The 144,179-nt window shown below is 43.8% G+C and overlaps 2 protein-coding genes across 5 annotated transcripts; both read right to left on the bottom strand.

Annotated features, from left to right (window-relative positions):
* Positions 1-44,679: 44,679 nt before the first annotated feature.
* Positions 44,680-52,419, bottom strand: LOC126295168 (uncharacterized). 2 transcript variants are annotated; one of them, XR_007552396.1, is made up of 4 exons: positions 52,310-52,419; positions 48,751-52,203; positions 48,407-48,590; positions 44,680-45,253 (listed from the first exon to the last, which is right to left on the bottom strand). XR_007552396.1 is itself a non-coding variant. In XM_049987465.1 (3 exons), the coding sequence occupies exons 1-3, from the start codon at positions 48,786-48,788 to the stop codon at positions 44,975-44,977; spliced, it is 501 nt and encodes a 166-aa protein (XP_049843422.1). In that variant the 5' UTR covers positions 48,789-50,564; the 3' UTR covers positions 44,698-44,974. The 2 variants fall into 2 exon arrangements, 1 of the variants encoding a protein (XP_049843422.1); XM_049987465.1 differs by lacking the exon at positions 52,310-52,419 and having other exon boundaries at positions 44,698-45,253; positions 48,751-50,564.
* A 20,824-nt stretch (positions 52,420-73,243) lies between these two features.
* On the bottom strand, positions 73,244-138,910 carry LOC126295156 (facilitated trehalose transporter Tret1-like). 3 transcript variants are annotated; one of them, XM_049987451.1, is made up of 5 exons: positions 138,784-138,910; positions 105,191-105,306; positions 95,134-95,402; positions 85,812-86,339; positions 73,244-76,928 (listed from the first exon to the last, which is right to left on the bottom strand). In XM_049987451.1, the coding sequence occupies exons 2-5, from the start codon at positions 105,291-105,293 to the stop codon at positions 76,365-76,367; spliced, it is 1,464 nt and encodes a 487-aa protein (XP_049843408.1). In that variant the 5' UTR covers positions 105,294-105,306; positions 138,784-138,910; the 3' UTR covers positions 73,244-76,364. The 3 variants fall into 3 exon arrangements, with proteins under 3 accessions (XP_049843408.1, XP_049843409.1, XP_049843410.1); XM_049987452.1 differs by lacking the exon at positions 138,784-138,910 and having other exon boundaries at positions 95,134-95,559; positions 105,191-105,280; XM_049987453.1 differs by lacking the exon at positions 138,784-138,910 and having other exon boundaries at positions 95,134-95,498; positions 105,191-105,275.
* Positions 138,911-144,179: the final 5,269 nt, after the last annotated feature.

Below are 144,179 nucleotides of genomic sequence, written 5' to 3'. Positions count from 1 at the left end.
GCTGGTTATGCTGAGGATACCACCGCTACAATCCACATAACAATGGGCACAAGCTCAAACAGCCACAACAACAAAACTACTCCCCCTTCCCCCCCCCCCCTCCCCCCCCCCCCCCCCCAGCATACAGGATGTAAGAGACCAGAAGAATACCCTCTGGCTTCCAGAAGAATGTAGTAATTCCTATTGAAAATGATGCAGGTGACCAGTGTGAGTACTACGAAACCATCGGTTACCTGAGCGACAACTGCAAAATACTGACAAACTATTTCAAGAAGAATGAAAAACCTGGAAGACACCAACTTCAATGGAAATGAGTTTTGGTTTTGTAGCAATGTAGGAACACCTAAGTTGAAGAAAGGCAAACTACTCTTTGTACAACTTCCATTTTTAGAAAAAGTTTTTCTTTCAGAATGCTTGAAACACTGAACATTGTAGGGATAAAATATGAGGCTCGAACGCGAAGACTCTTGACCACAAGATTTTTTTTTTTTTTTTTTTTTTGGCTACCTGTTTTTGTATGTTTTACCTCATCTTCAAACGACTTCATACAGAAATATTTGAACATACAATAGCATTAGATGGATGTAGTAATATATGAAATACATCTTACAGAACACATAACAGAAGAACAACTTCTAAGCATGATGGTATGCAGCGCTGGTGAACGGAGCCGTCATTATGACTTCAACGTTAAGTGCTAAAGACAGCAAGGAAGCTGTTACTCAAATACCCAATGCTCTGCCCACTGCACCCAGAATTACATCTGCAATTGCAGATCAGGCATACAGGACGTAAAATGGTTGTTGCTATAAAGTATGTACACAATGGTTACGAGAAAGCTAATAAATGAAGAAACAGGAGCCTTATGTTACATAAAGTAACCGCTATTAACAGCACTTGGTCAGTCTGTGATAAAAATATGTATAAGAGAGAACCAATCACAATCGGTTGAGAGAATACCGATAGCCGTCTGTGATGGATTTATCGCGAACTCTTATACTGTATGGCAGCCAAGATGGTGGTTATATGACACTAATGGTTCCTGAGGAGACAGTGTGGACATTTCGATATGCACCATCTAGCAGAGCTGTGTCACCGGCTAGGTGTCAAATATACACTGACATGCAGGTCAACATGTAGAAATGCATTCAAGTTAACATGTATTTCTCTTAGATCATAGTGCCAAGGAAAATACTGCTTGACTGTTGCCATTATTTCCTGTCAAAGCAGCATGGAGGTGTATGGGCATGTTTCACCACAGCCGATTTCAAAGTAGCGAAAGCGACTAGCTGTTGCAAGATATTGGCATGCAAGTAAGACAAATGTCTTTATATGTGTCAGATCCGCCCCATGGCATTAACCAAGGAAGATCAGGTAATTATAGTTGGGGGAGCAGGAAACAGCCTTGCTATGAATCCAAGATACAGTATTAGGAGTAACCTGGATAAAATTGGAGCAGTAACTGAGCACACAGATGTGAGGTTTGTGGAGGTCTTTCAGCACCACGATCAGCCCTGGGTAAACACTGCTGTAAGGCATGTTAACACTGAGCTGAGTAGGATGCTCCAGACACCGGCAAAATCTCACATAAGTGTTGTTCCAGTAAATGCAATTGGTAGATGGGGATACACTATACATGGATTGCAGCTGAATAGGATGGGGAAAAGTTAGCTAGCTTCTCTATTAGCAGAAACTGCAAGGGGGTCCACAGTCACACAAGGGGGTGATCGCTGTGGTTAATGAGTCCAGGCAGACAGGTTTTTCAGGTTAAAGCCAAAGTCCAGACAGATGACGATCAAGATAAACAGAATAAAAGAAACTTCACATACAGTTAATTGGGGTAAAGCTAAGGGAAGTATCAACATACTTAATTAAAATATCAGGGGAACAAAAGAAAGTAGATGAGCTACCAGTGTGTTTAGATGATCTCAAAAATAAGAATGAGATTGATATAATCTGTCTGAACACCATGTAACTATGGGCATGAATAGTGTCAGTGAAAGTGGGTATAATTACAATCTAGGTTGGATGGAGGAGTTGTCATTTTCATAAAACAAGGGTATAAATGACAGACTGTAGAAGTAAGCAAATTTTGTGTTGATCAGTGCTTTGACGTTTGTGCATGTGAACTTTAGCTAGACAATGTATTATTGATATTAGCAATAATGTACAGGTCCCCATTAGTAGATTGGGAGCTGCTCATAAAAAAGTTTGAAGCCCTATTATGCTGTCTGTCAAACGAAAAGAAGAAGTTATTAATCTGTGGTGATTTCAATGTACGCTTTCTAAGTAATTCTGGTAGGAAAAGTGAACTAGAAGTGTTCTTAACAACATATAACTTAGAATCAGTGGCTCTGAGCACTATGAGACTTAACATCTTAGGTCATCAGTCCCCTAGAACTTAGAACTACTTAAACCTAACTAACCTAAGGACATCACACATATCCATGCCCGAGGCAGGATTCGAACCTGCGACCGTAGCAGTCCCGCAGTTCCAGATTGAAGCACCTAGAACCGCACGGCCACCACGGCCGGCTTTAGAATCAGTAATCACTTTCCTTACACATATAGCTCAGGACAGCAGCACACTAATAGATAATGTATTTGCACAGAATGATGATGTGAAACAAACACATGCTTTCCCTGTGGTAAATGGATTGTCAGACCATGATGCACAACTGATTAACTTACAAAACGTAACAGGGTGTGCAGTTCAGAAACCATTAAGTAAAAGTGCGAGGTCGCTCAACCCGGTATCTATACAGCACATCAGAGAAAGCTTAATAAATGTTAATTGGGGAGGTGTATATAATGAGCCAAACTCTATTTCTTGATAAATTTATATCCCTCTTTAAACAATGTTTCCCAAAGAAAATTACTACCCGTAACAATACACACTTTTCAAAGAAACCTATGTTACAGAAGAAATTAGCAAGTCCGGCAATAAAATCAAATCAATATGGAATGTTATTACAAGTTAAACAGGAAAAGTAACTACTGCAGTAGGTAGTATTACTGTTAAAGTGAATGAGACCATCCTAACCAACAGTACACAAGTAGCCAAAATATTTAACAATCATTTCTTAAATGTAGGAGAAAAAATTGGTGAGAACAGTTCAAAAGAAAAAGTTAGGCAGTACACGGAAGAGACTTTTGAAAAAAAAAATATTCAGATTAAGTTTCACCTAGCAACCTCTTGTGAAATAATTAAAATGATTAAATCTCTGACAATAAATGCTCTGTTGGAGTAGATGACATCTCTAATAAGATATTAAAACAATGTGGAGCAATTACAGTTGATGTTTTGAGTCACATATGTAATGCATCACTAACTCAAAGGTATTTTCCCAGACAGGTTAAAATATGCCATTGTCAGGTCTCTCTACAAGAATCAGCAATCCACAGATGTCAATAATTATCGGCCAGCATCCGTGCTTACAGCATTCTCAAAAATCTTCGAGGTAGTAATGTACCAAAGAGTGGTTAGCTATCTCAACAGTACTGGGATACTTAGTAAATCACAGTTCGAATTTCAAAAATGCTGTTCCAATGAGACGGCAATGTACAATTTCACTGTCCACATAACAGAGTCCTTAAATACTAAAATGTCACCAATAGGAATTTTCTGTGACTTGTCCAAAGCTTTTGATTGTGTGAACCATGACATTATGTTACAGAAATAACAGCTCTATGGTAAAAATGGAATAGCATATGAGTGGTTTAAGTCATACCTAAAGAACAGAAAGCAAAAAGTTTCCTTATATGTGTCAAGTGATTTATAAATAAGTTTGCCACTTCATCTGGCTCAGATGAAATTACATTAGGTGTTCCACAGGGTTCGGTCATGGGTCGTCTTCTGTTCTTCATATATGTGAACGACCTCCCTCCCTATCTGAAACAGGCAGCTGAACTGACACCATTTGCTGATGATACAAGCATAATTATTGATCCAGTAAAAGAAACTCCAATTGAAAATGATACAAATGTCTTTGGAAAAGTCTTTGGTTTTCGGAAAATGGACTTGCTCTAAACTTTGAAAAAACACAGTACATCCAATTTTCTCGTGCAAAGGGTGCAGTTCCTTCAATAAATATAACACATCAAAAGAAGTCAGTAGACAGGTTAGAGCATACTAAGTTTTTGGGTGTACATACAGATGAGAATCTTAATTGGCAAATTCATATTTAGATCTCCTAAAGCGACTAGGTTCAGCAACTTTTGCGATCAGGATAATTGCCAATTCTGAGGATATACAAATTAGTATGCTAACATACTATGCATACTTTCACTCTGATGTCTTACAGAATAATATTTTGGGGTAACTCAACATTTAGACAAAAAGTATTCACTGCTCAAAAGAAAGTGGTTAGGATAATGTGAGGGGTTCATAGTTGCACATCTTGTAGGCATCTTTTTAAAAGATTGGGAATTGTCACAACAGCCTCACAATACATCTACTCACTAATGAAATTTGTTCTCAACAACATGGACCATTTTTAAAAACAGCCGTTACATTCATGATTATAATACCAGGAAAAAGAAAGAGTTACACTATTCTTTGCTCAACCTATCTTTGGCACAGAAAGGGGAAAAATATTCACATCACAATGGCTAACGTACCATGCGATTGATCAATGGAACACACAACTAACTAACTAACCAACCACGTAACCAGCAGTGATACTGATGCAGGGTAAAAAGCATGAAAGAGACATTATATGAAGTTACATCAAACTCTCAGTGAGCCATCGAGGGAGTCAAATACATAAAACAAGCATAAGAAAACTGAAGTGTAAAAAAAAATGAACTTGGTTGATTACAGTCATTCCACAAAACAAGCATACAAAATGTCAGGTGCACAAAAATATAGGTTACAACACTACAATATAATATATCATAGTGTTATATATATAATATATTGTAGTGACAAACATAAAAGAAATGCATAAGCAGCCAAGTTAAGAGATACTGTGATTCTAGATTAGTCACAAAATGCCTATCAAACAATAATAAGCACAAAGTTTCAATCATCATTTGGAGAAATAAAAGAGGAATACATATGAAAATGAAGCAAACAGCAGCCCTGACATTCACTACTTCTGGATGGAACATATTGATATGACCATGCCATCTCCATGAGAACCATTACTGTCAATAACCCACCATCTCTGCTGCCCTACAATCTACTGATTTGCAATAAATCATCACAGAGGGCTATCAGTATTCTCACAACCAATGACTGATTATCTCTTTTGTATAGATTTTTATCTCAGATTGACAAAATAGTGTGTATAGCAGTTACTTTATATTATAAAGCACTAATTTCTTCATTTGTTATTAGCTTTTGTGTAACCATTCTGTACACACTACTGTAACAAATGTTTGACATTTGCTGTCACTGATGTAAATCAGCATGCAGTGGGCAACGCATTGGGCATTTAAGCAACACCTGCATTCCTCTCCTTAGCAGTTAACGTTCATAGAGTCTTAACGCCTGGTCCATCCACTGCCACCACCTACCACCATCATAGGTATAATTTTTATATTAATTGTAATATATTTTATATATTAATATATCCCTATAATTCTGTTTTCATAATTCAATATGAGGTCCGAAGATGGTCCAACAGACCAAAAGCGGTAACCTCAAAACAAAAATAAAGATTTTGTTGCAGTCTGGAGTTACTGTTCACTTTAACGAAAAACTGTTGTTCTCCAAAATAAATAATTACTAAAATACAGGGAGTTAAAGGTACTGAACCCAGATCGCAGATGTAAGAATCAAAGGACATGAATAGGGGACAACAATTCAGAAGTTCAGGTAGAAAAAAAAAATCTGTTGAAGTTTGCTAATGATACTTTAATTCTGTCAGGAACAAGTAAGGGCTCGCAAGAACAGCTGAAGGATGGATTGTTCCTTGATAAGAGAGACAACTTAACATTGAATAAAAATGTATGGGTTAACAAATGCATTCTGGAGATTTATGGACAGTAGCATAGCCTTGCACAGATGTAAGGCGAAGACAATTATTAGTTGAAACAAGAAACATAAGAAGATTATGAATTTGTGGTGTTGAAGTATGCTGAAGTTTAGACAAGTAGAAGAATAAGTAATGAGGCACTGAACTGAACTCGGGAGAAAAAAAGGATCCATCCTGTGGCATCAAGTTGGTTGTGTGTATGTGTGTGTGTGTGTGTGTGTGGCCGGGGGGGGGGGGGGGGGGGGTGAATAAAAGCAGGTTTAAATGGATGTAAGTTGCAATATACAACAATCTAAGATCATCAGGTTCCTATGCCAACCCAAGTTTGCAGTACCATTCTAGTTTAGTGGAATTTGCAATCCCATCTCTTTTTTCACGTATGTTCACTGCAATTGTGGATATAAAATACAATAGGCATGTCTAAAGATTAATACAATAAATAAAAATGTTTATGAAAGTGTCATACTCCCATAAAAAACTCCATAATAGAAAAACTTTTTTGCCATGTAAATTATCCTGTGGAGTTCACTTAATACAAGGTACAAGGCACTTATTAAAATCTTTTCCTAAATTTAATTTACTTAATTTTCTATGAAACATATATAACGCTATTGTTGTGTTCCAAAAACATGCTTAACTTTTTCACAAATATAGTTATATTTTGTAGAAAGTGGCATATCTAAAAACTATTAAAATTATTTTCATAACTGTATAAATAACTTGTTTATATTGTATCTCTGATGAGTTTGTAATCACAAAAAGAATTCCAATTCAATTTGTATCCTTAAAAGCAGAAATTGCTTGAGAAGCTTCCACATGCTCCTGGAAGGAAGGAGGTTTTTTACATGTGTAATATACCTTGTGCAGTGACTGTGCGAAGAGGCAGAGTCACTTGGTTTTTAAAAACGGGACCTCTGATCTGCCCCTAGAGAGAGTAAAACTATTATGAAACATAAGGAGGCTAAAAGACCAGTACCTGCAATATTTAGTTATATCATTATTCATTGAGCTTCATGTTGTTACTGTTATACAGCAAAAATATTTACTGAAATAGTAGTGACAAACGCTAAATGTAAATTATTATTATACCAAACCCCAAGGACTTTTTTTTACATAATATTGGAAGTACTGAAATTAAAAGTATGACTGAACAGTCTATGGGTTGCCGACTGTCACAGAAGCACTACAGTCACTGTGAACCATCAACAAATACACCAAGAGAAAATGGATCACATGATACTACAAGTAGGTCCAGTTATTTACACACACACACACACACACACACACACACACACACACACACACACACACACACACACACACACTCTCTCTCTCTCTCTCTCACTCTCTCTCTCTCTCTCTCTCTCTCTCTCTCTCTCTCTCTCTCTCTTTAACATCTCCATATACCAGCAACATAGTGCTGGCAGTTTCAGTAAAGTAAAGGTGACTTCAAACTGTCGACGACACCTGTACCTCACACGAGCCATTTAACAACCACTTTCAATCAGTATTTCTACCACCATCATAATGCTGAGGTCAACAATGGGAAATTAACAACTCTGTTTAGTATCCAGACAATGGCAGTCTACGCATACATAGCAAACAATGACAAAAACATGTTAAACTTTACTACTCTTGTTCCAAGCCGAATTTCCGCAACTAAATATAGGTGTATAGGCTGTTTTAGGGAATATATTTTTCCATTAACTCCCTCAATTCTTGGCGTATTTTTGTCCCTACTGATCTTCGAGTACTCACATTGGGATTTCCAATGTCACCTTGTATATTTTGTATCCATAGCAGTAACACTAGTTCTCACACCTCTCATTAATTTCTGTGGGGTGAGATTATACGACATGGAAAAGGAGATTTGTACACTATAGCCTACCTGCACAAAATTTACCATGTTTTGTACTACCTCGATAGCCACAAATTTCAACAAAGATCTCACTATAAGCGATACTGAAACACAACCTCTTTCAATAGCTATATTAGCACACACGGATGATTCGTTAAATTACTTATGAATTACAAAAGAATACAGAACCATAGCTGCGAACAGTGTGCATGATATATTGTATCACGTGTGGGCTCCAATACAGTCTGCAAATAACGAGGCAGAACTTTCAGCATGTGAGCTACAGTGATGTTATGCCCGCCCCTCCCCCGCTCACCAAAATGAATAATTTGCAATACTAGAGTATTAGTAGTAGTAGTAGTAGACTATTGTGAGCCGTAGCCTAATGTTGTGCTTCTCACCATATTTAAATCATTTTTATCAAAAAACGTATGTGGTAAAATCGGAAAACTGATATTAAATACAGGACGTGGTCCCATCAACTATATCTACGCATACAATGTACGTGAATTGCACTAACTACGAAAAATGCAAGGGGGTCCATTACATAATATTGCATATGAAAGAAATGCCTTAATGCAAACGCATTACAGCTAACATCATTCTCTTACAGTTATTTATCTTTACGGAAATCCGCCAAATTCACACATCCAACCTCATTCCCGAACGTGAATTATAGGTGTTCGGGACAATTTGGCTCAAAAAGGGGTTCCTCTGCATTAATAACTGTCCCCAATCAATCATATTAATGCTACCGATTGCGAGAAAATATTCCTACTTGCTACGACAGTCAACAAAAAAAAAGAAAACCTGCGATTCACAGAATATATATGCAGCGATACAAATATTACCATATCCTACTATTAGAATGCATTGCTTCCTTCAAGCTTACATTTTCTCTTAGTTGCCACCACGTAGAACCAAGGGCACTCACACTTTCGTAAACACACAATAGTTTCGCGGCGAACGAATCTACAATGTATTGCTAGCAAAACACTTTTTCGCGTCATAGACAAAAATGTTCATAGTGCGACTGACTTGCCACTTCCAATAATGACAAAATACAAACAATCAAATACAAACAGCGAAAAACGAACAGCATACAAAAGCAACATTTCAGCTACTCAAATCGACTTACGACTACCAGAAAACAAATGAACACGACTGACCGCCGTACACCACCAAAACGACTCATTTCTGGCCAATCAAGATCTGAGGACGGTGATAAGTGACGGGGCTAAAAGGATCGCCATATGTTCTGAGGCAGCGTCTCGAGTTGCCATCTGTTGGCAACACCGAGGAACACCACAATACTCCAGTTTTTTTGTTTTTGTTTTAGTTCACATTGACAATTTTAGCACCAAAATATTGCATGTAACAAACATCTCCGCGGCTACATCAATAAGTTATTTCTAGTATGCTAATAAAATAGCAATAAGCACCCATCTCTTTTGATTATCTGTGAGGAATTGAAGTCGTACCCGTAAACTTTTCTGGCAAGGTTTCATTTAGATTTCTACCTGCTAGCAAGAGAAAGCGTTACGCACACACGCAGTGCTGTTCGAGATGTCGATGAGAGAGGATGCTCTACTTGGGAAGGGTGTGGCGGATCGCCGTCCGTCGGGGCCAGCTCAGGCGACTGAGCTGATCCCGGTGGCGGCCCCATCCGGCCCCCCACTTATGACGAACCGGCTTACGACAACTGACGATGACAGGATTGACTCTTCGGATTCTGGCACACACTCTCATGATCGAGTGTTCATTCTTATGAACGAAGATGCCCATGGGGGCTCCTACCCTGGTCGAAAGGACGAGGAGGCGGCTATACTCGCCTTCTGTAACATTCAGAAGGCAGCAAGTGTCGGGTGTGCCACCAAGAGCCCCGCCGGTCGCATCGCGCGAGTTTGCGGTCCCGGCGGTGGCGGCCTCGGCGGGAGTTGCGCCGCTGGCCTCGACCACTCAAGAGGTCGATGTGTCCCCGGTTGCCCCCCTGGCCCCAGAGACAAAAGAAGAGCCCGTGGCTACGCTAGCTGCGGCCACCGAGATGGACGACATTGACCTGCCCGAAGCAAATTTGGCTGAGGCGATTGCCGAGTCAGAGCCGTGACACTGACCTCGACGCTGCCCACGCGCTCAGTAAGCGCCGGGCTGTGACGCATGTCTGAAACAGCGAGGCCGCAGGAGGAGGCCTCCAGGGCCTCCCGCCCCTCCACCACAGAGTCTGGGATGACTATCGAGGGCTCCTCCAAGAGCACCGCCTCGCAGACATCGACAAAGACGCAGCGGCCCACCCCTCCACCCTGCCACCTCCCGGCAGCCGGACGAGGATGGTTTTGTCGCCCCTCCCACGCAGCACACTGCCATGGCTGCTGCGCTGCAACAACCGACCCCGCTGCCGACCGCCAACATGTTTGCGGGCGCCAGCGTAGATGCGATGGAGGATGGCGCCGCGCCTCTGGTGTCAGCCCAAAAGAAGCCGCCGCCTATTGTCATCCAATGGGCCGGCGAGTACAAGGAGTTCCCGCAAAAACTAGACAGGGTGGCCTCGTCTGCCACTGTCAAGAACACTGGCCATGACCTCTACGAGGTCACGGTGTCCTCCAGCGAGGAGTACCGCGCGGTGATGGACACCATCTGCAAAGATGGCCTCCCGTGCTGAGCCACTCAAACTTCTGAAGGTGGTGTACCGCCACCTTCCCCTCAAGTTTGGTGCGGACTACCTTCAAGAAGAACAAGAGGACATGGGCTTTGGCGTCCGGTCCACCGGACTGATAAAGTCCCCGCGCACGCACCGCGACATGCCGTTGTACCAGGTTGTTCTCGTTGACAACCTGTAAAACCGGAATATTTTCCAGGTGCAGCGAGTCGGTCGGGTCAAGGTCACAGTGGAACCTCTCTGGGCCAAAAGCAAGAGGGCCCAATGCTTTTCCTGCGAGGCTCGACCACGTCTCCCACTACTGCTCTACGTTGCAGGCTTGCTAAGGAAGAAAAGCCAACGTGCTGCAACTGCGGCGGTGCGCACATTGCCAGCTACAGAGGCTGTTAGGCCTTTAAAAGGGGCTGAAACCAACGGAGCGGAGGGGCTGCTCCTTCTCGTAAGGTGCACCTGTCCACCAGCTTTGCTGCTGCCGCCACCAAGGGGGTACCATCAGCCGCCACCGCCTGACGTTCGGAACTGGTGGCGGGCGAGACGCAGCAACCTGTCGCGCCATCCACGGCTTCGCCCGGGTGGGAGGCAACCCTCGCACCCTTGCAGAGCGCCCGGTTTTGCCGCCCCGCGCAGGCGGCGCCGGCGCGCGGTCCGGACCACCCCTAGCGCTGCACATCGGACTGCCAATGACACTCCGCCGCAGCAGAGGACAGCACCTTGTGCTGCGCCACAACCGCGACCAGCTGCCGATGCTCCACAGCAGTCGTCTACTACAGAGCGGCCGCAACCGGCCACCCTAGTGGCGGAGGCTGCCCCAGCGGCCAACACCGCCCCCTCGGCCACCGGCACAGCTGAGCTCCGTACGCTCTTCCAGTCGTTGAGCAGCTGCTCGAGCAACTTCTGGTGCTCATCACCGTGGCCACGTCGGCCCTTCAAGCCGGCGTTGCAACTCCGCTGCGTCACGGATAATCACCACATCCATGGCCTCACCGTTTGCACCTTCAATGCAAACAGTTTGGTTCCCCAGCAAGGGGAAGTCAGGGAGTTCTTGCGTGACAAGGCAACTGACATCTGCCTCGTGTGCGAGACTTTCCTGAAGCCGGGAATGCATGTCAAGGCGGCCAACTATCGGTGCTACCGCACCGACAGGTTGACCCACGGCGGAGGGACGGCTGTTTATATCAAGGCGTCCCTCAAACACCATGAACTTCAGCTTTCGCCCCTCGCTGCAGTGGAGGCCACTGGGGTGGCTGTCACCACAATGGCGGGGGTCATCACCTTCGTTGCGGCCTACAGGCCGCCGAGGGGACTGCTTCAGGAGGCTGACGTCGACGCCCTGCTGGCTCTGCGCGGGAAAGCCTTCATTGTGGGTGACTTGAATGCCAAGCACACGCAGTGGAATTCCAGCATTACCAATACCAGCAGCCGTCGCCTCCTTCACGCCACACAGTGGCATGGTGCGATAGTACTGGTGCCTTACGATCACACCGTCTTCCCCCATCGCAGCCAGTCAGATGTGCTCGACATCGCCGTGCTCAAAGGTGTTGGGCGCTTCACCTCTGCCACCGTTAGATGTGTCATGTCGTCCGATCACCTCCCGGTGGTCCCAGAGGGCGCGCCAGATCCTGCTGTGCATGGGGCTGAAGAAGCGTTAGCCTTCTTCACGCGGCACACACTAGCTGCGGCGGTGGCGGCCACCCCCAGGCGGCCGGAACGGCCGCGAGAGATGTTGCACCAACTCCCGCCGCATATCCTGGAGGCGATAACAAACAAGAATCGCCTCTTCTGGGAGTGGCAGCTCACACGGCAGCCAGAAACGAAGCGCCGCCTCAACAGGGCGCGACGCGAGATTCGGGCAGCCATCAATGAACATCGGAATTGGGACTGGGCGGGCTTGGTGGCCACCCTAACTACGACGGATGGTAGTGCTTGGCGAACCGCCAAGCGTTTCCTTCGTCGTCGCCAGCGAGTCCCGCCTCTCCATACGCGCGCGGACGTTATCTGCGAGCCAGATGCTAAAGCCAGCATCCTCGCGGACACGTTCGCGGAAAATTTTCGACCCACTGATGGTGTGATCGATCCCGATCATGTTCGTCTGGTGGAGGTCCGCCTGCCGGTTTTCCTCGCTGCAAGGGAGGACAACGATTCGATTGAGGAGATCACAGCTGAGGAAGTGGAACTGCAGCTCCGTCGACCCAACCCAAAGAAGGCGGGTGGCACGGATGGTGTCACCAACCTCCTGTTGAGGATGATACTGCCGGAGGTACACCAATCTCTGGTGGACATCTTTAACAGCATCCTCCACTCTGGGACCTTCCTTTTCACATGGAAACATGCGGAAGTGGTTGCCATCCCCAAGAGCTGCAAGGATCCACGTCAGGCAGCGAACTATCGGCCGATCAGTCTGCTAACGTCCCTCTCAAAAGTGTTTGAGAGGTTGTACATGGAGCAGCTGCTGCGCCTCGTGACGGAACAGCAACTCCTTCCCAGGAGCAGTTTGGTTTCCGGAGGGGCCACTCTACCACGCAGCAGCTGTTGCGCCTCGTGGAGCAGGTGATGCGAGCGCTGGAAATGCGGGAGTACCTAGGGGCGGTACTTCTCGACGTCTCCAAAGCCTTCGACTGCGTGCGGCACGACGGCCTCGTGTACAAACTTTTTGTGCACGGGGTACCGACGTCGCACGTGGTCCTGCTGCGCTCGTATCTCTCGGGGCACACTTTCCACATCTGAGCTGATGAGGGCACTTCAACTGACCGGCAGATTCGAGCGGGAGTGCCGCAGGGGTCAGTCCTCGGTCCCCTGCTGTACTCCCTGTACACCGGCGACGCCCCGCGGGTGGCACACGTGGAGGTGGTACTTTATGCTGACGACACGGCGTTGTTCACCCGCAGCATGAACGCGGCCGAGATGCGCCGCCGCCTCCAACTCAGATGTGACGTCCTGGGCGCATGGTCCACGAAATGGCACCTAAAGTTCAACGCTGCAAAGAGCCAGGCTGTCATCTTTAGCAGAAGGAGGCTGCCACCGGACCTACTGCCAGTCACGATCATGGGGGCCCCATCCCATGGTTGCGGACTGGCAAATACCTCGGGGTAATGTTGGACAGACATCTGACGTGGCTGCCACACGTCTGCGATGTCAGAGGGCGGGCAGTGGGGCGCCTTCTCTCGCTTTACACACTGCTCAACCCTTCATAGACACTTCCTCTACGCCACGGCCTCGCCATGTATTTGTCCCTCGTTCGACCAGTACTGGAATATGCGGCCGTGGTGTGGGGTAACACGGCAGCGACGCACATTGTGATGCTCCAACGGGTGCAAAATAGGGCGCTGCGACTTGTGCTCCACAAGCCGCCTCGCTATCCAGCGAGGCTGCTCCATGAGGAAGCGGGCATCCCTTTCCTGCGGGATCGCTTCCGGCAAATCGCTAGAGTGTTCTACAGCAATGCAGAACACTCTGGCAGTTGCCTGATTCGTGGTCTGGGCTGCCAGGTCCACCACAGGCCAACGACACGCTGGCCAGACCTACTGCGAGAGTAATTTCTCTCGCAGCCTGATGTAGGAAAAAATGGCGTCACAATAAATGATGCCCAGTGAGGACAGCTCACCCTGTTAGGTCACACTGCGCCCCAAAAGAGGTCACTGCAGGAACAGCAGCTCTGCTGCTTAACCTGCGCCTATACCTGGCATATGTAGCCAGCGTTTTACAGCGAGCAAGCAAGAGAAAGCGTTATTTAGGACACTGATTTGAAAAATTTTTTGGAGGCTACGGACTAAATGTTCCATGCCTAAAAACTGTGTGGTTACAGAGGGATGCACTGAAGGTTGTACGTGGGCCTGATTGCACATAGTTGTCTACTACTCGTAACCTATCTTCTTCACAGCTGCAATTACATGTGCTAACACACTATGGGGTTGCCGCAGCTCCATATACCCCCATCCTCTCCACTAATTCCCAACAAGCATGTCCTCTACAAGAATGGCATTTAAAGACCACCAACATATGTCGTTGCTCAAAGTCAAATCTGGTTGTATTTCCAGTCTTTGCCCTTCGAACAAGTCATAAATAATTTTGGAAAGCCTGTATCGAGTTTACTGTAATGCAACTCAGGTTACTTTTACTTTCCTGTTTATTTTTCTTCTCTGTCCAACTTGCAACTTAATCCATTTGCTCATTGCATGTTAGTTTAGCTTTTTGTATCGAGTTACAAGCATCCTTCAATCTTTGCTTTAAATTCCAGCTTTATGTGGATCAAGTGTAAACAGCACAATACTGCCAACCAAGGCAGGGTGCTTCACATCGAAATACTTCCCGCGTTCCGTCTCACCCAGTGGATGTCGTGAATTATGACGAAAAGTGCTAGTTAAATGACATGAATATATGCTTTTGTACCAACTGGTTCGGGATTAGTCTTCCCTCACTCCAGTATCGCTATGACAATTCTTTTTTCTTTGTCTACGGCGTCAGCCTCTCCACTGCTCTCAGTTTTGGAAATCCAGGCTAGCAGAAGACGGCAGGTGGTGTAATGGAGGTGATTCTAACTCAGCCACCTGCTCGTATTGTAGAGAGAGAGAGAGAGAGAGAGAGAGAGAGAGAGAGAGACACCAGCCTGCGTGTCAGAGTAGCCGGACTCACGTAGTACGGACTGCCGCCGACAGATGGCAATATGGCATGCCCGAGCTGCAAAGCCTAAGGCTTTTTGTATAGTGAAAGTATGGCCCTGGTGATACAGTGACTTCTGCAGCACATTTAGCCGTGTATATTAAACAAGTGCACTCAGCCGTCTAATGCACTGCTAAAACTGATTATTAGCTTCTAATGAAGCATGTCAGATATTTAGCGACAAATTCAAGCTAAATGAGTCGAAAAGTGTTTGTTGTGGCGAGCATGAAACAGTTTACCCCCTGCTATCCTTTATTAATATCGAAAGCAGAGTTTGCAGTTCTTGTTGTGGTATCGAGTTTCAACACGTCTTTTCATAATTAACATTAAATTAGGCCACCAAAAACGGCGACGACGACGACAACAACACGCCGAAACTATATAGTGACAAGCACAGGAGCAGAAACTTCCGCAATAAATGTGAAGACAAACTCAAAGTGAAAATATTCTCTGACAGCTATGGACGTGAAATTGCAAAAATACTACGTTACAGTCATTGTATACAAGCAACTAGTATTGTCAAACCAGGTGCACCCATCCAAGAACTCAATAGAAACTGAAAATAATCGTCATATTGTCGTCATAGCTGGAGCCAATAATGTATATAAAAACGATCTCCATAGTGCAACACGAAACCTTGAGGCAATACTAAATTCAACAGAATAGAAATCGGTTTTTGTAGTCGGAATTCCACATAGGCATGACCTTTCGGAATGGTCATGTGTGAAAGTGGAAATCATACAAGCAAACAGGCAATACTGAGAGATTTGGAGGGCCTACCAAAATGCATATTTTATGAATATGGACTCCTTGCAAAGAGACTGTTACGCGAGACATGGCATGAACCTTAATAACAGAGGCAAGAAGATGCTGTGGCAAAACATCAGCATGATACTGAAAGCTTCTGACAACCAAGATGTAACTGCTGCTCTTCCAGTTCCTTGCTTGACGCAAGCAGAGCCTGAAGAAATGGTTACTTCTATAGCAGCAGTAGAGGCAGAAGCAGCAAGTGTACCTACACACAGCAGTACCTACCACACTTCATCAGCAAGATTCAACAGCAGCAGCAGAAGAAGAAGCACAAACCTTATCTCCTCAGTCACCAGATGCCACAACAGTTCCTCCACACACCATAAAAGCATTTCCATCAATTCCTGTAGTAGCAGCCTCATTTACAATATCATCACAAGGAGGGAAGAGTAGGCACACAGTAGTAGGTGTGCTACCGCTCCAAGTGAACAAATTTTTTTCGTAAAAGGCAACAAGAGGCAGAAATCCAAAAGATAAGCCTTGTAAAAGGTTTGAAAACCAATCACGATATTGTTGAGTGTGTAAGCAATAAGAGTGTGGATCTTAAAATATGTTGCCTTCACATTCAAGGACTGAAAGATAAAGAACTTATCATAAATGTGTTTGGTCTTGATAACCAGTTTGATATTTTTTGTCTGAGTGAACACTGGGCTAATGAGAATGAACTTGCAGTTACCAAATTTGACAATTTTAGTATAGTAAATAGCTACTGTAGGATAGAGCACATTAGAGGTGGTGTGGCAATTTATTCCAACCAGTCACTCAATTGTACAATAACCAAACTAGACCTAAATTCCGTGTGTGATGAACAGCACTTTGAAGCTACAGGTATAATCATTAATAGTCATAAGCTAATAGAAGTATCCATGCACAGATCACCAAAGGGAAGCATTAACATATTTTTTAGAAAAAAATGGACATGCTACTGAGTGAATTAAGTAATATTAAAACACTATGATATTGCAATAGGACGTGATTTGAATGCTGATTTTGATGTTACTAAATGTAAGGGTAGTGTTGCAGATCTGGAAAACTTACTAAGACAATACAATTTACATCATGTCAATAACAGGCCCACAAGAAAGACCTTTGTAAACTTCAAGATCACTGTAAACACATGCGAAGTTGTAGTGTTCCCATTCTCTGACCATGACACCATATGTCTAAATTATGCAAGTAAAATTGCCCTCAATAGGAGCAATCCAAACAGACCTGTTCCAACAGTTCTGATTACCAGACCCGTAACTGAGGATAAAATTAACACATTTAGCACATCAAGTAATGACCTGCCAGCCAAAATAATATATGATAGATTTTTAATGCATTCTTGATCCTATTTAACCATAGTATTCCCATGAAGAAAATCAAAATAATGGGCAGCAGCCACAAATCCAGATCTCAAAACAAACTATATGGTACACTAAACAGCTGACAGATCTAAAGAAACAAGTTTTGTTACTGTGCAACGTATACAATAGTATGAAGTCTGGCTATGCCAAATGAGCCTATGTGGAATGTAGGAATGAATACAAAAAAGCCATCCTGCAAGCCAAAAAAACCTACAATGCCAACAGCATACATAATTCCACTAATAAATGCAAAACCACTTGGAAAGTAATTAACTGTGCTGCCACAGATACTAAAAAAGACAAAATTAATATCCCACCTTAAACACTCAATGAGTTTTTATTAATTCAGTGAAAGAAATAGGAGATGCAATTATCAAACCAGACATTAGTCCATCAGAGTTACTCTCCCAAAATTGGGGTAGACAGCCACTAAATACAAACTCGCTAACCTACTCTGAAGTATCACCGAGATATGTACAAGGGGTCATAAAACAACTGAAATCATCTGATAGCTTAGATATATACAGCATATCATGCAACCTGCTAAAAAAAAGTGTGTGATTGCATTCTGTACCCTTTAACCCATTGCATAAACAAGTCCTTACTTGAGGGATATTTCCTGATGAGTTGAAACTGTCTAGGATCGTCCCAGTATACAAAAAGAAGATAAAGACTCTTCATCTAGTTACAGGCCTATTTCTATAGTACCCGCATTCTCCGAGGTAATAGAACGCATCACATACCAACAATTATCATCTCACTTTGAGAATATGCGAATAATTAATGCTACACAATATGGGTTTAGGAACAATCTGTCGTCCATTGATGCAATCGACATGGTAGTCAGTTACATCCTCAAAGTTTTTGAGAACAATGGCTTTGCTCAGGTCTCATTCTGTGACCTAAGCGAGGCCTTCGACTGTGTCGAGCACATGCCCCTACTACAGAAACTATAATTCTACGGCATCAAAGCAAACAGTCTCAAACTATTAAAAGCTTATCTCAACAACTGTAAACAGGTAGTTTGTGTTGGTAAGGAAATGTCAAACATAGAAAATGTTAAAGTAGTTGTTCCCCAGGGATCTGTACTGGGCCCCTTCCTGTTTCTGATGATGATCAATGACCTCTCCTCGTTTATTAGATCCACCACTGTATTGTATGCAGATGATACGACTTTCCTTCATATCAGTAACAATCTTAAAACCTGTGTTGAAAATACATGCACTCACGCAGCATATTGGTTCAGAGCAAATGGTTTCCTGGTAAATGAAAATAAAATGCAGCAGATAATCTTCACTCTAAGAGACGAGCCACTATCTGATGACCCTAGTTCTGTTAAATTCCTGGGAGTTTATTTAGATGAAAAGTTATCCTGGGGCCAACATGTAAACTATACTAGTAGTAAGCTATCTAAAGTAATTTATTTATTAAGACAATATTTGTTGTGACTTACCAAACAAAAGCATTGGCAGCTCAATAGACACACAAACATACACACAAAATTCTAGCTTTCGCAACCAACGGTCACTTCTTCAGGAAAGAGGGAAGGAGAGGGAAAGACGAAAGGATGTGGGTTTTAAGGGAGAAGGTAAGGAGTCATTCCAATCCCTGGAGCGGAAAGACTTACCTTAGGGGGGAAAAGGACAGGTGTACACTCGTCGCGCGCGCGCGCACGCGCGCACACGCGCACACGCGCACACACGCACACACGCACAGATATTTGTAAAGGCAAAGAGTTCGGGCAGAGATGTCAGTCGAGGCGGAAGTACAGAGGCAAAGAAGTTGTTGAAAGACAGGTGAGGTATGAGCGGAGCCAACTTGAAATTAGCGGAGGTTGAGGCCTGGCGGATATCGAGAAGAGAGGATATACTGAAGGGCAAGTTCCCATCTCCGGAGTTCTGACAGGTTGGTGTTAGTGGGAGTGTCTTTCCGCCGTCCACCTAACCTTCGTAACCTCTTAGTTCATCCCTATGAAATCCCAAAACCACCTTCCCTACCCCTTCGGCCTCAACTGATATCTCTGCCCGAACTCTTTGCCTTTACAAATGTCTGCTTGTGTCTGTGTATGTGCGGATGGATACGTGTGTGTGTGTGTGTGTGTGTGTGTGTGTGTGTGTGTGTGTGTGTGTGTGTGCGCGCGCGCGCGCACACGCGCGCACGAGTGTACACCTGTCCTTTTCCCCCCTAAGGTAAGTCTTTCCGCTCCAGGGATTGGAATGACTCCTTACCTTCTCCCTTAAAACCCACATCCTTTCGTCTTTCCCTCTCCTTCCCTCTTTCCTGAAGAAGTGACCGTTGGTTGCGAAAGCTAGAATTTTGTGTGTATGTTTGTGTGTCTATTGAGCTGCCAATGCTTTTGTTTGGTAAGTCACAACAAATATTGTATGATGCACATATTGTAGACTACCTTGTATTTGCATCTGAGATGGCTGAGTACACAAGAAGCTGTATTAAAATAAGTAATTATAAATATACTGTACTGTTATGACTCACTTTGCAATTCAACTGTGCTATTCCTGTCATTTATTGCAATGTTTGTTGAAACGGTTAGCCTACAAAATTAAATGGAAGTAATAGGTACTTTAAAGAGGCACGTCATTATCACGTCAATTATTTTCACAAATTTTGCAGAAAATGTAGCTATGAAGTACAGATAGTGATAATGGCGTAATTTTCGGAGGACGCAACAACATACACTAAATCATCCAAATACTGCAATTTCCAGCTTCAACAATTGGGCATACACACTAACTAAAAAATGAGGAGCAACATTTACTTATTATATCTTTCGTGCAGCAAAAAATACGCCTGTATAGTAGTCAGTACATTACACATTTACTAGAAATATGTAGTTTTCACTAGGGTTTGTCCAAAAAAATAGGCTTGCAAACGATGTACCTTTTAAAAACAAACTTGACCAGTTTGAAGCTAACCGTGTATAATGATGCACCAAATCTGATCACGAAGTGAGTCAAGGTACAGCAAGTTTGTTACCCAGCAAATCTTAAAACCTTGAGATGATTTGCACTAATGAAGAAAAACTATACTTTCCGTACACCAAATAGAGTCTCTCATGGGCTGCCAGCTGGCTCTGCTGATTTTCATCAGCCATATTCACCTTCTTGTTTCATCTCTCCCTTCATAAGGAATTCTGTACAGTTTTCCTCCCTTCTTGCCTAGAAACGAAAATCCAGAATCACAGCACTGAGGTACTATTCTACTTAAAACTTCGAAATCCATGCTTCCCAAGTAACACTTTGGATCCAGAAAGGCTGCTAATGTAACGTGATGCGGTTTCAGCCAATCCTGAACTGCAGATGGCGGCAAATACAGGGGTATAGGACAGCCATACTTCCCTTTACACAGAGCTTTACTACCTTGGTAAACACACCCCAACTTCAGCTCCACACAGTGGAGTGCGTCTCAATAGCAAAATGACTGCATCATGGAAGAACAAACAGGTGTGTTTTAAACCCTCAATTATGCTATAGGATAGATCAGCAAATTTCACAAATGGGGAGATAGTATGAGGCGTGCAGGTGGGACAGATTCTGTAAAGATTCAGCGTCCACCTGTTGCATTATGTACAACCCATGCACAGTTCTTGATAGTATCACCTACAGAAGTCTCCAAATAAATTCTCGCACTTGCACAATTAGCCGCTAATCACTTTCAGCTGTTTGTGCTGGCTGTATGCTATAATGAGAACTTTAATTTCAAAGGAGCATTACTTATCTCTAAATAGCAAGGCAACTTCATTAGCAGCTACTGAACGTAATTCCAGTTTATAAGTTTCTACGTTTAACTTACTAAAACAGTTTTTGCCCTTGCATTTGTTGTAAGTTAATAGCACGCATGTACTCTTCAGTTATATTTGTACTATTCAGGTTGTGGATTCTTTGCAGCTTTTGGAAATAAGTGTTCTGCGCGTAGTATATGTCAATTTGCTTTCTGATCTCCTGCCATTCGTGAGTGTGTTTATACAGCACGCTTGTATGTAACTCATAAATGAGATATTTTGTGGTCTTAATTCAAGATGGAACCGTCACTACATAAGGAGATGGAACCGTCACTACATAAGGAGATGGAACCGTCACTACATAAGGAGATGGAACCGTCACTACATAAGGAGATGGAACCGTCACTACATAAGAAGATGGAACCGTCACTACATAAGAAGATGGAACCGTCACTACATAAGAACAGTGAGGATGGCAGCAGTAGTCCATCCAGAAACCCCATCCAACCTTGCTATGTGAATCAGCAGTTACTGTGTCAAAGTGGAAACTTCATATGACTCTTCACTTCTTCTGCCACATTATCTGTATTTCTCAGATAAGTTTTCATATTTGCATAGGTCACTCTGTGACTTGTTAAGTGAAACAGCCTTTAATTGATGGCAGTATGTTTGTGCAAAGATTTTCATAATTTCGAGCTTCAAGAATGTACAGATTATTCGATTCAAATTAACTTCGCCATATCTTACTTCATTGCTGCTTGGATACTTCAGGCTAAATACAATTTATAGAAATGCAATTCTTGCATCTGCTAGTAAATCTACTGCTGTGGTTATAGAGCCACAGATATCAGAACTTTCTGTGGGTATTTATTGTGACATGCAGATACAAAGTTATTAATTTTTTGTCTGCACTACCCAGAACACGAAACAGGCTACTAATTCTAAGTCATACTGGACGAGGTGGAGCAGTGGATAGCACAATGGAATCTTATTCCGAAAGACAGTGATACAAACGTATGCTGAGGGACCCTCATTTAGGTATTCTGTCATTGACCTAAATCACTTCAATGAAATGCCAGGATGGTTCCTTTCAAAGTGCATGTCCGTATTTCCTCCACCACCCTTTGTTAATCTGAGCTTGTGGTCTATCTCTAATTACCTTGTTTTTGACAAGACGTTAAATGATCTCCTCCTTCCACATCTAAATCCTCGTTTTGTACATTTCAGGAAGATAGCAGCTCATGACATGAAAGTAATGCTGTAGCAGCTTCCGCCAATGGTGAAATAGTGCTGCAGAGCCTTCAGAAGGAAATGGCATGGAGTTTCTGGGTGCATCAGACTGAACATTGGAACAGCTACTACCACCACAAACAATGTGGAATCATGGAATCAGGAGGATGTACTATACCCAGATCTTCCACACCAACAAAATCTAAATCTAAAGAAACTGAAGATGGCTATTTTCATGCAGAACAACTACTTGCAGATACCCTGAAATAAAATATTATGGGAATGTGGTCATTTTCATAAAATATATGGCAACAGATTGTGACAACAATTATAGAGCAAGATTACTGTAGTACATCAATAAATTCTGTGTATGTTACATGTGTGCACACTATTTAAATCAGATTTGATTTCTATCTTGGAAATGAACTAAACCCTTATTACTTCCTGATAAAACTGAATGTGTGTGCCTTCACATGACACTTGGCTCTGTTTAAAATGACTACTGTCAGTGATTGTAATTATGTAGCTCTGTACTGCCCTCCCCCCCAATGAACCATGGACCTTGCCGTTTATGGGGAGGCTGGCGTGTCTCAGCGATACAGGTAGCTGTACTGTACTGTACTGTACTGTAGGTGCAACTGCAACGGAGGGGTATCTGTTGAGAGGCCAGAAAAACGCGAGGTTCCTGAAGAGGGGCAGCAGCCTTTTCAGTAGTTGCAGGAGCAACAGTCTGGGCTTTTAACCAAAATGGCCCTGCTGTGCTCGTACTGCAAACGGCTCAAAGCAAGAGGAAACTACAGCCGTAAGTTTCCCTGAGGGTATGTAGCTTTACTGTACGGTTAAATGATGGCATCCTCTTGGGTAAAATATTACTTAGGTATAATATTCCCTCATTTCAATCTCCATTCAGAAACTACTCAGGAGGATGTCATTATCAGGAGAAAGAAAACTGGGCTTTACGGATTGGAGCGTTGAATGTCAGATCCTGTAATTGGGCAGGTAGACTAAAAAATTTAAAAAGGTATATGGATAGGTTAACATTAGATATAGTGATAATTAATTGGGTCAGTGGCAGGACAAACTGGACTTCTGGTCAAGTGAATACAGGGTTATAAATACAAAATCAGATACGGGTAATGCAGGAATAGGTTTAATAATGAATAAAGATTGGGAATGTGGATAAGCTACGTTGAAAAGCACAGTGAATGCCTACCACACTATTACAACTTTATATGCCAACTAGCTCTGCAGATGAAGGAATTGAAGAAATGTATGATGAGATAAAAGAAATTCTTCAGCTAGAGAGATTAAAACTTAATAGTCATTAGGGACTGAACTTTGGTAATCGGCAAGGGAAGAGAATGAAAGTAGTAGGTGAATATGGATGTTTAAGAATCATGAAAGGTTGTATATGTGGAAAATCTGGAGACATCAAAAGATTTCAGAGTGATTACATAATGGTAAAACAGATTTCAGAACCGGGTTTTAAATTGTATGATATTTCCAGGGGCAGATGTGGACTCTGACCACAATTCATTGGTTATGGACTACAGATTAAAACTGAAGAAACTGCAAAAAGGTAGGAGTTTAAAGAGATGGGACCCAGCTAAACTGAAAGAACCAGACATTGTACAGAGTTTCAGAGAGAGCATTAGAGAACAATTGACAAGAACAGGGGAAAGGAATACAGTAGAAGAAGCATGGGTAGCTTTGAGAGATGAAATAGTGAAGGGAGCAGAGGATCTAGTACGTAAAAAAAGACGAGATCTAGTAGAAATCCTTGGGTAACAAGAGAGAGATGGAGTGTAATTGATGAAAGGAGAAAATATAAAAAAAACAGGAAATGAAGCAGCCAAAAAGGAATACATAAGTCTCAAAATTGAGATCAACAGGAAGTGTAAAATGGATAACTGTGTATGACTCGAGGACATATGTAAGGATGTAGATGCATAAATCACTAGGGGAAAGATAGGTTCCACCAAAAGAAAAATTAAAGGACCTTTGGTGAAAAGAGAACCACCTGTATGAATATCAAGAGCTCAGATGGAAAACCAGTCCTAAGCAAATAAAGGAAAGCATGAAGGTGGAAGAAGTATATAGAGATTCTGCACAACAGCGATTTACTTGATGGCAGTATTACGGAAATGGAAGAGGACACAGATGAAGAAGAGTTGGGAGATATGACACTGCAGGAAGAATTCGACAGTGCACTGAAACACCAAAGTTGAAACAAGGCCCTGAGTGTATGCAACATTCCATTGGAACTACTGATACCCTTGGGTGAGCCAGCCATGACAAAACTCTACCATCTGGTGAGCAAGAGGTATGAGACAGGTGAAATACCCTCAGACTTCAAGAAGAATATAATAATTCCAGTTCCACAGAAAGCAGCTGGTGACAGGGGTGGAAATTACTGAATTATGCGCTTAATAAGTCACTATTGCCAAACAGAGAATGGAAAAACTGGTAGAAGATGACCTCAGGCTATCAGTTTGGTTTCTGTAGAAATGTAGGAACATGCAACCTGTACTGATCCTTCTACTTATCTTAGAACATAAGTTACGAAAAGACCAACCTACGCTTCCAGAATTTGTAGGCATAGAGAGCTTTTGACAATGTTGATTGGAACAAGCTCTTTCAAATTCTCAAGGTGCAGGCCAGAAAATACAGGGAGAAAAAGGTTATTTACAATTTTTACAGAAACCAGATGGCAGTTATAACGAGCTGAAGAGCACGAAAGGGCAGGAGTGATGGAGAAGGGAGTGAGACAAGGCTGTAGTGTATCCCCCATGTTATTCAATCTGTATATTGAGCAAGCAGTAACGAAAACAAATGAAAAATCTGGAGTAGCAATTAAAAAGGTTTGCTGATGGCTAGTGATGTGGGCTTGGTTTATTCCCAGTGGGAAGGAACTTATAAAATGGGAATACTGCTGGAAATATTTCTTTGGCATGGGAAGAGTCCCAAAAACTGGGAATTTATGAAAATTTGTGTATGTTTTAACATTTATTAATAGTTACATAACCTTAAAACTAGTTAACTAAGTAACTTCATATATTTTAATCCACGAGTTACCATGCCAAGCATTAATGTCTTTGCAAATTCCATCCAAAACATCATTTATTTTAAATCTGGTGGAAAAAATAATTTTAAATATTCGCTAGGCCTACTATTTTTAGCCAAGTTGACACCCCACATTTCTCTGAATTAAACCTTAACTTACAAAATATCTCTCTGGACGTGTAATTCTCAGCCGGCCGCCATCTGTAGTATTTTTTAATTTCTCCAAATGAACGTCTAGAGGGGTTTCACTTCCAGAAAGCATAGACTCCTCATTTCCTTGGATGAATTGTGATTTCTAAAATTATTTTCCAAAATATCGCAAACACTTTCACTTTTAGAATTGTTAATTAATATGGTCTATATCAATAAAATTACTTGTATTTTCAAGTAAACCATAATTCTTGGGCTGTTTATTCACGTAATTCTGATGTTTACAAAATTTGCAAGTTTATTTTAAACTTTATAGCCTAAAATATCTCTAACATAACAGAAAACTTAAAACTGAATAAACAAACCCCCCTGTGTATTTTAGGTATTATTAGTTATTCACTAGATGACACATCAATACTATAAACTCTGTTTTTCTAAAGGTTGATTATTTATATATCAGCAGTTCTAGGAAATGTAAGATTCACAAATGTCAACGATTCTCAGTTCTAGGGCTAATTCTTTGATATTCAAAACACTGAAAACCAAAAAATTTATTTATGTCTAACAAGGAGGTTAAGTCCAGCTCCATATAAGATTTAACCATATTATTACTGCTTTTACCTAATAACAGTTTTTAGAGCTACCTTGCTAATTAACCATAAATTCTCAGGAATTCATGAATTTTGAGAATATTCCTGGCAATATTCTCTGAGAATATTTCTTCGATTTTATATTCCTGGGAGTTTTACAATGCTACTATTGGCACTGTAATTCTATCTGAGATAGCAAAAGAGCTGGAAAAGCAGCTGAACAGTATCAACAGTATCTTGGATGATGAGCATCAACAAAAGGAGAATGAGGATAATCGAATGTAGTCGAATTAAATCAGGTGATGCAGAGTGAATTAGATTAGGAAATCAGAAAATTAAAGTAGTAGAGGTGTTTTTCTATTCGGGCAGCAAAATAATTGATGATAAAAGTAGAGAGGATATAAAATGTTGACAGGCAATGACAAGGAAAGCATCTGTGAAGAAAAGAAATTTGTTAAAATTGAGTATAGATTTAAGTGTCGGGAAGTATTTTCTGAGAGTATTTGTGTGGAATGTAGCCATGTATGGAAGTGAAACATAGATGATAACGTTTAGACAAGAAGAGAACAGAGGCTTTTGGAATGTGGCACTACAAAAGAATAGTGAAGATTAGATGGGTAGATGATGTAACTAATGAGGAGGGACTGAATACAATTGAGGAGAAGGGAATGTGTGGAACAAATTGACTAGAAGAAGAGGTAAGTTGGTAGGAATGTTCTGAGGCCTCAACCAATCTCAATTTAGAACTGGAGCAAAATGTGGAGGGTAGAAATTGTAGTGGGAGACCAAGAGATGAACATGTAAGCACATTCGGAAGAATGTAGGTTGCAGCAGTTACTCTGAGATGAAGAAGTTTGTGCAGGATAGAGTAGCAAGGAGAGTTGCATCAAGCCAGTCTTTGGACTGAAGACAAAGATGACAACAACAACAACAACGCCTCTGTACTACCAAATTGTAATATATCTGGCCAGTCTGAAGACTGTGTGATATGGTATACATTAATGGGTACAGCTTCATTAGGTTATACTCTCTTGTAGTAGTGCATGGTGAAGTGCTATATGCTACATCGGTGTCCAAAAATGCTGTATTATTTGTAGATCTGAATAACTCTATGGGAACCAGATTTTAGAAGTGCACAAGTCAGTGTGCGATTTGCAGAGGGGGGGGGGGGATTTGCCCCCCCCCCCTATGCATCAGACCATCCCCTCCTCTGGTTTTAGTTCATGCATCCCAACCTGGGATGTTTACTTCCCACGCATTGGAGTAAAACTTCACACATAATTTAAATTTGTGAAGCCTAACACTGAAAGTTTTTAATACAGTCTTACTATTAATATGTTAATATGTTATGTAGTAGGTAAGCATTTCAAAACATTTAGAACTAAACGGCAAAACGACGCACGCCACATTTCCGTAGCATGCTACAATGTCGCCAGACGTCGCCCCAGTGTAAACGAGGCTTTAGAGCCAGGTCTGTATTGTATGTCGGATGTGTTGCATATGAAACTAAAACCTGCAATCAGATCCAAACGTCGTGGAAAACTTTGAAGAGGTAGCATCATGCAGCAAGATATCGCTCACCCACATTCTTCCAAACCGACAGCTGATGCAATAAAGGAGTTTAGATTCCAGGTGCTGGAACATCCACCATAAAGTCCAGACCTGGCTGCAAGCGATTTTAACATGTTTGGACCCTTGATGGAAGCACTACAGGGAAGAAGATTTGAAAGTGTTGAAGATGTCATTGCTGCAGTGCAAAACTGATTACAGATTCAGCCGATAAACATATTTCCTGATGAAATAAAAAAGCTTGTAAAAAGTCAGGAAAACTGCATTTAAGTCCAGGGAGGTTACGTAGAAAAATAATACATGTTTCAGTTTTCTATCATGAGAATAAGTACAGCTTTTCACAAATGTGCCTTTACTTTTTGAATTCCCCTCATATACCTGTATGTAGATGATTCTGTAAATAAGCTTTATGTATAACATACTTTTAAAGATATAACAAGGGATGGCTTTTCTGATAGTGCGTATGTGTGAACAGTGAGTTTCGGCATTAACATCTATTTATAAATAACTGGTTAACCATAGGTAACGCCACGGTCCCAGCTAGTAACATATATAATTATACTAACCCCCTAAGACATCTCCCCCTTGGTAAAAGCACAAATCAAACACTGGCACAAGTGAAACAAAACACAGCTGTATGAACTGTGTGTACACACACCACAGCTCTGGCTTGCAGTGCACATTTTGAAGGCAGCTCAGTCAATTTGTTAGTTGACACTTCACTCTTAGAGGGATGTGTTACTCTTACCCTTTGTGCAGCCACATTCTCATTACTGCTGCACATGAGAAGGTTTGAACTGATTGGCGTTTACTGTAGAGCTTAAAACATGTAAAGAAATGTGCTATACATCAGCAACGTCAGTATCCAGACTTAATGCATAAAGTTAAGCTGTGCTCTCTGTAACCAGCAGCAACGAACTGTTGTTACTTTAACGCGACTACCGTTACTATCCCCCCCCCCAATGAACCATGGACCTTGCCCTTGGTGGGGAGGCTTGCGTGCCTCAGTGATACAGATAGCCGTACTGTAGGTACAACCGCAATGGAGGGGTATCTGTTGAGAGGCCAGATAAATGTATGGTTCCTGAAAAGGGGTAGCAGCCTTTTCAGTAGTTGTAGGGGCAACAGTCTGGATGATTGACTGATCTGGCCTTGTAACACTAACCAAAATGGCCTTGCTGTTGTGGTACTGCAAACGGCTGAAAGCAAGGGGAAACTACAGCTGTAATTTTTCCCGAGGGCATGCAGCTTTACTGTATGGTTAAATGATGATGGCGTCCTCTTGGGTAAAATATTCCGGAAGTAAAATAGTCCCCCATTCAGATCTCCGGGCGGGGACTACTCAAGAGGATGTCGTTATCAGGAGAAAGAAAACTGGCGTTCTATGGATCAGATTGTGGAATGTCAGATCCCTTAATCGGGCAGGTAGGTTAGAAAATTTAAAAAGGGAAATGGATAGGTTAAAGTTAGATATAGTGGGAATTAATGAAATTCGGTGGCAGGAGGAACAAGACTTCTGGTCAGGTGACTACAAAATCAAATAGTGGTAATGCAGGAGTAGGTTTAATAATGAATAGGAAAATAGGAATGCAGGTAAGCTACTACAAACAGCATAGTGAACGCATTGTTGTGGCCAAGATAGATACGAAGCCCACACCTACTACAGTAGTACAAGTTTATATGCCAACTAGCTCTGCAGATGACGAAGAAATTGAAGAAGTGTATGATGAAATAAAAGAAATTATTCAGTAGGTGAAGGAAGACGAAAATTTAATAGTCATGGGTGACTGGAATTCGAGTGTAGGAAAAGGGAGAGAAGGAAACATAGTAGGTGACTATGGATGAGCGCTAAGAAATGAAAGAGGAAGTCGCCTGGTAGAATTTTGCACAGAGTACAACTTAATCATAGCTAACACTTGGTTTAAGAATCATGAAAGAAGGTTGTATACATGGAATAATCCTGGAAATACTAGAAGGTATCAGATAGATTATATAATGGCAATACAGATATTTAGGAACCAGATTTTAAGTTGTAAGACATTTCCAGAGGCAGATGTGGACTCTGACCACAATCTATTGGTTATGACCTGTAGGTAAATACTGAAGAAACTGCAAAAAGGTAGGAATTTAAGGCGATGGGACCTGGATAAACTGACCAAACCAGAGGTTGTACAGAGTTTCAGGGAGAGCATAAGGGAACAATTGACAGGAATGGGAGAAAGAAATACAGTAGAAGAAGAATGGGTAGCTTTGAGGGATGAAGTAGTGAAGGCAGCAGAGGATCAAGTAGGTAAAAAGACAAGGGCTAGTAGAAATCCTTGGGTAACAGAAGAAATATTGAATTTAATTGATGGGAGGAGAAAATATAAAAATTCAGTAAATGAAGCAGGCAAAAAGGAATACAAATGTATCAAAAATGAGATTGACGGGAAGTGCAAAATGGATAAGCAGGGATGGCTAGAGGACAAATGTAAGGATGTAGAGGCGTATCTCACTAGGGGTAAGATAGATACTGCCTACAGGAAAAATTAAAGAGACCTTTGGAGATAAGAGAACCACTTGTATGAATATCGAGAGCTCAGATGGAAACCCAGTTCTAAGCCAAGAAGGGAAAGCAGAAAGGTGGAAGGAGTATATAGAGGGTCTATACAAGGGCGATGTACTTGAGGACAATATTATGGAAATGGAAGAGGATGTAGATGAAGACGAAATGGGAGATACGATACTGCGTGAAGAGTTTGACAGAGCACTGAAAGACCCGAGTCGAAACAAGGCCCCCAGAGTAGACAACATTCCATTGAAACTACTGACGGCCTTGGGAGAGCCAGTCCTGACAAAACTCTACCATCTATGGGGGAAATACCCTCAGACTTAAAGAAGAATATAATAATTCCAATCCCAAAGAAAGCAGGCGTTGACAGATGTGAAATTACCTAACTAAAAGCTGCAAAATACTAACGTGAATTCTTTACAGACGAATGGAAAAACTAGTAGAAGCCGACCTCGGGGAAGATCAGTTTCAATATCGGAACGCGTAAGGCAATACTGACCTTACGACTTATCTTAGAAGAAAGATTAAGGAAAGGCAAACCTACATTTCTAGCATTTGTAGACTTAGAGAAAGCTTTTGACAATGTTGACTGGAATACTCCCATTCAAATTCTAAAGGTGCCAGGGGTAAAATACAGGGAGCGAAAGGCTGTTTACAATTTGTACAGAGACCAGATGGCAGTTGTAAGAGTCAAGGGGCACAAAAGGGAATCAGTGGTTGGGAAGGGAGTGAGACAGGGTTGTAGCCTATTGAATACAATCTGTATATTGAGCAAGCAGTAAAGGAAACAAAAGAAAAATTTGGAGTAGGTATTAAAATCCATGGAGAAGAAATAAAAACTTTGAGGTTCGTCGATGACATTGTAATTCTGTCAGAGACAGCAAAGGGCTTGGAAGAGCAGTTGAACGGAATGGTCAGTGTTTTGAAAGGAGGATATAAGATGAACATCAACAAAAGCAAAACAAGGATAATGGAATGTAGTCGAATTAAGTTGGGTGATGCTGAGGGAATTAGATTAGGAAACGAGACTATTAAAATAGTAAAGGAGTTTTGCTACTTGGAGAGCAAAATAAATGATGATGGTCGAAGTAGAGAGGATATAAAATGTAGACGGGCAATGGCAAGGGAAGCGTTTCTGAAGAACAGAAATTTGTTAACATCGAGTATAGATTTAAGTGTCAGCAAGACATTTCTGAAAGTATTTGTATGGAGTGTAGCCATTTATGGAAGTGAAACATGGACGATAAATAGTTTGGACAAGAAGAGAATAGAAGCTTTCGAAATGTGGTGCTACAGAAGAATGCTGAAGATTAGATGGGTAGATCACATAACTAATGAGGAAGTATTGAATAGGATTGGGGGGGAAGAGAAGTTTGTGGCACAACTTGACCAGAAGAAGGGATCGGTTGGTAGGACGTGTTCTGAGGCATCAAGGGATCACCAATTTAGTATTGGAGGGTAGTGTGGAGGGTAAAAATCGTAGAGGGAGATCAAAAGATGAATACACTAAGCAGATTCAGAAGGATGTAGGTTGCAGTAGGTACTGGAGATGAAGAAGCTTGTGCAGGATAGAGTAGCATGGAGAGCTGCATCAAACCAGTCTCAGGACCGAAGACCATAACAACAACAAACCGTTAGTATTGGCAAGTGTAACAGGAAATAAATAAGAACGGTGTATGTACAAACATTATGACTAATAAGCTTTATTATACGAGGGCTATCCACAAGGTACATTATGTTTTGTAATTAAAAATAAATAAAGTATTGGAATTTTTTTTATTATTTACAGATGAAAGTCACACGTAAATACTACTTCTCTACATAGTTGCCATTTAAATTAAGGCACTTATCGTAGCGATGGACGAGCTCGGAAATTCCGTTGTCGTAAAATTCTGCCGCCTGCGCCTTCAACCACATGGCGACTCTTTTAGGACAGTAAAAGGTGTGATTTTTGTGGATTTCCTGGAAAGAGGCACTACAATAAACTCTCAACGATATTGCCAAACTCTGCACAACCTCAGAAGAGCAATACAAAACAAGCACAGGGGAAAGTTGGGCTCAAAGATCTTGCCGATTCACATCAACGCCCGGGCCCACACGGCAAATGCCACTCGTGAAGTTCTCGAATCTTTCAAGTGGGAGTTGCTTCCTCATCCGCCGTACAGTCCCGACCTGGCACCGAGCGACTTCCACTTATTCCCAGCAATGAAGAAGTGGTTGGCTATGCAGCGTTTTGATGACGATGGACAGCTTCAAGAAGAGGTAACCACGTGGTTGAAGTGAAGGAGCAGGCGGACGAATTTTACGACGAAGGAATTTCCGAGCTCGTCCATCGCTACGATAAGTGCCTTAATGTAAATGGCAACTATGTAGAAAAGTAGTATTTAAGTGTGGTTTTCATCTGCATATAATAAACAAAATTTCCAATACTTTATTTTTAATTCCAAAACGTAATGTACTTTGTGGATAGCCCTCATATTAAGTACAAAAAGCTTGTGAAAATCTGTTTAGGCTTTCAACAGGCTTAAAATTAAGTCCAAAAGTTCCTTTCTAACAAACATAACAGAGTAAAAATTTAGTCATCCAATTTGTGTGATGTCCTATCATTATTATCAGAAAAGAAGAAACCATGAGGATAAAATCAGAGAGATTAGAGCCCACACAGAAGCATACCGACAATCCTTCTTTCCACGTACAATACGAGACTGGAATAGAAGGGAGAACCGATAGAGGTACTCAGGGTACCCTCCGCCACACACCGTCAGGTGGCTTGCGGAGTATGGATGTGGATGTGGATGGATGGAAAAGGTACTCCTCTTTTGCCTGTAATTGCTGAGTTAAGTGGTAATTTATTAGGCGAGGATGCTTACTCGGGAAAAGAGGAACTGGACATGGGATTGCGAATATGTAGCAGTGGCATATAAATGAAATACATAAGAAACTGAGAATGTGAACTCAAGGAGGGTATGTGGATGCTCCTTCGGCAGTAAAAGTAGGAAGTGGCAAGTTGGATGGAGTAGTGTGTCAATAGGGCAGAGTGTGACAGTCAGGTCAGATTTGGTGGGAGCATGTTTGGCTGCATACATAGGCGTAGCTGTAATTGGATTGCTTGCAGATGTTGCAAATTGGTGGGGACTAAGGATTGAGACAGTACTGGTAGAGGTGGCTAGCTTCGCAGTGCTTACAGGTAGGAGGGTTTCTGCAGTTGTGAGTTAAATTATCATTGTAGATCAGGAATTTGTGGCAATGGTGGTCTCAGGGACCAGGAAGGCTCTACTTCGTGTTCACAGCAACAGCTGAACGCTGTGTTCTGATGGTGGTGATCTACGGTTGAGGTGTCTTCAGAAATAATGCAAATGAGGAATACAGGGCCAGAATTGCGGCGAATTCAAAGGGCTTTTTGTATCTGCATTACAAGATTGGGTCTTAGCTTCCACACAACTCCCCACACTGAGATCCTGGGTCCACCCCCAATTATCGCAGCAAGAGATGGGTTGCCTTACGCAACCTGCAAAATGCTCCTCTAGTATCTCTCCCTACACACCCTATTCATATGCAGGCCATAATTAGCATATCCACATCTGCAAATTGGAGTGACAGTAACAGCACACACGAGGTATTGATTCAATCGAAATCAGTTCACTCAGCACCCAGATTGCATGGCTGACAGTTGTTTTATATCACGGCTGGTTATGGTGCCGCAATACTTAAATGCTAGCGTGTGCTGTTACTTTCTGTATTTTCTCCAGATCAGCTTCCATTCTCTGCTCTAAGTTGACAGAACTATTTAAGTGAAACAAGTCCTAAACACATTCTAGACTCTGTTCCTTTCTCTCTGGCTCTGTACATTTGTGACTTTTGTAGAAGGTTTGTGCATAAATTTCGTTATTTGAAGGAATGTAACAGTTGTTGAAATTTTCAGGCAGAATAGACGTATACAAATCTGGTGGACCCAAAGGCTGCAGTTGGACTCTTCACTGATGATGAGAAATGGAAAGTAAGAGACAAACAGAAGAAGAACAAACACCTGTTTGGAATTCAAAGAGGGTCAGCCAGCATGCGACTTTTCTTGCCTGTTGTCTGTCTACATTACTGTTGCTTGGATATTGTTGTGGTCATCACTCCCAAGACTGATTTCGTACGTATCTCCAATCTAGTCCATCATGTGCAAGCCTCTTCATCTTTGAATAACTACTGCAACCTACATCCATTTGAACCTACCTACAGTATTCAAGGCTTTGTCTCTCTCCAAAATTTTTACTGCCAACACGTCCCTCAAGTACCCAACTGACTGTTACTTTTAACCTCATGATGTTTCCTGTTAATGTGACTGTACTTTTAGGCAGGGGGTGCTATAAATTTCCATCCTCCCAGATTATATACCTCTTTATCGATAATGATCTTCTATATTATTTTCATTGGAGAATTTTATTTGTGGGTCAGCAAATGATAAAGTATTTGTGATAGTATAGTGCCTTGGGCATAATACATTGTTTTTATTTTATTTGTTTATATTCCAGTCTTTGCCATTAATTTTGGGATCTGCCACGTTAATGATCTGGAATGGGGCATTGTCATGGGTCGCAGCTGGCAAAACTAGTCACAAACATGAAATTGGTAATATAAAAGGATAGAGTGTACATTTGGGACACTGTTCAAAAACAAATACCTCTGCATTGGTGATTCAGACTACCCACCTATGCTGCTTATTATCCAAGTTTCACTTCCATATAAGGCTACAGTCCATACAAATATTTCAGTCAACACGTGGATTTATTTGTGTTAATGCGAGGTGTGTATTGTGTTAGGATTTTAGGGTGTGTGTAAAGAAACAAATCTGCTATTTTAGAACATGGCTGTGTGGAGGTCACTGGCTAAAACCTGAACATAAATCTAAATATGTAAAGAAAATAACTAAAATGCAATACTTCCAGTGGCCACAGGCTCCTTTATGGGTCATATACATCAGAATAAACTAACAATGAGTTAACTAATCGTCCAGCACCTCCCATGAAGGTATTAAGATCACAGTTGAGAACCAAGTAAGTGACATAGTAAACTTATTGGACTTGACCCTTAGATTAATGAATAATAGACATCAAATTGAAATTTATTGGAAATCTATAGCAACACTCTGCCATCCACAACTCCTCCTGTCATCCCACAGACCCAAAATGGTAGCATTCTAGTATGTTGTCAACAGGAACAGCAATCCAACTACAACACTCTGAAGATAGATGTAAACAAGATATTGATATAATAAAACACCTCCATAGTATACTCCCTGAAAAACTCAAATGATTGCAAAAGAATCACAGTACAGAAAACAAACATAAAATAAGTTCTTCCACACAATACCATCTGTGGGTAGTATTTCATATCAGATCGCCAATATCTTGATACGTGAACGCATAAACGTACCTTTTGTCATGCGCAACATGATTGGGCAGAAAATTAGGCATCCTTGAAACACTGCAGGTATACAAATATCAAAGAAAAAAGACAGAGTGCATCCCAATTGACAACATATACAACTATCTGTAATCTTTGTTTGTAACAGTAGCCTACACCATCAGATTTGCAATGCACATGCACATGCACAAGCACTCCCCCCCCCCCCCCCCCCCCCCCCATACACATATACACTACCTTTTTGCTCCACTTCATATTTACCATGAATTTTGTAATTTGTGTTTCATTAATTTTTCTAAATGTATATTTGACTAGCATACTCCCAGTACATGTTAGATCTACTTAAAATGACAAAACAGTTTGGATCCAATGTCAACCTAGTTTTTATAAGATGCAACAGATGGAAGCCTAGTAAACCCATAGCTCTGGGATAACCAATATTTTTCTCTTCTTCTGTCACTCCTTTCATCCTCTGAATCCCAAATCAAATTGTTATTTATGTATAATTATACCAATTTTAGCAATATAATTATCACATTTCATGTTTTCAACAGGACACCTGAACACACACATGTGTACAAAGTTTAAGTTATGTAAACTTAAGAGAAAAGATTCATGTACAATTTTAAATACTAAATCTAAAATATCTATTGATGTACTCAACCACAGATATGCACCATGCAACACTTACTCAGAAATAATAGTCTATTTTACTGTACATGCTTAGTATTTTGAAATAGTATTTCTGCTGTAGGTTCTTTGTATCTATCAGTTTCTAATCATCATCTTTGTTAACACTGTGTTGATTTATTGTGATGTATAGTAACACAGAAACGAGCCTGTGGCAAACAGAGGTATTCTGTTGTAACTGTTTTGTTTGTACATTTAGATTTACATTTAGGGTTTAGTCAAAGATATCTACAGAGCCGTGTTCTAAATACTGATTTGTTTCCCTACGTACAGTGCCCGAGGTTAGCCAAAAATCTTAACACAATACACACATCATATTATTACAAATAATCCACCTGATAATGGAGGTTTAAATTTTTGAAACACATTGAGGAAATAAATTAAAGTGTGACTGGTAAGAGTAAACACATTGCTACATTTGCATTAATATAGTTATGTATAGTGGCTTCAGAAGTATTGGGGTGAAGAGCTTAGCTGAATCATTAAACATGTTCTCTAGGGCTCTGGATGCAAGTAAACAGAAACCACTGGAACATGTAAAACAAGGTAAAGGGAGTTAGTCAAATTACAGCAGGTAATGCACAAGGAATTAACAGTGGGAAATACGGAAGCGTCCAATCCTGCCCGTCTGCTTTGACCCATGACATCACAAATACGTCGGAAACGACCATAAACCACAATTCCAATATGGCGCATATCAAGTCATTATGTACACATTATGAGGACGAAAATACATCAAAAAACACACACAGACACGTTCCACAAAAAGCCTAATAACACTAAGGGGGCAAATGCGGGAAATAGGGGCTTCTGGGTGGGGACAAACTAAATATAAACAAATTTAGACACCCAGCCCCATACAAAACCACGCAAAATGACAAAAAAAACAGACATCACAAAACTCCCCAAAAACCACTAAACAAAATATCATCTGGAATCAGACACTTTCCTTGACCTATATGGCTCAACAGCAGCTCCCGATCCCATAAATTTGGACCTAACACTTCCCTTGACCTATATAGCTCAAAAACATCTGCCGATACCCACACCAACATTGACAGCCACACACTGGGCTCAAACACTTCCCTTGACCTGTTATCCTTAAGACATCTCCACATAGAGCCGCCCTGGTCCTAGACACCGGAACTTTAAGCAAGCCTCATTTCTTCACGACATACTGAACACTTCACGGTTTTATCCAAAAATCCGAATTGTTGAAGAAATTTTATTAGAGACAATGCACTGTCCCCCATCAAAGCTGCTGTCCCCCCATCATAGCCAACAACCGAAAATCGTTGACCCTGTCAGTCATATCCATACCTACCAAAGACATAAAAAAAGCAATTTACCAGAATTCACACATGACGCCACACTCGCAAACTAAACCAAAACCATCACCTAACACACCACCAGAGAGCACCACCGATCGCATCAAAACGATTCCTACAAACACGCCACTCTCACAAACTCAATTCCACGCCATTGTGATGTCACACACCACAATAGCCTTATGTCACGGGTCAAAGCTGACGGGTGGGATCGGACGCTTCGGTCGACCCGGGAAATGGCACACTAAAAGGATTGGGCGAATTTTACTACAAGGTGTACAACTTCACTTCAGCCGTTTTTTCCCCAACATTTGAGGCTTTAATGAAACAAATTGGCTACACAAGTATCATTCAAAGTATTATCCATCAATAGCCACTACTTTCTCCCATATTTCAGGCAGTGTACGAATCCCGCGGTGAAAAAAATTTTCATCTTTTGAAGCGATCCATGAATTGACGCAATTTGTGACTTCATGAGATTGGAAGTGTTGGTCAGCCAGGCCATGCTCCATTGAACTAAACAGGTAATAGTCAGAGGCAGCAATGTTTGGAGAATACGACAAGTGGGATAGGACTTCCTATTTTAACATTTCCAAGTACCTTTTGACCTCTTTTGGAATGTGGAGTCGAGCGTTGTCATGCTGCAAAATCACTTTATCGTGCCTCTCGCTGTATTGCTGCCTTTTGTCTTTTAATGCTATGCTCCAACGCATTAATTGCATTCGATAACAACACCTGTGATTGTTTCACGTGGTTTTAACACCGGTCACAATGCGATGCAGAAATCCCTTCCGTTTTTGCCTCTGAAGCAACTGTTCACTACCACACAAACGCCTTTTAACGTCTCTCGGTTTCAGCTCACACGGGACCCAAGTTCCTTCTTTCTGAATAGTGTCCACAGCCGTGAGATGTTTTGAAGTGGCTTGCTGTGTCACTCCCACTAATCGTACCAATTCTTCTTGAGTTTGATGTGAGTCTTCACTCTGCACCTTCAAAAACTTACTCTCTTTCACCACTATGCTGGTATAAGACATTCTTGAAGCGTTGAAACCACTCACGACACATACTTTCACTAACAGCGTCATTGCACTACATACTCTAGAGCATTCGATGAGACTCAGTCGCTGTTTTCTTCATATTGAAACAAAACAGTAACACCTCCCAAATGACGAAAATTAGGATTGTAGACTGACATTTTCAATCAAGAACAACTTTATGGTGTAGACACAAATTGACTAATGTTTGAATAAGATTGTGTTAACCGAGATCCAAGCTAACTGCCTTACATCTACGATCTGTTTAGACTGCTACTTACCTTTGTCAACACCCATCAGCAAACGGCAGGAACAAAGTTGTACACCTTGTATTTTGGCAGCAGCGTGTCTGACAATGGCCCAGCTACAGAGGATATAAAATGCAGTGCAGCAGTATAGAAAAAAAAAAAAACTTTTCTGCAGAAAAAAAGAAAAAATTTGAGTACTGAAAAGTCGTTTCTGGAAAGTATTTGTCTGGAGTGTAACTGGATATGGAAGTTAACCATGGACAACAAATAGCATACACAGGATGAAAGTGGTAGTTGTGTAAATGTGGTGCTACAAAAGAATGCTGAAGATCAGGTGTGTAAATTGGATAACCTATGAAGAGGTATTTGTTTCTCAATTGAAATCCCACAGGAAGTCCTCATGTCCATATTTTCACCGTGTGTCTTTGAATGCAAGGAAACCCACCTTGTTCAATCAACTATCAATTCTGTTGGCTACATGTCTTGCCAACCTGCAATGCATTCCCATTATGGCTGAAATTACATCCAACCAGCCAGTCTGCTCCCTGACCCATTTTTACTCTTCTATATAATTAGGCTGTACTTTTTAGTCCAGTAGACCAGAAAACATACACCCAAAAGCTCCCCATATAAGAGATTGGAAATATCTTTTATGCTCACTTAACTTGAAAGAAGTGCCTACAGCACAGAATGACATGTTACTTAGCAACACGCATAATGCTCGTTTCACTATTATTTAAGTTAGATTCTTCTCATGCTGCTCAAAACTGCACCTGCTCAACCATAGAAAGCTTACAACTAGTATAAAGACCTCACTTACCTGTACAAATATATCAAGAGAGTCAAGAATTTGTCTCTCTAACTGGTAAATTATGATTGGTAAATTATGACTGTAACTTATAAATGATTCACTGAAATGTTTAGGTTGTTATAAATATTTCTAGCTACAAATTGAAAACTCTGTCTTTCCATGAGACGTCACACATGACAACTCATCAATCGTGTATACAATGAAATTGATGATGATAAATGAAATCTCTTAAAATCACCAAAAAATGTCATTGTACCTATAACTACAGATATCACATGCTAGTATATCTGAATCACAAACATATAATTAAGAATGCCAACTGTTCACAGCAAATTAGGAGGTTGCAGTTCAAAAGCCAGAGTTGTCAAGTATCATCTTCGAGGGCAAGGGCAATGGAGTATTTGACACCAGTGCAAGAAAATGTTTGCACTTCTAAACTAGACCATCATTTGAAAATCTTGCATTTTCCACCACATATCACATAAAAGAAGGTTGTGTACATGTAAGAATCCCGGAGACTCTAAAAGGTATCAGATAGTTTATATAATGGTAAGACAGAGATTTAGGAACCAGGTTTTAAATTGTAGGACATTTCCACGGGCAGATGTGGACTCTGACCACAATCTGTTGGTTATGAGCTGTAGATTAAAACTGAAGAAACTGCAAAAAAGGTGGGAATTTAAGGAGATGGGACCTGGATAAACTGACCAAACCAGAGGTTGTACAGAGTTTCAGGAACAGCATAAGGGAACAATTGACAGGAATGGGGGAAAGAAACACAGAAGAAGACGAATGGGTAGCTCTGAGGGATGAAGTAGTAAAGGCAGCAGAGGATCAAGTAGGTAAAAAGACGAGGGCTAGTAGAAATCTTTGGGTAACAGAAGAAATATTGAATTTAATTGATGAAAGGAGAAAATATAAAAATGCAGAAAATGAAGCAGGCAAAAAGGAATACAAACGTATCAAAAATGAGATCGACAGGAAGTGCAAAATGGCTAAGCAGGGATGGCTAGAGGGCAAATGTAAGGATGTGGAGGCTTATCTCACTAGGGGTAAGATAGATACTGCCTACAGGAAAATTAAAGGGACCTTTGGAGAAATGAGAGCCACTTGTATGAATATCAAGAGCTCAGATGGAAACCTGGTTCTAAGCAAAGAGGGAAAAGCAGAAAGGTGGAAGGAGTATATAGAGGGTCTATACAAGGGCGATGTACTTGAGAACAATATTATGGAAATGGAAGAGGAGGTAGATGAAGATGAAATGGGAGATACGATACTGAGTGAAGAGTTTGACAGAGCACTGAAAGACCCGAGTCGAAACAAGGCCCCGGGAGTAGACAACATTCCATTAGAACTACTGACGGCCTTGGGAGAGCCAGTCCTGACAAAACTGTACCATCTGGTGAGCAAGATGTATGAGACAGGCGAAATACCCTCAGACTTAAAGAAGAATATAATAATTCCAATACCAAAGAAAGCAGGTGTTGACAGATGTGAAAATTATCAAACTATCAGTTTAATAAGTCACAGCTGCAAAATACTAACACGAATTCTTTACAGATGAATGGAAAAACTGATAGAAGCCGAACTCGGGGAAGATCAGTTTGGATTCTGTAGAAATGTTGGAACATGTGAGACAATACTGACCTTACGACTTATCTTAGAAGAAAGATTAAAGAAAGGCAAACCTACGTTTCTAGCATTTATAGACTTAGAGAAAGCTTTTGACAATGTTGACTGGAATACTCTCTTTCAAATTCTAAAGGTGGCAGGGGTAAAATACAGGGAGCAAAAGGCTGTTTACAATTTGTACAGAAACCAGATGGCAGTTGTAAGACTCGAGGGGCATGAAAGGGAAGCAGCGGTTGGGAAGGGAGTGAGACAGGGTTGTAACCTCTCCCCATTGTTATTCAATCTGTATATTGAGCAAGCAGTAAAGGAAACAAAAGAAAAAATGGAGTAGGTATTAAAATCCAGAGAGAAGAAATAAAAACTTTGAGGTTCGCCAATGACATTGTCATTCTGTCAGACACAGCAAAGGACTTGGAACAGCAGTTAAATGGAATGGACAGTGTCTTGAAAGGAGGATATAATGTGAACATCAACAAAAGCAAAACAAGAATAATGGAATGTAGTCAAATTAAGTCGGGTGATGCTGAGAGAATTAGATTAGGAAATGAGACAGTTAAAGTAATAAAGGAGTTTTGCTATTTGGGGAGCAAAATAACTGATGATGGTCGAAGTAGAGAGGATATAAAATGTAGACTGGCAATGGCAAGAAAAGCGTTTCTGAAGAACAGAAATTTGCTAACATCGAGTATAGATTTAAGTGCCAGGAAGTGTTTTCTGAAAGTATTTGTATGGAGTGACCCATGTGTGGAAGTGAAACATGGATGATAAATAGTTTAGACAAGAAGAGAATAGAAGCTTTTGAAATGTGGTGCTACAGAAGAATGCTGAAGATTAGATGGGTAGATCACATAACTAATGAGGAGGTATTGAATAGGATTGGGGAGAAGAGAAGTTTGTGGCACAACTTGACTAGAAGAAGCGATCGGCTGGTAGGACATGTCCTGAAGTATCAAGGGATCACCAATTTAGTATTGGAGGGTAGCGTGGAAGGTAAAAATCTTAGAGGGAGACCAAGAGGTGAATACACTAAGCAGACTCAGAAGGATGCAGGTTGCAGTAGGTACTGAGAGATGAAGAAGCTTGCACAGGATAGAGTAGCATGGAGAGCTGCATCAAACCAATCTCAGGACTGAAGACCACAACAACAACATCATCTAATTGCAGTGATGGGTAAATGTGCCACGCTTAACGCAAATTACGCTAAAATATCTATAAACTGGTTTTTTTCCATGTCAAATAGTATAATTTAATTTCCTATGAATGATTTCCAGTGACAAACCACATTTGTGAGTAGTATGATGGTACAGACTTTCAGTGGAACTCAAATGAAGGAAAAACAGTGTGAAGTACCTTTGTAACGTACGGTACTGCTAAGCATGTGAAAGGTAGCATTAAAACCGTATACGTGTGTGTCACAGAACTGCAATGTTCACACCTCCGGCTGAAGCCATAAAGGCAGAACAAGACGGGAGGCCCTTGCATTGCTGCCAGGGAGCTCAACTGAGATAAAAGTGGAATTTGTTATTGTTGCTTATTCCAAAACACGGGATCGGCACTGAACTGATCTTCCCTCCTATCGTACTGCTCAGGTGACTCCAACCCCCCCCCCCCCCCCCCCCACAGACACACCCTGCTTCCCCACATGTAACCGACTGCTCATTTGCAGATGACATCAGTCTAACACGAACTACAGCTCCATTGCCACACCCACACTGCCAACTGTGGCAGCTGTGACACACCACTCAGCTGTGCCTTCACCCTCACTCTTGCTCCATTTCCACCATCACCATCACTACATCTGGGTCCAGAAGCAACCTCCTAGGATCCCCACCTACTCCAGCAACAACAAACCAACACCTACAACCTGTGCCATAGTTGTCACCGCACTGGCTACACCTGCATTGGCCTCAACCCACTTGCTAAAGGTAAGAAAAGTTAGAAAAGGCATTCAAAATCTTGTCCCACCCCACAGTCAATATCCTCTGACACCCCATCTTGAAACGATCCCAGTAACCCACCTAAGACAGTTACCCCACGTATCTGCGACACCCACCCACATTTGCTCCACACACCCAAACCTACGCGGCCAAATACCAACCCACACAGGTTCCCCAGTCCTGAAGCACTTTCCCTAAAAGAAAAAAAAAGAAGTACCCTCCAAACTTATCACAACTCATACCCTGCAAAGAACCAGTAATCATCATATCCACAGAGTCTGATTTGTAAACCCACCTACTGCAATGCCTACCAGCCATCATCTTTGGTCCACATGCCTCCCTCCGCAAAAAACAGTCCACCATGACCCAGATGAGCCCAACAACGCACCTCCTGCCAAAGAAAGGAACAGAGTCTAGAATGCATTTTGGACTTGTCTCACTTAAATAGTTCTGTCAACTTAGAGCAGAGAATGGAAGCTGATCTGGAGAAAATACAGGAAGTGACAGCACACTCTAATGTTTAAGTACTGAGGCAACACAACCAGCCGTGATATAAAACAACTGTCAGCCATGTAATCTGGGTGCTGAGTGAACTGATTTCGATTGAATCAATACCTCGTGTGTGCTGTTACTGTCACTCCAATTGCAGATGTGGATATGCTAATTATGGCCTGCATATGAATAGGGTATGTAGGGAGAGATACTAGAGGAGCATCTTGCAGGATGTGTAAGGCAACCCATCCTTTGGTCAGGCCGGTACTACACTATCAAATTTCTTTGTCAAAGATTTGAGCAAAGATGTGATCCAATATTCCGTCAAATATATTTGACAAAGATCTTTGACGTGGCGCTACACGGGGTATTACACCGTCATAAAAGTTTTCGTCAAAGTTCAAGATAGCTAACAAATACAAATTGTTATTTACCGCAGCAGCTGCTGCTTGTGCCACAATTGCTGTGTGTGCACACGTGATACAGAAGCGGGGGGGAAAAAAAGGAAACCTACCTGGGTGAAGCCGTGGGTTTCACGACGAGACGAAAAAAGCATTGAGCAAAACTTGCTACGTGAGCTAATAGTGGAAGACGTCAAGTCATACGTCAATTACTTGCGAATGGACGAGCATACTTTTCAGTATGTGCTCAGTGAAGCGATTGCTCGTATCTCAAAACACAAGACCCACCTAAGAACTGCTATATCTGCAGAACACAGGCTCACTGTAACACTTCAATTCCTTGCTACAGGAGAAAGTTACTCTAGCTTACAGTACAGCACTCGAATTCCACAATGCACATTAAGTAAAATAATACCTGAAACATGTGAAGCCATTTATAAAGCACTAAAGGACCATTGTCTGAAGGTAAATAAATGCCTGATACACTTTATGTTCATTAAGATAAATTATTATTTTATTTACATAGCAAATTTCAATTGGTGTGTGATACCACAAAATTAAGAGAGATGTATGAAGCGGATGAGACACTTTACAATGTGAGACACTCTGATTATAAAAACAGATTACGAAGATTGGAGAGATACAAAAATTATATACATATATATTTGTAGAATTGAGTCTTCTTCCCCTATTCCAGCCTGTTGCAAGGCAGCCTGGATATATCCAGAGGTGGACGGTTGTGCTCGTTGTGCACGGGCTGTCGCATGCAGCAAGTCCCACCTGTCCATTAATTTCCGTTCCAGGCAGTGCACTGTGGCAGTGGTGTATTCCCTGCCACCCACTTTTTCCATTTCACGCAGATCTGCTGTGATGTGAGCGCCAAGGGTAGTGTAGAGGTCTCCTTGGACAGGCATGGTTCTGGCAGCATCAGCCATAGCCTGCTGGCCTCCACCATGACGCCTGTTGCCACGACTGGTGTGACTTTCCTCCGTGTAGTGGGAGGCCGCTCTTGACGCAGGGGCTGTGGCTGTGCCTCGCTACATGTGACAGGCTCTTGCACCTCATGCTATAAAATAAGAGATAAAAGCCATTAGTTATGTACTTCCTTGCACATGTTGTTGTTGTCTTCAGTCCTCAGACTAGTTTGATGCAGCTCTCCATGCTACCCTATCCTGTGCAAGATTCTTCGTCTCCCAGTACCTACTGCAACCTACATCCTCCTAAATCTGCTTAGTGTATTCATCTCTTGGTCTCCCTCTACGATTTTTACCCTCCATGCTGCCCTCCAATGCTAAATTTGTGATCCCTTGATGCCTCAGAACACGTCCTACCAACCGGTCCCTTCTTCTAGTCAAGTTGTGCCACAAACTCATCTTCTCCCCAATTCTATTCAATACCTCCTCATTATCGGGGATAGGCTACAACCCTGTCTTATTCCCTTCCCAACCACTGCTTCCCCTTCATGTCCCTCGACTCTTATAACTGCCATCTGGTTTCTGCACAAATTGTAAATAGCCTTTCGCTCCCTCTATTTTACCACTGCCACCTTCAGAATTTGAAAGAGAGTATTCCAGTCAACATTGTCAAAAGCTTTCTCTAAGTCTACAAATGCTAGAAACGTAGGTTTGCCTTTCTTTAATCTTTCTTCTAAGATAAGTCGTAAGGTCAGTATTGTCTCACATGTTCCAACATTTCTACAGAATCCAAACTGATCTTCCCCGAGTTCGGCTTCTATCAGTTTTTCCATTCATCTGTAAAGAATTCGCGTTAGTATTTTGCAGCTGTGACTTATTAAAGTGATAGTTTGGTAATTTTCACATCTGTCAACACCTGCTTTCTTTGGTATTGGAATTATTATATTCTTCTTGAAGTCTGAGGGTATTTCGCCTGTCTCTTACATCTTGCTCACCAGATGGTAGAGTTTTGTCAGGAATGGCTCCCCCAAGGCCGTCAGTAGTTCCAATGGAATGTTGTCTACTCCTGGGGCCTTGTTTCGACTCAGGTCTTTCAGTGCTCTGTCAAACTCTTCACGGAGCATTGTATCTCCAATTTCATCTTCATCTACATCCTCTTCCATTTCCATAATATTCTCCTCTAGTACATCGCCCCTGTATAAACCCTCTATATACTCCTTCCACCTTTCTACTTTCCCTTCTTTGCTTAGAACTGGGTTTCCATCTGAGCTCTCGATATTCATACAAGTGGTTCTCTTTTCTCCAAAGGTCTCTTTAATTTTCCTGTAGGCAGTATCTATCTTACCCATAGTGAGATAGGCCTCTACATCCTTACATTTGTCCTCTAGCCATCCCTGCTTAGCCATTTTGCACTTCCCGTCAATCTCATTTTTGATACGTTTGTATTCCTTTTTGCCTGCTTCATTTACTGCATTTTTGTATTTTCTCCTCCCATCAATTAAATTCAATATTTCTTCTGTTACCCAAGGATTTCTACTAGCCCTCGTCTTTTTACCTACTGGATCCTCTGCTGCCTTCACTACTTCATCCCTCAGAGCTACCCATTCGTCGTCTTCTGTGTTTCTTTCCCCCATTCCTGTCAATTGTTCCCTTATGCTCTCCCCGAAACTCTGTACAACCTCTGGTTTGGTCTGTTTATCCAGTTCCCATCTCCTCAAATTGCCACCTTTTTGCAGTTTCTTCGGTTTTAATCTACAGTTCATAACCAATAGATTGTGGTCAGAGTCCACATCTGCCCCTGGAAACATCTTACAATTTAAAACCTGGTTCCTAAATCTCTGTCTTACCAGTATATAATCTATCTGATACCTTTTAGTATCTCCAGGGTTCTTCCATGTATACAACCTTCTTTCATGATTCTTAAACCAAGTTTTAGCTATGATTAAGTTATGCTCTGTGCAAAAAGTCTACCAGACCACTTCCACTTTCATTTCTTAGCCCCAATCCATAGTCACCTACTACGTTTCCTTCTCTCTCTTTTCCTACTCTCGAATTCCAATCACCCATGACTATTAAATTTTCGTCTCCCTTCACTACCTGAATAATTTCTTTTATCTCATCATACATTTCATCAATTTCTTCATCATCTGCAGAGCTAGTTGGCATATAAAGTTGTACTACTGTAGTAGGCATGGGCTGTGTGTGTATCTTGGCCACAATAATCCGTTCACTATGCTGGTTGTAGTAGCTTACCCGCACTCCTATTTTTTTTTTTCATTCATTATTAAACCTACTCCTGTATTACCTCTATTTGATTTAGTATTTATAACTCTGTATTACCTGACCAAAAGTCTTGTTCCTCCTGCCACCGAACTTCACTAATTCCCACTATATCTAACTTCACCGTATCCATTTCCCTTTTAAATTTTCTAACCTTGCACATACATAAATCTTATTTATTTACAGGTACCAACAAGCAGAGGAGAGTGGGAGCAAATTGCACAAGATTTCGAGAAGAAGTGGAACTGTTATAACACTATAGGAGCAATGGACGGAAAGCACATTCGTATTACATGTCCACAAGCTAATGGACCTCACTTTTTCAACTATAAATCCTTCAACAGTATTATTTTATTTGCCATGGTAGATGCTTCCTACAAATTTCTGTATGTACATGTAGGAACTAATGGGCATGTTGGTGATGCTGGAGTGTTTTCAAAAAGCAAACTATGTGAGTGTCTCATTGACCCATCTGTGCTCAACATTCCTGAAGGCAGGAAGCTTGGGAACAAAAACATTACAACTCCAATGGTAGTACTGGCAGATGACGCTTTTCCTCCGAGTTATAACATTATGAAGGCATACCCCTTAAAAGGAATCACAAAAGAAGAAAAGGTTTTCAATTACAGACTGTCACGAGGAAGAAGATTAGTGGAGAGCAGCTTTGGCATTCTTGCAAGTCATTTCAGGATTTTTCTTACTACTATTAATCTGCCTCCAGGAAAAGTTACCACAATCACACAGGATGCCTGCACATTGCACAACTTGTTAACTGAGAGAAGAAAACACTTGTACACTCGTCAGGAAACAGTGTCTGCCGTGGTAGGAGACTGCACTTATCTTGAGACACAAAGCACTGAGGACCTACAGCGAATGGAACCAACAGCTTCCCAAGCTGCTTCTGGACGTTCAGTACACGGGAGAGCAGTTAGGAAATACTTTAAGACATTTTACAATGGCGCTGGGAAAGTGCTCTGGCAAGGTAATCACATTTAGTTACGTAAAATGTAAACAAATGTACATACCTCAAACATTTCTTCGAACGTCGGTGTGGCACTTCCACTTTCTCTTTCCGTGCTTTCTATATTGCAAACACTCTCGTCCGCCTCTGTCGCGTGGTCCAGAAACTTCAGCATGTGGAACCAGGAACCAGTACACTTGTGGAGTATACGCCGCCTGCGCACTGACTCCACTTTTGCTTTTATGCATCTGCAATATTAGTAATGAAAATAATGTAAACTACCTATAGGTTGCGTAAACATTATTGTATGCTTCAAGTCGCTGCAGTGAACAAATTAATGCCAATCATTTGTATGACATGTAACCTTTACTTGCATAAATAAATATAAATGAATATGTCAATACGTACTTTTGCTTTCTCGTACGAGTAGCTTGTGCGGAAGCCATTTATTTTCCTCTTTATATCCTCAGCCGTACATCCAGGCCGTTAGTCACGGCTAATAATCTCCGCTATATTTTTGTAACTCTCCAATCTTCTTAATCTATTTTTATAATCAGGGTGCCTCACATTGTAAAGCGCCTCATCCACTTCATACATTTCAATTAATTTTGTGGTAGACGCCACACACCGACCGTATTTTTCGTCCACGTTTACAAACACTACAGATGACAGAACGCTCCAGCGATGCTGGCGCTCCGCGTAGAAACATTTCGCATTGCAGTGAACAGAAGACAAGCGATGATTTGATCAAATATTGGGCGGCATTTGTCAAAGTTCCCTATTACACCATCAAATATCTTTGACAAAGTTATTGAACCAAGAAATTTGATAGTGCAATACCGGCCTTAGAGTAGAGACAGACAGCTTTGATAGGAATTAGAACTGCACAGAACCAGAAAATACGGAATAGTTTCCAGAAACGTTAAATGTTTGGTCCGTCAAAACATTTGGATGTTGACTAAAGAGGTAGATGATCTTTTATGTCACGAAGGTGTGTGAAATTCTGTGTGTTTTGTGCCTCTCTCTAAACCATGTACGCACAGTGATGGAGAAATAAGGTGTAAAGGATTACAGGCTAGCATCATTTATGTGTACAGTTAACTTGGGAAAAGGAGTTTTAACACAAACGCAAAAATATAGAAACAAGCACTTTCTCTGTAGATCGCAATGTAAAATCATGTGCTTGTCAGTTGTTACTAAGAATAATACACTCCTCGGGGGGTCTACGAGACTTTCAGTGATTTAAGAGAAATCTAGATGAATTATTGAGCTATTTGTCAAAGAAGCTGAACCATTCATTAGTTTGTGAGGATTTTAATGCACTTCTTGGAGGATTCCGAGAGGTAAAAAGTACTAGAGCCATTATTTTGGTGTTTCTATCTGAAGTCCATGATAGTTTAAGTTCGTATTGAACAAAACTACTGCATTTTAATGAAAGTCTAAAATATATCCAGAAATACACATATTCTGACAAATTAATAATGCAGATGTCTTTTGCATATTTCTGCACAATAATGTATTATGGTCTATAGAATAATTGCATGCTTAAGTTAATAGCAAAGAGGTGAACTATTCATGCATCGATTATCTACTGATTGTACACCACACTTCTCATTTTAAGTCTTACAAGCATTTATATAGCTATTACAGTTTCACAATCATTCATTTTCATAGCTATCTGTATGGGGTTGGATTAAATTATTTTATACTTATTGTCCAATTTAAAAAAATACAGTGCAATAAAAAGGCATTTTTCTTTAAATAGTTACTGAACCTAGTTTTTCTTCCACGGCACATACCAGGTAATTACGCTCACTTCTTTCCCTGGAATACTTAAGTCTCTTGTAGTGGTCAATTTACAATCACCAGGCTGGCGGGTCAGAATGTTTAACATCCTATTAATTAAACCATAAAATCGGAAGTGGGTATTCCTATTTTATTTCAGACAGTGTGATTCGGCAGCAAACGATAGTATGAATACAAGGTGCACGTTACTGAAGCTATAAAACTAATTTTTGCATGCAACTGACCTCCCATGGGCATATTTAGGAAATACGGAAGTGTCCGATCCCGCCCGTCTGCTTTGACCCATGACGTCACAAATATGGCAGAAACGACCACAAACCAAGATTCCAATATGGCACGTATAAAGTCGTTACGTACACATTATGAGGACGATAACACATCGAAAAACAAACATCCACAATTTCCAAAAAAAAAAAAAAAAAAAAAAAAAAAAAAAACCCTAATGACACTAACGCGAGAAGCGCGGGAAATGGTGTGTTTTTGGGTGGGAGCAAACTAAATATAAACAAATTTAGACTCCCACCCCCAATACAAAACCACACAAAACGACGAAACAAAACCGACATCACAAACTCCCCAAATACCACTAAACACAATATAATCTGGACTATGCAGCTCAACAGCAGCTTCCAATCCCATAAATTAGAATCAAACACTTCCCTTGGCCTATATAGCTAAAAAACATCTCCCGATACCATTACCAACAACATAGCCAGTCATTGGGATCGGACACTTCCCTTGTCCTGCGCAGTGTTAATTTTATCCGTCATATACATTCCTGAACAAAAACAGCAACAGATTAATTTTACTAAAATTACTACACGACGCACAGCGAACAACACTAAATTAACCTTCACGCAACTCGTTATCTCACTGAAACTAATTCCACTACCAACACAGCCAACACTAACAATTCTTGATAATAAGCAAAAGCAAACTGAGCTCATTACACCATACAAACTAAAACCCTGAACATACCACAACACGACGACATCTACAAACACGCCACACTCCAAACCAATCTCCGCGCCGTCATGATGTCACACACAACACCCTTACGTCACGGGTCAAACCCGACGCGTGGGATCGGACGCTTCTGTCGACCCTGGTGGGGGCGCTATTTAACTAGGCCTATCACAAATCCATTTGTTCCTTTGTTTTAAAATAACTCTGGAACATTATGATTCGATTAATCAGTGAAACTATAATTGGCTGATCTCATTACGTCTGCTGTGTATTAAAGGTGACAAAATTTCGTAACTAACCATTACAATTATATTTGGAAATAACATTCATCTAGAGAAAAAAAAAAAAAAACTATACAAATATTACTGTTACTGACAACACACAAAGTGCACGTGCTGTGGCATCCCACTTACTGAATTGCTCGAAAGCAATTTAATTTTTAATTGAAAAACGTAACATCTCCTCTTATGTAACGTTCATTACTTGGTATGTGTTGCGGTACCGCAATATTTTACACACATGTTGAAGCTCTATTTGCACTTGAGATCGTTTACTGCAACAGTCTCTTACACAACAGCTGTAAAATAACGAGAAATTAAGAAATAAACTATACTGTTCTCATTATATTTGTTTTCCTTTTACGTTTGTCTCGTTTCGTTTTAATTCGTCACTTCCCGTGATGTTACACTGAACAGAAATAAACAAATCAGAAAAGCATGCTTCATGAATTGCACGCTTCAAGTTGAAACGAGATTTCGTTTTGCTGGCTCAGTTACTGGTGACATTATTTTGTGTTTTTCCAACAAGTGTGCACCAGTAAAAGTACCTATACTGTACGTTACGAATTTAACCTCAACATTCTGCAGCTAGTTACGTCACCAGCAGTACAAGTAAAAATACTGCACGTCTTTGCTACGTGATATACTAGGCGGGGAATCCTACATTTTCTAATCTACGTTAATGAGTGAAAATTGCACTTACTCTACACAATGCAGTTGGTTTTGTGTTCTGTCAACTTGCTCTGCACATGTTCATCAGCCATATCCTTCTTCTTGCTGCTTCCCTCTCTTCTTGGCTTCGAAAGTGCAGCTAAAAGCACAGAATTCAAGACATAAATACACAGTACTTTCTATTTCAAACGAACAACGTGGCTACGAATACCACAAATTGCAGTCAGCTGTAATCTAAGCCGTACGTAAGCAATTTCGGCCACACTTTCACAGGCAGGGACAGTTCGTGCTGCCACCGGCAGCTGCTGCCCTCTCGTGTCGCTCCTCTAGACTAAGTGCTGCCGGCCAGGTGTCTGTTCTATTATACATCTTGCCTTTTCCACCCCTGGACCACCGTCGTTAACGCAACGTACCAGCAACACAACAGTAACGCACAAGCAACAAACAGGTAAAACTCATAGAAGATAAGGCTGATTGTTTACATTTACGGAAATTGAAGATAGTGATGGGCGGGCAAGGACATAATTAGGAGAGTAAAAATGACATGGGCTAATCAGTAGTGTTTCCAACACTAAACGAGCGTACCAAACTTGCGATTTGTCCGAAAGGGGAAATTAGGAAACACTCCCACCACCACTTCTGACTTCCAGCAATGGTGGAAGTAAAACACAAGAACTGTTCATAAGCTGATAGTTCGTCTGACAGCAACGTGCAGATGCACTATACGAATTGCTGCAATGAGTCAGGGAAATAAAGGGATAGGTCTGTACACATCGCTCCCACCCGCCTTTCACTTAATCCTTTTGACACGGATACATAACTCCGTGTTCTTCAAAAATTAATTTCGTTCTTTTATCTCTCCATTGTTGTGCTTGCCCATCAGGAGGTTGATAAATATATACAACGAGATACCACAAACAGTGCCGAATGTGAAATATTTTCAGCCGAAATAGTGCACAGGCATTGCAGCTTACAGCAATCCTATTGATAAAATATGTACAAATATTTGATTTCGTGCAGGAGATGTTTGTTATTTGTAGGATTTTCTTGTGAAGCTTCCATATACGAAATGGGGGCAAGTAATATGCGAGAAACTCCCGATCACACTTGTTGCTTGGTGTTGCCGACAGATGGCAGACCGACACGTTGCCTTCGTAAACACGACAAAACTCAAGCGCAGCAAAGCGAAATGCATCTCATCTCACTATGCTATCAACTTCGGACTTCCTATCAAAACGGTTTCCTCGTGGACGAACGAACAGCTGTGTTTTAGACCATGTATTATCGAACCGGACAGAGCGCCAAAGTTTCGTAAAAGGGCAGACAGTATGAGACGTATAGGTTGAAAAGATTCTGTAAGGATTCAACGTAACCTTTTGCATTATAAACAACACACGCATGGTAAACCCCGCAGCAGTATCGAAATAAATTCTCGCACTTGCTGCCTTTAGGTGTTAATCATTTTCTACTGTTTGCACAAGCTGTACACCATCATCAGAACTTGAATTTCTAAAAGAGCATTATTTATCTCTAAACAGCAAGGCAATTTCATCAGCACCGATTGAATATAATTCCAGTTACCTACTTAAAACGGTTTTTGCCCTTCCGTTTAATATAAGTTGATTACATGCATGTATCCTTTGGTTATTTTTGTTACATTTAGGTTGCGGATTGTTTGCAGCTTTTAGAAATAAGTGTCTGACATGTAGCACATGTCGATATGCATTCTGGCGCACCACCAGTACTGAGTGTATTTATACAGCAGGCTTGAATGTAAGACGTAAATAAGTTATTTTGTGTGTCTTTACATAAAAGTAATGAGGATGGGAACAGTAGGGGAAGAGTGGGAACAGTGAGACATTAGTTTTTACTCTGGAATTTTGGTTTCAGTTGTTGCTACCTACTGTGAATGTGGTAACCACTATTATTTAGTCTATGGATTTTCATGTTTCGTACTTGACTTTCATGTTGTGATTTCGTTGTTGGTATAGTTGTGCTCAGAGGTAAGAAAAGTATATGTATACTAAATTTACGCAGCTGGTTTCCGAGTAGACTATTGGTATTTTCAAATAATTTCATTAGTCACTCAAAACTATAGTTTTTCTAAGACATAAAAAATCCCCTTCATTGAAATGTTGCTTTAAGCTGAATGTGTTTGGAGCCATTTTGAAAAAAGTTTGCAGCTGGGAACAGTGGTGTCTGAGAATGCGTGCTTGCTGTGTAAAACAGTAGTTTCTATAGATTCAAGTGTGCAAACTTTTCTTTTAGGTTATAAAATCGCCAGGAGAAAGAAGACTGGTAAGGAAATAGGAAGGTTTTCAGTATCTTCGATGACAGAAGCTGTCATGCTGGTAATCGAAAATAAAATGAGCATCAGGAGTGCATCTAAGCTGAAAGGCTTATCCTTTGAAACAGTTAGTCGATGCGTTAAGAAATATCGTGAGGATAACACTTCAAACATGTGTCCCAAGTGTTCAGGGAAGCGCATTTTTCCACCAGAATTGTAGTTTAGTTTGTGTAAATATCTAGTTGTGTGTTCTATGGACTTACTATGAACAGCTGCCTACTTTAGCTTATGAATTAGGTATTAAAAATAGCACTGTTGTACCCAAAACCTGAACTGAAAGTGAGAAAGCATCCATCGACTGGATGAAAGGTTTTTCACAGAGGTTCCCTCAACTGTCTCTTCGAACCCCGGAAGGACCCAGCTTATCTAGAGATAAAGGCTTTAATAAATTTAATGTGTCAAATTTCTTTGATAAACTGGAAGAAGTAATCAAACGTCATCCAAATTTTGCTGATGGATCACGTATTATCAGTCTTGATGAAACTGGAAGAACAATGGTTCAGAAGTCACAGAATATTTTCGCCTTGAAGAGTAAGAAACATGTAAGTTAACAAGGCAACCAGTGCAGAACATGGAACACTGGTTACGACATGTTGTATTATACACTACTGGCCATTAAAATTGCTACACCGCGAAGATGACGTGCTACAGAGGCGAAATTTAACCGACAGGAAGAAGATGCTGTGATATGCAAATGATTAGCTTTTCAGAGCATTCACACAAGGTTGGTGCCAGTGGCGACGCCTACAACGTGCTGACACGAAGAAAGTTTCCAACCGATTTCTCATACACAAACAGCAGTTGACCAGCGTTGCCTGGTGAAACGTTTTGTGATGCCTCGTGTAAGGAGGAGAAATGCGTACCATCACGTTTCCGACTTTGATAAAGGTCGGATTGTAGCATATCGCGATTGCGGTTTATTGTATCGCGACACCGCTGCTCGCGTCGGTCGAGATCCAATGATTGTTATCTGAATATGGAATTGGTGGGTTCAGGAGGGTAATACGGACCACCGTGCTAGACCCCAACAGCCTCGTATCAGTGGCAGTCTATATGACAAGCATCTTATCCACATGGCTGTAACAGATCATGCAGCCACGTCTCGATCCCTGAATCAACAGACGGGGACATTTGCAAGACAACAACCCTCTGCAAGAACAGCTCGATGATGTTTGCAGCAGCACGACTATCAGCTTGGAGACCGTGGCTGTGGTTACCCTTGACGATGCATCACAGACAGGAACACCTGCGATGGTGTACTCGACGTCAAACCTGGGTGCACGAATGGCAAAACGTCATTTTTTCAGATGAATCCGGGTTCTATTTACAGTATCATGATGTTCGCATCCATGTTTGGCGACATCACGGTGAATGCACATTGGAAGCGTGTATTCGTCATCGTCATACTGGCGTATCACCTGGCGTGATGGTATGGGGTGCCATCGATTTCACGTCTCAGTCACTTCTTGTTTGCATTGACGGCACTTTGAACAGTGGACGTTACATTTCAGATGGGTTACGATCCGTGCTCTACCCTTCATTCGATCCCTGCGAAACCCTACATTTCAGCAGGATAATGCACGACTGCATGTTGCAGGTCATGTATGGGCCTTTCTGGATACAGAAAATGTGTTCAACTGCTGCCCTGACCAGCACATTCAGCAGATCTTTCACCAACTGAAAACGTCTGGTCAATGGTGGCCGAGCAACTGGCTCATCACAATACGCCAGTCACTACTCTGGATGAACTGTGGTATCGTGTTGAAGCTGCACGGGCAGCTGTACCTGTACACGCCATCTGAGCTCTGTTTGACTCAATGCCCAGACGTATTGAGGCCGTTATTATGGCCAGAGGTGGTTGCTCTGGGTACTGACTTCTCAGGATTTATGAATCCAAATTGCGTGAAAATATAATCACATGTCAGTTCTAGTATAATATATTTGTCCAATGAATACCCTTTTATCATCTGCATTTCTTCTTGGTGCAGCAATTTTAATTGCCAGTAGTGTAAATGCTCTCGATAACCTCCTAACCCCTGTAATGATATTTCCACATGTGAATTTTAAAGATCATATGATATTATGAGCACCTGTTGGCACATTAGGTCTTGCTATTAAAGGAGGCTGGATGAACTCAGAATGTTTTGTGAAGGTCATTCGTCACTTCATCACGTTCTCTGCCAGCTCAAAGTCAAATCCATCTTTGTTACTGATGGATAATGATGAAAGCCACCTCTCAATAGAGGCAATAGATCTGTGCTATTAGAATGGGATAACGATTCTGACAATTCCACCTCATTGCACCAATAAACTGCAAGCCTCGTGATGTCAGTGTCATGAAATTTTCCATACATTTTATGATGCTACTGTAGCTATGCGGATGATGTCACATCCATGTGAAACATTTTCAATTTACAATGTTGCTCACTGTGCGGGGATAGCATATCCCCGAGGAATGACTCCTCTCAGTATCATTGCCAGATATAACAAGATCCTTTAGATCGCCATGTGTTCAATGATGATGATTTTCTTGCATCCTCGGATACCGACAGACCTGTAAATGAATGCCTGGAAACACACATATCACCTGAAAAAGACCTTAAACCTGAAACTGATGTGGGACACCCACCACATGATGAAAGTGAACCACAGTCTATAGCATCCAGTTCTTCACAGTCATATGGAAGATCTGCAACAATGTCTTATCTCTCTCCAGAAGACATACGAGGTTTCCCAAAGGCAAAATCAAGAAAAAGTTGCAGTCGCCGACGTCCTAAAGAAAGGACGATGATTGCAACCGACACACCAGAAAGGAATGAACTACAAATGAAAAAGAAACGAAAAGACATTAAGGGACCTAAAGCAAAGCAAGCTTTATTCCTAGTTGATGAAACTGATGCTGATGAAAGTGAATTAATTTTGCAGCACTCTTGAGATGATGAGACCTTTGACCAGACACAACTGATTCCAGAACCGGAAATGGTACACTTTGAAAACTTACAGCGCTCACCCAAAGTGGGTGACTTTGTTTTAGCAGAGTTTGAGGCAATAAAAGAAATATATTATTTAGGAAAATTCTTTCAATTGTAGAGGAGTCACCCAAATTTGAAGTTACACTTCTTAGGAAAAGCATGAAACTCGATAACAAATTTGTGATGCCTGTAATTCCAAATATTTCGTTCTGTTACACAAAATGCATAAAAGTGTTATTGCCTAACCCTACTACAACACACAGCAAGACAAAAAGACAACAGTCTGCTGTTTCATTTGAGATCAACTTTGCTCCTTATGATGTTCGTTAGAATTTGATGCACTGTCTCACTCTACCCACCATTAAAAATTCATGGGTACAGTGAGGCACTTTCATGGTTAATTTTTTTAAAGGAGAGACAATACATTAAAATATTATTGTACCACTTAGAACATTCTTAAGCACGGTATACATGGTTGCCATAAGATATTAAATCAATAAAGATTTTTTAAAAGTGTAATTTGGATTTCAAATTTTGTACCTCACTGTTTCCACTCTTTCCCTACTTCATCCAGATATCTCATCCAACGTTGCTATGTGAAACAGCACTTACTGTGTCAAAGTGAAAACTTCATATGTCTCTTCACTTCTGCTGTCACAGTATCTGTATTTCTCTGATAAGTTTTCATATTTGCGTAGGTCTCTTTGTGACCTATTAAGCGAAACAACCTTTAATTGATGGCAGTATGTTTGTGCAATGACTTTAATAATTACTAGCAGCAGGAATGTACAGATTACTCGATTCAACTTAACTTATACATACCTTAGTTTATTACTGTTTGGATATTTCACACTAAATATAATTTATAGAAATGCAATTTTTGCCTCTGCTAGTACTACGGCTAAATCTACTGCTGCAGCTACAAGTTGCAGAACCAAAGATATCATAACTTTATGTGTGCATTTATTGTGACACGCAGATACTAAGCAATTAATTTTTTGTCTACACTACCCAGAACACCAAAAAGGCTTCTATATCTATATCATACTGATGAAGGTGGAGCAGTGGTTAGCACAATCCGATTGTATTCAGAAAGACAGTGGTTCAAACCTGCGTCCAAGCATCCTATTTTAGATGTTTGGTCATTTCTCTAAATCACTTCAGTGAAATGCCGGGATGGTTCCTTTCAAAGTGCACAACCTTATTGCCTTCGTCATCCTTTGCCAATATGAGCTTGTGGCCTATCTGTAATTACCTCGTTTTTGAAGAGACCTTATACAGTGATCTCTACCTCCTACATCTAAATCATTAATTTGTACATTTCAGAGAGGTGGACGCTCATGACATGAAAGTGATGCTGTAGCGGTGCCCGCAGAGCCTACAGAAGGAAATGACGTGGAGTTGTTGCGTGAATAAGTGGGGGGAATTGACATATATTGTAAAGACCATCTACATGTCACAAAACTGGATTGTACCACAGAACTTAGTGTGGAAATGACGTTTGAAATTCCAGCAATAAAGCTGTTGGTAAACAAAGTGCCCCTGATTGTTATAGGTCTGTACTGATCTCCAAGTAGTATTGTGGACAGTTTCTTACAAAACATGGAGAAAAGATAGAAATTGTATGTAATAAATATAACAACATAAGTATTGTTATAGCTGGTGATTTTAATATAGGTTCCTTGAAGTATATCTAAAGATTATGAAAAAGTAAATGTAACTTCTGTGTAGCTATAATTTGTCAGATACAGTTAATGGGCCAACCAGACTAACTAAAGACTCCTCTAGCTGTACAGATCACTTCTACACCAACTTAGATAACTGCAGAGTTGACATAATAAATCTTCGCCTCTCTGATCATCTTTGCCAGATAATGAAAATACTGAATACATACGATTCACAAAGTACATATGAGGGGATGGAAATAAGATGCACAAATGAAAAATGTTTATAGAGAAATTGGTGTCAGCACTGCAGTATGACACATGGAATGACATATATTGTGCAGAAAATGTTGCAGACCAATGGAATAACTTTTATAATACTCTCTTTGCCCATTTCAGTGAAACATGTTCAGTTACTTTCAAAGAGAAATATACTCAAAACCACATAAGACTTCCTGCAGAAGTAAAACAGCTGAAGAAGAAAAAGTTTATTACTTGGAAAATCTATAAAGAGTTCCTGGACACAACTAGAGATAACTACAAAACATGCCGGAAACCTATAAACAAGCACTACATGTATACACAAACGAAATTATACAGCAAAAATTGCTATCTCAGATAACATAAGCAAATCAGTATGGAAATGTGTAAATGAGAGAATCAGCAGAAAACCAAAACCTAGTGTCAACAATATCCAACTAATGACTGATATAGGGTATTCATCCTTCAAAAAAAGACAGTTAGGATCATGTGTAAGCTTAGATATAATGAGTCCTGAAAAGCAACTTTCAAAATTTCAGATCCATATTTGATCATCAATGTTTTTAATACACACTTTATAAATTCAGGTAACATGTGTGTGACCTCTGACACTGATGACTACAGAACTCCTTACCAGGTACAAAAGCTCAGTGTTTACGTATGGAACAGATACAACTGAAGTGGAGGGAATCATAAATAAAAAGCAAAACAAATTCTCTACATTATGGGATGAAATCTCCTCCATTATATTAAAACGATGCAAACATTCACTCATACCTGTTCTGGTCCACCTTTACAATGAAGTTTATATAAAGGTGTGTTTCCATCTGAATTAAAATATACAATAGCCAAGCCATGGCACAAAAAAAGGTAGTATCGACAAAGTCGAAAACTTCCAACCCGTTAGCTTAATTCTAATCCTAAGCAAAAGATTATTTCACTACAGTTAGAAAACTTTCTTGTCAAAGAAAAAGTGCTACTAGAAACCCAACATGGTTTTAGGGAAGGCTATTCAGCATCATCTGCCATATGTTATGTAGTACATATTATACTATTGAAATTAGATGAAAAAGAAAGGGTGACATGTTTGTTCCTAAATTTATCACAGGCATTCGACACAGTATCTCATGAATTGCTACTTGAGAAACTGGAAACTTATGGTGTCAGAGGAATAGCCAAAAGTCTCATACAGTCATACCTACAAGACAGAAATCAGGTCACACAAGTTACACAGAAAGTGGCCAACGTTATTAATAAGTACAGCTGTAGTCCAGCTATAGTAAAGTATGGTGTACCCCAAGGGTCAGTTCATATTGTATGTTAATGATCTGCCCACAGAACACAACAACAAGATACTTAATTATGCGGATGACACAACCGTTGTTAACTGGCGAACCAATGAGAATGTTTTGCCCAAAAATTGTTCTGGTGTGTTATTTGGATTGAAGAATTACTTCCAACGCAATCAATTAAGCTTAGACATCAATAAAACAAATCTAATGGAATTTCAAATACACGACAAACAAGATGAAATGCAATGGAGTGCTGTGTCTGATGATGGTTCAGAAATGAAACTGAACGATAAAACTTCCCTCCTTGGTGTAATGTTAGATCAGCATCTCTCATGGGAGCATCATATCGATTTATTAACGCTAAAAACTAAGCAAATCAATTTATGCAGTGTGGACAATGCCACAAGTTCTTAAATAAGAGCAAATGAGTGTAATCTACTATGCTTTAGTGTCTCCATACCTCACATATGGAATTGAAGTATGGGGATGTGCTGCTGCCAAGCATGTAAATAGGGTATTCATCCTTCAAAGAAAGACAGTTAGGGTCATGTGTAAGCTTAGATATAATGAGTCCTGAAAAGCAACTTTCAAAATTAATAAAATACTAACTCTCCCATTACCATATATTTATAAAACTATTCAGCTGATGCTAAAATACAAGCAGTACGGTCATCTAAATAGAGAAGTGCACATGTACAGTACTAGGACGGCTGATGATTATCACATGGAAAGAAATAATACAAAAAGTGCAGACAAGAGCCCCTATTACATGGGGATCAAATTTTATAACAGCCTTCCAAAAAAGTTAAAAAAGTTAAGTGGAAGCTGCTTTGAAATTGCCTTGCAGGAGTTCCTCAGCAATAATTGTTTTTATAGTATTAAGGAATTCCTCTCAGATGAGTAGAATACTTTCATTTGTATAAATAGTATTTATATGTAAAAAAAGCTACATAATTTTTTATCTGTAGGCCTTTTGTATATAACTGTTTCTTACAGTATTATAAGGGGAAATAATCAATATGTAAACTATCCAAAACAGAACCTTGTATTTGTCCATGGAGAATAAACAAATAAATACTGGAACAGCAACTGCCACCACAAACATGTGGAATCAGGAGGATGTGCTACACCCAGATCTTCCACACCAACAAAATCTAAGGAGACTGAAGATGGCTATTGCCATGCAGTGAAATTACTTGCAGAATGGTAATGTGGGCAGTTTCATAAAATACACTCCTGGAAATTGAAATAAGAACACTGTGCATTCATTGTCCCAGGAAGGGGAAACTTTATTGACACATTCTTGGGGTCAGATACATCACATGATCACACTGACAAAACCACAGGCACATAGACACAGGCAACAGAGCATGTACAATGTCGGCACTAGTACAGTGTATATCCACCTTTCGCAGCAATGCAGGCTGCTATTCTCCCATGGAGACGATCGTAGAGATGCTGGATGTAGTCCTGTGGAACGGCTTGCCATGCCATTTCCACCTGGCACCTCAGTTGGACCAGCGTTCGTGCTGGACGTGCAGACCGTGTGAGACGACGCTTCATCCAGTCCCAAACATGCTCAATGGGGGACAGACCCGAAGATCTTGCTGGCCAGGGTACTTGACTTACACCTTCTAGAGCACGTTGGGTGGCACAGGATACATGTGGATGTGAATTGTCCTGTTGGAACAGCAAGTTCCCTTGCCGACCTAGGAATGGTAGAACGATGGGTTCAATGACGGTTTGGATGTACCGTGCACTATTCAGTGTCCCCTCGACGATCACCAGAGGTGTACGGCCAGTGTAGGAGATCGCTCCCCACACCATGATGCTGGGTGTTGGCCCTGTGTGCCTCGGTCGTATGCAGTCCTGATTGTGGCGCTCACCTGCACGGCGCCAAACACGCATACGACCATCATTGGCACCAAGGCAGAAGCAACTCTCATCGCTGAAGACGACACGTCTCCATTTGTCCCTCCATTCACGCCTGTCGTGACACCACTGGAGGCGGGGTGCACGATGTTGGGGCGTGAGCGGAAGATGGCCTAACGGTGTGTGGGACCGTAGCCCAGCTTCATGGAGACGGTTGCGAATGGTCCTCGCCGATACCCCAGGAGCAACAGTGTCCCTAATTTGCTGGGAAGTGGCGGTGCGGTCCCCTACGGCAGTGTGTAGGATCCTACGGTCTTGGCGTGCATCCGTGCGTCGCTGCGGTCTGGTCCCAGGTCGACGGGCACGTGCACCTTCCGCCGACCACTGGCGACAACATCGATGTACTGTGGAGACCTCACGCCCCACGTGTTGAGCAATTCGGCGGTACGTCCACCCGGCCTCCCGCATGCCCACTATACGCCCTCGCTCAAAGTCCGTCAACTGCACATATGGTTCACGTCCACGCTGTCGCGGCCTGCTACCAGTGTTAAAGACTGCGATGGAGCTCCGTATGCCACGGCAAAATGGCTGACACTGACGGCGGCGATGCACAAATGCTGTGCAGCTAGCGCCATTCGACGGCCAACACCGCGGTTCCTGGTGTGTCCGCTGTGCCGTGCGTGTGATCATTGCTTGTACAGCCCTCTCGCAGTGTCCGGAGCAAGTATGGTGGGTCTGACACACCGGTGTCAATGTGTTCTTTTTTCCATTTCCAGGAGTGTATCTGGCAACAGTTTGTTAAAGCTATTAACAGGCAAAGAGCAAGACCACTGTAGCACATCAATAAATTTTGTGTATGTTACATCTCCGTTCAGGTACTAATCAGGAGAGCATCGTTATCAGGAGAAACAAAACTGGGGTTTATGAATCAGAGCATTGAATGTCAGATCCCTTAATTGGGCAGGTAGGACAGAAAATTTAAAAAGGGAGATGGATAGATTAACGTTAGATATAGTGATAATTAATTGGTGGAATGGCAGGACAAACTGGACTTCTGGTCAAGTGAATACAGGGTTATAAATACAAAATCAGATAGGGGTATTACAGTAGTAGGTTTCATAACGAATAAAAATTGGGAATGTGGATAAGCTACTATGAACAGCACAGTGAATAGTCATTGAGGACTGGAATTTGGTAGTTGGCAAGGGAAGAGAATGAAAGTAGTAGGTGAATATGGATGTTTAAGAATCATGAAAGAAGGTCGTATATGTGGAAGACCTAGACACACCTTAAGATTTCAGATTGATTATTTAATGGTAAGACACATTTCGTAACCAGGTTTTAAATTGTATGACATTTCCAGGGGCAGATGTGGACTCTGACCACGAGTTATTGGTTATGGACTATTCATTAATCCTTGGGTAACAAGAGAGGAATTGAATTTAATTGATGAAAGGACAAAATATAAAAATGTAGGAAAAAAGGAATACAAACGTATCAAAAATGAGATAGACAGGAAGTGCAAAATGGGTAAGCAGGGATGGCTAGAGGACAAATGTAAGGATGTAGAGGCTTATCTCACGAGAGGTAAATAAATACTGCCTACAGGAAAATTAAAGAGACCTTTGAAGATAAGACAACCACTTGTATGAACATCAAGAGCTCAGATGGAAACCCAGTTCTAAGCAAAGAAGGGAAAGCAGAAAGGTGGAAGGAGTATATAGAGGGTCTATACAAGGGCAATGTACTTGAGGACAATATAATGGAAATGGAAGAGGATGTAGATGAAGATGAAATGGGGATACGATACTGCGTGAAGAGTTTGACAGAGCACTGAAAGACCTGAGTTGAAACAAGGCCCCCGGAGTAGACAACATTCCGGTGGAACTACTGACGCCTTGGGAGAGCCAATCCTGACAAAACTCTACCATCTGGTGAGAAAGATGTATGAAACAGGAGAAATACCCTCAGACTTCAAGAAGAATATAATAAGTCCAATCTCAAGGAAAGCAGGTGTTGACAGATGTGAAAATTACCAAACTATCAGTTTAATAAGCCACAGATACAAAATACTAACACGAATTCTTTACAGACGAATGGAAAAACTAGTAAAAGCCGACCTCGGGGAAGATCGGTTTGGATTCCGTAGAAATACTGAAGCTTGTGAGGCAATACTGACCTTACGACTTATCTTAGAAGAAAGATTAAAGAAAGGCAAACCTACGTTTATAGCATTTGTAGACTTAGACAAAGCTTTTGACAATGTTGACTGGAACACTCTCCTTCAAATTCTAAAGGTGGCAGGTGTAAAATACATGGAGCAAAAGACTATTTACAATTTTTGCAGAAACCAGATGTCAGTTATAAGACTCGAGGGCATGAAAGGGAAGCAGCGGTTGTTATTCAATCGGTATATTGAAACAAAAGAAAACTTTGAAGTAGGTAGTAAAATCCATGGAGAAGAAATAAAAAGTTTGAGGTTCACCGATGACATTGTAATTCTGTCGGAGACAGCAAAGGACTTGGAAGAGTAGTTGAACGGAATGGGCAGTGTCTTGAAAGGAGGATATAAGATGAACATCAACAACAGCAAAACGAGGATAATGGAATGTAATCGCATTAAGTCGGGTGATGCTGAGGGAAGTAGATTAGGAAATGAGACACTTAAAGTAGTAAAGGAGTTTTGCTATTTGGGGAGCAAAATAATTGATGATGGTCGAAGTAGAGAGGATATAAAATGTAGACTGGCAATGGCAAGGAAAGCGTTTCTGAAGAAGAGAAATTTGTAAACATTGAGTATAGATTTAAGTGTCAGGAAGTCATTTCTGAAAGTATTTGTATGGAGTGTAGCTATGTATGGAAGTGAAACATGGACGATAAACAGTTTGGACAAGAAGAGAATAGAAGCTTTCGAAACGTGGTGCTACAGAAGAATGCTGAAGATTAGATGGGTAGATCACATAACTAACGAGGAGGTGTTGAATAGGATTGGGGAGAAGAGAAGTTTGTGGCACAACTTGACCAGAAGAAGGGATCGGTTGGTAGGATATGTTCTGAGGCATCAAGGGATCAGCAGTTTAGTATTGGAGGGCAGCGTGGAGGGTGAAAATCGTAGAGGGAGACCAAGAGATGAATACACCAAGCAGATTCAGAAGGATGTAGGCTGCAGTAGGTACTGGGAGATGAAGAACCTTGCACAGGACAGAGTAGCTTGGAGAGCTGCATCAAACCAGTCTCAGGGCTGAAGACCACAACAACAACAACAACAACAGTGTAAGTTTTCGGAAAGTGTTTGACACAGTGCCCCCTGCAGCCTGCTAACAAAAGTGCTAGTGTACTGACTATGTTCCCAAATATGTGAGTGGCTCGAAGACCTTTTTTTTAATTTATTTGGTTCCAAAAAGTGCCCATACTGCCAACTCATAACTGGAAGCATTATAGCATAATTTGTTGAGACAGCTCAGAGTATACGTTGTTTTAAGTATTACCCTGCTACGATGTTACATAGGCTCAACGTAGGACAAATTCAGAGATAAAACAGAATCTACATCCGCAGTATACTGAAACCATTTAACAGTGCGAAATGTACCACAGGAAACACAGGCGTAGTGTTGTATGCTACTGTTTTAACGCAGCCTACATTCACAGTTAGATGGATACTCTGCATATCACACTTCAGTGTGTGGCAGAGGGTTTGTCGAACTCCCCTCACAATAATTCTCTGTCATTCCAATCTCGAGCAGTGGGCGGAAAAAACGAGCGCCAGTGTCTTTCTGTGCGAGCTCTGATTTCCCTTATTTTTTCATGGTTATACTTCCTCCCCGTGTTTGGTCGCCGTCAGCAAAATATTTTCGCATTCGGAGGAGAAGGTTGGTGATCGTAAATTTCCTGAGAAAAACGTCTTTATTTTAAAGATGTCCAACCCAAATTCCGTATCATGTAAGTGACACTCTCTCCCCTATTTGTCGATGACACAAAACTTGCTGCTCTTCTTTGAACTTTCTCGATGTACTCCGTCAGTTCTATCTGGTAAGGATCCCAGCAGTATTCTAAAAGAGGACGGACAAGTGCAGTGTAGGCAGCACTTTAGTAGATCTGTTGCATTTTCTAAGTGTTTGCCAATAAAACCCAGTCTTCGGTTAGCCTTCCCCATAACATTTGCTGTGTGTTCTTTCCAGTTTAATTATAATTCCTAGGTATTTACTTGAATTTAAGGCTTTTAGATTTGACTGATTTGTCGTGTAACCGAAGTTTAATGGATTCCTTTTAGCACTCATGTGGATGACCTCACATTTTTCATTATTTAGGGTAAATTGCCAATTTCCCCACCATACAGATATCGTTCCTAAATCGTTTTACAATTTGTTTTGATCTTCTGATGACTGTACTAGACTATGAACGACACCATCATCTGCAAATAACTTGAGATGGCTGCTCATATAAATACAATAAGACGTGATAAATCGGTGTTTGTACACAATTGGGACATTCCCAATTCAATCCATATTAATTATTATGTCTATAAACTAGCAATAAAAGGTTCTTTTGCATGTCACGCAAGAACTGTTTCAAAAGCTGCAGCCAGAGAATTGAAGATTTGTGCCTGTCTATCAGCACCATCTAGACTGGAGAACAGTTTACAAGTACGAGATTTGGGTATTACATCCACACGTAAGGTACATCAGGATTCAGACATGTAAATATACAAGGTACATGGTGGCATACGAGAGTGGTTTAAAAAGTTCTCGGAATCACCACGAGAGGTCAGCGCTAGCGCAAAGTGTTGTTCACGTGATATTCATTGGACTGTTGCCTGTAAACACTTGCCACGTCAGTGCTCTTGGAAAAGAGCTGTGGCGGTGACGTGACTCTGTTTTTGTTCCCACGTAGTGATTTGCGAATATGGAAAAAACCGAGATTCGAGCAGGAAGTACTTCGTAAAGAAAGGTATGAAAGCTAAGGACATTCAGAATACACTGTTGGACTATGCACTGTTGCCAAGTGGACAAATGAACTTAAATTTGGTAGGGAGAGCGTAGATGTTGATCCGCTCAGTGGTCAGCCAAGATGTGTCACTGCTGCAGATATCACTGCAAAAGTGCACGGAGGATCACCGACTGAAAGTGTTTGGAATTGCTCACGCTTGCCAGATGTCATCTGAAAGAGTATATCATCACTTTTTAACAGAAGAATTAGAAATGAAAAATTATCTTCAAGCGGGGTGCCGTGACTCTTCATGATGGATCAAAAACGCACGAGAATGGACATATTGGAACAATGTTTGGCCCATCTTAGGAGAAACGAGTAAGATTTTTTGCTCCAATTTGTGACCACAGATGAAACTTGTGTGCAATACTATACTCCAGAGACAAAAAAAACAGTGGAAACATGCTAATTCTCTGCCACCAAAGAAAGCCAAGACAATTCCTACAGTCGGAAAGGTCACGGCATCAGTGTTCTGTTTGTAGATTGTCTCTCTGCTGGGCAAACAATTGCTGGAGAATACTATGCTAACCTCCTGCACAAATTGCAGCAGGAGATACGCGAGAGAAGCCCAGGTTTAGCAAGAATGAAAGTCATCTTCCATCAAGACAATGCGCACCCGCACATATGTGACATCGCGATGGCAAAATTACACGAACTAAGGTTTGAACTGTTGCCACCCCGGCCTTATATACCTGATATGGCTCCTTCAGACTTCCTCCTCTTCCCAAAACTGAAAATGTTTCTTGGTGGACGAAGATTCACTTCAAACGAAGAATTGATAGCCGGAGTTAACTACTATTTTACTGGCCTAGAGGAAACTCATTTTCGAGACGGGATCAAGGCACTGGAACATCGTTGGACCAAGTACATTAACCTATAAGGAGACTACATTGAAGAATAAAAAAAGTTTCAGTGACATAAGTAGTTTTTTCTATTCCGTTCTGAGAACTTTTCGCACCACCCTCATATGCCCTCCTGTAGCAGGGAAAAGAAGGGAACCAGCCGAAAAATGCTTCTATCCCAAAAAAGGCGTATATGATGCTCTTTATTTAGGAGACACTGACTGAAAAGTGGAGTACGAGCTGACTCATTCTGGCATCCTTAACACCTTTAAAAATTTTACCAAAAATTTTGGTGTACGAACATATCCATGGACCCTGCATGTCAGCAGGGGACTGTTCAAGCTGGTGGAGGCTGGGTATGGTGTGGGCCGTGTACAGTTAGTGTGATATGGGACTCCTGACACGTTTATGTATGAATCTGACAGGTGACACGTACGTAAGCATCCTGTCTGATCACCTGCATCCTTTCATGTCCATTGTAGGTTTTGACGGACTTGAGCAATTCCACCCCACATGTACAGAATTGCTACAAAATGGCTCCAGCAACACCCTTCTGAGTTTAAACACTTCCGCTGGCCACCAAACTCACCAGACACGAACATTGTTGAACATATCTGGGATGCCTTACAACGTGCTGTTCAGAAGAGATCTCCACGACCTCGTACTCTTACGGATTTATGGTCAGCCGTGTAGGATTCATGGTGTCAGTTCCCTCCAGCACTGCTTCAGACATTAGTCGAGTCTGTGCCATGTCGTGTTGTGGCACTTCTACGTGCTCGTGGGGGCCCTACACGATATTAGGCAGGTGTACCTGTTACATTGGCTCTTCAGTGGCACTCATATTAATGCGATGCAATATGCAGAAATGTAATGTCGTACCATTTCGGTGTCATAATATTCTACCTATAAGCGTTTACTGGATACCTATCATCCGTTTCAGATGCAATACTGTTTGAGTAATTTCGGTCATCTTTACGTTTTCCCATCCCTGCTTAGCCATTTTGCACTTCCTGTCGATCTCATTTTTGAGATGTTTGTATTCTCTTTTGCCTGCTTCATTTACTGCATTTTTATATTTCCTAAATCTCTGTCTTACCATTATATAATCTATCTGATACCTTTTAGTATCTCCAGGATTCTTCCATGTATACAACCTTCTTTTATGGTTCTTGAACCAAGTGTTAGCTATGATTAAGTTGTGCTCTGTGCAAAATTGTACCAGACGGCTTCCTCTTTCATTTCTTAGCCCCAATCCATATTCACCCACTATGTTTCCTTCTCTCCCTTTTCCTACTGACGAATTCCAGTCACCCATGACTATTAAATTTTCGTCTCGCTTCACTACCTGAATAATTTCTTTTTTCTCCTCATACATTTCATCAATTTCTTCATCATCTGCATCATCTACTACTGTAGTAGGCATGGGCTTTGTGTCTATCTTGGCCACAATAATGCGTTCACTATGCTGTTTGTAGTAACTTACCCGCACTCCTACTTTTTTATTCATTATTAAACCTACTTCTGCATTACCCCTATTTGATTTTGTATTTATAACCCTGTATTCACCTGACCAAAAGTCTTGTTCCTCCTGCCACCGAACTTCACTAATTCCCACTATTCCTAACTTTAACCTATCCATTTCCCTTTTTAAATTTTGTAACCTACCTACCCGATTAAGGGATCTGACATTCCACGCTCCGATCCGTAGAACGCCAGTTTTCTTTCTCCTGATAACGACATCCTCCTGAGTAGTCCCCGCCCGGAGATCCGAATGGGGGACTATTTTACCTCCGGAATATTTTACCCAAGAGGACGCCATCATAATTTAATCATACAGTAAAGCTGCATGTCCTCGAGAAAAATTACGGCCGTAGTTTCCCCTTGCTTCCAGCCGTTCGCAGTACCAGCACAGCAAGGCCGTTTTGGTTAATATTGCAGAGCCAGATCAGTCAATCATCCAGACTGTTGCCCCCTGCAACTGCTGAAAAGGCTGCTGCCCCTCTTCAGGAACCACATGTTTGTCTGGCCTCTCAACAGATACCCCTCCGTTGTGGTTGCACCTACGGTACGGCCATCTGTATTGCTGAGGCACGCAAGCCTCCCCACCAACGGCAAGGTCCATGGTTCATGGGGCTTCATACTCCACTGGCCCCTGGTCACAGGAGAGCCCGTAAAGCCTGGTGTCAAGAACACAGCGCATTGTCATTGCAACAGTAGTCTCAGGGTACATTCATGGACGAGTCCAGGTATAGTCTGAACAGTGATTCTCGCCAGGTTTTCATCTGGCGGGAACCAGGAACCAGATATCAACCCTTCAATATCCTTGAAAGGGACCTGTATGGAGGTCGTAGTTTGATAGTGGGGTGGGGTGGGGTTAAGACTGGTGCACGTACACCCCTGCATGTCTCTGACAGAGGAACTGTAACAGGTCAGGTTTATGGGGACGTCATTTTGCACCAGTATGCCCGCCTTTTCAGGGGCGCAGTTAGTCCCACCTTCCTCCTGATGGGTGAATGGATGATAATGCACGGCCCGACTGAGCTGCCATCATTGAGGAGACCCTGAAACAGAAGATATCAGGCGAATGGAGTGGCCTGCCTGTTCTCCAGATCTAAACCTCATTGAGCACATCTGGTATGCTCTCAGTCGATCTATTGCTGCACGTCTTCAAACCCCCACGACACTTCAGGAGCTCTGACAGGTACTGGTGCAAGAATGGGAGGCTGTATCCCAGCAGCTGCTCGGCCACCTGATCCAGAGTGTGACAACCCATTGTGCGGCCTGTGTATCTCTGCATGTTGATCATATCCCGTATTGATATAGGGGTACATGCACAAGAAACAGTGGCGTTTTGTACCACATGTGTTTCGGAACGGTTTTATCAACCAATACTGTGTCTATGCTATTAGCGCCAGTTTTGTGTAGTGCCACGTTGTCTGGCACCACATTCTGCAATTATCCTTAATTTATGAGGTCTCCAGGCGAATAAAACATGTCTGTTCAGTTGTCTATAGACTGGAACGAGATTTTCACTCTGCAGCAGAGTGTGCACTGATATGAAGTTTCGTCTGTATACTGTGTGTCTGGAGACAACTGTTCCAGTGGCTGCAGTAAGACTTGGTTCGAATGGCTCTGAGCACTATATGACTTAACATCTGAGATCATCAGTCGCCTAGAACTTAGACCTACTTAAACCTAACTAACATAAGGACATCACACACATCCATGCCCGAGGCAGGATTTGAACCTGCGACCGTAGTTGTCCCGCTGTTCCAGACTGAAGCGCCTAGAACCGCTCGGCCACACCGGCCAGCTGGTTGCGGTAAGGTCCCGAGCAAGGCTACCTGCAGGACTCCGTGGCCATCTGCGGGCACTGATGGTGAGATATCGATCTCCTTGTGGTGTTGTACACTGTGGACGTCCCATACTGTAGCACCTGGACACGTTTCCTGGCTTCTGGAATCGTTGCCATAATCTTGAGATCACACTTTGTGGCACACGGATGGCCCATGCTACGACCTGCTGTGTTTGACCAGCCTCCAGTCGCCCTAGTACTCTACCCCTCATAACGTCATCAGTATGTGTTCTTTGAGCCATTTTCAACGAACAGTCACCATTAGCACATCTGTAAAGGTTTGCAGACTTACTCGCCCCACCGTACTCCGACACACACCAACACACCTCTGCAAATGCACCGCACGGTCATCCCCCGAGGTGATTTAAATCAGCAAACCGCGCACCAGAGCGTTGTTTCAGCATGTATCAGTATTTCCTTGATTTATGAGCATTGTGTGAATATATATGTATACAATGCAATATATACATACACTATATATATATGTATGTATGTATGTGTGTGTGTGTGTTTGTGTATGTATGTATATATCTGTGTGTACATGTGTGTTAATTGTAAAATAAGTTAAACATTTAAAATACGAGTAACAGTTTGCATAAATGGCTGAGTAAAACGTAGAAAACGATACAGTACGAGAAAGGTTAACTCTCAAAGTGTTGTGAATGAGGTGCCCGCAAGTTAGTTTTGAAAACTGCCGACAGGGGCGCCACAGATCATAGTTGCTGAAAATGTCGGCGTACGAGGAAGCTAAAGCTTTTTGTTTGTTGGAATTTGCCGGATACCAATCGTCAGTAACTATTCAAAGACCTTTGACGTGATACCACCTGTGCCGTTTCCAACAACGCTATACGGACCACTTCTTTGCTAAGAGAACTGCCAATAGTATAACCTATCTCGAAGTGCTGCAATTGTAAATCGTGCCACAACGTGCCCCCCCCCCCCCCCCCCCCCTCCGGCACACCTCCACAATTGTGTACATGAGATTACCGGAACGAGATGTTGCCACATCTCAGGATAGGCCGTGATGCGGGCGCTGTCCAGGTGCTACTCGAGTATCCACAGAGGTCGCCGGACTTGACACCTTCAGATTTTTCTTCCTGTGGGGTAACATCGAGGTCTGCACTTCTGTCCCAGTTCTATGGCAGAGCCTCCATTACTTGCGACACCACAGTGGAGCAGCTGTTCTTACTGTCTATTCATATATGTTGGGTATGAGCAGAGTTGGACTACCGATTATGTCTACAGTATGAGAAAGGATGGACACGTAGAACATTTATAAACATTGTAAAAAGTACTCAGAGGTCCGTCTTTCATATACTGTATCATTTATTAGGTTATTCTCGGCCGTTTACCGAATTGCTGCAATGTTTCACAGTCTTTGTAATTACTTTGTGTATAGACTCATTCCACGACCAAGTAACTTTGGATAGCATGGCACCACGGACCTGAAGTATAAATAAACATTTTTTTAAAATTCTTCTGGAAGCAGTTTGCTCATTTGGCCACAGGTGTCAACGTTGCACAGTGAGTGAAAGGAACCTAGGAGTGAAATTGCATTTTCGTATTTATATTGTCTGTGTAGCAGAAAAACCTTTTTCGAAACATTTTTATTAGAGTTAAAAAATGTACACACTTATTGACATTCATGAAAATATCGGCTTTCTTTGAACACATCGTATGAAAAGGATTTACTGTATCTAGGAGATACAGAAGCGAGGTTTATTTTTCTTGTATTCTCTTCTCTTACCCTTCAGTCAATATGGTTAGTGATGGATAATAGCAGTACAAAATTATAACGATTATACTATCAAAAATTTTAAAAATATGCAAAAAATTTATCTTAATATATCGACATAGTCCTTAAAATACATGATTATGAGTACAACATGGTAGTTATTTCACAACGTATCAACTGAATGAAACGATTCATTGTAATTATGTAATATGAGCATTGCAATGAGATCAACATGAAGTGAAGAATGAAAATAACACAACCTGTGGATTTGATATGGTGGGCATTCACTTAAGGATTTGTGGAGTTTGGAAAAAATGAATAGGAAAGTTAAGTGCTTTGGTAAACAGGCAGTGGATCAGGTGTTGAAGGGAAATTTGGCCTGATGTTGTGAAGGATTGTCTGGAGAGCCGAATGGAGGGATAATAAAAATATAGATAATGGGTAACTAGGACAGAGAAGAGAAAGAGGTGAATATGGATATGGAGAAAGAAAGAAAGGTCCCATTACAGCTGACGACACAGGTATAAGCCAGCGTCAAAAGGAGTTCAACGAAGATGTTCTAGGAGATGATGTGAAAATTATGTAGGTCTAAGGTAGAGGGATGAGCTGTTACAGATGTGGCAGTGTGTCAAGACAGGAGGTTAGACAAGAAAAGATACTTTGGATGGTATCAGGTTTTTCCCAGCTGTAGGATATTCTTATGTGTTCATTCATGGTGAAGAGAGGACATAATTTGATGAGTGGTTAATAGGGACAGAGCACGAGAAGTGAATGCCGTTTGAAGACTTAAAATACTTATACAATTTTGGGGTTCAGATGGCTAAGTCACATTTAAAAAGGTATGCACTTTATACACCAAGGTTTGAAGGTGTAAATAATGGTGGGGAAGCTTCATTCCTGAAGTGTAGCTGGCTAATTCTTTTATGTGTGTAACAAGCCAGGAGTCTGGGGTGGGACAGATTGGGTAGTTTTAAACTTTGTGGTGTAGGGAGTGGTCAAAGTTTGCATCATTGTGGGTGATGTCATTAGGTTAGATTGCAAAGTGGTTAATTTTGGAGAGGTTGTTCGGTAGAGGGAGTAGCAGATAGCAGATGGCTGATAGTATTGGGGACAGATACGCTTTGCTGCATTGTGGCTCGATATGACAAATGGAGAAAGTCTTCTGAAGAAAGAAAGGCACGCTATTACACTTGCGATAGTAGTGATTGGTTTCAGAGTTTTATACCTAAGGCTTCCCAATAGGTTTACAATCATATGTGGAGGTAGTCCAGGATGTGAACAGGTAGATTATTGGGATTTCGCATCCAGAGGGACAATCGGATAGACCGATTGATTCTTGATTCCAGTGATGGTGTTTTCTGCAGTGATTCAGCTGGAATGATAGGTTAAAAGTGGGATAGTGATTGTGTGACCATGGAAAGAGTCATTAGACACCAGCACTTGATTCTGACGTGGGAAGTTACTGTGGGCATTGAGAGTGATGGTAGTGCTATGGATAGGGAAGGTCTTAGCAGTGCCTGTGAGGAAGTCAAGAGGATTAGAATGGCGGGAAAAAGGTTACACTGCTATAAACACTTACAGGAAAGTGATTGGGTAAGGTAGTGAATGCTTTAGGGATTGTTAATGAACAGTGGTGTACCTAAGCCGAGCACTGACAACTTCATCTCAACACACAGATTGTGGACTGTGTCTTGACTCTGTAAGCCTGTAAGAAGGTCACATCGAGGACAAGGGTTTGAAGTTTGGGTTGACTGAGTGACTGCATGAACAGATTCATGGTTTGCAGAAACGCGAGATCTTGTGGGAAAGGAGGTTTCAGCAATGTCGTAGTTTGCTTAACGTTATGGAGCAGTATTCAGGTTAAGGGGAGTATGATAAGGCTTACAGAAGGGGACTGAAATGGTTGTAAACGACGTGTACTTGATGAATAGCTCTCAGGTATCCAGTTGGATGGCAGTGTTGAGATGCCATGAGACATCCCCCAGTCTCGCCCAAACCATTTTCAGGCAAAGTCACTATATCAGAAGGTTATGAGTGTGACGTGTCAGATTATCTCGACAATACCACTCACCTGGAAACAGTATTTCGTTACACCAGGGACTATTTTATTCACACAGAAGTGTGCCAGGTTGGAACAACAGGTGGCTAGGAGATCAAGGTGGTATATGGAACAGGAGGCAAGGTAAACTAGAGGGAAGTCCATCAAATTAGTTGGATAGTGGTCAGGCATTCTACATCTTCGGCTGTGGGAGGGAATTGTATAGATTTGGGAGGGGAGGAAAGGGGAGAGGGGATGAGTTACATGGGAACAGTTTAGTTATGTATTCTCAATTCGACTGTGGTGACAATCATTATATAATGGTCGCGCCATGTTATGCTAATTCGGTTGTTCCAGAAGTGTTGGTCCAATAGGGCATACAGGATGGTATGTAAGTTGAAATGTTCAAATGTGTGTGAAATCTTATGGGACTTCTGCTAAGGTCATCAGTCCCTAAGCTTACACAATACTTAACCTAAATTATCGTAAGGACAAACACACACACCCATCCCCGATGGAGGACTCGAACCTCCTCCGGGACGAGCCACACAATCCATGACTGCATCGCCTTAGACCGCTTGGCTAATCCCGCGTGGTGGTATGTAAGTGCATGGTAAGTGTATGGTAACTGCTTTACTTGAGAAAAGTCATGAATCGTGATCTGGAGCACTATTTGAATCAGCTAATGAATCCGATAAAGTCCATCAGCTGGAGACTTTTTATGAAAAAGAGGTACTGGCACAATTGGAAGAGCATTACTGGTGGCAGATGAGGGTCTGTGTTCCAGTTGTGGTCCAGTAGATTGTTCCAAGTGATCAAGTGAATGTCTGATGTTAGAAAAAGTGAGATCGTGTCACTACCATTTGTGTACAAATGTGGGTTCATCCAGAGGAATGGTGATCACTGTAACATCCAGATTTGTCGAGGTGAGGAGGCTCATCTACAGGTGCACGACAGACTCCACACTCGGGCCCCACCAGACAGCTGCCTCTGCACCTCCTCCAGCGACCGGTCCTTCGTCTCGGGCACCACGAAGAACACGAACAGGGCGCCGGCGACTGCCACGGAGCCGAAGATCCAGAAGGTACCCTGCACGCCGACGGCGGAACTGAGCTCGCTGAAGAAAGTGGTGACCAGGAAGGAGAAGGTCCAGCTGACGAGGCAGCAGAGGGAGCCCGCGAAGGCGCGCACCTCGGGGGCGTACATCTCGCCGAGCAGCACCCAAGTGATGGGCCCGAGCCCCAGCGAGAAGGCCACCACGAACAGGCATAGGCTGGCGAGCGGCAGCCAGTCCAGGCCCTCGGCCTCGCCGCTGGAGTCCAGCTGGAAGTAGGCTCCCAGCAGCAGCGCGCACAGCCCCACCACTGCGGCGGACCCCACGAGCAGCGGCCTGCGCCCCGCGCGGTCCACCACCAGTGAGGCGACCAGCGTCGCCACCACCTGCATGGCGCCCACCACCACGGCAGACGTATCCGCCTCCAGGGCTCCGCCCGACGCTCTCTGCAACACCGACAGGTCTAAACGTCTCGGGTCCCTGCTTTTGGAAGGCAACGTAGATAACAGATACAGTAAGGCGGGTTTGGACACGGGGGTGCAATCGACGAAGGGTAGGGCAGGGCAGCAAGTGCACCCTCCTACGTGGGCCGCGCTGTGTCTAGGACACAGTAAACTGTGCGAGCACCATAAATGGCTGTGAGCACTATGTGACTCAACTTCTGAGGTTATCAGTCGCCTAGAACTTAGAACTAATTAAACCTAACTAACCTAAGGACAACACACACACCCATGCCTGAGGCAAGAGTTGAACCTGCAACTGTAGGTGGGAGCACCACATGTGTCCACTCACGCGGATGGTGTCTCAGAATGACGATGGTGAAGGTGAAGGTGATGGAGAAATATTGATACAAGGGCAAATCAAACAGTATGTGACACCTCCAAGTTCTTGTCATTTACACTACTGGCCATTAAAATTGCTACATCACGAAGATGACGTGCTACAGACGCGAAATTTAACCGACAGGAAGAAGATGCTGTGATATGCAAATTATTAGCTTTTCAGAGCATTCACACAAGGTTGGAGCAGGTGGCGACACGTACAACGTACTGACATGAGGAAAGGTTCCAACCAATTTATCGTACACAAACAGCGGTTGACCGGCGTTGCCTGGTGTTAACGTTGTTATGATGCCTGGTGTAAGGAGGAGAAATGCGTATCCTCACCTTTCCGACTTTGATAAAGGTCGGATTGTAGCCTATCCCGATTGCGGTTTATCGTATCACGACATTGCTGCTCGCGTCTGTCGAGATCCAATGACTCTTAGCAGAATATGGAATCGGTGGGTTCTGGAGGGTAATACGGAACCCCGCGCTGGATCCCAACGGCCTCGTATCACTAGCAGTCGAGATGACAGGCATCTTAGCCACAAGGCTGTAGCGGGTCGTGCAGCCACGTCTCGATCCCTGAATCAACAGATGGGGACGTTTGCAAGACAACAACTATCTGCATCAACAGTTCGACGACGTTTGCAGCTGCACGGACTATCAGCTCGGAGACCATGGCTGCGGTTACCCTTGACACTGCATCACAAACAGGAGCACCTGCGATGGTGTACTCGACGACGAACCTGGGTGCACGAATGGCAAAACGTCATTTTTTCGAATGAATCCAGGTTCTGTTTACAGCATCATGATGGTCGCGGCCATATTTGGCGACATCGCGGTGAACGCACATTGGAGGCGTGTATTCGTCATCACCGTATTGGCGTATTACCTGGTGTAATGGTATGGGGTGCCATTGGTTACACGTCTCGGTCACCTCTTGTTCACATTGGCGGCGGTTTGAACATCAGACGTTACATTTCAAATGTGTTACGACCCGTTGCTGCACCCTGCATTCGATCCCTGCGAAACCCTACATTTCAGCAAGATAATGCACGACAGCATGTTGCAGGTCCTGTACGGACCTTGCTGGATACAGAAAATGTTCGACTGCTGTCCTGGCCAGCTCATTCTGCAGATCCCTCACCAATTGAAAACGTCTGGTCAGTGGTGTACTAGCAACTGGCTCACCACAATACCCCAGTCACTACTCTTGGCGAACTGTGGTATCATGTGGAAGCTGTACACGCCATCCGAGCTCTGTTTGACTCAATGCCCAGGCGTATCGAGGCCGTTATTATGGCCAGAGGTGGTTGTTTTGGGTACTGATTTCTCAGGATCTATGCTCCCAAATTGCGCGAAAATGGAATCACATGTCAGTTCTAGTATAATATATTTGTCGAATGAATACCCGTTCATCATCTGCATTTCTTCTTGGTGTAGCAATTTTAATGGCCAATAGTGTATTAAACCACATACACATAGGCAACATGGCTACGGCAATATACAATGTAAATTCAGTTCCCCATATAGCCTCGAACAGACTGTAAACATTCCTCGGAATGAGCAACCAAGTTTTCGATTCCAGATGCGGAGAAATCACCCCCAGCGTAATGTGATCACCTGGATACAGCTGCTTTCACTTCGTCATTGTTTCGGAATCGTCGTCCACCGAGATCCTCTTTCGTCTTGGTGAACACATGATAGTGTCATGGCACTCGGTCGGGACCTCACACTTGAATCGCTAAGCAGTTCTGCATTACACTGTTTGATCATTGTTAGCAAAGTCCCAATTTCCGTTGTTTTGAAGAGACAGACACTCCTGGCGTCGTGATATGATAAGTGTTTGGGTATGACCTCATGTCATAGCTGGCGGGGATTGAGTGATTCCTGGTGGTACAACAACACTTCAAGGACATCCTCATGTCTTCCCTCTCATGTGACAGTCTCATGTGCCATATGTCATCAGGATACTGGTCGTTCACACATGCCAAATTTCTTTATGAAATTTGTGCAGCATGTTGAGGTAATCACATGGCCAGCACGATCCCCAGATCTGTTCCCAGCAGAAGATGTGTCGAACCACGTTAAATGTTAACTGTCTTAGTGTCAGCATCCAGGATATTAAGGGTTAGGTGAAACACTTGTGGGCCACATTGCCTCAGGATAGGGTATAACTGTTTCATGGCTTCTTCTCAACCAAATCAGCACGTACATCCAGGCCACAGGTAGGGTAACGCCGTACTAGTAAATGGGCTCATACTGCCAATTTCTTTTTCAATTTGGATTGAATTTGAAATTACTGAAGTAATGTGACACATCCTCCCACCCTGTCAAGTTTCAAAGCCCAGGTGTTCGGCTTTTTGTCAGGCAGTGTATTGTTACTATTATTTAAATTCTAGAAATCTGTAGAGTGTTAAATGGTAGTTGGTTGGTTGACTTGAGGGGAAGGAACCAAACAGGAAGGTCACCAGTCCCATTGTATTACGGAAGGATGGGGAAGGAAGCTGGCCATGATCTTCCAAAGGAACCATCCCAGCATTTGCCCAAAGAAGTTTAGGTAAATCACAGAAAACGTAAATCAGGATGGCCAGAAGCGGGTTTGAATCATCATCCTCCCAAATGCGAATCCAGTGTGCTAACGACTGCGCCACATCACTCGGTATTAAATGCGAGTTTCGCAATATGTGATATTTGGGAGAAGTGGTGGGGAGGGATGGGGATATGGTGAGAAACCAACCCCAGAACTGAACTGTGGATCTGTTGTTGCAGTCTTCCACACTATGCTGCCCCAAATTCGAGGCAGCACAGCAACGAAGTTACATAATTAATTTTTCGTTTGTTCGTAGTTACATATCTCGTGTTCTGATAGAAATGCCTCCACCACAGTACCACGGCATGCTGTTAGGTGAGCCAAAATAAAATAGCGCTGCCGATTGCCAGATTTGAGATTGGTGGAGGTCATTACTTTCCTGCATTAGCAGGAACAATGTGACAACAATCCATGGTGAATTGGTAGAAGCGTACACCAACAGTGAACCACCAGATGACATGTGGTTAGCTGGCAGGAAAGCTGAATGAGAAAGAACTATAACTGTGTGATGGAAGTGGAAGAGAGGTGGAGGCACCAATGTTCGGAGACCAGGGGTATCACCATCAATCCGATAGTGACAAATGTCGGAATTAGTCACAGATCAGTTTTCAGTATCTTGGATGGCACATTGAGCACGGCAAAGGTCGCCACCCAATGGCTTCCCGGCTGCTTATGCACATTGTAAAGCCCACCAAATCGACGCAGCTGTGAAGATGTGGCAACTCTCTCAGGCCAGTCCAGAGGACTTCTTTAGCTGCCTGATCTCCATAGCCGAAGTACTGGGTGTATTACAGGGACACCGAGACAAAAGAGCAAAGCAAGAACATGTGCATTCATCACTATCAGAAAACTCGAAAACTCAACCAACATCGGAGAAACTGATGATGAGTGTGTTCACGACTGATACAGTGTGATTGGTCTACTAGCAATTACACTCGTAAGTGTAAATCAGTCACAGGAGCATACAACTGAAATCTCTTGCAAGGTTGTGGGAGGCTGTGATGATGAAGTGTAGCGAGAAGCTGTCCGACTTGGTGCCACTGGTCGATGAAAATGCACAGTCTGTAGGATTCTGTGACCGTTGTCACTGAAGTTCAAATCAGCTGAGTTGTTAGGCCACGTCATATTTCTTCGCACGATCGCCGTTTCGACCCTTTTGCTGGGGCCTCCCTCAAGATCTTATGCTGCAGCTTGTGCACAGTCTACAACGGACAGTAAAAGATTCTGAAGTGGATCCCAGCGGAGGGGTTGAAATGTCGATCACTCCAAGAAATATGACACGATCAGGCCGGCTGGAGTGGCAGCGCGGTTCTAGGCGCTACAGTCTGGAACCGCGAGACCGCTACAGTCGCAGGTTCGAATCCTGCCTAGGACATGGATGTGTGTGATGTCCTTAGGTTAGTTAGGTTTAAGTAGTTCTAAGTTCTAGGGGACTGATGACCTCAGAAGTTGAGTCCCATAGTGCTCAGAGCCATTTGAACCATTTTTTGAAACGATCAAACAACCCGGTACATTTCAACTTCAGTGCCCCAGATTGTCCTGCACAGGTAACGGTCACACTGTGTGCCTCTTTGCCCTGCAGAATTTTTCCTCATCTCCCTTATTCTGCTGATACGGCACCCATGGCCTTCTTGCATATGTGTGATTTTCAAGGTGGAATGTTTCTTCAACAGCCAAAATTCGGACTTGTACAACTGACTGATGCACTGTTGGGAAAAATGTGTCACATTCACGGGTGAATATGAAGAGATGGATAGCAATTCCAGCAATGCTCATGACCACAGCTTCTCAAGGTGCCACGGATGAAATTTTAGCCCAATGAGAAGGGGCGGGCACAAGATTGTAAAAATAACATTAAAAATAGATTTGTACTCTTGCCCGTTGTGGCCGCTCTGTGGTCTTTGTGTGGACCCCAGGTCGTGTTGGGATACCCAGCAATGCACATGTTGACAGCCTGGCCAAGAAGGCCACCAGTAAACCATCTCTGGACATTGGCTACCCAGAGACTGATTTTCGAGTGATGTTACGCCGCAAAGTTTTCCAACTTTGGGACACTGAATGGCTCAACCTGACCACGCCAAACAAACTCTGTCCTATCAAGGAGACGATGGGTGTGTGGCGGTCATCCATGCGGGTCTCTCGCAAGGAGTCTGCTGTCCTATGCCCGCTGCGCATTGGGCACACACGTCTGACGCAAGGCCCCTTATTGCGCCGTGAGGACCTACCTCTATGTCGGTACACATCCGCTTTGACGGTGGTCCACATTTTGTTGGAGTGTCCCCTTTTAGCTGTGCTCAGGCAGACGTTAGCGCTACCTGACACGCTCCCTGCCCTTTTAACAAATGACACTGCCATGGCGGGCCTATTTCTGAATTTTATTCGGGCAGGGTTTTTTTATCATGTAATCTGAGTGTTAGTTATGTCTTTTTTGTTTTGAGTCTGGGCTTTGGCCTACGATTGTAGACTGAGTTTTATTGTGTTTCTCGGTGGTTGGCTTTTTCTTTATTATCTACACTCCTGGAAATTGAAATAAGAACACCGTGAATTCATTGTCCCAGGAAGGGGAAACTTTATTGACACATTCCTGGGGTCAGATACATCACATGATCACATTGACAGAACCACAGGCACATAGACACAGGCAACAGAGCATGCACAATGTCGGCACTAGTACAGTGTATATCCATCTTTCGCAGCAATGCTGGACGTGCAGACCGCGTCAGACGACGCTTCATCCAGTCCCAAACATGCTCAATGGGGGACAGATCCGGAGATCTTGCTGGCCAGGGTAGTTGACTTACACCTTCTAGAGCATGTTGTGTGGCACGGGATACATGCGGACGTGCATTGTCCTGTTGGAACAGCAAGTTCCCTTGTCGGTCTAGGAATGGTAGAACGATGGGTTCGATGACGGTTTGGATGTACCGTTCACTATTCAGTGTCCCCTCGATGATCACCAGAGGTGTACGGCCAGTGTAGGAGATCGCTCCCCACACCATGACGCCGGGTGTTGGCCCTCTGTGCCTCGGTCGTATGCAGTCCTGATTGTGGCGCTCACCTGCACGGCGCCAAACACGCATACGACCATCATTGGTACCAAGGCAGAAGCGACTCTCATCGCTGAAGACGACACGTCTCCAATCGTCCCTCCATTCACACCTGTCGCGACACCACTGGAGGCGGGCTGCACGATGTTGGGGCGTGAGCAGAAGACGGCTTAACAGTGTGCGGGATCGTAGCCCAGCTTCATGGAGACGGTTGTGAATGGTCCTCGCCGATACCCCAGGAGCAACAGTGTCCCTAATTTGCTGGGAAGTGGCGGTGCGGTCCCCTACGGCACTGCGTAGGATCCTATGGTCTTGGCGTGCATCCGTGCGTCGCTGCGGTCCGGTCCCAGGTCGACGGGCACGTGCACCTTCCGCCGACCACCGGCGACTGTGGAGACCTCACGCCCCACGTGTTGAACAATTCGGCGGTACGTCCACCCAGCCTCCCGCATGCCCACTATACGCCCTCGCTCAAAGTCCGTCAACTGCACATACGGTTCACGTCCACGCTGTCGCGGCATGATACCAGTGTTAAAGACTGCGATGGAGCTCCGTATGCCACGGCAAACTGGCTGACACTGACGGCGGCGGTGCACAAATGCTGCGCAGCTAGCGCCATTCGACGGCCAACACCGCGGTTCCTGGTGTGTCTGCTGTGCCGTGCGTGTGATCATTGCTTGTACAGCCCTCTCGCAGTGTCCGGAGCAAGTATGGTGGGTCTGACACACCGGTGTCAATGTGTTCTTTTTTCCATTTCCGGGAGTGTATGTGGTCGGCCAACCACTGCCACACTCTGTGTGATTCTAATTCGTTTTGTCTGATCTCTGTGTCTTTCTTGTCTTGTGTCGTCTGTCGTCTTTTCCACAGCCGTTTTTTTCTCTGTCGGTGTTTTCAGTTTTGGACCAAGGGACCGATCACCGAAGCAGTCTGGTCCCTTTAATCCCACAAACCAACTGCAGAGGCAACGGAAGAAACATGCGAAGTTCAGAAGAACGCGAAATCTGGAAGATTGGCTAAAATTTACAGACGCGCGAAATTTAGCACGGACTTCAATGCGAGATGCCTTTAATAGGTTCCACAACGAAACATTGTCTCGAAATTTGGTAGAAAATCCGAAGAAATTCTGGTCGTATTTAAAGCACACAAGTGGCAAGACGCAGTCAATACCATCGCTGCGCAGTGCCGATGGTACTGTTACCGACGACTGTGACGCTAAAGCGGAGTTATTGAACGCAGTTTTCCGAAATTCCTTCACCAGGGAAGACGAATCGAATATTCCAGAATTTGAAACACGAACATCTGCTAGCATGAGTTTCTTAGAAGTATATTCCTTAGGGGTTGCAAAGCAACTCAAATCGCTTGGTACGGGCAAGTCTTCAGGTCCAGATTGTATACTGATTAGGTTCCTTTCATATTACGCTGATACAATAGCTCCCTACTTAGCAATCATATACAACCGCTCGCTCACCGATAGATCTGTACCTACAGATTGGAAAATTGCGCAGGTCGCACCAGTGTTTAAGAAGCATAGTGGGAGTAATCCACCGAACTACAGACCTATATCATTGACGTCGGTTTGCATTAGGGTTTTGGGGCATATACTGTATTCAAACATTATGACTCACCTTGAACGGAACGATCTATTGATACGTAATCAGCATGGTTTCAGAAAACATCGCTCTTGTGCAACGCAGCTAGCTCTTTATTCGCACGAAGTAATGGCCGCTATCGACAGGGGATCTCAAGTTGATTCCGTACTTCTAGATTTCTGGAAAGCTTTTGACACCGTTCCTCACAAGCGACTTCTAATCAAGCTGTGGGCCTACGGGGTATCGTCTCAGTTGTGCGACAGGATTCGTGATTTCCTGTCAGAAAGGTCACAGTTCGTAGTAATAGACGGCAAATCATCGAGTAAAACTGAAGTGATATCATGTGTTGCCCAGGGAAGCGTCCTGGGACCTCTGCTGTTCCTGATCTATATAAATGACCTGGGTGACAATCTGAGCAGTTCTCTCAGGTTGTTCGCAGATGATGCTGTAATTTACCGTCTAGTAAGGTCACCCGAAGACCAGTATCAGTTGCAAAGCGATTAAGAAAAGATTGCTGTCCGGTGTGGCAGGTGGCAGTTGACGCTAAATAACGAAAAGTGTGACGGGATCCACACGAGTTCCAAAAGAAATCCGTTGGAATTCGATTACTCGATGAGTAGTACAATTCTAGAGGCTGTCGGTTCGACTAAGTACCTGGGTGCTAAAATTACGAACAACTTCAGTTGGAAAGATCACATAGATAATATTGTGGGGAAGGCGAGACAAGGGTTGCGCTTCATTGGCAGGACACTTGGAAGATGCAACAAGTCCACTAAAGAGACAGCTTACACTACACTCGTTCGTCCTCTGCGAGAATATTGCTGAGCGGTGTGGGATCCTTACCAGGTGAGATTGACAGAGGACATCGAAAGGGTGCAAAAAAGGGCAGCTCGTTTTGTATTGTCACGTAGTAGGGGAGAGAGTGTGGCGGATATGATACGCGAGTTGGGATGGAAGTCTTCCGATTGCGAAAATATTTTGTTGAGCCCAACCTGCATAGGTAGGAATGATCATCAAAGTAAAATTAGAGAAATCAGAGCTCGAACAGAAAGGTTTAGGTGTTCGTTTTTCCCGCTCGCTGTTCGGGAGTGGAATGGTAGAGAGATAGTATGATTGTGGTTGGTTGAACCCTGTGGCAAGCACTTAAATGTGAATTGCAGAGTAATCATGTAGATGGAGGTTTGTACTAGTGAGGACTACCTTAGATGGTGCATTCTCTTGGCCAAACTTCCCTCACTGTGAATCGTCACAAGAGTCACTGGCACATTTTGCTCACCAGGAAGATATCGGACGCGTAGAAAAGCACAGCGTTGATACCGCAGAGCTGGAAGCATGTGACGAGCCCCAGCCCCGCGACGACTCCCCGTCCAGCAGCGGCGGTGCTCAGCCCCTCGCAGAGGGACCCGGACCCCCCGTTCCTGGCGTCTTCCTCCAGAGCCTCCCTCGCCTCGGCCAGCTCCGCCTCCACGTCCCAGCGCGGTCCCCTCAGCCAGCGGAGGGCCGCCCGGGCCTCGGCCTCACGGCCACCCCGCAGCAGGTAGGGGGGAGTCTCGGGCACCAGCGAGAGTGCCACCAGGAAGACCGCGGGCACCAGGGCGCAGCCCACGGAGGTCCAGAAGAGGTTGGTCGCCGCACCCAGCACGTAGACGTAGAGGGTGCCGACGGTGAGCAGCAGCTGGAAGTAGCCGCACAGCGCTCCCCGGACTTCCTTCTGGGCCACCTCGGCGATGTACACTGGCGCCAGCACGTTGAAGGCTCCGCCCGCAGCTCCGGTCAGCAGGCGGCCCACGCACAACAGTGCCAGCTGCGGATAGAGGTTCCCTGTGTAATCTTTATTTCTGGACTCACAATTGATCCCCCTTCAAAAGAGAACACTATTTGAGCGGAACAATATACACTCCTGGAAATGGAAAAAAGAACACATTGACCCCGGTGTGTCAGACCCACCATACTTGCTCCGGACACTGCGAGAGGGCTGTACAAGCAATGATCACACGCACGGCACAGCGGACACACCAGGAACCGCGGTGTTGGCTGTCGAATGGCGCTAGCTGTGCAGCATTTATGCACCGCCGCCGTCAGTGTCAGCCAGTTTGCCGTGGCATACGGAGCTCCATCGCAGTCTTTAACACTGGTAGCATGCCGCGACAGCGTGGACGTGAACCGTATGTGCAGTTGACGGACTTTGAGCGAGGGCGTATAGTGGGTATGCAGGAGGCCGGGTGGACGTACCGCCGAATTGTTCAACACGTGGGGCGTGAGGTCTCCACAGTACATCGATGTTGTCGCCAGTGGTCGGCGGAAGGTGCACGTGCCCGTCGACCTGGGACCGGACCGCAGCGACGCATGGATGCACGCCAAGACCGTAGGATCCTACGCAGTGCCATAGGGGACCGCACCGCCACTTCCCAGCAAATTAGGGACACTGTTGCTCCTGGGGTATCGGCGAGGACCATTCGCAACCGTCTCCATGAAGCTGGGCCACGGTCCTGCACACAGTTAGGCCGTCTTCCGCTCACGCCCCAACATTGTGCAGCCTGCCTCCAGTGGTGTCGCGACAGGCGTGAATGGAGGGACGAATGGAGACGTGTCGTTTTCAGCGATGAGAGTCGCTTCTGCCTTGGTGCCAATGATGGTCGTATGCGTGTTTGGCGCCGTGCAGGTGAGCGCCACAATCAGGACTGCATACGACCGAGGCACACAGGGCCAACACCCGGCATCATGGTGTGGGGAGCGATCTCCTACACTGGCCGTACACCTCTGGTGATCGTCGAGGAGTCACTGAATAGTGCACGGTACATCCAAACCGTCATCTAACTCATCGTTCTACCATTCCTAGACCGGCAAGGGAACTTGCTGTTCCAACAGGACAATGCACGTCCGCATGTATCCCGTGCCACCCAACGTGCTCTAGAAGGTGTAAGTCAACTACCCTGGCCAGCAAGATCTCAGGATCTGTCCCCCATTGAGCATGTTTGGGACTGGATGAAGCGTCGTATCACGCGGTCTGCACGTCCAGCACGAACGCTGGTCTAACTGAGGCGCCAGGTGGAAATGGCATTGCAAGCCGTTCCACAGGACTACATCCAGCATCTCTACGATCGTTTCCATGGGAGAATAGCAGCCTACATTGCTGCGAAAGGTGGATATACACTGTACTAGTGCCGACATTGTGCATGTTCTGTTGCCTGTGTCTATGTGCCTGTGGTTCTGTCAGTGTAATCCTGTGATGTATCTGACTCCAGGAATGTGTCAATAAAGTTTCCCCTTCCTGGGACAATGAATTCACGGTGTTCTTATTTCAATTTCCAGGAGTGTAGATGATTTAAAAAACGTCAGCAGCCACTTTTTGTTAGTCTGCAATTTATACTCTCTGATCAAAAGAACCGAGTCAGTCCTATGTAATGCGGAATTCACCACTAGGAGAGGTGGGCCCCTACAGTATAAAATGAGGTGAGGAGCATTGTGTTGTGCCCCGCAGAATTAGTCGAGCGGTCTAAGGAGCTACAGTCATGGACTGTGTGGCTGGTCCCGATGGAGGTTTGAGTCCTCCCTTGGGCATGGGTGTGTGTGTTTGTCCTTAGCATAATTTAGGTTAAGTAGTGTGTAAGCTTAGGGACTGATGACCTTGGCAGTTAAGTCCCATAAGATTTCACACACATTTGAACTTTTTTTTAACATTGTGTTCTCAGCAGAGAAGCAGTAATTTTATGTGGTTTTCAAACCACTTCAGGGAATCCAGCCAGATAATATTTACAGCGTCCGCCTATAACTATGTGATCAAAAGTATCCGGACACCTGACTGAAAATTACTTACAAGTTCGGGGCGCCCTCCATTGGTTCAAATGGCTCTGAGCACTATGGGACTTAACATCTGAGGTCATCAGTCCCCCAGAACATAGAACTACTTAAACCTAACTATCCTCTGGACAACACACACATCCATGCTCGAGGCAGGATTCGAACCTGCGACCGTAGCTGTCGTGCGGTTCCGGACTGAAGCACCTAGAACCGCTCGACCAATGTGGCCAGCCCCTCCATCGGTAATACTGGAATTAAATATGGTGTTGGCCCATCCTTAGCCTTGATGACAGCTTCCACTCTCGCAAGCATATGGTCAATGAGGTGCTCGATGGTTTCATGGGGAATAGCAGCTGAGTCTTCACGAAGTGCTCATGGAGGAGAGGTATCGATGTCGGTCAGTGAGGCCTGGCACGAAATCGGCGTTCCAAAACATCCCAAAGGTGTCCTATAGGATTCAGGTCAGGATTCTGTGCAGGCCAGCCCATCACAGGGTTGTTATCATCATGTAACCACTCCACCACAGGCCGTGAATCATGAATGGTGTTGAAAGATGCAATCGCCATCCCCATATTGCTCTTCAACAGTGGGAAGCAAGAAGGCGCTTAAAACATCAATGTTGCCCTCTGCTGTGATAGTGCCACACAAAGCAACAAGGAGCAGGCCGCGATGGCCGAGCGGTCCTAGGCGCTTCAGTCAGGAACCGCACGACTGCTACGGTCGCAGGTTCGAATCCTGCCTTGGGCATGGGTGTGTGTGATGTCCTTAGGTTAGTTAGGTTTAAGTAGTTCTAAGTTCTAGGGGACTGATGACCTCAGATGTTAAGTCCCATAGTGCTCAGAGCCCTTTGAACCATTTGAGCCAAAACAACAAAGGGTGCAAGCCTCTCAATAAGAAATACGACCACACCATAACACCATCACCTCCGAATTTTACTGTTGGCGCTACAAATGCTGGCAGATGACGTTCATCGGGCATTCGCCATACTCACAAACCTCCCATCAGTCGCGACATTGTGCTCCGTGATTTGTCACTCCACACGCCGTTTTTCCACTGTTCAACAGTCCAATGTTTATGCCCCTTACACCAAGCAAGGCGTCGTTTCGCATTTATCAGTGTGATGTGTGGCTTATGAGCAGCTGCTAGACCATGAAATCCAAGTTTTGTCAACTCCCGCCTAACTGTCATAGTACTTGCAGTGGATCCTGATGCAGTTTGGAATTACTGTGTGATGGTCTGGATAGATGTCTGGCTATTGCACATTACGACCCTCTTCAACTGCTGGCGGACTCTGTCACTCAACAAAAGAGGTCGGCCTGTACACTTTGTGCTGTACGTGTCCCTTCACATTTCAAATTCACTATCACATCGGAAACATCGGAAACAGTGGAGCTAGGGATGTTTAGGAGTGTGGAAATCTCGTGCACAGACGCATGATCCAAGTGATACCCAATCACCTGACCACGTTCGAAGTCCACGAGTTCCGTGAAGCGCTCCATTCTGCTCTGTCACGATGTCTAATGACAACTGAGGTCGCTGATGTGGAGTGCCTGGCAGTAGGTGGCAGCACAATGCAACTAATATGAAAAACGTATGTTTCTCGGTTCGTCAGATACTTTTGATCGTATCATATAGTGTATTTCGGCTGGAGTACACTCCGTCATTTTCAAGGCACAAACTGCAACAGACAGGCGATGTACAAGCAAATTTAAAAGCTCAGTTCTTGGAGTAATTCTGGAATGGTAACACACACACACCCACACACACACACACACACACACACACACATACATACACACACACGCACACACACACTGACCACTAGTGCCACCAAGGATGACCAAAGTGAGAGGCATCGACAGTAAAAGACTACGAACTAGCAAGTGAGGTAACATTGACTCTGTCCTGTTTTTTGACAAGGGAAAGAGCAGGATTCCAAGCAGAGTTTAAACAAAAACCTGCATCCCTGTTTACAACGCTGCTCGCTACTTTAATCTCAACAGCTCCCCTAATAAGACTGCCTGAATATCTGGACGTGCATGCCAATATCTCGGTATTGTTACAGAACATAGGGTGACCAGTACCCAATCAATGTTCGGCAGCCGCAGATCTACGTGGCTGCTCTAATCGTGTGTGCCGTTTATGCTCAGCACATCGGTCCTCCACGGTCCTGATAGTTTGACCAATATATGCCACGATGCAGTTACAAGAAATGCGATATACACCCGCCTTACACAGACCAAGGTCATCTTTAACAGAACCCAAAAGCACTCTAATTTCAGATGGAGGTACGAAAACACATTTCATACCGTATTTCCGTAAAATACGACCGATCTTGTTGGAAATTCTTCCTGTGTAAGACAAAAAGGCAGTAGACTCTGTATTATCATCAGTCACCCGATCCACTGTTGGTCGACGGCGCAACACACTTTCAATCTGCCATTCAGTATAAGCATTCTCACGAAATGCAGCTTCAAGATGGGCCAACTCAGCTGGCAAAGTCTCAATGCCGGAAAAACATGTGCTCTGTGTACCAAGGTACGGTGTACCCCTTCACACTGAGCTGGATTGTGACAAATATCAGCCTGTGAATACAAGTCAGTGTGAGTGTGTTTTCGGTAAACTGCATTTCCCAATGATTCATTAACCTTACTCCTAACCAAAACATGAAGAAAGGGAAAGCAACCATCCTCTTTCACGTCCATCATAAAACGAATGTTCTGGTGCATCGAGTTCAGATGTTCTAAAAAGGTTTTTAAATTCTCCGTACTATTAGTCCAATAATCATGGAGGAGCATTTCAGGTAACAGTCTCGGAACACTTTTTTCTACGAGCGCTATATGATTCTCTGTTGGGACTAGGTTTCTATTTAGTTCACCTGCCATATTCAGAAAGTGATTATTAAATACTGTACATATATGCGACTTATCAGTAACACGGACATTCCCACTACGCACTTATTATATATCCTCTACCTGTCTCTGCAGACCAGATTCGTTGAAATTGGACATTTTCTGTTTTCTACTCCATAATGTACTTTGGATTTTCCTGAAGATTTTGGTACATAATACATTAAAATAAGACAATTCTGAGACCTTCAAACAGTGTTCTGAATGTTGAAGTGTGACTGTCAAATTTCGCAGCTACACATATACTGCCACAGTTGTACAGTCATATCTTGGGAACTACACACTATAGAAGGCTGTGAATTGCTTTGTTCTGAGCCTACTGCTACGTCTCAGGAGTTGGCATTACGAATAAACAAATAAATCCTTTGTTTCTGATGCTAGTTTTCGTTGAAAGTAGTGTCGTGTCTGATTGCAAGACAATAAAATGTGCTGGAAGAGTAACAGACAAAGTAATTGATGAATTACAGGAATCTTATGGGGAAGCCATTGGAGATAACTGTGACAATTTAGAGAAGACAAAAAGAGCTGTGTGGAGCACTTTCTTTCATCGAATATCAACTGATGAAAAACCATGTCATGCTTGGCCAGCCAGTGTGGGCAAGCGGTTCTAGGCGCTTCAGTCTGGAACCGCACGACTGCTACGGTCGCAGGTTCGAATCCTGCCTCGGGCATGGTTGTGTATGATGTCCTTAGGTTAGTTAGGTATAAATAGGTCTACGTTCTAGGGGACTGATGACTTTAGAAGTTAAGTCCCATAGTGCTCAGAGCCATTTGAACCATGTCATGCTTTGTGTCCACCTCCAAAAAACACTTGGCGTAAATATGGGCAAGCTGAATTTTCTGGCACCCTGAGTGAATTTACACATAAACATTCTCTTTCTTTGGCAGTAAAGGAGGCAATCAAACATATCTACAGAGATTTGGCAAATCTTGAGCTACTAGAGAAGTGTTCACATCGGAAGACCCAGAATGTTAATGGGTCCTTCAATAATGTTGTGTGGTGCCCTGTGCCTAAAAATTTGTTTGCTGGCCTCATGAATCTAAAGTTAGCAGTGCCGGATGCTGCAATAACTTTTAATGATGGGAACTATGAAGGACTGCGGGAACCGGATGAGCTTCGTCTATGTGAAGCAGAGACAGAAGAAGCAAGAAAGAAAAGGACGAGGCAAGCCCTGGGCTGTTGTGACACTGAAGAAGGCACAGGCTGTGGGCCAGGCCATTTCTAGTTCATGAGAGACGCAGAAATGTAAGTCTGTATACGAATTTGTTATAAAAAAAGGTTTTAAACCTCAATATCTCTGAACTACATTCTTTTGTAATAAATGACCCATTTTCTAAAAAAGTACTGATGGTAGAGACATGAAATTTTCTCAGCATGCCAAGTGTGAGATTCCACACACACGGAACTAGAATAATTAAAATATCATGTGTTCTTTTGTTTTTATGTGCATTTATTTACGAAATTCTGTCAAAAAATTGAGTGTTTGAAAAAAAAGAGAACATGCCCCACAATACAATTTAGTAATAATTCTAGTTCAGTGTATCTAGAAAGATGCATTCAATAATTATGGAAAACTGTAAGGTGGTATCTTAAAAAGTTTCCAAGATAATGGGTCACAGTGTTCGATAAAATTTAATGTTGGCGGCATAGGACATACAGTGTCCCCTTAAGACAATTTTTTTTTAGGAATACACTAGAATTTGTATTTTTTATTGTTCATTTAAGTACAACCCAAGTTATGGTCTTTCATGTCATTTTCAGGTACTTGATTTTATGCTTTAACTTATATTGCAAGACACTTAGCATGTTGTCAAGTTCAAAGTTGGCCATATATTAAGAAAAATATTGGTTCCCCACAAAATGTCAAATTTAAAATGGTAACAGATCATTAAATAACCGTAAGATCCCGTCATACTTACTAAAAGCACGCTTACGTTGGTAATTAAAAGATGAACACATGTATTCAGATCCAGAGGATATGGCGGACAATGGAGGCCAATGCTGGTAGCCTCTGAGTAGCCCAGAATGGGAATGCGGTCCCCAAAGTGCTCCTCCAGGACATCAAACACTCTCCTGCTCTGATGGTGTGGAGCTCTGTCTCGCATGAATCACATCTCGTCGAAATCAGAGTCACTTTGGATAACGCAGATGAAATCATCTTGCAAAAAACCTTCACGTACCGTTCGTTAGTTACCATGGTATTGAGGAATATCGCACCAATTATTCCGTAACTGGACACTGTCCACCACACAATCACCTGTTTAGGGTAAAGAGAAATGCGGATTATCAGTTCCCCAAATGCGCAAGCTCTGCTTATTGACGAACCCATCCAAATAAAAGAGGGCTTCATTGCTAAACCAAACGAATTAAACAAAACCATGCACATACTAATTTGCACGGTGCCCTGTGCATAACTGTGCAGTATGAATGTCATAATGCAAACTGTTATTTGATATACACTACTGGCCATTAAAATTGCTACACCAAGAAGAAATGCAGATGATAAAAGGGTATTCATTGGGCAAATATATTACACTGGAACTGACATGTGATTACATTTTCACGCAATTTGGGTGCATAGATCCTGAGAAATCAGTACCCAGAACAACCACCTCTTGCCGTAATAACGGCCTCGATACGCCTGGGCATTGAGTCAGACAGAGCTCGGATGGCGTGTACAGGTACAGCTGCCCGTGCAGCTTCAACACGATACCACAGTTCATCGAGAGTAGTGACTGGCGTATTGTGACGAGGCAGTTGCTCGGCCACCATTGACCAGACGTTTTCAGTTGGTGAGAGATCTGGAGAATGTAATGGCCAGGGCAGAAGTCGAACAGTTTCTGTATCTAGAAAGGACCTGCAACCTGTACCTGCAGTCTTGCATTATGCTGCTTAAATGTAGGGTTTCTCACGGATCGTGTGAAGAGTAGAGCCACGGGTCGTAACACATCTCAAATGTATCGTGCACTGTTCAAAGTGCCGTCAATGCAAACAAGAGATGACCGAGAGGTGTAACCAATGGCACCCAACACCATCACGCTGGGCGATTAGCCAGTATGGCGATGAGGAATACACACTTCCAATGTGCGTTCACCGCGATGTCGCCAAACACGGATGCGACCATCGTGATGCTGTAAACAGAACGTGGATTCATCCGAAAAAATGACGTTTCGCCATCCGTGCACCCAGGTTCGTCGTCGAGTACACCATCGCAGGCGCTCCTGTCTGTGATGCAGCGTCAAGGGTAACTGTAGCCACGGTCTCCGAGCTGGTAGTCCGTGCTGCTGCAAACGTCGTCGAACTGTTCGTGCAGATGGTTGTCGTCTTGCAAACGTCCCCATCTGTTGACTCAGGGATCGAGACGCGGCTGCACGATCTCTTACAGCCGTGTGGGTAAGATGGCTGTCATCTCGAATGATAGTGATACGAGGCCATTGGGATCCAGCACGGCGTTCCGTATTACCCTCCTGAACCCACCGATTCCATATTCTGCTAACAGTCATTGGATCTCGACCGACGCGAGCAGTAATGTCGCGATACTATAAACCGCAATCGCGATAGGCTAGGATCCGACCTTTATCAAAGTCGTAAACGTGATGGTACGCATTTCTCCTCCTTACACGAGGCATCACAACAACGTTTCACCAGGCAACGCCGGTCAACTGCTGTGTCATGTCAGCACGTTGTAGGTGTCGCCACTGGTGGCAGTCTTGAGTGGCTGGTCTGCAAAGCTAATCATTTGCCCATCACAGCATCTTCTTCCTGCCGGTTAAATTTCGCGTCTGTAGCACGCCATCTTCGCGGTGGAGCAATGTTAATGGCCAGCAGTGCGGTCCAATAGCAACGGTGTGCGGTGTGGCGGTGCGCAGGGGTAGAGCGGGACTCACCGAGTCTCCCCAGATGAGGAAGGCCCAGCCGGCCAGGAAGAGCGGCCCCAGGCAGAGCGCGGCCCGCTTGCGGCCCAGCGCGTCGGCCAGCCGCCCCACCGGCAGCGACAGCGCCAGCGCCCCCAGCGACATGCAGCCCGACACCCAGGACACCTGCCACGGCTGGTAGCACCGCGCCGCCGCCGCAGGCGCGTAGCCGCACTGCAGCTCCGGGACGGCCACGCTGGTCCAGCCGAGGGTCGTGCCTGTGCCCACCGCCCCGACGCTCACTGCGGACAGCCCGGGCGGGGCCGAGGTCAGTCTGGCACTGTGCGCGCCTGCCGGCGGCTGTCAGAGCGAGTCTCGGTCCGGCGCACACTTCCAATCTGCCAGCAAGTTTCAACAGCAGGACACGTCGTCGTGTCAGGCAGGTGACGTCCTCGGTAGCTGGGAAAATGTTCGCGACAGACAAGTGCAATATTCCGCCAACAGGGTCGTGACCATCAAACTGAGACATACAGGGTGTTTCAAAAATGACCGGTATATTTGGAACGGCAATAAAAACTAAACGAGCAGCGATAGAAATACACCGTTTGTCGCCATATGCTTGGGACAACAGTACATTTTCAGGCGGACAAACTTTCGAAATTACAGTAGTTACAATTTTCAACAACAGATGGCGCTGCAAGTGATGTGAAGGGTATAGAAGACAACGCAGTCTGTGGGTGCGCCATTCTCTACGTCGTCATTCTGCTGTAAGCGTGTGCTGTTCACAACGTGCAAGTGTGCTGTGGACAACATGGTTTATTCCTTAGAACAGAGGATTTTTCTGGTGTTGGAATTCCACCGCCTAGAACACAGTGTTGTTGCAACAAGACCAAGTTTTCAACAGAGGTTTAATGTAACCAAAGGACCGAAAAGCGATACAATACAGAATCTGTTTGAAAAATTTCAACGGACTGTGAACGTGACCGATGAACGTGCTGGAAAGGTAGGGCGACCGCGTACGGCAACCACAGAGGGCAACGCGCAGCTAGTGCAGCAGGTGATCCGACAGCGGCCTCGGGTTTCCGTTCACCGCGTTGCAGCTGCGGTCCAAATGACGCCAACATCCACGTATCGTCTCATGCGCCAGAGTTTACGCCTCTATCCATACAAAATTCAAACACAAAACCCCTCAGCGCCGCTACCATTGCTGCACTAGAGACATTCGCTAACGATATAGTGCACAGGATTGATGACGGCGATATGCATGTGGGCACAATTTGGTTTACTGACGAAGCTTATTTTTACCTGGACAGCTTCGTCAATAAACAGAACTGGCGCATATGGGGAACCGAAAAGCCCCATGCTGTAGTCCCATCGTCCCTGCATCCTCAAAAAGTACTGGTCTGGGCCGCCATTTCTTCCAAAGGAATCATTGGCCCATTTTTCAGATCCGAAACGATTACTGCATCACGCTATCTGAACATTCTTCGTGAATTTGTGGCGGTACAAACTGCCTTAGACGACACTGTGAACACTTCGTGGTTTATGCAAGATGCTGCCCAGCCACATTTCACGGCCGACGTCTTTAATTTCCTGAGTGAATATTTCGATGATCGTGTGATTGCTTTGGGCTATCCGAAACATACAGGAGGCGGCGTGGATTGGCCTTCCTATTCGCCAGACATGAACCCCTGTGACTTCTTTCTGTGGGGACACTTGAAAGACCAGGTGCAGCGCCAGAATCCAGAAACAATTGAACAGCTGAAGCAGTACATCTCATCTGCATGTGGAGCCATTTCGCCAGACACGTTGTCAAAGGTTTCGGATAATTTCATTCAGAGACTACGCCATATTATTGCTACGCATGGTGGATATGTGGAAAATATCGTACTATAGAGTTTCCCAGACCGCAGCGCCATCTGTTGTTGACAATTGTAACTACTGTAATTTCGAAAGTTTGTCTGCCTGAAAATGTACTGATGTCCCAAGCATATTGCAACAAACGGTGTGTTTCTATAGCTGCTCGTTTAGTTTGTATTGCCGTTTCAAATATACCGGTCATTTTTGAAACACCCTGTAGTTGCACTACGTGAACAAAAATTTTCATAGTAGGTGCATTGTGCTGCCACCTACTGTCAGGTACTTCATATCAGCGACCACAGTAGTAATTAAACATCGCGAGAGATCAGAATGGGCGACTTTAAACGCGCTCAGCTGACCAGGTATCACTTGGACCATACATCTGTAAACGAGGTTTCCACGCTCCTAAACATCCCTAGCTCCACTGTTTCCGATGTGATAGTGAAGTGGGAACATGAAGGGAGACCTACAGCACAAAAACGTATAGGCTGACTTTGTCTGTTGAGAGACAGAGACCGCCGACAGTTGAAGCAGGTCGTAATGTCTCATAGGCAGACACCAATCCAGACCGTCACACAGGAATTCCAAACTGCATAAAGATCCGCTGCAAGTCTACGTCTACGTCTACATCCATACTCCGCAAGCCACCTGATGCTGTGTGGCGGAGGGTACCCTGAGTACCTCTATCGGTTCTCCCTTCTATTCCAGTCTCATGTTGTCTGTGGAAAGAAGGATTGTCGGTATGCCTCTGTGTCGGCTCTAAACTCTCTGATTTTATCCTCACGGTCTCTTCGCGAAATATACTTATTGTTGTTGTTGTCTTCAGTCCTGTGACTGGTTTGATGCAGCTCTCCATCCTACTCTATCCTGTGCAAGCTTCTTCATCTCCCAGTACCAACTGCAGCCTACATCCTTCTGAATCTGTATAGTGTATTCATCTCTTGGTCTCCCTCTACGATTTTTACCCTCCACGCTGCCCTCCAATACTAAATTGGTGATCCCTTGATGCCTCAGAACATGTCCTACCAACCAATCCAATCTTCTGGTCAAGTTGTACCACAAACTTCTCTTTTTCCCAATCCTATTCAATACTTCATCATTAGTTATGTGATCTACCCATCTAATCTTCAGCATTCTCACTTTGGACGGAGCAATATACTGCTTCACTCCTAGGTCAAGGTATGTTCTCGAAACTTCAACAAAAGCCCGTACCGAGCTACTCAGCGTCTCTCTTGCAGACTATTCCAGTGGAGTTTATCTATCATCTCCTGTAACGAAGCGCACTGCCCTCCGTTGGATCTTCTCCATCTCTTCTATCAACCCTATCTGGTACGGATCCCACACTGCTGAGCAGTATTCGAGCAGTGGGCGAACAAGCGTACTGTAACCTACTTCCTTTGTTTTCGGATTGCATTCCCTTAGGTTTCTTCCAATGAATCTCAGTCTGGCATCTCCTTTATCGACGATCAACCTCGTATAATCATTCCATTTTAAGTCACTCCAAATGTCTACTCCCAGATAATTTATGGAATTAACTGCTTCCAGTTGCGGACCTGCTAATTTGTAGCTAAATGATGAGGGATCTTCTTTCTGTGTATTCGCAGCACATTACACTTGTCTACATTGAGATTCAATTGCCATTCCCTGCACCATGTGTCAATTCGCTGCAGATCCTCCTGCATTTCAGTACAATTTTCCATTGTTACAACCTCTCCATATACCACAGCATCATCCGCAAAAAGCCTCAGTGAACTTCCGATGTCATCCACAAGGTCATTTATGTATATTGTGAATAGCAACGGTCCTACGACACTGCCCTGCGGCACACCTGTAATCACTCTTGCTTCGGAAGACTTCTCTCCATTGAGAATGACATGCTGCTTTCTGTTATCTAGGAACTCTTCAGTCCAATCACACAATTGGTCTGATAGTCCGTATGCTCTTACTTTGTTCATTAAACAACTGTGGGGAACTGTATCGAACGCCTTGCGGAAGTGAAGAAACACGGCATCTACCTGTGAACCCGTGTCTGTGGCCCTCTGAGTCTCGTGGACGAGTAGCACGAGCTGGGTTTCACACGATCCTCTTTTTCGAAACCCATGCTGATTCCTACAGAGTAGATTTCTAGTCTCCAGAAAAGTCATTGTACTCGAGTCATTATGACAGTTAGGCAGGAGGTGAGAAAACTTGGATTTCATGGTCGAGCGGCTGCTCATAAGCCAGACAGCCCGCCAGTAATTGCCAAACGACGCCTCGCTTCGTATGAAGAGCATACACATTGAACATGTGAACAACGGAGAAACGTTGTGTGGAGTGACGAATCACGGTACACAATGTGGTGATCCAATGGAAGTGTGGGTGTGGCGAATGCCGTTGAACGTCATCTGCCAGCGTGTGTAGTGCCAACAGTAAAATTTCGGAGGCGGTACTGTTATGGTGTGGTCGCGTTTTTCATGGAGGGGTCTTGCATCCCTAGTTGTTTTGCGTGGCACTATAACGGCACAGGCCTACACTGCTTTTTTAAGCACTTTCTTGCTGCCCACTGTTGAAGAGCAATTCGGGGATGGCCACTGCATCTTACAAAATGATCGAGCACCTGTTCATAATGCACGGCCTGTGGCAGAGTGGTCACACGACAGTAACATCCGTGTAGTGGACTGACCTACAGGGAGTCCTGATCTGAATCCCACAGATCTACCTTTGGGATGTTTTGGATTGCCGACTTCCTGCCAGGCCTCACTGACCGACATCGATACCTGTTCTGAGTGCAACCCTCCTTGAAGAATGGGCTGCCATTGCCCAAGAAACCTTCCAGGTGATTAAATGTGTGCCTGCGAGAGTGGAAGCTGTCATCAAGGCTAAGGGTGGGCCAACACCATACTGAATTCCAGCATTACTGATTGCTGGCCGTAGTGGCCGAGCGGTTCTAGGCGCTCCAGTCTGGAACCGCGCGACCGCTACGGTCGCAGGTTCGAATCCTGCCTAGGGCATGGATGTCTTTGATGTCCTTAGGTTAGTTAGGTTTAAGTAGTTCTAAGTTCTAGAGGACTTATGCTCTCAGATGTTGAGTCCCATAGTGCTCAGAGCCATTTGAACCATTACTGATGGAGGGCGCCGTGAACTTGTAGGCAATTTTCAGCCCGGTGTCTCGATAATTTTAATCACATAGTGTGTTTACTTCCTGGCGTGTAGTCAAGTCCTTCCTTGTAGGTTATCAAATTCATATCGCCCATGGTTGTACGTTAAAAAGCCAAAACATTATGACCAGTGCCCACCACAAGAACAAATGCTGACATGGAGGACACGTTATCCAGTGAGGAAGGTATACATGCTGTAATACCTAGGCTACGCATGGAGATTTTTTTTTTTGCCGAAGTATACTTTTCCAAGTTGCTGGCGCATTAAAACTGTGTACTGGATAGAGACTCGAACTCAGGACCTTTGCCTTTCGTTGGAAAGTGGTCTTCCGACTGAGCTGCTCAAGCACTACCTGCGACTCTTCCCCACAGCTCCACTTCCGCGAATACAACTGCTACCATCCAAACTTCAAAGACGTTTTCGTATGAAATCTACAAGACTAGCACTCCAAGAGGAATGGATATTTTCTATTTGGACTGCGCCTATGCACTGTTTCAAAAGTCTGTGGTGCCATCAATTACCCATTTATGTAACTTGTTGAAATACAGTGTGTTACAAAAAGGTACGGCCAAACTTTCAGGAAACATTCCTCACACACAAATAAAGAAAAGATGTTCTGTGATCCAGGTGAGGTGACGGTCAATGGTGAAGCCAAGGTAGGTGAGGGTGAGGGAGAGGCAGACAGGATGCCTGCAGACAGTAAGGGAGAAAACCAGGAGCCGGAAGGAGCGAGTGGTGCGACCTATGATGATTGCCTGGGTCTCGGAAGGATTGATTTTCAGGAGCCACTGGCTACACCAAGTGGCAAAAAGGTCAAGGTGATTCTGAAGAAGGTGTCGGGACCTGCTGGAGGGTAGGAGCAAGGGCGAGGAATGTGGTGTCATCAGCATATTGCTGGAGGTGTACTGGGGGGGGGGGGTTGAGGCATATCTGCCGTGTACAGGAGGTAGAGGAGAGGGGAGAGGACCCAGAGCTCTCTTATGGTTCCTTTTTTAGGTACTCCACGTCGACGTCTGCTTGTAGATACGCATCGTCGGTTGGTTTTCCGGCTTTACTTCCCGACGTGACAGCGACGACTCTCCGATGAGGTGTGGGCCTTATGTTTTGCTATAACTGCGAGTGTTGTAAATATCGCTTTTATTTAGTAATTTGCCCGGCTAAAACTCTCCCCTTTTATAATTGAGACAGCCTGCGCCACCTTTCGGAGGGAGTGGGGACGTCAAAGAGTCACAAAAGTTCATATTAAGCAGTCCGTAAAATGCGTACACGTCCACTTCAGCTAGCGTTAACGCCTACGTTTTTCCGCTAGATGGTGCTCACTTACTGCTGAATAGCTTTGGTTCCGTAAAACCTTCACTGATTAGAAGTAAGTACAACACTCTTGTATTTAACTTTCACTCGATATTCGAGGATTAAGATGGTGATGGATGAAGGTCTATTTAAAAGCTTCCTAGCCTGGAGGAATCTAAATTGTCCGCAAATACCGATATGCACGCGCTCTACGTCCAGATGCGCAACTAACGGCACACGACACTTTCAAAAGTCCACACGTTAATATCTGAATACCGGTACCTGTGAATTCATTCATATCAGCAGATAATTTGAGTCTAGATGTCGGTAAAGTTCCAATCTACCAATAAACTCCTAAAATCCGCTTCATACTCCGTTGCAACCAACAGTCAGATGTCGTACACTACATCACTTTCAATGTCCGTAACATTCTAACAGTTTATCGCGAATCTTAACACGATAAAGTCCAATCTAATTATTGTCTTGCTGACTGACACGGTTTCCCCGCCCTTTAACGAAACCATCAAGGAAAAAAGGCGGCAATAATGACGATCAGGCCTTTTTATATGTTTTTCACCACAAGAGATTAACGTCACTGCCTTCTCCATGACGGAGCTCCCGTGGCTTTTCTGTACCTAGACGTTAAACTACTTGCTGATATAGTATAATTTTGATCTGCAGTTACCGAACTCTGATCCTGCACTATTCTCCCCTCTAAAAATCCTATTCTTAATTTTATTATTTCTAGAGCTTTTATCGCCGTCAACTGAACCGAGGTGTTACACCCTGTATGAATTCCGCAGGCACCTAGGCAAGTTAATGTGCTCCAGGCGACATTACATCCTGTAGTAAAACAACATATTTGCTTGTATGCTTACGAAGTGCACGGTCTGTAACATTTGATGGCGAATGAGAAACCAAGGCGACAAAGGTTTTCTACGGATATGCTGCAGCATACTGCCATTAACACCCAGTTCCTGGAAAGATGGCTGTTCTCAGATGAGGCAACCTTTCATGTATCAGGAATGATTAATCGGTACAACATTCGGACTTGAGACTAACAACATCCGCACTCTATCACTGAACATGTTCGTAATGGTGCTAAACTTAACATCTTGTGTGGGCTAACGCACAATAGCATTTCTGGGCTATTGGTCCTTGCAGACAACACAGTGAACGGGTCAGCATATCTGGGCATGTTGGGGCAGTTTGCGTACTGCCAGATACGAGGCTGGCAACCCAAAACCATCTTCCTACAGGACGAAGTTCCTCTGCATTGGTCAGTGCCTGTTCACAAATTAATGGATAAGAAATATCCTACTCGCTGGATCAGATGGAGAGGACCCATTTCATAGCCACATTCCCCTGACTTTAGTACGCTGAGTTTCTACATCTTCATCTACATTTATACTCCGCAAGCCACCCAACGGTGTGTGGCGGAGGGCACTTTATGTGCCACTGTCATTACCTCCCTTTCCTGTTCCAGTCACGTATAGTTCGCGGGAAGAACGACTGCCGGAAAGCCTCTGTGCGCGCTCGAATCTCTTTAATTTTACATTCGTGATCTCCTCAGGAGGTATAAGTAGGGGGAAGCAATACATTCGATACCTCATCCAGAGGATGCTACACCGCGAGCAAGCTACACCACGATGCAGAGCGCCTGTCTTGCAGTCTGCCACTCGAGTTTGCTAAACATCTCCGTAACACTATCACGCTTACCAAATAACCCTGTGACGAAACGCGCCGCTCTTCTTTGGATCTTCTCTATCTCCTCCGTCAACCCGACCTGGTACGGATCCCACACTGATGAGCAATACTCGAGTATAGGTCGAACGAGTGTTTTGTAAGCCACCTCCTTTGTTGATGGACTACATTTTCTAAGGACTCTCCCAATGAATCTCAACCTGGTACCCGCCGTACCAACAATTAATTTTATATGATCATTCCACTTCAAACCGTTCTGCACGCATACTCCCAGATATTTTACAGAAGTAACTCCTACCAGTCTTTGTTCCTCTATCATATAAACATACAATAAAGTATCCTTCTTTCTATGTATTCGCAATACATTACATTTGTCTACGTTAAGGGTCAGTTGCCACTCCCTGCACCAAGTGCCTATCTGCTCCACATCTTCCTGCTTTTCGCTGCAATTTTCTAATGCTGAAGCTTCTCTGTATACTACAACATCATCTGCGAAAAGCCATATGGAACTTCCGACACTATCTAATAGGTCATTTATATATATTTTGAAAAGGAATGGTCCCATAACACTCCCCTGTGGCACGCCAGAGGTTACTTTGACGTCTGTAGACGTCTCTCCGTTGACAACAACATGCTGTGTTCTCTTTGCTGAAAACTCTTCAATCCAGCCACGCAACTGGTCTGATATTCTGTAGGCCCTTACTTTGTTTATCAGGCGACAGAGCAGAACTGTATCGAACGCCTTACGGAAGTCAAGGAAAATGGCATCTACATGGGAACCTGTATCTAATATTTTCTGGCATTAATGAACAAATAAAGCGAGTTAGGTCTCACACAGTCGCTGTTTCCGGAATCCGTGTTGATTCCTACAGAGTAGATTCTGGGTTTTCTGAAATGACATGATACGGGAGCAAAAAACTTGTTCTAAAATTCTACAACAGATCGATGTCAGAGATATAGGTCTATAGTTTTGCGCATCTGCTCGACGACCCTTCTTGAAGACTGGGACTGCCTGTGCTCTTTTCCAATCATTTGGAACCTTCCGTTCCCCTAGAGACTTGCGGTACACGGCTGTTAGAAGGGGGGCAAGGTCTTTGGCGTACTCTGTGTAGAATCGAACTGGTATCCCGTCAGCTCCAGTGGACTTTCCTCTGTTGAGTGATTTCAGTTGCTTTTCTATTCCTTGGACACTTATTTCGATGTCAGCCATTTTTTCGTTTGTGGAGACTCGTAGACGACTGTGTGGATACAATCATAGTGGATAACATGACTATGTTGAGGCATCTGATGTGACTGCAACGCTGCCAGAGCATGTGTTACAAAGATCATGGCAAGAAATTGAAAACAGTCCCAATGTCCTTTCTGCTTCAAATGGTTCGAATGTAGAGCTGTACTGATGATTATTAAGTAAAATAATTTAGATGCTATAGCATATGGTGCAAGTTCATCGTCATGTCTACTGCACTTTTTTCTCCTCACTTTTGAAGTGTACAAGGTCTGACACGGCACCTGTCTGAAAACCAAACCTGCAGATGTCCGATGAGAGCTCTCTGAGATTCCCTGAGATTCCCAATTTGTGCAAAAATTATCAATGCTGAGCAGCATGAAATTTTTGTTTTATTTTGTGAAAGACAGGTAAACGTAGAGTTCTCCGACTGCTATATCAACGAGTCTCAACTGGTACAGGTCAGCTCATAGAAATACCTGGGAGTAGCAGTTTCTAGGGGTGTGAAATGGAATGATCAGTTGTCCTATTCATAGGTAAGTCAGATCACAGACTGTTATTCGTTCGTAGAATATTAACACAGACAGTGCACAAAGTGGACTGCATACAAAAGTCTCATTTGACCGGTCTTAGAGGACTCTGACAAAGTAGGACGTTGGCCCACGACCTTGAAGATACAGAAGATAACTGCCTTAGGACATTGAGATCTGGCAACAGTGTAAGCTTGACCCCTGAATTTTGGAAGATCTGGCAACAATGCACACTGTCGTTGTACCAGTACAGATCCACTACTGCTCGGTGTAACTATTTGTAGGGGTACGGCGTTGAGGAATCACAGTGGACCAGCCGTGTGTAAGGCAGACTTGTACTCACTAGCAATGGCGGCCAGGTGCTGCCTCAGTCTGCTGGCTCTTCGGCTTCCTTCAGCTGCAGGTTCAGAAGGTGGCTTCATCTCCAGCTCGACGGATATGGTCATGATGTACTGCCAGCTGTAAAAACAAAACGATTCATTGCTGACATGCATGTGTCAATAGTAAAAGCAACGTGTATTAGTATACTAATGTGAAAGGGACGTGTTGCACAATGATCCTCCAAAATAGGAAAAGTTGTTCATCACATAACAGCAATTGTCTGACTAAACTTTTATTCCACTTGGCAGTAATATCCGTCATCAACAAAGCAAATGCAGGTACGGTTCCTTTGAAAATGACATATACATCTGGATCTACATCATCAGCTCTATCTGTATTTAGGAAGCTACGTTGCAGTGTGTAGCGGAGGGTACTTTGTGCAGCAGTGTCACTTGCCCGTTTCCCTGTTCCATTCACGAACAGTTCATGGGAAGAACGGTTGCTGGTAAGCCTCCATGTGAGTTTGGGTCTCTCAAATCTTACCCTCCTGTCCTTCTCGCGAGATATACGGGACGGAGTAAAATTATGGTTCAGATGTCTCTGAGCACTATGCGACTTAACTTCTGACATCTAGAACTTAGAACTAATTAAACCTAACTAACTTAAGGACATCACACACGTCCATGTCCAAGGCACGATTCGAACCTGCGACTATAGCGGTCGCTCGGTTCCAGACTGTAGCACCTAGAACCGCACAACCACTCCAGCCAGCGAGAAAAATTATGTCACAAGATTTTAACCTGAATACCTGATGCCAGTATGAACCAAAATTACTAATGTTGTGTAGGTCGACAGTGGAAAATTTCTAAACTTCAGAAACTTTGCACCACACCCTCCAATTGGCTGCTGGATTGCCCTGTTGCCAGATGCCCTGGACAAGGCATGACCTCGAATGCTTTTGCTGCCAGAGATTGCAATGTATCCGAGATAGCCGGCATGTTCGGTGGTACCACTCCAGCCTTCCACTCAGGGGGCGTGAGGGCGAATCCGCCAGGGTCCCGACACATCCATTATAGTTCCATGATAAGAAGTACTGTAAACAAACCCACCAACAGCTGTTAGTTCACATACAGAAAGTCTTTTACAAATTGTGTCGGCTCTGAAAAGGGCCTTTTTTTTTAGCAGGTCATGTTTACTTAAAGCAGTTGCCCGAACTGGCGACCCCCTGATGCGACACGAGCTTGGTAATGTCGAACGGTGTTTTGTCGAATTCTTTCAAAGATTGGTGGCATACTGAATGCGATCCATTAATTCCTCAATGTTCCTAAGTATTTCGAGTCCGAGTGGGTGAACTAGAAACTCGAAGGATCCCCAGAGGTAAAAGGCTGGTGGCGTGAGGTCTGGTGATCACGGGGGCTTACGAGCACCGTCGAAGACTCCATTTGAGTATCCACACACAGCACGACTGTTATGTGTGAGCACCCCATCGTACTTCAGCCACTTGCGTAGCCGTATGTCCAGGGGAACATCTTCCAGCAGGCCGGGTAGAGTTTCTTGCAAAAAGTGAAGGTAATTTGGCCCGGTAAGTCGAGGAGGTGGATGGACTGACCCAATCAGGTCGTCAGCCAAAATGCCTGCCCAAACGTCGAGCGAAAATCGTTCCTGGTGTCCTTGGATGTACGCGACATGAGGATTTCCCCTTGCGCAGTAATGAACGTTTCGACTGTTGTAAAGGCCAACCAGATGGAAGGTGTTCTAGTCGGTAAACAATGCAATGGAGAGGAAGTCGGGATCAAGTGCAACACTTTGCAGAAACCACCGGCAAAACCCTAGCCTGTCTGCCACAGGATTTAGTTCTTGGACTGAGTGGAAACTAAATGGATGTTGGCCATCATCTCCCAAACCGATGAGTGACCCTCACGTAGTGTCCAGCCTCTCGAGTACTTATGGTAGGTGCTTCCTTGATGTGCTCGAGAACTGTCTCTTCAAATGCAATACCCTGTTGTGTTCGAGGACTTCCAGCATCACCTCGATATCCGCTAAGGAGCCTGTTTCGCCAAGTCACCAGTGAACTGCTGTAAACGTTTGCGAGTGTCGGTGGCGTTTTACTTGGTACCGTTCGTCACACAACCGTTGAGCTTCATGCTCATTACTGTCGGCTAGTCCACAAACAAAACCCATATGTCGTTGTTCTTCAAACGACTACTGTGCCGCCATGCTTACTGTATGACTAAATTACAGGTGAGGTGTGTGTGCTCCGAAGCGAAGCTCACGTGTGAATGCCTCTGACCCGAGATGGAGACAAACAGCAAGGACTATTGGACACGTGTGTGTATTACGTTGAGGCAGTGACGGGACGAGGGACTTTTGTATGTGTGAACCGACAACCGTAGCGCTGCCCGTCAACTGACAAATGGTAACAGGGCAATCCCACAGCCACTCAGAACACATGGCGCCAAGTTTCCGCAGTTCAAAAATGGTGCTTGTCGACATATACAACATTAGTAATTTTGGTGCCTAATGGCATCAGCCATCCAGGGTAAAAATTTTATGATACAATTTTTTTCTACCTTGTATGCACACTCATGCTCATAAATTAAGGATATTCCTGATACATGGTGAAACAGCGCTCTGGTGGTCGGTTTGCGGGTTTAAATTACCTCAGGGTATGACCATGCAGTGCATTTGACCTGCGGTCGTCGCACGGTGGCGCTGGCAGCAGTCCACATATGCAGAGGTGTGTTGGCACATGTCAGAGTATGGTGGAGCGAGTAAGTATACGGACGTTTTCAGACGTGCTAATGGTGACTGTGTGTTGAAAATGGGTCAAAGAACACATGTTGACGTTTTGAGGGGTAGTATGTTAGGGCGACTGGAGGCTGGTCAAACACAGCAGGTCGTAGCACGGGCCCTCCGTGTGCCACAAAGTGTGATCTCAAGATTATGGCAACGATTCCAGCAGACAGGAAAGTTTCCAGGCGCTACAGCACGGCACATCCACAGTGTACAACACCACAAGAAAACCGATACGTCACCATCACTGCCCTTAGATGGCCACCGAGTACTGCAGGCAGCCTTGCTCGAGTCCTTAACGCAGCCACTGGAACAGTTGTTTCCAGACACACAGTCTACAGATGACTGAACAGACACGGTTTATTCTCCTGGGGACCTGCAAGATGCAGTCCACTGACCCCTGGTCACAGGAGAGCCCATAAAGTATGTGGTCAGTGGAACAGTGTTCCCAGTTTATGTTCACGGTCTAGTCCAGGTATAGTCTGAACAGTGATTCTGGCCGGGTTTTCATCTGGTGTGAACCAGGAACCAGATACTGACCCCTTAATTTCCTCGAAAGGGACCTGTGTGGAGGTCGTGGTTTGATGGTGTGGGGTGGGATTATGATTGGTGCTTGTACACCCCTGCATGTCTTTGACAGAGGAACTGTAACAGGTCAGGTGTATAGGGATGTGATTTTGCACCAGTATGTCTGCCTATTCAGGGGTGCAGTGGGATGATAATGCAGAGCCCCACCGAGCTGCCTTAGGGGAAGAGTACATTGAAACAGAAGACATCAGGCAAATGGAGTGGCCTACCTCTTCGCCAGACCTAAATCCCATTGAGCACATATGGGATGCTCTCGGTCAACATATCGCTGCACGTCTTCAAACCCCCAAGACACTTCAGGAGCTCCAACAGGCACTGGTGCAAGAATAGGAGCCTATACCCCAGCAGCTGCTCTACCACCTGATCCAGACTATGCCAACCCATTGTGCGGTCAGTGTATGTGTGCATGGTATAATATCCCATATTCATGTCGTGGTACATGTGCAGGAAACAGTGGCGTTTTGTAGCGCATGTGTTTTGGGATGGTTTTCTCAACTTATCACCAATACCGTCCCTATGCTTTTAGCACCAGTTTTGTGTAGAGCCACGTTGTGGCACCACATTTTGCAGTTATTCTTAATTTATGAGCATGAGTGTAGGAGTAAGCAATATATTGGTTGAGTCTTGTAAGGACTCGAAACATTAACAGTAGACCACACCGTGATGCAGAATGCCTCTCTTGCAGCGTCTGCCACAGGAGTTCACTGAGTCTCTCTGTGGCACTTTCGCGCTCAGTAAATGAGCTTGTAAAGAAATGTGCTGCTCTTCTTTGGATCTTCTCTGTTTGTCCTGTCTGGTATGGAACAGAGAGTGACGAGCAATATTCAGGCTTTGGTCGAATGAAGCGTTTATAAGCTACCTCCTTCATACGTGTGTCACTCCAAAAGAAATGCGGTGGTTAGCACACTGGACTCGCATTCGGGAGGACGACGGTTCAATCCCGCGTCCAGCCATCCTGATTTGGGTTTTCCGTGATTTCCCTAAATCGCTCCAGGCAAATGCCTTTGAAAGGGCACGGCCTGCTTCCTTCCCCTTCCTTCCCTAATCTGATGAGACCGATGACCTCGCTGTTTGGTCTCTTCCCCCAAACAATCCAATCCAATCCAAAAGAAATGCATACAATTTTTGTAAAAATACAGTTTTCATTCTGCATGTGTGAAAGTTTTACAGTGTGCAGATACATCCTTCCCGCTTGTTTTCAAACTTAGTTCAACCTGTTCAACCTGTTCCCGAGAGTGGCGCCGTCACAGCACGTCTTCAAGATGGCTGCTACACTTGAAGTTCGTCAGAAGCAACGTGCTGTCATACAATTCCTGTGCTGTGAAAACGAGACAGTGGGAAACACCCACAGGAGGTTGAAAAAGATGTACGGAGATGCTGCTGTCGATCGCAGTACAGTTAGTCGGTGGGCAAGCAGGTTACGTGATGAAAGCGGGCACGGCAATATTGAGGATCGTCCTCGCAGCGGCAGGCCTCGTACTGCACACACTCCAGACGATGGGCAGAGACTTAACGAATTGGTGACAGACGCAACACAGTGAACGAATTGTCACACTACTTTGTGATAGGGGAAGGAAGTGTTTGCAGAATACTGAAAGTGTTGGCGTTAGAAAAGGTTTGTGTCAGTTGGGTTCCCAGGATGTTGACACTGGCTCACAAAGAAACAAGAGAAACGGAATGCAGCGAACTTTTGGAACAGTACGAGAATGGCGGAGATGAATTTCTTGAAAGAATTGTGACAGGCGATGAAACATGGCTCCAAGCATTTTTCACCAGAGATGAAGTGGCAGCCAGTGGAGTCGCATCATGCAAATTCACCCAAGAAAAAAAAATTCAAAACCATACCTTCTGCTGGAAAAGTTATGGCTACGGTGTTTTCGATTCCGAAGGACTTTTGCTTGTGGACATCGTGCCAAGTGGGACCACCATACATTCTGATGCATATGTGACGACACTGAAGAAACTTCAAGCTCGACTGAGTCGTATTCGACCACATCAGCAAAAGCAGGATGTTTTGCTGTTGCACGACAATGCACGGCCACACGTCAGTAAAAAAAAAACAAAAAAAAAAAAAAAACGTGGAAGCGATCACACAACTCGGATGGACAACACTGAAACACCCGCCTAACAGTCCTGACCTGGCTCCGTGTGACTGTCATCTCTCTGGGAAACTGGAAGACTCTCTTAGTGGAACAAGGTTTGAAGTTGGTGACTCCCTCGTGCACGCTGCCAAACAGTGGCTCCAATACGTCGGTTCAGCATTTTACCATGCGGGTAGACGTTCGCTGGTTCCAACCAAGATAGAAATTGTGTGGAGAAATGGAAATATAGTTCCTAGAGGATGTATCTACACAATGTAAAACTTTCAAACATGTAGAATAAAAGATGGATTAAAAAAATAGTGTGCATTTCTTTTGGAGTGGCGCTCGTATGTGTACTACATTTCCTGAGGACTCTTCCAATCAATATGAATCTTGTATCTGCTTTACCCATGGTGAATTATATATGGTCGTTCCGCTTTAAACCGCTCCCTACCCACACTTCCTGGTATTTTATGCAAGTAATTCCTTCCTGTGACCGTTCTGAAACTGTGAAATCAACAGTACATTTGTAAACGTAGCCTTCTGCGGCCGTTGTCACAGTCAATAAAATTCTTCTGGGTTTGAGGCCGCATCGTCAACTATAAAATTCCGACGTTTCGGCGACTATTGCAAGACGCCTTCCTCAGGGTGTACTGCTAACTGCCAAGCATGACGACAAGTTTTCGTAGTTTAAAAATCGTGTGATGACTTGCACAACATTAGTAATTTCGGTTCCTACGTTGCAGTTATCTTCGATGATTTCTTGGGCTTAAGTGTTATAATTAGAGACCAGATTATATACATTCTCATGTTGCAAATGCATCTGCATATTTGGCTCCTTTGCACGGTTATTGCATATTTTAACTAAAAATTAGTGACGATACATATTTTCGTTACTTTTACAATATTTTAAAAATTTAGACTGGCGGTCTCCAGCTCGATCTAGTTATGATGTCTCACTGATTGACCGCACAACTGCGTGCAATCGATAACCGAGAAGCCACTGCCTAGCGAAACCGTTACAGATGAGTAAACAGGAACAGACAGAGTTAATGCTCCTGCTCCTTCGCCCTCGGTTAATTCCTTCCGCTGTCACTGAACGCGTCGGCAACAATTAAATAAAACTACACAAGCTCTTAGTCGCACGTCCATTGTTTCAGTTTAGCTTCCTATTTACTTGTACACAGCTGAACGTGTTTACGACGTGTAGTGTGTAACGTGTTGTGCGCCATACAGCTCGAAAAAAGAAACGTCGTTTCGTGTATAACTGACCTTCCTGGAACAACTAAAAAAAAAGGCTGTTAGCACTATGGGACTTAACATCTGAGGTCATCAGTCCCCGATAACTGAGAACTATTTAAACGTAATGTAAGAATACGAGTCAAGATAGAGGTAACGGAACTTGAATATCGTATTTGCCTCTATTGGTTAATAGGGAAAGAGATCGATCTTTCGGTCCTGTCTGTATAGTTATACATAATATTGCATGAATAAAGGCTGGGCGAGTGTAAAGCTATCGTTAAAAACGCACGCCGCGCGATTTGTTACGATTTGGTCGGCCATAATAATAATAACGTGCTTTTGAATACAATTAAAATATACCGGCGATACGTGTTTAGCGTTATTGGAAATAATATGTAGTAAATTAATGAGTAAGGTAGCCGATCCTATAAGAAGAGGTAAAATTGGGCATATTGAGGTGTTTTGCTTTATGTCGACGAAGCCGATGATACGGCGTCATTTTTTTTCTTTTACTCGTAGAAATAAACAAGTAGAACTACTTAAACCTGACTAACCTAAGGACATCATACACATCCATGCCCGAAGCAGGATTCGAATCTGCGACTGTAGCGGTCGCGCAGTTCCAAACTGAAGCTCCTAGAACCGCTCGGCCACAACGGCCGGCGAACATTTACATATGACGGAATTGTTTTATATTCTCAACTTTCCGAGGAAAACGCTTCGTGCAAAAAATGGTTTCAAATAGACCAGCATGCCAAGAGAAGTCTTCAAATCGCAGGAATGCAGAAGAAAGGACCACGGCAACAAATTGTGACAAGAGCAAGTTGCAGTAGCAGGGATTTGTCCAAAGACAACCAGAAAAGTAGATTTAACACGGGTCTATGTGAAGCATTTCATTGCCAGCAATATTACTCTTCACAAACTTACAAACCCTAATCCCATAGGCTTCCTGCGCAGATATTGTTTAAACCAAAATATACCAGATGAATCAACATTGCGTAAAAATTACACACCGACAGTTTACGGAAATGTTCTGGAAGTAATTCGCAGTGAACTCAAGGACAGCATTATCTGGATTTCAGATCACGAAACTACAGAAAATTGTGGCCGTTACATTGCAAATTTAATTGTTGGTGCTTTGAAAGGAGAGCCTTCTTTTTCCTATTTAGCGGCCTGCAAAAGACCTTGAAAAAGTAAATCATTATACGTTCGCCAGATTTGTGGATGAGGGTGCTAGAAAAATATTTCCAGAATCTTCTGCAGATGAAAGGGTGTTTGTGTTTATTTCAGATGCTCCCTCTATGATCAAAGCAAGAAAAGCCCCCTGAGTATTTTATTCCAATTTGATTCATGTGACGTATTTTGCTCATGGAGTACATCGCCTTGCTGAAGAAGTACGTTCCACGTTTCTGAATGCAAATAAACTGATTTCATCCACAAAGAAAGTGTTTCTAAAGGCTCCTCCTCGCATCAAAACCTACAAAGAAAAATAATCAAATGTGCCTTTACCTCCCGAACCAGAGGTAACTCGGAGTACGTGGGTCGAAGCTGCGTTGTCTTACGATGAACATTTCGAGGCCATTAGAGGGGTAGTAAACGACTTCGATAGTGCAGAGGTTTTGGCAGTTTGCCAGTGCAAGCAAGCTTTTAATGATTCTGGTATTAAAAAAAGACATTGCTGTGGTTAGCACTCATTTTTCCCATAAACCTGCAAGTATTAAAAAGCTTGGAACACAAAATTTGCGTTGAATGAATCTGTTCAGTTAAGGTATAAAATTATTCTAGTGAAATTCTCATTGCCGGGGGTATTCCGAAGAAAACTTAAAGAAAAATTTGAAAACGTTTTAAACAATAACCCAGGCTTTGATCCCTTTATTAACGGTACAGGTGAACTTTTACCAGAAACAATAACTACCAACGTAGCACCCAAATTCAAATACTGCCCAGTTACCTCAGTTGATGTAGAATGGTCCTTTCCTGCTTAAAAAACGTTCTGAGTGATCCAAAACACAATCTTACTATCAAACATTTGCAACAGTACTAGGTCGTTTATGTTTACAACAGTACAAAAATGTTAAATAAATTGTAAATGATGCTTTGATCCAGTAGTATTAATTAAAAGTTAATGCTGTTAAAAAGATTCATAACTGCATGTAGTTTTTTAAATAAAATATTGCGGAGTTTTTGAGTGTGTCCCTATACGTGCGATATACACTACTGGCCATTAAAATTGCTACACCAAGGAGAAATGCAGATGATAAACGGGTATTCATAGGGCAAATATATTATACTAGAACTGACATCTGATTACATTTTCACGCAATTTGGGTGCATAGATCCTGAGAAATCAGTACCATAACAACCACCTCTGGCCGTAATAACGGCCTCGATACGTCTGGGCATTGAGTCAAACAGAGCTCGGATGCCGTGTACAGGTACAGCTGCCCGTGCAGCTTCAACACGATACCACTGTAGTGACTGGGGTTTTGTGACGAGCCAGTTGCTCGGCCACCATTGATCAGATGTTTTCAGTTGGTGATAGATCTGGAGAATGTGCTGGCCAGGGCAGCAGTCGAACATTTTCTGCATCTGGAAAGTTGGTCCCGTACATATCGATTGTTTCGCTGTGACTCACTCGCATTGTATCCGCTTGTTAGCGTCAATAATGGCGAAGAAGGAACAATTCACGGTATACGTCCACATTTTGCAAATTTTTAGCAAATAATCCCAGAAAGGCGCCTCCGCCAGAAAGTATTCAGAAAATGATAGCAATGTTCTAAATGTACCGATTATTCTCGTGGCCGGCGTGCTTCCTCGTAATTGATATGCACAGGTTCGAATTTGAGACATAATGCACACGGTAACTACCATTTTTTAAAATTATTTCATTGTGCATACTTTAACATTTCCATCCGTTCTTGAGCATTTTTCAATTATACTTGCGCGCATATTTTAAGGTTTTTATGATGCATATAATCCGGTCTTTAGTTGTAATGTTATTCGTTTGTCGTTTTTCTTTAAAAAGGGGGGGGGGTGGACAAATTTGCAGAGGCGTCGAATGGTGAGTTATTCCTGTGGTTTACGTGGTGACTGTCAAAGTCGATGTGACACTAAAATCAGGTTGTCAGTTCTGCAGGCTGGTCTATAGTCCGTTTAAAATTAGTTGTGGCTTTTGACGTTTGGCTAACCGGAGGGGACGTGACGCTATTGCCCTGGCAACACCAATGGCGAGCCGACTTTCCCTACCACGTCACCAGCAGTTTGTTGGTAAATCGCCCCTGTTGCCATCATCATCATCAAGATTTCCCTCCAGCAAGCTGGGTAGGAACTTCGGGAAAGGTATGCCTCCATTGGTTTATGTCCTGGTACAGTTTTTGTCTCTCCACTACATCCCATGTTACCGCTCTCCTCTTGAGATCTTACTTAACCTGTTCTGTCCATCTCTTTCTAAGCCGCCCAATTGGTCTTCTTCCTGGTACCTCCATCCCCAAATACTGGCGTGGAGTTTGAGTCGGGTGCATTCGCTTCACATGACTGAACCAATCTCAAAGCAATCATTCTCTCCTCTACAGTCAATGTCACCTGCAGGCCTCTTACTTTTTGTAGAGCTGACCTAAGGAACTACATTTCACATGCTTGTATTTGACTCTCTCCTCTCTTATTTATGTCTCAGGCCTCTAGACTATACATCATGATTGGCATGAGATAAGTTTTATACATGGTCTGTTTGACTCTTTGAGGGACTTCCTTGTCCCAGATTAAGTTTCGTACTTGGTGGAAGAAGCTAGATCCTTTTATTATTCTGTTTAGGACTTCTAGTTTGGAAGTTCCATCGCGTGATATGATGCTACTCAGATAACTGAAGCTTCTCACGCACTCAACCTTCTCCCCCTCCAGTATGACGTCATAAGGTGTGGGTGTTCTGCTGATATTCATTGTCACTGTCTTCTTCCTATTCACAGTTAATTTGAATCTTTTTAAATTTTGTGTTCCAGTAATCTTGTCTCCTCTGAACCTCTATTTCCGTCTGTCCCCAAATGGCGATGTCATCAGCCAAAACAAAAGTTATGAAATATTCAAGCCGGCCGCTATGGACGAGTGGTTCTAGGCACTTCAGTCTGGAACCGCGCGACCACTACGGTCGCAGGTTCGAATCCTGCTTCGGGCATGGATGTGTGTGATGTCCATAGGTTAGTTAGGTTTAAGTAGTCTAAGTTCTAGGGGACTGCTGACCTCAGATGTTAAGTCCCATAATGCTCAGAGCAATTCGAACCATTTGAGATCTTCATTTTCTTCTTCCTTGATTTCTTTCATGATTGTGTCCATACGTGTAATGGAGAGTAAAGGGGAGAGCGAACTGCCTTGCTGAACACCTCTCTTTGTCTTAAACCAATTTGAACTTCCACCTCCTGCTTGTACACTGCTCTCACACCCATCGTACATCTGGACCTTTTTAATTAATGAACCAGGAACATTATGTTTTCTCAGGCATTCCCATATTTTATCCCTTGGTAAACTGTCATATGCTTTTTCCAAATTCACGAATACTACTATAAAGTCCTTTCCTTTTACCCAGTACTTTTCCATCAACTGACAGAGGGAGAAAATCAGATCTATTGTCCCCATATTACTTCTGAACCGATGCTGTTGTTCCTCTAATTGGTGTTCTAGAATTCTCCGCAATCTTTTTTCTATGGCCTTTTCCATTATCTTAAAGCTATGTGATAACAGTGTGATTCTTCAGTAATTGGCGTATTTCCTTCTACTACCATTCCTGAACAATGGTACTATAATTCCTTTTTTCATTCATCTGACATTTTTTTTCTTTCCATAGTTACCCCAGCACCCTGTGTAACCATGGGATTTCGTGGATTCCTGCGCTTTCAATCATATCCGCTGTCAGATCATCTACTCCATCCACCTTCCTACTTTCCATGTTTCAGGGAATTCTCAGTTTCTAACCAAGAGATTGGATCCTCCTCGTCCTCTAATTCAATGACTTTGGTGTCACTTTCTTGTGCACCTTCCCCATTCAGTAAGATTTCAAAATAGTTCTTCATCTCTTCTCTGATACCTTCCATGTCCCTGATAATATCCCCATCATCTGTTTCAATCGCTTTTATGTCTTCTCTACCAGATCTTTTACTTTTCAATAACCCATATAGAAGTTTTTGGTTCCCTTTGCTATCCTGCTCTAGTTTCCAGGTGAATATTTCCCAACTCTTCTCCTTTTCTTCTTTCACAATTCTCTTTGCTTGGAGTTTCTCTTGTCGGTATTCCTTCTCCAGTGTTATCACCTTGATCTTTTGGTACCAGCCCCTAGTTCTGATTTCTTTTTTCAAACTTCATGTTGTTCTTTGCCACATTACGTTTTTTAATTGCATCTTTTACTCTGTCGTTCCACCATCTGGTTTCTTTGTCTTTCACTTTACCCTTTGTTTTGCCACACATCTCCACTTCACTGTTAACTATTGATATTTTGAATAGTCCCACTCTTCCTCTACACCAACCCTTTCAGTTTTGGTGGACACGCCATGGATAAACAGAACCATGTGCTGTCAAGCGATGGCTGCACCTTCACCAACTCTCATTGTAAAGTAGTATTTTCTAGTGGTCTGCAGCCACCAGTTATCGTGAACAAGTGTTTTGTGTTTGCGCTACATTAGTAATAACAGTGCAGCGCCTCTGAAGACAAGATTCAAAATAAAAATGGCCGTCCAAGAACACGTTCATCAGATGTGGGATAATGTTCTCCTTCAAAATATTCCTCCTAATTCGATAATAGTAGTGGACAATGCGCCGTGCCACCCTGTTATGATGTATAGAACTACAACAATGCAGTGGAGGAAAGCCGAAATTTTGCTCTGCGAAAGAAATGTTCTACTGGATAAGGGCGAACATAGCACGTATAAAGAAGGATTAGTCAGTGGAACTGACTGTGCCGTGCAGTGCAAAAACTCCACGCCACTATGTCGACAAACTGGCCGACGCTGAAGGACGTAACTTAAAGCAGCCTTTCTCCACATCGCGCTCATTTAACCCGGCCTGAGAATAAATAGGCCTAGATGAAAAGTAATGTGGCGAAAAACAATTAGAAGTTTACGCTCAGTGAGGTTGTAATGCTGACAGTAAAATCCATTTGCATACGAAAGGTCTCCACTTGTCAGCCATGTCAAGGAGGTAGTTGAGAAGACAAGGATTCTACATCACATCGAAATCCATACTCCGCTAGCCACCTGACGGTGTGTGGCGGAGGGTACTTTGAGTACCTCTATCGGTTCTCCCTTCTATTCCAGTCTCGTATCGTTCGTGGAAAGAAAGATTCTCGGTATGCCTCTGTGTCGGCTCTAATCTCTCTGGTTTTATCCTCATGCTCTCTTCGCGATATATACGCAGGAGGGAGCAATATACTGCTTGACTCCTCGGTCAAGGTATGTTCTCGAAACTTCAACAAAAACCCGTACCGAGCTACTGAGCGTCTCTCCTGCAGAGTCTTCCACTGCAGATTATCTATCATCTCCATAACGTATTCGCGATTACTAAATGATCCGGTAACGAAGCGTGCTGCTCTCTGTTGGATCTTCTCTATCTCCTCTATTAACCCTATCTGGTACGGATCCCACACTGCTGAGCAGTATTCGAGCAGTGGGCAAACAAGCGTACTGTAACCTACTTCCTTTGTTTTCGGATTGCATGTCCTTAGGATTCTTCCAACGAATCTCAGTCTGGCATCTGCTTTACCGACGATCGACTTTATATGATCATTCCATTTTAAATCACTCCTAATGTCTACTCCCAGATAATTTATGGAATTAACTGCTTCCAGTTGCTGACCTGCTATAGTGTAGCTAAATGATAAAGGATCTTTCTTTGTATGTATTCGCAGCACATTTCACTTGTCTACATTGAGATTCAATTGCCATTCCCTGCACCATGTGTCAATCCGTTGCAGATCTTCGTGCATTTCAGTACAATTTTCCATTGTGACAACCTCTCGATATACTACAGCATCATCTGCCAAAAGCCCCAATGAACTTCCCATGTTATCCACAAGGTCCTTTATGTATATTGTGAATAGCAACGGTCCTATGACACTCCCCTGCGGCACACCTAAATCAGTCTTACTTCGGAAGACTTCTCTCCATTGAGAATGACATGCTGCGTTCTATTATCTAGGAACTCTTCAATCCAATCACACAATTGGTCTACTAGTCCATATGCTCTTACTTTGTTCGTTAAGCGACTGTGGGGAACTGTATCGAACGCCTTGCTTAAGTCAAGAAACACTGCATCTACCTGGGGACCCGTGTCTATGGCCCTCTGAGTCTCGTGGACGAATAGCACGAGCTGGGTTTCACACGATCCTCTTTTTCGAAATCCATGCTGATTCCTACAGATTTATAGTCTCCAGAAAAGTAATTATACTCGAACATAATACGTGTTCCAAAATTCTACAACTGATCGACGTTAGAGATATAGGTCTATAGTTCTGCACATCTGTTCGACGTCTCTTCTTGAAAATGGGGATGACCTATGCCCTTTTCCAATCCTTTGGAACGCTACGCTCTTCTAGAGACCTACGGTACACTGTTGCAAGAAGGGGGGCAAGTTCCTTCGCGTACTCTGTGTAAAATCGAACTGGTATCCCATCAGGTCCAGCGGCCTTTCCTCTTTTGAGCGATTGTAATTGTTTTTCTATCCCTCTGTCATCTATTTCGATATCTACCATTTTGTCATCTATGCGACAATCTAGAGAAGGAACTACAGTGCAGTCTTTCTCTGTGAAACAACTTTGGAAAAAGACATTTAGTATTTCGACCTTTAGTCTGTCATCCTCTGTCTGGACATTTTGTTTTGATCCACCTACCGCTTTGACATAAGACCAAAATTTCTTAGGATTTTCTGCCAAGTCAGTACATAGAACTTTACTTTCGAATTCATTGAAAGCCTCTCGCATATCCCTCCTCACACTACATTTCGCTTCGCGTAATTTTTGTTTGTCTGCAAGGCGTTGAGTATGTTTATGTCTGCTGTGAAGTTCCCTTTGCTTCCGCAGCAGTTTTCTAACTTTGTTGTTGTACCACGGTGGCTCTTTTCCATCTCTTACGATCTTGCTTGGCACATACTCATCTAACGCATATTGTACGATGGTTTTGAACTTTGTCCACTGATCCTCAACACTATCTGCACTTGAGAGAAAACTTTTGTGTTGAACCGTCCAACTACTCTGAAATCTGCTTTTTGTCACTTTTGCTAAACAGAAAAATCTTTCTACCTTTTTTAATATTTCTATTTACAGCTGAAATCATCGATGCAGTAAACGCTTTATGATCGCTGATTCCCTGTTCTGCGTTAACTGTTTCAAATAGTTGGGGTCTGTTTGTCACCGGAAGGTCTAATATGTTATCGCCACGAATTCATGAAGGACTATAACCCATTTCGACTAATATTGTAACTTCTCCTGTTGCGATGTTAAAAGCGGCTTCTTTCACGAAAACATAGCAGAATTTACAAATATTCATCTCATCAATATTCTCATGAAGTAGAAATTGCGACAAAGTCCTGAAACAGTGTATTATCAAATTAGCAACTCAGGGCAAGAAAGGCCAATTGTTCGTAAAAAAAGCCCGTCCAAGAGAATAAAAAAAACGCGTAACTTCAGTTACAATGTCACAAAAGGTACAGCAATTCTCGTTTCATCAGGTGTCGATGATCCGCAAAAATTGCATTATTTCACTGAAAAAACGTGTAGTTGCTGGAATATCACAGTGGATGACGAAGTTTCCCATGGTAAAATACACGGTGTACATGAAGTTCGCGAACACTTTCAATTATACATTGCACAAGAATCAAACATTGTACAGATATCACACATATGTCATTTTGAAGAGAAATCCTGAAAGTTTTCTTTTTTCCCATGCCACTGCGTAGTTTGGTAATTCGCCGATAGTCTGCGCTAGTCGCATACATGGCGAGCTCAGGTGCGCAGCGAGCTTCCTGTGTGATGGAGTTCGACAAAACACAAGTGTGCTACAGCTGTCCAGCGGATGTTTAGAACCAAGTACGGTGAGAAGCCACCAACAAGAAAGGCCATTTACCACTGGCACAACAAATCGGTTACGACGGGTTGTTTTTGCCCGGCGCAGAGAAGCGGACATTCTAGTGTGATGAAGTGAATGTGGGGTGCATACGAGAGAGATTTGTAAGGAGTCCAAAGAAATCGATGCGACGTACATCCCGTGGACTCTAAATGGCCCCACTGATACTGTGGAAAGTCCTGCGACAGAAGCTGTCTACGAAACCACTCAAACTGGAGTCAGTGCTGAAGCTCAATGACGACGACAAATGAAAGCGTTTTGAGTTTTGTTCGCAGTTGCAACAATTGAATGAGGATGGGGATGGCATTGTTGATGGCTTAAATTTTAGCGACACTAATCGGAAAGTGTACAGGCATAACTGTCGAATCTGGGGTACAAACCATCCACATGAATGCATTAAATATGAGCCTGATTCCCCAAAGGAGAATGTTTTTTGTGCCTTGTCATGTCAAAAACTGTACGTGCCATTCTTCTTCGCCGAGAGCGCTGTCACTGAATGTTCCTACTTAGACATCATCCAGCGATGGCTGGTGCGTCAAATGCAGTCAGACTCTCCGTTCGTCTTTCAGCAGGATGGGGCTCCAGCCCATTTTCATCGGTGTCAAAGTTAGCGTAAGGAGTGCTTTGCGTGAAGCGTTCAGTGAATTCGAAAGTAAAATTCTATGTACCGACTTGACAGGAAATCCTAGGATGTTCTGGTCTTACGTTAAATCTGTAAGTGGGTCGAAACAGCATATCGAGACAATCTGCGATGATAATGGCATTGAAACAGAGGATGACACGCGTAAAGCTGAAATACTAAACACCTTTTTCCAAAGCTGTTTCACACAGGAAGACCGCACTGCAGTTCCTTCTCTAAATCCTCGCACAAACTAAAAGATGGTTGACAGCCAAATAAGTGTCCATGGAACAGAAAAGCAACTGAAATCACTCAACAGAGGAAAGTCCACTGGGCATGACGGGATACCAGTTCGATTCTACACAGAGTACGGCAAAGAACTTGCCTCCCTTCTAACAGCTGTGTACCGCAAGTCTCTAGAGGAACGGAAGGTTCCAAATGATTGGAAAAGAGCACAGGTAGTCCTAGTCTTCAAGAAGGGTCGTCGAGCAGATGCGCAAAACTATAGGCCTATATCTCTGACGTCGATCTGTTGTAGGAATTTAGAACATGTTTTTTGCTCCCATATCATGTCATTTCTGGAAACCCAGAATCTACTCTGTAGGAACCAACACGGATTCCCGCAACAGCGATCGTGTCAGAGCCAACTCGCTTTATTTGTTCATGACACCCAGAAAATATTAGATACAGGCTCCCAGGAAGATGCTATTTTCCTTGACTTCCGGAAGGCGTTCGATACAGTCCCGCACTGTCGCCTGATAAACAAAGTAAGAGCCTACGGAATATCACACCAGCTGTGTGGCTGGAGTGAAGAGTTTTTAGCAAACAGAACGCAGCATGTTCTTCTCAGTGGAAAGAATTCTACAGACGTTAAAGTAACCTCTGGAGTGCCGCAGGGGAGTGTTATGGGACCATTCATTTTCACTATATGACCTAGTATAGTGTCGGAAGTTCCGTGCGGCTTTTCGCGGCTGATGCTGTAGTATACAGAGAAGTTGCAGCATTAGAAAATTGTAGCGAAATGCAGGAAGATCTGCAGCGGATAGGCACTTGGTGCAGGGAGTGGCAACTGACGCTTAACGTAGACAAATGTAATGTATTGCGAATACATAGAAATAAGGATCCTTTATGGTATGATTATATGAAAGCGGAACAAACACTGGTAGCAGTCACTTCTGTAAGATATCTGTGAGTATCTGTACGGAAAGATTTAAAGTGGAATTATCATATAAAATTAATTGTTGGTAAGGTGGGTACCATGTTGAGATTCATTGGGAGAGTCGTTAGAAAATGTAGTCCATCAACAAAGGAGGTGGTTTACAAAACATTCATTGGACCTATACTCGAGTATTGCTCGTCAGTGTGGGATCCGTACCAGGTCGGGTTGACAGAGGAGAGAGAGAAGATCCAAAGAAGAGCGGCGCGTTTCATCACAGGGTTATTTGGTAAGCGTGATAGCGTTACGGAGATGTTTAGAAATCTCAAATGGAGGACTCTGCAAGAGAGGTGCTCTGCATCGCGGTGTAGCTTGCTGTCCAGGTTTCGAGAGGGTGTGTTTCTGGATGAGGTATCGAATATATTGCTTCCCCCTACTTGTAACTCCCGAGGAGACCACGATGGAAAATTAGAGAGATTCGAGCGCGCAGGGAGGCTTTCCGGCAGTCGTTCTTCCCGCGAAACGCACGTGACTGGAACAGGAAATGGAGGTAGTGATAGTGGCACGTAAAGTGCCCTCCGCCACACACCGTTGGATGGCTTGCGGAGCATAAATGTGGATGTAGAAGTTGGTGGGTACCTGAACACGGAGCTGCCGCATCGATGGATCGGCCGTGCTACAGAAGGGGACACCAGACCTCACTCCGTGTGACTCTTTTCTGTGGGGACACATTAAAGATCTGGTGTGTGTACCGCATCTATCACGTGATGTAACAGAGCTCCGTGAGAGAATACGGAAGGCGACTGCCACAGTAGACGATGCCAGGTTGAGAGGGGTATGTGCAAGAATTCGATCACTGTATTGACGTCCGCAAGGTCGCTCATGGTTCGTATATTGAATGTTCGTTAACAAAAAAAAAAAATCTTTCAGAGTTTTTGTTCAAAATTCAATATGAATGACATGTGTACAATGTTTAGTTCTTGTGCAATAAATAATCGAAAGTGTTCCTGAGCTTTATAAAACGTGAAATGTCGTGTGACGCGGGACTTCCGTCGGGCAGACCGTTCGCCGGGTGCAAGTCTTTCGACTTTACACCACTTCGGCGACTTGCGCGTCGATGGGGATGAAATGATGGTGATTAGGACAACACAACACCCAGTCTCCGAGCAGAGAAAATCTCCGAACGAGCCGGGAATCGAACCCGGGCCCTTAGGATTGACATTCTGCCGTGCTGACCACTCAGCTACCGGGGGTGAACCTCCGGACTTTACTTACACCCGGTACTCTCATCTCTAGGTACTATTATTTGCCAACATTTGGCTTCAGTATGTGATATGAAGTGGGACAAGCGTGTAATGGCAGTTGTGGGGAAGGCGGATAGTCGTCTTCTGTTCATGGGTAGAATTTTGGGAAGATGTGGTTCACCTGTAAAGGAGCCCGCTTATAAAACACTAATACGTCCTATTCTCGAGTACTGCTCGAGCGTTTGGGATCCCTATCAGGTCGGATTGAGGGAGGACATAGAAGCAATTCAGAGGCGGGCTGCTAGATTGGTTACTGCTAGGTTTTATCATCACGCGAGTGTCACGGAAATGCTTCAGGAACTCGGGTGGGAGTCTCTAGAGGAAAGGAGGCGTTCTTTTCGTGAATCGCTACTGAGGAAATTTAGAGAACCAGCATTTGAGGCTGACTGCAGTACAATTTTACTGCCTCCAACTTACATTTCGCAGAAAGACCACAAAGATAAGATAAGAGAGATTAGGGCTAGTACAGAGGCATATAGGCAGTCATTTTTCCCTCGTTCTGTTTGGGAGTGGAACAGGCTGAGAAGATGCTAGTTGTGGTACGAGGTACTCTCCGCCACCCACTGTATGGTGGATTGTGGAGTATGTATGTAGATGATGATGTAGATATCATTTGCCAACATTTTGCTTCAGTACCTCACATCATTTACGGAACAAGGGATTTCTGAGTATATAATTTTGCCTTTTTCCCTGGCGCGTGAGTTTGTGACTGAGAGGTTTAGAGCTATTTCATTTTCTCGAGATTACAGACAGATAGCGATATTCTTCGAAGATTAAAGAATAGTTCAATATGTTACTTACATTCTATACGCAGCAACATATGAACTAACATGCACCAAACGCAAATTGATAGCGATCCCTATTTTCCATTGCAAACTTGAAGAATTTCTTGTAGTGGCTTACAGAATATGGAAAATTTTGGAAATTTGTGGTAAGTTCTATGGGACTAAACTGCTGAAGTCATTGGTCCCTTACACACTACTTAATCTAACGTAAACTCCGTTACGCTAAGGACAACACACACACACCCACGCCTGAAGGAGGACTCGAACTTCTGACGGGGGGATGCCGCGCGAACTGTGGCATGGCGCCCTAGACCGCACGGCTACCCCGCGCGGCCAGTATCGAAATATCACAATAACTATGACGATTAAAGAAATAGTAGACAATTCATCATGAAGCTGACGAATTAAGTTATAAAGCGTTCTGGAATCAGAGTTTATTAGTGACTCATTTCTTTCTGCAAAATGGTTCAAATCTTAGTTCCCTGGCAGGAAACAAAGGGTGCTGTTAGGGAAGAGACATGTATTAAGCTACCAGGCATCATCCAACTGGGAACTAATTACATGTGGGTCCCACAAGGTACCATTTTAGGGCCCTTACTTTTTCTTGTGTATATCAATGACCTTTCATCAGTAACATTATCAGATTCCAAGTTCGTTTTGTCTGCCGACGATACAAGCATTGCGATAAATAGCAAATCAAGTGTAGTCTTAGAAAGATCGGCTAATAAAATATTTGTGGACATTAGTGACAAAGAATTGGCTAGGAACCAGTGATTAAACTTTGAAAAACACGCTACATGCAGTTCAGAACTTGTAAGGGGTGTCCCAGGAGTATATGCCTAACATACGATGACAAACAGGTAGAAGTGGACAATGTTAAATTCTTGGTATTATAGCTTGATAATAAGTTCAACTGGGAGGAGCACACCACAGAACTGCTGAAGCGTCTTAACGAATCTCTGTTTACAATGCGAATTGTGTCAGACATAGGGGATATAAAAACGAAAAAGCTGGCATACCATGCTTACTTTCATTCCATAATGTCATACGGGATTATTTTTTGGGGTAATTCATCAAGCCAAGCTAAAGTTTTCCGGGCGCAAAGACGTGCAGTAAGAGTTACATGTGGTGTGAACTCAAGAACATTCTGCAGAAGCCTGTTTAGGGAACTAGGGATACTAACTACTGCTTCCCAATATATTTCTTCCTCAATGTAATTTGTCATTAAAGATATATCACTTTTTGAAACCAACAGCTCAATTCATGGAATCAATACTATAAATAACGTTCAAATGGTTCCATTGGCTCTGAGCACTATGGGACTTAACTGGTGAGGTCATCAGTCCCCTAGAACTTCGAACTACTTAAACCTAACCTAAGAACATCACACACATCCATGCCCGAGGCAGGATTCGAACCTGAGACCGTAGCGGTCGCGCGCTTCCAGACTGTAGCGCCTAGAGCCGCTCGGCCACTCAGGCCGGCCCTAGAAATAAGAATAATCTTCACAAGGATTTAAAGTCACTTACTCTTGTACGAAAGGGTGTGCGTTATTCAGGAACACACATTTTCAATGACTTGCCAGCAGACATAAAAAGCTTAACAACCAATGAAATTCAGTTTAAGAGAAGCCTAAATGATTTACTGGTGGCCAACTCCTTCTACTCCATTGATGAATTTCTCAGTAAAACCAACTGATTTGTCTTTGTGAGTGCGTTTGTGTGTGTGTAAGTACAATCTAACTTCTTCACAATTTGAGTGCAGTAATGTGTTCATTATAAATAAATATTATAGTAGTTCTATTACATGTTCATTACCTTAAAATAAAATAAAATATTTTTTATTTTAAATTGAGTGCATTAGTGTTTGTAAAATGATTCTTTCATATCGTGTTCACTAACAAAATGACGATCATTCCACTTGGGACCTGTGGATGGTACAGACTGATCAAAAAGTCAGCATAAATTTGAAAACTGAATAAATCACGGAATAATGTAGATAGAGAGGTACAAATTGATACACATGCTTGGAATGACATGGGGTTTTATCAGAACCAAAAAAATACAAACGTCCAAAAAATGCCCGACAGATGACGCTTCATCTGATCAGAATAGCAATAATCAGCATAACAAAGTAAGACAAAGCAAACATGATGTCCCTTAAAGGAAATGCTCAATATGTCCACCATTATTCCCCAACAATAGCTGTAGTCGAGGAATAATGTTGTGAACAGCACTGTAAAGCATGTCCGGAGTTATGGTGAGGCATTGGCGCCGGATGTTGTCTCTCAGCATCCCTAGAGATGTCGGTCGATCACGATACACTCGCGACTTCAGGTAACCCCAAAGCCAATAATCGCATGGACTGAGGTCTGGGGACCTGGGAGGCCGAGAAAGTGGCGGCTGAGCACACGATCGTCACCAAACAACGCGCGCAAGAGATCTTTCACGCGTCTAGCAATATGGGGTGAGCGCCATCCTGCATAAACATCGTACTTTCCAGCAGGTGTTTATCAGCCAGGCTGGAGATGATGCATACCTCTCAACCGTCACTGTAGCAGTTACAAAACCAAAGTCGCGCATTTCCTCGATGAAAAAAGGCTCGATAACGGTAGATGTGGTAAATCCAACCCATACCATGACTTTCTCGTCGTGCAATGGAGTTTCCACGACAGTTCTAGGATTTTCGGTAGCCCAAATTCTGCAGTTGTGGGCGTCGACAGACCGTCGGAGCGTGAAATGAGCTTCGTCGGTTCACAACGCGTTATTGAACCACTCGTCATCTTCGCCATCTTTTGAAACGCCCACACCGCAAATGCCCTCCGCTTCACTAAATCACCAAGTAACAGTTCATGATACCGATGGATTTTGTATGGATAGCATCGGAGGGAACACTTAAGTGCCAACCGAACAGTAGTGTATGGAATGCCAGTGCGACGTGCGACTGCACGAGCGCTGACTTCCCCGTGCGCAGACGAACCCGCTACAGCCTCCATTTCTTCCTGAACTGTCTCAGCAGCATTACGCCTTGTGCTCGGTCGGCCAGTACTGGGTCTATCGTGTAAACATCCCGTGGCTTCGAACTTGGAAATCATTCTCGCCACAGCTGCAATTGTCAACGGACCTTTGCCCGTTCGAATCCCCTTCCTACGGCGATAGGATCGTAACACTGAACTAGCACATTCCCCATTCTGATAATACAGCTTCACTAAAAGAGCCTTTTCAGGTAACACCAACATGCTGCGACTGCTGGCGCATCTGATACACTCTCTCGTTTTTTTTTCTTTATTGTAATTTTAATCACCTCATACAAGGCGGGCTGGCAGCAGCATATTACGCTGCTCTTCAGCCTTGAGTGGTACAATAATATGACATATAGGTGGCACAGATAATACAATAAATACGGAGGGGCAAAAAATGTAGATACAAAAAACAACAAACAGGATCTGTATCCTTTCAAGGAAAAGGAGGAGGTGGGGGAAAGGAATGAGATCGTACAGGATCTGCGTGGGGGAGCAGAGACGGATGCGATAGGCGAGGCGGAGAGCATGGCGTTCAAGGATTTGAAGGGATTTATAAAAGGTAGGGGGGCGGAGATCCAGGCCGGATGGGAGAAGCAAAGGATAAGGCGGATGAGGGATTTATAGGTGTGGAGGATGGTGGAGGGGTCCAGACCCCACGTACGACCGGAAACGACCTTGAGGAGGTGGAGACGGGAGCGTGCCTTGGCTTGGATTGTCCGGAGATGTGGGGTCCAGGAGAGTCGACGGTCGATGGTGACGCCAAGGTACTTGAGGGTGGGGGTGAGGGCGATAGGACGGCCATAGACAGTGAGATAGAAATCAAGGAGGTCGAAGGAAGGGGTGGATTTGCCTACAATGATTGCCTGGGTTTTGGTGGGATTGACCTTGAGCAACCACTGGTTGCACCAAGCGGTGAGCCGGTCAAGATGTGAATGGAGAAGGTGTTGGGAGCGCTGCAGGGTGGGGGCAAGGGCAAGGAAGGCGGTGTCATCGGCAAACTGGAGAAGGTGGACGGGGGGTGACGGCGGCGGCATGTCCGCCGTATACAAAAGGTACAGAAGGAGGGAGAGGACAGAGCCTTGGGGCACACCGGCGGAGGGAAAAAAGGTGTAGGAATCTGTGATATGGATGGTGACGTAGGAAGGACGGCGGGAGAGAAAGGAGCCGATCAGACGGACGTAGTTAATGGGAAGGGCGAAGGTTTGGAGCTTGAAGAGGAGACCGGAATGCCGTATGCGGTCATAAGCTCGTTCGAGGTCCAGGGAGAGGAAGATAGTGGAGCGACGGGAATTAAGCTGGTCGGAAAGGAGATGAGTGAGGTGAAGGAGAAGGTCGTCAGAAGAGAAGGACGGCCGAAAGTCACACAGGGTAACCAGAAGGAGGCGGTGCTGGCGGAAATGCTGGTGGATGCGGCGGGTGAGGATGGATTCCAGGACCTTGCTGAAGACCGAGGTAAGGCTGATAGGACGGTAGGAAGAGACGGTGGACGGCGGTTTGCCAGGTTTAAGGAACATCAGGATACGGGAGGTTTTCCACAGGTCGGGGTAGTAACCGGTGGACAGGACTACATTGTAGAGCCTGGCCAAGGTGGAGAGGAAAGAGGCAGGAGCTTCACGAAGGTGACGATAGGTGACACGATCGTGACCAGGAGCGGTGTTGCGTTTAGTGCGGAGTGTAGCAATGAGATCCCGTGTGGTGATTGGGGCATTGAGTTCCGTGTATGTTGTCCAAGTACTGGAAACCAGGTGCGAGGGGAGGGACAGAGGTGTCAGTTCGATCGCGGACATCCGGGAAGAGGGAGTAATCGAACTGGGGATCGTCAGGGATGGAAAAGACATCATACAGGTAGGAGGCAAAGTGATTGGCCTTACTAAGGGTGTCAGGGAAGGGGTGATCATTATGGAGGAGAGGATAGTAGGGGGAGGGTTTAGTTCCGGTAAGGCGACGGAAGGCGGACCAGAACTTGGATGAGTTGATAGGGAGGGTAGCATTTAAACGGGTGCATGTCTGTCGCCAGTCCCGGCGTTTCTTGGCTGCGAGCAAATTACGAATTGGAGTTGCCGGTGGCGTCGTAGTGTGTCCGGGTGACGCATGTGGAAGAAGGCACGGTTGAGACGGCGGGATTCACGGAGGAGGAGGACGGCCTGTGGGGGTAAGGTAGGACGGTGGGGGTGGATAGCGACAGTAGGGACGTGGGCCTCCACGGCCTCAGACAAGGTCTGCTGGAGAAAGGAGGCGGCATGGGTTACATCGTCAGGGTGGCGGTAGGTGAGGGGGTGGCTGTCGACCTGGGTGGAGAGGGTATCCCGGTAGGCATTCCAGTTGGCACAGGAATAGTCATGGACATACTTAAGGGGAGGGTCATGACGAGGGTCGGGGCGGGGGCGACGACTGTCTGAAACGGTTAGGAGGACAGGGAGATGGTCGCTACCAATAGGTTCCAGGACATCCACCGTTATGCGGCCAAGGAGGTTGGCGGAGGAAAGGACAACATCGGGAGTGGAGTTGGATTCGGAATGGGTGTGCTGGGGGATGGGGATGAGGTGGCCTTGAAGGGAGGAGAGGAACCGATGGCACCGCCGTAACTGGGCGGCGGAACGGCTCTGGATGTTGAGGTCGGCTTCTCTCTCCCTCTCATTACAGCTCCTTTAATACACGATTGTCTAGCGCAGTCACTGGCGTTTTGCTGTCCAGCGCCATCTGTCAGACATTTCGTAAACTTTGTTTTTTTTTTTTTTTGTTCTAATAAAACCCCATCTCATTCCAAGCATGTGTGTCAATTTTTACCTCTCTACCTACGAGGGCTATCCACAAAGTACATTACGTTTTGGAATTAAAAATAAATAAAGTATTGGAATTTTTTTTAATTATATACAGATGAAAGCCACACTTAAATACTAGTTTTCTATATAGTTGCGATTTAAATGAAGGCACTTATCGTAGCGATGGACGAGCTCGGAAATTCCTTCGTCGTAAAATTCGTCCGCCTGCGCCTTCAGCCACGTGGTTACCTCTTCTCAAAGCTGTGCGTCGTCATCAAAACGCTGCGTAGCCAACCACTTCTTCATTGCTGGGAATAAGTGGAAGTCGCTCGGTGCCAGGTCGGGACTGTACGGTGGATGAGGAAACAACTCCCACTTGAAAGATTCGAGAACTTCACGAGTGGCATTTGCCCTGTGGGCTCGGGCATTGTGAATCGGCAAGATCTTCGAGCCCAACTTTCCCCTGCGCTTGTTTTGTATTGCTTTTCTGAGGTTGTGCAGGGTTTGGCAATACCTTTGCGAGTTTATTGTAGTGCCTCTTTCCATTTATTCAGTTTTCAAATTCATACTGACTTGCTGATCACCCTGCACGTTAACTTACAGCAGAGCCCCTCTAATCCGTGACCTCCGGGACCGGGACCATGGTCGGAACGAGAAAAAGGTCGCACTATCCGAAAAATCTAATGTTTATCGCAGAAAATATAAAAAGACATTTAGTACAAAAAATTAAACGATTGAAGAACTAAAAGATGTCTACAGTAATATAAAAAGATGGTTTTTACACAGTGTTAAACAGTATATTAACTAAAAAACGTCTACATACACTATAATATGCATTGGTTTTAAAAGGAAAAACGACAAACAAATTACAGCAATGCACTGTCCATAATAACGTATAAACGATATATACTGTAACCTAAAAAATGCTTACAGCGCTGTATATATAAAAAGTAATTTTTTACAAAGAAATAAACTACTGTATATTGTTGTTGTTGTGCTCTTCAGTCCTGAGACTGGTTTGATGCAGCTCTCCATGCTACTCTATCCTGTGCAAGCTTCCTCTATAAACTAAGAAATGATTATACTGTACCCATTGTTTTTACAGTAAAAGCGAAAACAAATTACTTGGATAAAAAGTCAGGGATACATTTTTGACGAGTTTTCCAAGGATCAATCCAGCCTTCACTGGCAGCAAATTTACTTTCGGCTTCCAGTTTTTTGTGCAAAACTATCGCTTTTCTTTGAGAATTGGCCCGGATATTGGAGTTCCTTTCCTTCTTTCTTGCCAAAACCACACCCACAATGCGTTATCAAGCAGTTCAAGTTGAGGCTTTTTTTTAATGTTTTGCGGTTCTTCAGAATGTTTTCACCATCAATCGTAGCTGTATACGAGTCAATGTCTTTCCGATTCTTCCTACAATCCTTAATTGTCGTAACACCTTCATTCAGTTACTTTGCAATTTTTTGGAGCGAATCTCCTTCGTCCAGTCTTTGTAACACTGCAAATTTTTCATTTACTGAAAGAGGTACGTGCTTACGTTCGAATCCAGGCATGTTCGAAAACACACAACTGTACACACAGTGAATCTACAGTAATAAGTACGGCAGAGAACGCGGAATAAAGCAGACAACGAAGTTTAATCCCAACAAAGGATAAAGCTGCACAACAACGTACAGTATAACAATATGCACAGCGATAGACACAGCAGCAATGGCCCGACAGGCGTCCAGTCAGTGACGAGTCGGCACAGGCTCGTGAGCCAAAGCATAGTCGGACTAACCGGAGCGACGGACCATCCAAGGTCGGATTAGAGGGGTTCTACTGTATTTGTTTCAGTTGTAAATATTTGTCATGTATTGTTGTTTTTCTGACATGTTCTACATCCTGTTGCGGTTCTAGGCGCTGCAGTCTGGAACCGAGAGACCGCTACGGCCGCAGGTTCGAATGCTGCCTCGGGCATGGATGTGTGTGATGTCCTTAGGTTAGTTAGATTTAACTACTTCTAAGTTCTAGGGGACTAATGACCTCAGAAGTTAAGTCCCATAGTGCTCAGAGCCATTTGAACCCTTTTTTTATGTAATTAATTTCCTAATTTATTTTGACCATTCCTAGTTAATATCTTGTGCTACAGATCATTATAGGGTAAAATCAGTAATTGTTTCATGACTCAGATTCTAATGGAAATGAACGTACGTCGGAGGTGGGGATGAAATGATGATGAGGACAACAGAACGCCCAGTCCTTAGCGGAGAAAATCTCCTGCCCCAGCCGGCCATTCCGCCACGCTGACCACTCAGTTAAAAAAATGGTTCAAACGGCTCTAAGCGCTATGGGACTTAACTTCTGACGTCATCAGTCCCCTAGAACTTAGAACTACTTAAACCTAACTAACCTGAGTACATCACACACATCCATGCCCGAGGCAGGATTCGAACCTGCGAACGTAGCGGTCGCGCGGTTCCAGACTGTAGCGCCTAGAACCGCTCGGTCACCCCGGCCGGCGACTCAGTTCACGGGCGGCGGACTTCTTAAAATGGAAATGAGCGTACGGCAGCGTTGAGCGGGAGGCCCCTTTTGGGGAAGTTCGTCCGTCAAGTGGAAGTCTTATTTCATTGGACACCACAAAGGGCGACTTACCCCGTGGTTAGGATGAAATGATGACAACACAATACCCTGTCCCCGAGCGGAGAAAATCTCCAACCCGGCCGGGAATCCAACGCGGGTCCGCTTGCAAGAGAGGCGAGGACTTCGCCACCCATCTAAGCAGGCGGACACATAGTTTCTATCGTTGACTTACAAACAAATATAAATTCCCTACTGATTACAAACTTTTGGAAGAAGAACTACTAGGATCCTGAAAGTATTTATTTGGCCTTATTTGAAACCATATTACAAAGCCAGTCCTTAATTAATTCCAAATATAATTACCTCGTTTGTCTAACTAAATGTGTTAATTTCGTTATTTAAACAAATAATTCGGCCTAACCTTTGTGGGAGAAGGAACTGTTAAAACGAAGTAATTTCTCGATGTATTCAGTTAATTGAATGAGTTATATCACGGCATATTGATAATTTTTACTTATGGACCGTCTGACAGCAACTGAATAAAACACAATCTTAGTGCCATACGCGTTTCGTATTTATTTTCTGCAAGGCATCATCAGTGGCCTGGAATATGTACATATGTTAGCTATTTAATTTACATTTTTCTCACTGTGCCTATAAACAGTTCTTGTGGTTGCTATTTCCTATTAAGTAGTAATGTTTTGAACTGTACTTACAGGTTGCGTGGACAATTTTTTACATATTACGCTCCTGTTGCGTTTTTTAGTGTTGTTCTTCTTCTTATGAATGACAATTTGCGGTTTTTTTACCCACATTCCACAGCACTAAGAACCGAACGCTTGTTTCAATGCATTTTTTTTGGTTCCTGTTGCCGACTGTCAAATGTTTTTGCCAAAGATCGAATGTAATTGCCAAACTTTCGAGTGTAATTATTGAAGTATCTGTGATATATATATATATATATATATATATATATATATATATATATATATATATATATATATATATATGGCTGTGGTTGTGTGTGTGTGTGTGTGTGTGTGTGTGTGTGTGTGTCAGACGGTCCATAAGTAAAAATTATCAATATACCGTGATATTACACGAAACTGAGGAAGACAAAACTACAACAGTTGAAGATGAATGAGTTATGTTTTAACCCTTAAATGCATGATTTCTTATTTCAAGCTATAAAAATTACCACGTTTGGTTATAGTGCCTACATTACGAAAAAATATTGAATTTTTTAAAATTAAATAAACAAAGCATTATTGTTGACAATAGCTACAAACACAAAAACTGGTCTAATCTCGAATGTATCGTAAAGACACTCGAATTAACTGTCTACACCATATCTACTTACGTTTTCAAATTAAAAAAGTAATTTTGAAACCCACAAATCAGTGCACAAACACAAAAAAACGTCTCTACTTCCCGCCAAAACACACGCGCGGCAGTACATTCACACGGCTGATCGTCGAACTGGTTCAGTTCATCCTGCCATTTACGATCGGTGTGAAGAGGAACCAGCAGCTGCAGTAGAATGTAGGCTATACACTTAACTATATAACGAATCTGATACAAAATGTTGCTCAGTGTAGGACACATCGAATAAATAAAGTCTGCAGCTGATCAGCTACACCATGCATTAAAGGGTTCATTGTAATTTCTGTTACTTAAAAATCGAACAATGTATAGTTTCAGTGCCTATTATTGTGGGGTATATAAAGGAAGCAGAGTGAGACCAAAGGACTTGGAAGAGCAGTTGAACGGAATGGACAGTGTCTTGAAAGGAGGGTATAAGATGAGCATCAACAAAAACAAAATGAGGATAATGGAAAGTAGTCGAATTAAGTCGGGTGATGCTCAGGGAATTAGATTAGGAAATGAGACACTTAAAGTAGTAAAGGAGTTTTGCTATTTGGGGAGCAAAATAACTGATGATGGTCGAAGTAGGGAGGATATAAAATGTAGACTGGCAATGGCAAGGAAAGCGTTTCTGAAGAAGAGAAATTTGTTAACATTGAATATAGATTTAAGTATCAGGAAGTTGTTTGTGAAAGTATTTGTATGGAGTGTAGCTATGTATGGAAGTGAAACATGGACGATAAATAGTTTGGACAAGAAGAGAATAGAAGCGTTCGAAATGTGGTGCTACAGAAGAATGCTGAAGATTAGATGGGTAGATGACATAACTAATGAGGAGGTACTGAATAGAATTGGGGAGAAGAGGAGTTTGTGGCAAAACTTGACCAGAAGAAGGGATCGGTTGGTAGGACATATTCTGAGGCATCAAGGGATCACCAATTTAGTACTGAAGGGCAGCGTATAGAGAAAAGATGTGATTAGATCTTTTGTCTGCAGCAAAACGATGCCCTTGCTCAACTGCCACGGACTGTTGCTTCGATTTTGGTGTGACGTCGGCCACCCGTGTTTCATCGCCCGTAACAATATGGCTTAAGAAACCACCACCGTCGTCGTGGTACCGCTCAAGGAAAGTCAATGCACTGTCTAAACGTTTGGTTTTGTGCACATCCGTCATCCAGATCTACATACGTACTCCGCAATCCACCATACGGTGCGTGGCGGAGGGCACCTCGTACCACAACTAGCATCTTCTCTCCCTGTTCCACTCCCAGACAGAGCGAGGGAAAAATGACTGCCTATATGACTCTGTACGAGCCTTAATCTCTCTTCTTATCTTTTTGGTTTTTCCGCGAAATGTAAGTTGGAGGCAGTAAAATTGTACTGCAGTCAGTCTCAAATGCTGGTTCTCTAAATTTCACGAAAAGAACGCCTCCTTTCCTCTAGAGACTCCCTCCCGAGTTCCTGAAGCATTTCCGTAACACTCGCGTGACGATCAAACCTACCAGTAACAAATCTAGCAGCCCGCCTCTGAATTGCTTCTATGTCCTCCCTCAATCCGACCTGATAGGGATCCCAAACGCTCGAGCAGTACTCGAGAATAGGACGTATTAGTGTTTTATAAGCGGTCTCCTTTACAGATGAACCACATCTTCCCAAAATTCTACCAATGAACTGAAGACGACCATCCGCCTTCCCCACAACTGCCATTATACGCTTGTCCCACTTCATATCGCTCTGCAGTGTTACGCCCAAATATCTAATCGATGTGACTGTGTCAAGCGCTACGCTGCTAATGGAGTATTCAAACATTACAAGATTCTTTTTCCTCTTCATCTGCATTAATTTACATTTATCTATGTTTTTTAGTTAGCTCCCATTTTTTACACCAATCACAAATCCTGTCCAATTCATCTCGTATCCTCCTACAGTCACTCAACGACGACACATTTCCGTACACCACAGCATCATCAGGAAACAGCCGCACATTGCTATCCACCCCACCCAAAAGATCGTTTATGTAGATAGAAAACAACAGCGGACCTACCACATTTCCCTGGGGCACTCCAGATGATACCCTCACCTCCGATGAACACTCACCATCGAGGACAACGTACTGGGTCAAGTCAACATTTTCGATACACAACGTGAGCACAATTTTCGGTAATTCAAGTGCTCGGTCACAATGCCATACAAAACACTTCGAGAAACATTAGGAAAGTCATCCCGCAAGGAGGAAATCGTAAAGCGTCTGCTTTCTCTCACCTTATTGTCCACTTCCTGCACCAAACTTTCATTAACGACTGAAGGACGCCCACTCTGTCGTTCATCGTGCACATTTGTGCAGCCATCTTTAAATGATCTCGCCCACTTTCTTACCATTTCATCACTGACAATGTTTTCTCCGTAAACTGCAGAGATCTCAACGACGAATATCGATCGCTTTTAGGCCTTTAGCAGCAAGAAATCTTATAACAGCCCGAACTTCACAGTCGGCGGAACTCGCGATTATCGGAGGCATCTTAAACACTCAGTACACATCGTAAACAAGGTAGAATCCGACTGTATTGGCGTCAGTGCGTAGATTAAGGTACAGGCATTGTGGTTCAAATGGCTCTGAGCACAATGGGACTTAACAGCTATGGTCATCAGTCCCCTAGAACTTAGAACCACTTAAACCTAACTAACCTAAGAACATCACACGACACCCAGCCATCACGAGACAGAGAAAATCCCTGACCCCTCCGGGAATCGAACCCGGGAACACGGGCGTGGGAGGCGAGAACGCTACCGCACGACCACGAGATGCGCGCGGTACAGGCTTTCATGTGAAAATAAAATTATTGGGATATGTTAGCATGTCCTTTTTTTATTTCAAAACGGTATTTACTTAAAAAAATACTACTGTTACTTCAAAGTTAATCACGTTGGCAGCCTTTCTCGATTCGAATTCTGCAATATTTACTTCGTCGTCTCTGGTGAAGGAATTTCGGGAGGCTGTGCTTAGTAAGTCTGCTTTGGGAGCAATGTCGTCGATAGTATTTCCGCCGCTATCGCGCAGAGGAGGCATCGATTCTCACTTGCCGCTAGCGCACTTCTAACAGGTGGTCCTAATGTGATCAGCCTACGCGGGAGTGGACCAACACGTTACGTCAGCTAGGCACGGCGAACGCCAGGTCTGTTGCACGCAGAAACGCCTGGGCGTTTGGTTCGGTATTGTTTTGGATTCTGCAGTTTTATTTAGATGAAAGGTTTTCTTACTATCGTAAAGCTACAAATGAAGATCATGGTTCTGTGTTACTGAATCCTGTCGGAACAAACGTAGATCAGTATGAGAAGATGCTTTGCCCCATTGCAAGCTTCGGAAATTTTACATTCAAGTAACTATATTTACTTGATCCATTTTGTTGTCGAAACTTACGCCAACCCCCTTGCAATTAAGTCGTTTCTTTTATTTATTTATCTTCGTTTGACCTCGCCACTGGAAATATGAACTAATTTACACGTGTAAATGTCCAACTGTTGTCAGTCATTAGATTACAGTCGATTTCAAAGAAAGGAGTTCTAAACAGGAAACAAAATAGCGTCATACATCGAAAATACTGCTGAGCTTAAACTTTTTTAAACATGCACATTAGAAAAGATAAATATTCCCCTCTTGCAACTGAAAGGAGAAACTTTATAAGATAAAAAAATTTTATTTGATAAAACGAGTATCTCTCTTTTGCCTCTTCTTCTGTCCCCCACCCCCTCCCACAACGTGTACAATCGCAAGATATTTCATTAACATTCAGTGCTCCTCACCCCATAGTCAACCAAGATACCCACAGAAGAACGCCAATATGTTCACTGTTTCTTGTAAGAGCAACCCAGTACATACGTAACTTCCTCAGATTTACAAATAAGGTAAAGAAGCACGAATTCTGTTGCTACTGGACCGTGAAGTTGTTTTTGTATGTCAATCCGTAAAACAGGTGGAAATTTAAGTTCAGGAGTAATCTATTCGTTAAGAAGTGTAATGAATTGCAGAAATCTCTCAGAACAATGTGTGTTGGTTAACTACCGCCAATAGTTTCACATTTTCCTGTGTCAGAGAGGGAGACGCCGCCATTACGAGTATGCTTGCAACAGAGCTGGCGTTCGCCGTGCCCAGCTGACGTGACGTCACCAACGAGCGCCGAGGCCTTCCTGTGAGTCGGCGTTGTGTGGATGCAGCTACCTGCCAGGGTCTACTCACCGTTCCCGGCGCTCCTGAGAACCTGTAGATGCAGACGCGACCTCTGGTTGTGTTCACTGCCGCCGTCTGCAGACCTCGCGACTTGAGAGACCGCCTGTGCCTTATCGTCAGATGCAGAGCAGCACGGATCGGCGTCTGACACTAATCCAGGACGACGGCAGCCGACCCGCTGTTATCTGGCCCCACACGCGCTGTCTGACGTCACACGGCGGTCCGCCTCTGTTGTCTCCGCAATGTCGGCGGCCATGCGCGTGCGTAGAAACACACACGCACGGGCCGGGGACCCGACTAGAGACACCACCCGTTGCTCACGTAGTTGCTCATCAGTATGACCGCCTGCTGTTGCTGATACACTCCAGTCGTCAACCCCATTAGCTGAATCCTCAGCGCGGGTCCCTGGTTCGATTCCCGGCTGGGGCGGGAGATTTTCTCCCCTCACAGACCTGGTGTTGTGCTGTCCTCATCATTTCATCCCCATTGCCGACGCGCAAGTCGCCCAATGCGGCGTCGTACTCAATAAGACTTGCACTTGGCGACAGAACTTCGCGACTGGGAACTCCCGCCCAATGACCCCATAGGATATTCTCCATTTCCCGAAGTGAAACATGGACGATAAATAGTTTGGACAAGAAGAGAATAGAAGCTTTCGAACTGTGGTGCTACAGAAGAATGCTGAAGATTAGGTGGGTAGATCACATAACTAATGAGGAGGTATTGAATAGGTTTGGGGAGAAAAGTTTGTGGCACAACTTGACCAGAAGAAGGGATCGGTTGGTAGGACATGTTCTGAGGCATCAAGGGATCACCAATTTAGTATTGGAGGGCAGCGTGTAGGGTAAAAATCGTAGAGGGAGACCAAGAGATGAATACACTGAGCAGATTCAGAAGGATGTAGGTTACAGTAGGTACCGGGAGATGAAGAGGCTTGCACAGGATAGAGTAGCATGGAGATCTGCATCAAACCAGTCTCAGAACTGAAGACCACAACAACAACAACAACATGGTCATTTTCACGGTCATTAAAAAAGGGACAGATCACAGAGGGACTATCCAAATGGGGGAGGAATCGGTATAGTTTCACACACGTGTACAGACAATCAATTACAATAAAGAGCCAAAGAAAATGGTACACCTGCCTAATATAGTGTAGGGCTCCCGCAAGCATGCAGAAGTGACGCATCGACTAGACTAATGTCTGAAGCAGTGCTGGAGCCAATTTACACCGCAGACCCTGCAGAGATGTCCATAAATCCGTAAGAGTACGAGGGGTGTGGAGATCTCTTCTGAACAGCATGTTGCAAGGCATCCCACATATGCACAATAATGTTCGTCTCTGGGGAGTTTGGTGGCCAGCGGAAGTGTTTAAACTCAGCAATTCTGAACGTCTGGGGTGTCGCATTGTCCTGCTGGAATTGACCAAGGCCGTCTGAATGCACAATGGACACGAGTGGGTGCAGGTGATCGGACAGGATGCTTACCTACGTGTCACCTGTCAGAGTCGTATCTAGACGTATCAGGGGTCCCACATCACTCCAACTGCACACTCCCCACACCATTACAGAGCCTGCACACAGCTTCAACAGTCCCCTGCAGAGATACAGAGTCCATGGATTCATGAGGTTGTCTCCATACCCATACATGTCCATCTGCTCTACACAATCTGAAATGAGACTTGTCTGACCAGGCAACACGTTTCCAATCATCAAGTGTCAAATGTCGGTGTTGACCTGCCCAGGTGAGGCATAAACTTTGTGTCGTGCAGTCATCAAGGGTACACGGGTAGATCTTCGGCTCCAAAAGCCCATATCGCTGATGTTTCGTTGAATGGCTCGCACGCTGACACTTGTTTATGGCCCAGCATTGAAATATGCAGCAGTTTGGGGAAGGCTTGCACTTCGGTCACGTTGAACGATTCTCTTCAGTCGTCGTCGGTCTCGTTCTTGCAGGGTCTTTCTCTCGCCGCAGTGATGTCGGATACTGATGCTTCACCGGATTCCTGATATTCACGATACATTCGTGAAATGGTCGTACGGAAATATCCCCAATTCTCCACTACGTCAGAGACGCAGTGTCCCTTCGCTCGTGCGACGATTATAGCACCACGTTCAAACTCACTTAAATTTTGATAACCTGACATTGTAGCAGCAGTGACCGATCTAACAACTACAGGAGACACTTGTTGTCTTATATAGGCGTTGCCGACCGCAGCGCCGTATGCTGCCTGTTTACATATCTCTGTATTGGAATATGCATGCCTCTTCCAGTCTGTTGGGTACTCCACTGTAATTAAAATTACAGAAAAGCTAAATGTTTTAATCGAGAGAGAGAGAGAGAGAGAGCTTTACAAACTGGTTGTTATGTTTGGCAGAGTCAACGGGCTGGCCACAGTGATAACACAGGTTCCCGTCAGATTAACGAAGATCAGTGCTGTCGATCTTGGCTAGCACTTGGATGGGTGACTGTCTGGGTCTGCCGAATGCCGTCGGCAAGCACGGCGTGCACATCCCTTTTGAGCCCAATTGAGAAGCTACTCGATTGGTAAGTGGCGATTCTGGTCACCAAAACACAGAATAGCGGGGAGAGCGGTGTGCTGACCATCTGCCCCTCCATATTGCATCCAGTGACGCCTGTGGTATGAGGATGACACGGCGGTCGGTCGCTACCGTTGAGCCTTGAAGGCCTCGGTAAATAGCGACTCCGGTTATGAAAACCGAGAATGACTGGGAGAGCTGTGTGCTGACCATATGCCCCTCCATGTTGCATCCAGTGACGCCTGTGGGATGAGGATGACACGGCGGTCGGTCGCTACCGTTGAGCCTTGAAGGCCTTGGTAAATAGCGACTCCGGACACGAAAACTGAGAATGCCCAGGAGAGCAGTGTTCTGACCATATGACCCTCCATGTTGCATCCAGTGGCACCTGTGGTATGAGGATGACACGGCGGTCGGTCAGTACCGTTGAGCCTTCAAGGCCTCGGTAAATAGCGACTCCGGTTATGAAAACCGAGAATGACTGGGAGAGCTGTGTGCTGACCATATGCCCCTCCATGTTGCATCCAGTGACGCCTGTGGGATGAGGATGACACGGCGGTCGGTCGCTACCGTTGAGCCTTGAAGGCCTTGGTAAATAGCGACTCCGGACACGAAAACTGAGAATGCCCAGGAGAGCAGTCTTCTGACCATATGACCCTCCATGTTGCATCCAGTGGCACCTGTGGTATGAGGATGACACGGCGGTCGGTCAGTACCGTTGAGCCTTCAAGGCCTCGGTAAATAGCGACTCCGGTTATGAAAACCGAGAATGACTGGGAGAGCTGTGTGCTGACCATATGCCCCTCCATGTTGCATCCAGTGGCACCTGTGGTATGAGGATGACACGGCGGTCGGTCAGTACCGTTGAGCCTTCAAGGCCTCGGTAAATAGCGACTCCGGTTATGAAAACCGAGAATGACTGGGAGAGCTGTGTGCTGACCATATGCCCCTCCATGTTGCATCCAGTGACGCCTGTGGGATGAGGATGACACGGCGGTCGGTCGCTACCGTTGAGCCTTGAAGGCCTTGGTAAATAGCGACTCCGGACACGAAAACTGAGAATGCCCAGGAGAGCAGTGTGCTGACCATATACCGTGCAGTGGATATACCGTGGACATACGACTGTTTTGTATGCGTGCAGTGGATGGTCAACAGAGGGGTTCCACGACGAAAGGAAGTGGCGCTTCAGACCATCATTCCTGGTTCTCGGGACATATGGCGGGCAGCAGTGTAACTGGCACCCCATCACTGTCCTGGGCGTATCAACACACTTCTTAACTGGTCAACAGTGCCCATCAGTGAACACGGTTCTACCACCAATCAATCAGACTCCAGCTGAAGACATGTCTGGAGTAACGCCACTCAGCAGTGAGAGCATCAGAAATCGCAATGACTTCAGTGTATTTATTCTCTTCGAATAAAAGTATCATTTCTCTTTGACGCATTCCATGTTTCTTCGAATGCACTGTTCTGTACTATACTGCAGCAGTTCTTCCTATCTGCAGTCCAAGCTTGTGCTTGCCAATGACGAACCATGCAAAAGTTATTTTCGCAATTAAGTCTAGCATAACCGTCTGTAACAGCTACGAAGAAGGATAAACAACATTCTGTTTAAAAAGTTATAACTCAGTGCATCTGCATCTACATACTTTATGTGAACAAAAGTATCCGGACACCCAGCAGAAAATGACGTACAAGTTCGTGGCGCCCTCCATCGGTAATGCTGGAATTCGATATGGTGTTGACCCACCCTCAGCCTTGATGACAGCTTCCACTCTCGCAGGCATACGTTCAATCAGATACTGGAAGGTTTCTTCACGAGGTGCTGCACCGAGGAGACGTATCGATGTCGGTGGTGAGACTTGGCGGCAAGTCGGCTTTCCAAAATATCGCTAAGGTGTTCTGTAGGATTCAGGTCAGGACTCTGTGCAGGCCAGCCCATTACAGGGATGTTGTTGTCGTGTAACCACTCCGCCACAGGCCGTGCATTATGAACAGGTGCTCGATCGTGTTGAAAGATGCAATGGCCATCCGCGAATTGCTCTTGAACAGTGGGAAGCGAGAAGGTACTTAAATCATCAATGTAGGTCTGTGATGTGATAGTGCCAAGCAAAATAACAAGGGGTCCAAGCCCCCTCCATTAAAAACACGACCACACCATAACACCACCGCCTCCGAATTTTACTGTTAGCACTACACACGCTGGCAGATGACGTTCACCGGGCATTCTCCATACCCACACCCTACCATCGGATCGCCACATTGTGTACCGTGATTCGTCACTCCACACAACGTTTTTCCACTGTTCAATCGTCAAATGTTTACACTCCTTACACCAAACGAGGCGTCGTTTGACATTTACCGGCGTGATGTGTGGCTTATGAGCAGCAGCTCGACCGTGAAATCCAAGTTTTCTCAGCTCCCGCCTAACTGCCATAGTACTTGCAGTGGATCCTGATGCAGTCTGGAATTCCTGAGTGACGATCTGGATAGATGTCTGCCTATTACACATTATGACCCTGTTCAACTGCCGGAGGGCTCTGTCACTCAACAGACGAGGTCGGCCTGTATGCTTTTGTGCTGTACGTGTCCTTTCACGTTTCCACTTCACTAATACATCGGAAGCAGTGGACCTAGGGATGTTTAGGAGTGTGGAAATCTCTCGTACAGACGTATGACGCAAGTGGCAGCCAATCACCTGACCACGTTCGAAGTCCGTGAGTTTCGCGGATCGCGCCATTCTGCTCTCTCACGATGTTCGAATCACGTACGACTGCTACTCATTTGCTGTCCTCTTCCACTTGCAAACAGAACGAGAGGAAATACACTCCTAGAAATGGAAAAAAGAACACATTGACACCGGTG

Source organism: Schistocerca gregaria, chromosome 11 (assembly GCF_023897955.1).
Source record: "Schistocerca gregaria isolate iqSchGreg1 chromosome 11, iqSchGreg1.2, whole genome shotgun sequence".
Taxonomy (NCBI): domain Eukaryota; kingdom Metazoa; phylum Arthropoda; class Insecta; order Orthoptera; family Acrididae; genus Schistocerca; species Schistocerca gregaria.
This window is presented reverse-complemented; position numbering and strand designations above follow the sequence as displayed.

What these genes read in the sequence shown, in the direction of transcription:
- LOC126295168 (XM_049987465.1), bottom strand. Translation starts at nt 48,788, where the DNA reads ATGGCTTCCGCACAAGCTACTCGTACGAGAAAGCAAAA. An exon ending in ACTCGTACGAGAAAGCAAAA is followed by an intron (nt 48,591 to 48,750) that starts GTACGTATTGAC and finishes CTAATATTGCAG; the next exon opens with ATGCATAAAAGCAAAAGTGG. An exon ending in CGTTCGAAGAAATGTTTGAG is followed by an intron (nt 45,254 to 48,406) that starts GTATGTACATTT and finishes CTTATTTTATAG; the next exon opens with CATGAGGTGCAAGAGCCTGT.
- LOC126295156 (XM_049987451.1), bottom strand. Translation starts at nt 105,293, where the DNA reads ATGACCATATCCGTCGAGCTGGAGATGAAGCCACCTTCTGAACCTGCA. An exon ending in GCACCTGGCCGCCATTGCTA is followed by an intron (nt 95,403 to 105,190) that starts GTGAGTACAAGT and finishes GGCTGTCCGCAG; the next exon opens with TGAGCGTCGGGGCGGTGGGC. An exon ending in TCCTCATCTGGGGAGACTCG is followed by an intron (nt 86,340 to 95,133) that starts GTGAGTCCCGCT and finishes CTCTATCCGCAG; the next exon opens with CTGGCACTGTTGTGCGTGGG.